The sequence below is a fragment of the Acomys russatus genome, chromosome 2 (genome assembly GCF_903995435.1).
Source record: "Acomys russatus chromosome 2, mAcoRus1.1, whole genome shotgun sequence".
Lineage (NCBI taxonomy): Eukaryota > Metazoa > Chordata > Mammalia > Rodentia > Muridae > Acomys > Acomys russatus.
In genome coordinates this window covers 38592194-38714506 of record NC_067138.1, presented here as the reverse complement: position 1 = coordinate 38714506, position 122313 = coordinate 38592194, and the positions used below count along the sequence as shown (strand labels likewise).

At 39.2% G+C, this 122313-nt stretch overlaps 1 protein-coding gene across 2 annotated transcripts; it reads left to right on the top strand.

The window, feature by feature from the left end:
- Positions 1–5491: 5491 nt before the first annotated feature.
- On the top strand, positions 5492–106644 carry Slc26a7 (solute carrier family 26 member 7). 2 transcript variants are annotated; one of them, XM_051160516.1, is made up of 18 exons: positions 5492–5635; positions 5905–6125; positions 25438–25548; positions 28754–28926; positions 51005–51169; positions 62989–63141; positions 67044–67126; positions 69179–69326; positions 71384–71497; positions 79056–79133; positions 80124–80219; positions 87463–87569; positions 88865–88931; positions 90221–90328; positions 92135–92272; positions 94927–94975; positions 103894–103994; positions 106428–106644. In XM_051160516.1, the coding sequence occupies exons 2-18, from the start codon at positions 5933–5935 to the stop codon at positions 106608–106610; spliced, it is 2067 nt and encodes a 688-aa protein (XP_051016473.1). In that variant the 5' UTR covers positions 5492–5635; positions 5905–5932; the 3' UTR covers positions 106611–106644. The 2 variants fall into 2 exon arrangements, with proteins under 2 accessions (XP_051016473.1, XP_051016477.1); XM_051160520.1 differs by lacking the exon at positions 90221–90328 and having other exon boundaries at positions 106428–106643.
- Positions 106645–122313: the final 15669 nt, after the last annotated feature.

Genomic DNA, 122313 nt, shown 5'->3' with positions numbered 1-122313 from the left:
ATGTCCTGTGATAATAAGGCAAGAACAGTATGGATTTTGAATTTCCCTTAAAAGTAAGTTAAACAGTATTGATAATGCGAGGGAAATCCATGTTGGAGAACTGATCCTTATGGGAAAATACAAGATTCATGAAGCATTTTTTGCTCTGAGTAATATTAATTTTCAAGTAATTTCTTTATGATTATCATTCACTCCAAATGGAAGCTAAGTTTCCAGAGGTAGAGACAATGAAGTCTTTGGACAAATTGTACTCTTTTTCTTTCTCTCTCTTTTTTCTGTATTGAAGTCATATGACTGTTGAAGACAATGTACTTGATTTGATATGAATCCCTACGATTCATTTTAGTCATGATAAAAACATATTTGACCATTCCCAATTTTTTTCTAAAAAAAATTTTATTCTAAATCATAGGTACTAGCAGCTATGTTGCACAGCCTTTGCTGCACACAGTGGCTGGAGGAGTGTTAGGTGTCCTGATTTACACAAGGTCTGTCCCTAAACTTGAAACTAGGCCAGTGGTCAGAAACCCACAGTGATCTTCCTTCTTTTTCTCTCCTACTCTGCACTGGGGTAATAAGCACACATTGTCACATAATACAAAACAGAGGCAGAATGAAAAAAAAATAAGGGAAGGAAACAGCTCAGAAGACAGCTAGTTAAGCACATTGGTGAGTATTAGTTGATAACAATTTTGCTCATTGCTGGTGAGCTCACTGTTGGATTGGTTGCTTATGAGAAAACATTGCAGAATTCAGGACGGCAATCGACTTAATATGTGCTGTGGTATTCTTATGTATGTATGTATGTATGTATGTATTTGCTTGCTTATTTGTTTATTCACTTTACATGCTAACTGTAGTCCCCTCCCTCCATTCCTCTCACTCTCACTGTCTTCCCCCTTCCCCTTCCCGTTCTCAGAAAAGGAGTCGCCCCTCCTCCCAAACCAACCCACCCAAACACATCAAAACCAAGGAAATGAACAGACACTAGAAAAAACAAAGAACTGTTTTCAGAAACTGTAGCACTGAGTGAATTGAGCTAGAAGCTGACAGTTTGTAATGTAGTACAGAGGTTAGGATAAAGACCAGAGTAGAAATGTTAAATAGTGCGTCTTGGCTTACCAATTAGGAAAAAAATGTTCTAATAGTCAGGTCCAAAAATTGGAAGAGGCTGCTTTTTGAAGCTTGTTAATTTCAGTCATTAGAAAAATTAAAACTGAATTTGGATTAAAGGTTATGCCAATATGTATAAAATTTCCATTAATTAGAAAATGATGCCGTGTTTAATTGACATAATAAAAGTTGACCTCTCTGTGTGGATGCATCTCAATGCCTCTTTTGGGACTTGGTGAACAGAGAAAAGCTTTCAACTCTGCTTCTTCTTTCCCTAGCAGATCAAGCCTTGTGCACTACAAGACATACATGGATAAAGATAAAACAGATAGACCAGAGATTGAGGGAATGTCCAAGCAATGCCTAGGCCAACCCAAGTCCCACTCCATGGAACAGAGCCAATCCCTGATCCTATTAATGATACTCTGCTATGCTTGTAGACAGGAACCTATCAGAGTTATCTTCTGAGAGACTCCACCTAGCAATGCTTTGAAACAGATGCTGAGACTCAGAGCCAAACATTGGACAAAGTATAGAGAGTCTAGTGGAAAAATGGAGGGACCTAGAGGTGACAAGAGCTCCACAAGAAGACCAAAAGAACCAACTAACCAGGGCCCAAAAGGGCCTGTGGAGTCTGAAGCACCAACCAAGGACCATGCATGGATCAGACCTAGGTCCTCTACATAGATGTAGCTCAGGCTTCATGTGGGTCCACTAGTAATGGGAGGGGGAGCGGTCCCTTACATGGACTCTGTTACCTGCTTTTCAATCACCTCCTCCTGGTGGGACTGCCTCGCCAGACCACAGGGGAAGAGGATGCACTCAGTCCTGATGCAACTTAACTTAATGAGCTGGGTTGGGTGTTGGTGGGGTTCCCCTTTTCTGAGGAATAGGAAGAGGAGAAAGCATGGCACTGGGAGGAGACGAGGGAGGAGGCTATGACCGGGATGTAAAGTAAATAAATAAATTAATTAATAAAAAAGAAAACATATGCATTTAAAAAATAGTGTATACAAACTCCATGTAGTAGACATTTAGTTAGAAACTGATGTTAACCATGGTTTGTGAGTCTATATTCCAGAATATCTTGGATCTATATCAATGCTTTAGGTATTTCATCTCTGCGCATGGGAGGCATCATGCCGAAATCAAAAGTCATATGTCAGTCATTACTTGTGTCTCTCAAAACCCAGTAAGTGTGACCCAGTTTATAACTACTTAATATTTCCCCAGACGCTGACCTCACTCGAGCCTGGCCCAGTTCCCTTGTGCTTCATCACCGCCTTGACCATTCTCAGTGCCAACCTTCACCTCTATGAAGTCTCACGCCAGGAGTGCGCCTTCTCCCTTTCTTCTGCACATGCCATTCAGGGTGTCCTTCTCCACAGTCCAGGACTGTGTTAAAGACAAGATCATTTCTTAGATTTTTGAAAGGGAAGGTAGGAGTTGAGCAAGCAAAGCCAAAAGCAAGAAGAAAAATATATCATGAAAATTAACTCCAGCTCTGTACCTGTGGAGGCTACCTGAATATTAATCATATAGGATGACCAGAGTGCTGGGGATCCAGGGAAGTGTTCATCGAAGACGTAGATTTTAGTAAGTATTTAGACGATGTGGAGAATATCGAGTGAGTAGGAATGTCAGTATGTGGCAGGCCGTCAACTGTTCCTTGCTGGAACACAGAGTCTGGGTGGGATGGAAGGAATTTACCCCTAGTGGTAATGTAATCCCCTACTCCTGAGCATCCAGCTGGTCCTGTGTGACTTCATTATAAATCTACCTGTTTCTGCCAAAAGAAAGTTAGTTATACCTTTTCCCATTTCCTTCATTAAATATCTCTAGTACTCTGTCTTCCTTCCTACTCCACAGTGTTGTTTAATACACACTTGTTGAATTAGAGTTTATGGTAAGCTAGTTGAGGGTGGGTGGGTGGGGACAGAAATTTTACATCCCTTTTTAAAAAAAAAAGACAAGTTTGAATTTAACAGAAAATTAAACATGTTAATGATGTGATTAAAATGATGCTTTAGGAAGAAGAACTTTCCTGTTGGTCCATATCTGAAGTGGAAGAAAATCAAGGAGTCTTTTGATGTCTATAGGCGTTTGCTGGACATTCAGGGAAGAGATGGCCTATATGGGTGGTATATAGTCCTGAACATTAAACTACCTTTAGTCACTGGAACTTTCAAATAAATGTTGTTAGCCTTCTTGAACTGTATGAACTGGCCAAGTCACTCTGAGAGTTTCAGTGTGTGAAGAAAGCCCTCATAAAGCTTTCTTTGTTTGGTATTGCTGATTATAACTAAGACTGATAGCATGCTGCAGCATGAGGTTTTGGCAGGCTTGAAATAATGTGGTGCTGTAGGTTTAAACCTTAGAGGAAAGATGTTTAGGATTTATTCTCTTAGGCACTGTCTGATGACCCATCTAAGAACTGCCTTTTCATACAGCTCCTCCTTCAGGGCAGGAATGTTTTAGCACAGTTGCTGAGTGAATTGAAATAGATTCACGTTTACTTGCAAAAGTCCTGTTCAGGTGAATTATTTGTGTATAGAATTTTACAGAAACAAAACTTGGAAATCACAAAAGAGCAATTGATTGGTGGCTTCAGAGAGGCTTTTAATGATTTTTCTCCTCTCTCCCTCTCTCTCTCTCTCTCTCTCTCTCTCTCTCTCTCTCTCTCTCTCTCTCTCTCTCTCTCTCTCTCAACCTAGGTTTGAATTTATAGCCTAGGCTTATTTTGTAAATTTCATGTTTATCTTACTTAAGAAAGAAACACTCAGCTCGGCGTGGTGGTGCATGCCTTTAATCCCAGCATTCAGGGCGGCAGAGGCAGGACGATCTCTGTGAGTTTGAGGCCAGCCTGGTCTATAAAGTAAGTCCAGGACAGCCAAAGCTACACAGAGAAACCTTGTCTAAAAAAGAAAGAAAGAAAGTAATACTTAATGAATGGATACATAGTTCCTGCCTTTCACTGTGTATGTATACAGAGTAGAGTACACTTGCATTTACAAAGGACAGCCAACCTATATTTCCCATTGTGTGGATTTGCATTTATCTTCTCTGGCCATTTTTATATCAAATAATCAGTTTAAAATGCTACTCCCTCTCTTTGTTTTGCTAGGGAGTGAACCAAGGGCCTCATGCGTGTCAGCAAAAAACGATACTGATGAGCCATAATAAAGAATACTCCTTTTCCACAAACCTTTGGGTTGACCCTGAGTTAGAAATTTATTGAAGCGTTAGAAAGCTGATGTGATATAAATGTTGAAAAAATACAGGACAAATCCCATACATTTATATAAAATGTACATCTCTTTATATATTTAGGAGTCATAGAATTTGAAAAAAGTATTGTAAAGTGTCACAAGTATTAAAAGTATTACAAAGCAAAGGATGCCTTATTTTTGAAGCTGAGAAAGTAGCTCTTCTCCTTAATATAATTAATGGGAGAACGCATAGCAGGGTTCCTTTAGAGAATCCAAGGATCTAAATTCTTACTGTTATAATAGCTTCCAGCATCTGATGTCTCGTCTCTGGACAAATGGATGTTAGAAAGCACTGCAAATAACTACATGCATGTTTTTCTTTCTTTTGGCTTCACAGTTTTAGTTAGAATATTGACTCTTTGGGTTCATTCCAATGGTTCAAATCATAGTGCAGACTTATTCTTCTGGAGGCTGTGGGAAACAATAATACCATAAAATCTTTGACAGTCTATTATGTTATAAAATGTAACACTCATTTTTAAAAGAACACTCTACTAAAAATTATGTCAACAAAAGATAATATTACACACACACACACACACACACACACACACACACACACACACACACACAGGCCAAACAATAGTTTTAATGATACTGAATTTCTCAATAAATTTTACTTATGATGACATAAATGTGTTAATTAAAAATGTAGAGAAACAATCAGTGAAAGGTGAATGAGCAGAGACAGGAAGAAAAATAAACACTAGCCACAAATATTTGCTCATTGTACTACTTAATTCCTTAGCCCAGGAGATGACATTTCAGTTTGTTTATAAGAACCAGCTAGTTCTTTCTCAGGTGGCACAGTGGCTATCTGAATGTTTTTTGTATGAATGAAAACTTCATGTCCCAGAGAACACGGACTCATGCAGTCCCCTATCATGTTTCTGAATTGTATGAAATTTAGCAATTTTTAGTCATGTTGAAAATACATCCCTCACAAAGGAGTGAGGCTGAAGTCTCTGAGCATATTCTGTACAGCAGATCCCTCTGACAGTCATGACTTAGCACACCGGGATGGCTGGATGCTTCCTGGTTTCATTAGCATAGTCCAGCCCACTTCCAACACACGCCCAGAACTACCTCATTAACCATTGGGAATGCGGCCAAAAACATAAGACGAGAGTGAATATAAAGGGAATTACTGGCAAGGGAGCTGTAACTATCTCACCACTGAGTCCATTACTTTTCCAAGATCAGAAAAGTATTACATTAATAGGAACCATTCCTTACTCAGATAAGAATTCAAGGTTTGGGTCTATAATTTTTATCTAGAATAATTAGCTGAACAATAGTCAGGCATATAGCTCAGCTGCATCTCTCTCTCTCTCTCTCTCTCTCTCTCTCTCTCTCTCTCTCTCTCTCTCTCTCTCTCCCTCCTTTCCCCTGTCTCCTCTCTCCCTCTCCCACTTATTTATTTTCTGGATAGTTTTGACATTGTAAACCACAGACGACTTGGAGCCTGGCATTGAAAGGAGGTGTTCTCCAACGACTTTTTTTTTCTCTCCCTTGTCTGAAGACGTTGACTACAGGAGGGAATCTGAAAAATGACGGGAGCAAAGAGGAAAAAGAAAAGTGTGCTGTGGGGCAAGATGCACACCCCCCACTGTGAAGACATTAAACAGTGGTGTAAAAGGCGCCTACCTATTTTGGAATGGGCACCACAGTACAATCTGAGGGAGAACCTGCTTCCAGACACTGTGTCTGGGGTAATGTTGGCAGTTCAACAGGTGACACAAGGTAAGTGTGCATTTGGGTTTCCAGTTTCATGCAGAATGGATGTTACTTTGCTTCTTGGATGGAAATTATGATCTAGGGGTGACAGTCTAGCTAATGAAGCAGATGTTTAATAAAATGGATATTAATGTTAGGAAAATAAGCAGAGATGTTTCTGTGTAAGATTTTCCTAATTGCTTTTAAAATTACTTGGCTTTCTTTCCCCCGGCTAGAAATTAAGCATTTAAGCACCAGCCCTTGAATGGAATTACATATTTTGCAATGTTAAAGTTCATAATGGTTCAGGGTAAAAGATCAGTAGTTGTGGGGAAATGAGCTCTTATAACTCAGCTGTGCTGACATAATTTTCTACCTTCATCGGATCAAGCTATAAAATATTTCCTGTTTTGAATACAATTGCCTTTGAGCCTAATTAGCAGCACACAGTTACCTGCTGTAGCCTTGAGACTTGCTATAAGCACAGAACAAAGCTTTTTGTACATAAAGGAGGCTTATTGCCAAGCTCACTATTTGCAGAGAGACTCATGTGCCCTCAGAGCTTGAGCGGACTGCATGTGGGTGTTTACGTCTGCAGTGCATTTCCTACAGCATTTGTGTCTCAGTGAAAAACGTAACATGGTAAATCAGATTTCTAACATTCCCAGAGCAGATTCAAAAATGACATTCTGAATTAATAAGTGCACAGTTGTGTGTGTGTGCCTGTGTACACGTGCATGCATGTGAGTGTATGTGTGCATGTGAGTGTGTGTGTGTGTGTGTGTGTGTGTGTGTGTGTGTGTGCACCCGCTTGTGTGTGTGCACTCATGCTTTTCCTAAAGGTATGTTCGCACAGGTTTTGGCTAATTCAGGTAATAATTTCTACCTGTAGCCAGGAAGGGAACTGACTTCTTAACTCCCCAGCTTTAAAAACTTTGGAGCAGTTTTCTTGGCAAAGACTCCTTGTGATTATATTTCCAGCAGTCTCACTACCTCCTTGGCTTTAGCTATTATTTATTCTGTTCAATTACAAGTATGCTCTTAATGAAATTATTCTGTATCTGGAACAAACTGGCTTGTGTATTTGTGTTTTCAGTCTGATTAGGAACATCTGCACAGGGGTTTTAAGATCCACTCTACTGTCATGCTTGTGGGATCCAGTTTTACTGCTTAACTCAGCGTTGTATTTTTAATGGCCATTTTGCCAATAGCAAAGCACAGTAATCTTTAAAAAACGCAAAGTTAATAGCAGGTCAGGGCATTTCCATCCTTTCTTTTATTTGACTTTAAATTCCAGATGAAATGCCACTTATGTCATTTGAAAATTTAGGTGATGAACTTAAGCAGGTTTTCTCTCCCTGACTGGATAGCTTCACCATGTCTCAAAAATCATTTTGCTGTTATAGCATGTAAAATAAAAGAGGAGTAATGATGATTTTTTATCAGTACTTGTCTTTCTATTTTTGAAAACACCCAAGGACCAAGAACATTTGGGGTGGTAATACAGTTCCCCTGGGGCATCATTAGGCTATGGCTTGTATGTAAGCCTTTGGTAGTAGCTTGGTTTAGCTTTTGAGGGACCTTGGCTAATGAGTCACGTGTTCCATTGATCAGGGAGAAGTCCACTGGTAAGCTGATGAAAAGCACCAGTGCCTCTGTTAATGGCACATCTGTGAAGGAACAGTCACACTGCTGGGAAGAGTGTCAGTGTTCTTCCTATTGGAAGTCAGATTAATTCCTTGCAAAGAACCTTTAAAAAATGCACTTCTCATTCTTTTTCAATCTCTTGTATTCCAAGGGGGTTCAAAGGTAAAGTATTATGAACCCACTATGTGTTGTATGGGGCCCACTATTTACAAGAACCCATAGTTAACATTTCCCTTTCCAGGGAACGAAGAAAATGGAGGCTTAGTTGGTAAGTTTCTCAAACTCTCATATCTGAGAGGTGGTAGGGTCACTTTTGGACTTGAGTCCAAAGCCAACATGCTCAACTTTTCACTTTATACTCTATACTGCCAAAATCATCAGACTTTTTGTAATCCCAATGTTATTTGTAAGAGGAGACATTTTGGAAAAGTCTGACTCTTTCTGTTCAAGTGAAGTCTGCATTCAAACTTCATCCCTGAAGTGTCAGAGTCAAAGTAGAAGTGACAGGAAAAGTAGTCACAGCAAACATGGCTGTCACAGGAGGACATGCAAACTTAGACTTCCTGTTGTTGAATGTTGCTGCCTGTTATCAGCCCTGAGTCTTTAGGAAAATTAGAAGAAAGAAGGAATGAAGTTTGCTCTTATACCAAAATGCACATAGAAACATATCCTTTTTAACTTTACTGATTCACAAAGCAATACTTAAGTCACTTAACACAGGTGAATTATAAGGAATTTCTGAATTCAACATCTTTAAATCTATAAGTCCTGTAAATAGATACAAGTCTACCCAGGAAACACTCTTCATTCTCCTATCTCTAGAAATGGATTTAAAAATCAAGATAATGAAAAGTATCCTGAGTGATACCACAATCGTGTTAAATTATTTTATTCCAGATTTCCCAAGCATGAGATAGGTGTTATAGACCTACGCATGCTGCACCTGCCTTCTCTGCTGCAGATCATGTGGGCTGTTCTTATAGACCCCTTTCTTCCTTTTTTGAATCCCTTGGATTTATCTGGCTTTCTCTCCTAATGAGCCTCTGTAGATTTTTGCCTTCTCTGCTTCCTAGCATACATCTTAGAGATGTTTTCAAACATGCCTATCTTAGAGACTCCAACTCTAGCCTTGTTCTTGAAAGCACTGTAGACAATCTCATCTGCATAAGGGACTCTACCACCATCCCCATGCTAAGGAGCTTCCTTTGCCATCTGAGAGCCATGTGGTAATCCACACCAATCTAGACTACTCTAAAGCACAGCAAATGCTAGAATGCTCACCCTATCACTATGGGACTGGTTCAGAAGCACAGTCAATGGAACATTTGCTCCTCTAAGATGAACAGACTAGAATGTCACCATCCTCCCCAGAATTTCAGTAAGTAATAATGATAGGAAGGTTTAGAAATCACTTGGCACATACACCAGAGATTCAGAGAGCATAAGTAACTGGGAAAGCCACAGAGAAAATTAATGCGAGAGAACATTTAACCTCAAGGAACCTGGCTCCAGAGTCCCCTGCTTGCTTTTGCCCCCAGCTTTCTCTCAGAGTGAGGCCTGTTTGGCATTCTGAACTTTGCCCTCCCTTCTGCCTCCTCCTCCTCCTCCCATCAGCCAGTAACCAGGTTCTTTTACCTTGGCTTTTTTTTTCCTCTAGTTATTGTTGTGGAGTTTGTAACTTTAGAGAAAAGACCATAGATTCAATCCAATTATAATTACAAGATTCATTGATTACCATCAAGCAGGATGAACAGTCTCTGAGCCAACTATGAGACTGTTGTGAAGGAGGGGGTACAGGGAAGGACTTTTAAGGGGAAACCCACATGAAGACCTTTAATTTCAATGCAAGCAAGTAAAAAAAAAAATGCTGTGTTCCTCCAAGTTAAGTGCCTAAGGCAACTCAGAACAATCTTTGGGTAGCTGCATAAGCAAATTGTAGAAACAACAACAACAACAAAAAAAGCAGTCATATAATAAGTATTCATTTTTGGGTAAGGGTCACTGAGTCAAGGTTACTGGGAACTTACCTTCCAGGCACTGTAGTCAGAGACAAATGGCTGGTGGGTACCAACATGGAAGCAAAGCACAAAATAGAGCTTCTTTAGCCATAACAATATCTTTTCAACCAAGTAGCCTCGATTCATGTTCTTGCTACTTCTTATTGGGCTGAATGACTTAAATCATTGTCTGTGGCTCTTTACTATCTCTTTCTCCTTCCATAGATCTTATGTCACTCTGCTTGGCAGTACGCCAACCCCACCACCCCATCCCCTCTACTACTACTATTATAATAATAAATAGTCTATGACTTTCACAGGATCTCTGGTGCCCCATATTTGGCCATGTCCCTTTGTTGGGGAGGCCCAATGGCACTCGGAGGAAGGATAGCGGACTACCAAGAAGAGACTTGATACCCTAGCACCATATTCAGGGGGAGGAGGTCCCCCTCGGTCACAGTCATAGGGAAGGGGATTGAGGTGAAAGTGGGAGGGAGGGAGGAATGGGAGGATGCATGGGATGGGATAGAAAATGAGATGTAATATGAATTATTTTATTTTTCAATAAAAATGTGTTAAAATAATAAATAGTCTAACCATATTGCTTCCATGTACATAATTCTTTAATGCCCCTCTATTTTTGCTAGAATAGAAATCTAATTGCTCAGCATATCTTATGAAATGGCTAACAGTCTAGACCTCACAGTATAAAGCTACACTAAAAGCATTCTCCCGTGAGAATCCCTCTCAATCTCCTGGGAGGAGGAATGCTTCCCCCCTTTTCCTCCCTTTGTCCTTTTTACATATCTCTGTGATAGGCTTTCTTTAATACACTGTATTGTAAACTTCTGATAATAGTTCTTTCCACTCTGAAAACAAAGACTGTATTTTCTTCTTTGGATTCTTACCAACCTGTATATTGCGTAGCACAGGGCGGTAGGTTTTAAGTAAAGCTTGAAAGATCTAAGGCATCTCCTAAGCTGCTAGTTACCCTATTGTGGCATGCTGACACTGTAGGAAAAGATGTTGAATTCAGTTTAAATCTTAGGCCTTAAAAATAATGTAACAAATACACTGATAGTGAAAAGACACTAAATGGGAGTATTTGGGTTCTTCTACCTGCTCTTTCCTATTTCCTTCTAGAGAAATCTGTTACAGATCATTTTATTTGACCCCAAAAGTGATTATTTCATAGTGTATTTTGATCATATCCATCCCCTCCTCCAAACTTTCCCCCAGATGCTTCCTCCTCAAGTTCATGCTCTATGTGTCTTTTTCCTTCCCTCCATCCATTCCTCTCTCCCTCTCTTCTTCCCTTTTCTCTCACTCTTCACCTCATCAAGTCCAGTTTGTATTGGCTGACCATACCTGGGTGTGAGGCCTGTCCTGGAGTGTCAAATAATGTTAATTTTTTTTTGTCCGACCAACACTAACAAGATGGGTATCTCATATAAAAATTCAAATGTCTTCTCTTAAAAAGAGGGAGGATGTGGAAAACAAGGTCTACATTTCCATGAGGAGGAGCTGTTTCTTCCTCATTGCACTGTGATAGGGCAGTTCTTAAGACTGTCATTCACTCATGTACGAACACCCCTCCCAGCGTTCCCATCACCTGCTGACCCTACAGATAGATAGATTTGCTTCCTCCACCAAGAAACCGTCTCCCACATCTATGGTAAAATGCTTGGAACCTGCCCTTAAGAAAACATTCATAAGGAAATTACATAGCCTTGGGTTCTTAAATTATGCCCATGGGACCTGCCGGCCTGGGAATTGGACTAATATATTCCTATATTGATCAAGTTGTCTTTACCTGATACATTTTTGTTGTTTATCTTTAAAAAAGCAAGGAGAGCTATTAAAGGCTTTACCAGATTTCTTAAGAGTGAATTACCTCTAACCTATGTAAAAATAAACATTGAAGGGTTCATTTTGAACAACAGCAACAACAACAACAGAAGCAGCAGCAATTTTATGTTGTTATTTCACCACAATAAAATATTTGTAGTTATAAAATAGTTTTAAAATTTGGGAGCTTTTATTACTTATTACTGTTACCGGGTAAGAACTATTCATTATAGGCAGTATTCATTCACTGATGCCCACAAAGCCTGTTATTGGCTATATTTTGTTGTTATATTGACAAATATGTAAGCTACATATTGTGACTGAATGCCTTTTAAAGATGAGCAGACATCTGTAGTGAATGTTGCCAATCATTACCCATATGCTTGGCAAACGAAAAGGAGTAACACTAGCCTACAGAATATTTTGTGCACATCCTAGCCTGTGTGGCTGCTGTGTTGTGACTGTTTGTGACATGGAAAGTCCAGCACAGAGAGAGGAAGGAAACTTAGAGTGCATAACATATCCTGTAAGAACCAAAGCTGCTGAAAGGGATCATGAGAGTGCTTAGCCTTGTACCTGAAGGATCACCTAGATCACCCATGAATTCCCGAAGCTGCAATAGAGTCACCTGATGTTTGAGCCACAATGTTTTTTGGTGGCAGAACAAAGGTGAATAATCCTAATAATTATGCAGGATAAATAGCAGTGCTGGCACCAAGACTTATGTTTGGAAGCTGAACTTCATTGCCTTCCCAAGAAGAGTTCAGTTGCATGTAGAATGAAACTGGGAAATTCCCTAATCTTCCTGCACTGCAAAAATCAACAGTGTGTCTGGGGATTCTCCCAACATGCCTTAGCTTCAGGGACACCGAATCCTAGTGTTAGCTATGCAGCTGTAGCTCAGCTCCCTAAATCATGCTGTCTTACTGCTGGAAACCCTTCTCCACGAACAGTGGCAGCTAGAAGATCTGGTGATATCTTGGAGCGTTTCCTTCTCCACTCTTTGCCCAATTCTCATGACTTCCCAAATGATAGCTCCAGATTCCATTTATCACTCGGGACTTTATTTTTCTTCAGTGTAGAAGGATGATGACCCAGGCATTAAAGGACCACTATTACCACAGTTCTGCCTAAAATGTTTAAAACGATATGCATGAAAGAGCCAAGACCTTCCTTGGTAGGTATTGAAAATGTGACAAGATTTGCAATAATTGTACTAAGTTGAGGACCAAGTATAATGGCTTTCGTAGTCTTTACTATATAGTTCTGGCGTCCATGTTTTCCAGCAAGGATCCATCCCTGATGCTTTTGGTACCCGTGACTCCCCTTTATTTAGGGGAAGGATGCTTCTTTCTTGTTCAGTACATGGAGGTTAATGAGATGCTATTTCTGGCTTCAGATATAAAATCCATTTTTATCAGAGGCCTGAATGTGCCTAGAGTAGGACTGTCTCCTTTGTGGGACAATTGGAACCACATTGAGACTGGTGCGACTTAGAAAATGCTGGTGTCTGGGTATCATCTCAAATAATTATATCCTGTTTTTCTAGAGGCAGTATCTAGGCCTAGAGAGGCTGCCTGTGGGATCCTCCCCCTCTTTCCTCTCTTTCTTCTTTCCCTCCTCTCTCTCTCTCTCTCTCTTTCTCTCTCTCCCTCTCTTTCCTTCTTATTATCTCCTTCCTTCCTTCCTGTTGTTGACCCAGGTACTAATCTGCAGTGTTCTGGGGCACTGGGCCCACTTACAGTTTCATTCCATTTGGCTTATGTTAACTATGGCTCAAGACTTGGTGACTGGCATATTTCCACACTTCTGGCCAATGTCTAATTCAGGAAAGAGAGCTGCCCTCTACACACAGGGAAAGGGTTTACAGCAGGGCAGACTGGTCATTTATCATTTCTTTACATGGTAAGGACAATAAAAATAACTATGTGGTTCAGTAAGTTAGCTGAGAACTGCCACATGTGTGGACCTCATGGAAGGATGACTCCCCTCATGCTGGGCTGATGACAGTAAGGACAGTGAGCATAGATGGCTTCCAAAGACCCTCAGACCTGAAGATGAAGCCAACATAGCAAAGGTCAGAACAGAGAGAAACAGTCTTGGAGGCGCACTGTCTTTTTATTTGCACTTTTTTGTTTGCTTATTCTGGTTCGGTTTCTTCTGATTGTTAATGACATGTTTTAGTGCTATCACAAGCTACACATGTTAGACAGATGGTTTCTAATCTTATTAAACCCAGAAGGACAAATATTATTGTACTTTACATTTTCATAAGGTAGGGACATTGAGGCTATGGACCATTGGTTTGTTGCCCCCAGTCCTGGCATTGCTAAGACAGATTCCAACGTGAGCTTGTCAGGATTCACTCTGTGTCAATATCGTTCCTGTGTGTGTGTGTGTGTGTGTGTGTGTGTGTGTGTGTGTGTGTGTGTGTGTTGTGCACATGTGCACATATGTGTAAAGCACAACCTGAGTTGTGCTCTGAGACTTTCCCTCAGCTGATCCCTCAACCTGCCTTTACCCATGATGACAGCTGCATATTTTTTGTTGACTAAAGCCCAGTGTGTGTGGCTGAAGCCAGAACATAACTCAGTTGGTGGAGAGACTCCATGTTCCCTGTGCCATTCCTTGTTCCCCAATGGGTCTCTTACAGATTGTTGGAATATTTTGGGATGAGAAAAGGAAGGGATATATGATTTAATCCTGGCCCAAGCAGCTGTGAAGGACAGCTTACTGTTTAGCAGTTATAATACAGAATAAAAGATTTGAGTGAGGCTTGGTGGGCAATAATATGGTTAAAGAGCATGTCCCAGAATCAGTAACCAGTATTAGCAAACTGAAAGCCTTGTTTATTGTGTTTGGTCCTTTTTCTCCGAGCTCTGCCCTCTCTTTGCTATCAGATTAGGTGCATCTCTTTATCCTCACCAGTCCCCAAGTCATAATACAGTTGTAGACATGAACAGACTCTTCATTTTGAGTGCAACAGAGAGCCATGCCTGCTTCTTCTAGCTTTTTTTTTAAAACATCAGAGCTATCTTCCCTCCACAGGCATCTCAATTCCCATGCACTATCAGCCTCGGCCGCTGAGTCCCATCTCCCTTCTTTCTCTGAGGTGGGGCAACTCATTGGGTAGCTGGGAGGACCTTGCTTTTCTGATTCCTTTCTTTCTTCTACATAAGTGCTCAAACACAGTCCTGCTCCAGCCCACCCAGTTGTTTATGCAATGCTGGCCATGGAACATAGAGCTCTGTTTATGCTGGGTGTGCCACCTCCTAATTGATCTGTAGACCTGGACCCTCATTTATTTTAACACCAGTTTTTTTCTAAATAAAGGACAGAGTGGTGTAATTTTCTCCTCCCTCTAGACTTGATCATGTTTTCTTTACTCTCTGTACATTGTTTTCATAAGCTGATCCATTTTTGTACCTTCAGTTGTATTTTTCTCTGCTAGTACATTATAGAAGTTCATTTGCAGCTCAATGTTTTTTCTTCTTCAAACTAGACACCACTATCCACTTGTTCATTGACCACCATCTCAATGTGTCTCAGGGACATACTTAATTTGAACACATCATTTTCTCTCCTCAACCCACTCCTTTCCTCTATTTTTTTTTTGTCACAGTGAAGGCTACCCTCGTCTACCTAGTAGTCAATGCTAGAAACCTGGGGATGATCTGAATTCACCTTTTTTCTTGACAACCATATTCTGTTAACCACGTTTTAAAACTCCTTCCCATAACTGGTACCCACTGTCTTTGTGGCAACTTACTGGCAGTAGAAATATAACTAATGTTCACCAAATGCTCAAAATATGACATACAATGAGATAAATCTTCATTGACTATTACATTGATCTTTCTAAAATTTCAACAATCTGTTATGGAGTTTCTATACAGCAGAATGAATACTTAAGTGCAGATCTCTCTGACACCCAAGCCTATACATTTACCTTTAGAGACCCCATATTCCTTCCTTTCCTGTTAGGATGTCTTATCACAACTTGTCTATCTATTGTCTTTTCAAATTCAAAATGATTTGGGAGAATGGAGAAGCTTTCAGTCTGATAGCATTTCTAACATTTAAGCTCCTGGGTCTATTAGTCCTGAGGATTCTGGGTCATGGTATTATTGGGATCTCAAGGGTATGGAAAGCTGTAACACAGAAGAAACATGATGTGATTTCTATAACCTTTCCACTAATGAGGACCAATGGCCTTTGGTTAAACACTTGTCTGTGAAGAAAAGAATGTGTGCTTGTAGCAATTTGTTTTTACACAATCATGGCTCTTGACTATGTGTAAATTGACTCTGGGAGACCCACTTACAATGTCGTTTAACCACAAGCCTGTTGCTAGTGTGAAGCAGACATCTGGCTATGCTGTGGCTTGCTAATAATAAAGCTAAGACCACCACACACTAGTTGCCAGATGGAAATAACTTTCACCATTACCCACACAGCTTGGGTTTAAACTTTGTATGTGAAAAATTCTTGGAAGTGGCCACCATGACCTAATTTTTTTCAAGAGTGCTAAACTATGCTTCCCCAAGGTTCTTTATTCATTTCTACTAAAAATATTTAACAATATACAACCTCTTGCTACGTTCTTGGAAAGAGACAGAAAAGTATAAGACAACAATCTATCCCACAAGGGGCTTATTATTTTTTCTTTCCTCAGAAATGTGTTCAGAAGTGTAGGAGAATATGATCTTGTTATTATAACCTTGAAGATCTCATTCTGCTGTTGGTTTGTAAGGGCGGGAATCTTTTCTTAATGAAGGGTAGTGGAGTATTGGTTTCAGCTGATTTTTGCCTTGAATAGGTTATATAACCTTGGGACCTGCCAAAGAGTCTTGTTATTATTCAGGAACATGAAGACTAGTAAAATTGTGTCTACATAATATAATATAACATAACACTATCTGAATGGTGGGTTGTAAAAATTGGACCAATAGAGGGAACAAAGTCTCTATTAAAAAGCTTCCAAGGCTTGGTTTGCTGTAGACACATGGCATTAAGACACAGGTCCCTATTCACTGCTCTTATTCTAGAGGGACTCTCTAAAGGTTGTGTGTGCAAGAGGTGTTTAGCGATGACAACCACTTAGTTGGCTAAGTTAGTGGCAGAGCATGGTTGCGGCTAAGCCAGAGACAACAGAAGCGATAAGATCTGAAGGCGCTGTGGGAAATGCAAGGAAAACCCGTTGCACTTACTCTAAGGTAGCTCTAACTCTTTCACCATTCTCAACACATGACAAAATGGTGGAAGAGAGAGGAGACTCCTTCTGGGATGTGGAGCACCTTCTCCTCCCACAGAGGGTGTCATTTTGAGTCTGGAAAGGGGAAGGGAGTATACAGAAGGTAGACGAGAACTTCTGTTCTAATCCTTGGGCTGAGGCACTGTGCTCAGAAACAGAACTGCAAATGAGAGTTCCCAGGGAGAAGCTGCCCCATCAGCCAACCCTTTGCAATGCCAATTAAGCAGGCAGAACCTCAGTGACTATAGTTTGGACTGTTCCACTCCCGGAGCCATATTGTCATGGGCCATCTTTAGCCTCCTTAATAGCCAATCCCTGTCTCCCTCTGTTCCTGACCTAACTGCTTTGTTACCATTAGGCAAAGCATTTGAAATGTAGAAATAGTGCACTAGTTTGCCTTTCCAATGTAGGAGCTTAGAAGACCACTACCTTCTACCAACCTAGGACCTAAAAGTGTCACTGATAGCATCTGAGGTTCTTTCTGCTTGGCTATAACCCACCTCTCTGATGTCCAGTGTATTTGAGTAGTGTCATGATTTATAGCTTCCTTTGTTCTGTGACTGTGAAAACTTCATGGAGCTGTTAACCCATTGGGAGTAACCCAAATTTGTGCTCTTAGGCCACTCTCACTCACACTTGGCTCCAGAATAAGTCCACTCTCATCCTCTTTGAGGTGACAGTTGCTTGTACATGGACAGAACTTTGACCTAAGGCTACTGTCAGGCCCAGGAGTGCCACTTAAGACCAACTCAGCCTCCTAGGAGTAGGAGTGAAAGGCTCATCCTCTGAGTGTCAGCTTGTGGGGCCAAACAAAAAAAGTAAAACCTTTTCAGGGTAGGAGCAAGTCAAGATCTGGATTTGGTCTATGATTCTGTGATGAAAAGGGTCTGTGTTACAGTTTAGGGAGCTAGTGGCATGGACAAATCTGAGAATTGGTTTGGGATCTCTGGTTACTGTGCAGCAAGGCCTCAAGTGCTCCTGGGTGATGCTCTTACACGGTACCACCTTCTCTTAGATTGTACTGTGTGGGAAACAAGTACCAGCTCAGGGGGTGGCAAGATGCCATGGCCTAAGTAGGCACTGGCTACTTCATTTTGCTCAGGGTGCCCTTCTCTTGTTTGCTATTTCTTCCTTTTCATAAGGGCCTTAGTGTCTGGTAGAGAATACTTAACCACCTGAATCACATAAGCTAACTAATCCTCTCTGAGAGCAGCTAGATTATCCTTAGGAACCTAATCTCTTTTGAGTAAGAGGGCTGCATGTAATCTGTCTTTGAAAAGAAAATTAAACTACACTCTCTAAAGAAGCATCACATTACACACATGGTCTCATTTGTACTATAGAAATATTTTATGAAGGGGTTACTTCACCCTACTGCACCACCATCTTCAATATAGTTGTTATTCAGTTATGAGTGTGACAATATAGCATTCATTCATTTAGAAGTGTCAGTTCTGGGAAGAGAAGCCCGTTGGCAAATTGCTTGCTGTGAAAGCATGAAAACTTGAGTTCAGGTCCCCAGAATGCATGTGAAAAGATAAAGCACATGTCTGTAAATCAAGCAATGACAAGAGAGAGACAGGAGGATCCCTACAGCTTGCTGACCAGACAGTATAGTGGAACCAGTGATCTCTAAAGTGAGTGAGAGACCTTGGGAAAGCACATGACATCAACTTCTGACCTCCACCCATACATGCACTCATGTACATTTACGTGCGCACACACGGGCACATATTCATGAACTTTCCCTCCCCACAATACACACATAAGGTAGAGTTGTCAGAGGTGAAGTTTCACGATTTCTATTAGTCATTTTCCAATAATTTATTGAGACCTGAAGTCAATTTTAAAAGCAATTTTACTGTTAGCTTGCCTTTGTGTTTTATTACTATTAAATTGAATGCATTTGACATTTCAACTTTAAGATGAAGTAATTTTTATTACAATGCGATGCGTTATGTATCGATAAATCCTCCATTCTCTAACTGGATATCTAGCAGAGTCTAGGAGTGGTACTTGCAGATGTTCATCATAATTCTTACATGTCATTCCTCCAGTGCTATGGTTATTATCTCCTTTCAAGCTTGCACACTGTCGTGAGCTGGCCATCTCATCCCATCCACAAAGTTAGGCTGCTTGGTATTTATTTGAAACTGTGTTAGAACTTGTGCTTGGGCTCACACCTGATTATTCCTCTCTCCACTTAGATGAGGCTTTGCAGAGGCAGAAGCAATTCCTTATCCTTTAACCATGGATGTGGTTGCAGATGGTCCTAACTCTGTGATGTGCATCATGTGTCTTTCCATCTAGTTTGAGCTAGGTGATGCTGTCATAGTTGTCCTGGAGTCCAGCTTTCTCTCACAAGTGTATCATCTCCTGATTGGTCCTCTTGTTTCTTCCCTGTGTTTGCTTCCTCCCTCTATTTCTCTTGCTTCACTTTCCCTGTGTGTCAAGGAAATGCTCATTCTTGGATTGTGACAGCCTATTATTAGGTTCAGAGGACTTTTCTCCTCTTCAGGAAAATGTTCCTATGGATCTACCCCCTCATCATGTCCCTGGATTCCTTCTAGCATCTCTGTTTCCCCATCCCTCCATCTGGTAATTCCTTGCTCTTCCATGTAAGATATTAATAGCAGTCTCTGCCTTCAGCTCATCTCTCATTATCTTCAGGTGGCATACAGGGCTTGTACCAGTTTTTTTGTTTTTCTTTCTGTTTTTCTTTATTTATTTTTCTTTTGTGGCTCTGGCATTCTCTGCTCACATCAAGCTTGCAGCCTTTGGTTATGTGACATGTGTTAGGAAGAAATTATTCTCTACCTTAACGACAAGCCATGGAGCTGATTTGTTTTTAGATGTGTTTGCAACATGTACTTATCTGGAATGTTGCCCCTTTCTCCACTGGCATCATCTGGATACTGGTGGGAGTTTCCCAACTTTTCTTTTTACTTGGTTGAGTAGCTACCATCTAACCTCTATAGCAATCTCTGAGAAAGCCCAAATCAAGCATCTCTTTGGAGAAAAATAGTTTCCTAATAACTTTCATTGAATTCAGCATAAGATCATTTTGTACTTTTCATTAAAAATGTGTACGTAGTATAGGGTGTATAAACTCATAATGGAAGATAAAGAGATCTCACCTCATGGAGTAATAAAAACCCTAATCTCTTGTATTTTCACATAAAATTGCCATGCCAGTCATGTGATGCTGAAACTCATTTGCATGTGTCATAATGCACCACAGATTGTGCCTGTAGATTAATGGAAATCGTTTCAACTCAAGCATTTTAACAGTTGTAAATTATTCCATAGCAGTGCTGGTACCAAAAAACACTTAGTCATTTCTATATTGACACACATTTAGCTACTTGTCAAAAGTTTAATCATTTCCCAAATTATTTTAATGCGTAGTATTATGTATTGGCATGCAGGTCTCTCTATGAAGTTACATGTGTCTATGGTGGCTTTTCTTACCTCTGTTTTGTCATATGTCCAGTGTGAAATACTGTTTTAAAAATTAAAGTTAAAAAGAAGAAGAGAAGAAGAAGACAGTACTGTTATCCATCTCTGATATCCATGTGTACATGTAGACACATGCTTACAGATATAACAAACTTTCACCCACCCACACTAACAAAAGGTAATAAATAAACATGAAGATAATTGCTGTGTAAATAAAAACACCCCCAGACTGGTGGCAAATCATGTAGCTTATCTTTTACTGGATCAACATTAAGAGCTTCCATGTGTTTCCTCTCATTACAAATCAGAGCCAATATGAAATATGGTGAAAAGAGAGTGAAAGAAGGTTTGGAGAAAGAGAGGGCAGAGAGGAAATGAACAGGGACAGGCAGAGGGAGAGAAAATTTACACAGAACCTCCCTATTTCATGGGATAGTTGTCCCTACATCTTAACTGCTGAGGGAGGATGTTCCTCAGGCACGCCCCTCCCCACATGTCAGGTCCTTAGAACATCATTGAAGAGGCAACTGGATTGTGGTATTTAGCACAGTGTAGTCCTTATCTTTATGTCCTTTCTTCATTGCCCACTGTATTTTCTCTAGCTTCCAAACTCTCTCTGGAACACAGATTTTTAGCTTATCTATCTATCTATCTATCTATCTATCTATCTATCTATCTATCTATCTCAGTTATTAAAGTCACTTAGACTGAAAGTCCTCAGAAGTACTGGCTGATATGGGGGACATTTAGCCTTCAGCGCATGCCTGGCTTCAGGATGAGTCCTGAGTTAATTCAAAACACTTCCTCTTTAAACATTTTTGTTGGCTTATTGTAATTTATTCAACTCCATCCCAGTTGTTACCTGCTGGCTCTTTTCTTTCAGTTCCCACCCTCCTTTCCTATCAATCTATTCCTCTCCCCTGATGGGAGGGGACCTCCTCCTCCACCATATGATCACAGCCTGTCAGGTCTAATCAGGATAGCCTGCATCCCCTTCCTCTGTGTGCCCCCAAGGCCATCCTGCCAAAGGGAAGTGATCAAGTTAGGGGCAACACAGTTCACGTCAAACGCAGTCCCTGTTCTTTGCCTGTCCTCCCCACCACCACCACGTGGAGAATGAGCTGTCCATTCATTCTCCTCATACAGAGAGGGTCTAGATTCTCTGTATGCATTGTCCTTGGTTGGTGCATCAGGTTGAGCAGGATCCCCTGGATCCAGATCCACTGGCCTTGCTGGTCTCCTTGTGAAGCTCCTGACCTTCCCCGTCCTTCCATCCCCCAACTCTTCCATAAAATTCTCCGCCCTTCACCCAGAGTCCTGCTGCAACTCCCAGCATCTGCCCCACTCCCCAGTGGAGTCTCTCAGAGGACATCTATGTTGGGCTAATATCCACTTATAAGTGACTATATACCATGCTCACTCAGGATGATCATTTCTAGTTCCATCCAACTGCCTTCAACTTTCAAGATTTCCTTGTTTTTAATAGCTACGTAGTATTCCATTGTGTAAATGTACCACAGTTTCTTTAGCCATTCTTTGGTTGAGGGACATCTAGGTTGTTTCCAGGTTCTGGCTATTGTGAATAAGGCTGTTATGAAGATAGTTGAGCAAATTTCCTAGTTGCAAAGTGGAGGATCTTTCAGGTATATGCCTAGAAGAGGTGTAGCTGGGTCTTAAGACAGCACTGTTCCCAGTTTTCTGAGAAAGTACCAGATTGATTTCCAAGTGGTTGTACAACTTGGAGCTCCCACCAGCAATAGAGGAGTGTCCCCCTTTCTCCATATCCTCTCCAACGTGTGCTGGCACTTGAGTTTTTGATCTTAGCCATTTTGATAGGTAATAGATCTAATCTCAGAGTAGTTTTGATTTGCATTTCCCTGATGGCTAGAGATGATGAGCATTTCTTTAAATGTTTCTCAGCCATTGGATATTTATTAATATTTCTTTTACAAATGTAGGTGCCCTTGTATTTGGGGCATAGTTATTCAGAATTGAGATGTCATCTTGGTTTAAATTTTATTTTCATTAATTTTGCTTGAAAGTCAATTTTATTTGATATTAGAGTGGCTACTCCAGCTTGCTTCTTGTGTTCATTTGCTTGGAAGACCTTCTAGCCTTTTACTCTCAGGTAATGTCTATCTTTGTGGTTGAGGTATGTTTTTTATATGCAGCAGAATGTTGGGTTCTGTTTATGCATCCATTCTGTTAGTCTGTGTCTTTTTATTAGAGAGTTGAGTCCATTGATGTTGAGAGAGATTAATGATCAGTGACTGTTAGATCCTTTTATTTTAATGTTGGTTGTAGTAGTGTGTTTGTGTGCTTGTCTAAGTTTTGTTTTGCTGAAGTGATCTGTTTCCTGTGTTTTCCTGGGTATAGTTAGCCTCCTTAAGTTGGAGTTTTCTTCTAGTATCTCCTGTAGGGCTATATTTGTGGAATATCTTGTTTTTCCCATCTATGGTTATTGAAATTTTTGCTGGGTATAGTAGTCTGGACTGGCACCTGTGGTTTCTCATGGCTTATAGGACATTTGCCCAGGCCTTTTTCCCTAGCTGCTTTTAATATTTTTTCTTTCTTCTGTACATTTAGTGCTTTGGTTAGTATGTGGCTGGAGGGTTTTCTTATCTGGTCTACTCTGGTGTTCTGTATGACTCTTGTGTGTTGATAGGCATCTCTTTCTTTATATTGGGGAATTTTTCTTCTATGATTGTGTTGAAAATATTTCTGGACCTTTGAGCTGGTCATATTATCTTTCCTCAATTTCTGTTATTCTTGGGTTTCATCTTTTCATAGTGTCCCTGATTTCTTGGATGTTTTGTGTCAGGAATTTTTAGATTTAATATTTTCTTTGACAGTTGCATCAAATTCTTCCACTGTATCTTCTACACCTGAGAGTCTTTCCTCCATCTGTTGTATTTTATTGGTGATGCTTACCTCTGCAGTTCCTGCTTTCTTCTGTAAGTTCTCTTTCTAGGATTTTCTCAGTCTGTGCTCTCCACCCCCATTTTCCTCTTAAGATTTTTGAATCATTTTATTGACTTCCTTCCCCTGACTGTTTGCTCTTTTCTAAATTTCTTCTGGTGACTTATTCATTTCCTCTATCATGGCCTCTCTCATGTCCTCAATCTGTTTGACCTGCATCTTCCTGTATTTCTGTACAGATTTTGTTTCCTCCATTATCATTTTTGTAAGGAAGGATTTGAGATCATTTTTCTGTGTTTCAGTTGTGTTAGAGTGCCCAGGACTGATTTCTTTGAGATAACTGGGTTCTGGAGATGACATAGTACTTTAGCTTTTGTTGTTTGTGTTATTACACTGGTCTTTAGGCATCACTTTGTCTCTGGAATTGGGTGGTAGTTTCTGGTGTCCTTCACTGGCTTCTGAGAGCAGCTTGTAGCTGAATGGGTATAGGCTGACACCCTTTCCTCCAGGGTTCAGAGGGATCAGGGAACTCCTTCATGGGTCATCTGAGTGACCTGATGTCAGATCTGCCTTTGTTCCACACTGTAGTGTCTCCTCTCATCAGAGACACTGGCGTTTTGTGGTCCTCAGACCAGTCTGGGACACTGAACACTGTGTGCTGCACCCCACTGTGAGCATGCCTGCGGAAGCCCAGGGGCTTTTCCGTAGCTGGCTGACTCTTGTGTTCCATACCATGTGGTCCCCTCTCACCTGGGAAACACCAGCACTGGTGGTTTGGATCTTTCAGTTTGTTCCTTCAGATGCTATGCTGTCATTGCTGTTCTGCTGATCAGACACTGTATATGATCAGTGCCACCATCTTGGATCCCCACAAACACTTCTTATGCTGAGTTTTAAATCAATCTGCCACCTCTCAAACTCCAGGTTTTTATAAGAAACAAGTCAGCTTTTGCCACTGGCTAACTTTTAGTTATATAAATAATCTTTACTGAAAGGATATTGTTTGACTAGTGCTATGTTTTGTCAAGTGATGCAATTTGGTAAGTTGAAGATCGTACCTCTGATTGTAAAATAAGAATCCTAAATCTCTTAGGTTGTCTGGCTACATATTTCTAATTCATATACACATTGAGTGTTGTTATAGAGACACGGGTTAGATTTGGTGGAGGTGAACAGGAGCACTGGAGCCCAGGAGCCCCAAGTGTGTTCTATAAACTAGTCAGTGTTCCTGATGGGCTATTTTCCTTCTTAGGCATTAGAAGTTAGAAAGACTAATGGAGGCAGTTAGACAGCATTACTTGTGTGGAGCCTCAATTCCTCAACATGTGACTACACTGGCTACTGTTCCAGATACAGTGGATCCACTTTGGCTTACATTTCTTTAAAATTACACATGCGGAGTCCTGAGCATACAGTTCTAATTAAGGCATCATGAGTATAGAATGTTATCTCTCCTATCTAAGTACTGTTTACATAAACATTCCAAGGACTATCTTTTACATTTAGCCCAGTAACCTCCCCATACTTACTCAAAACACAAAATTTCAATGAACTTATGAAGATTCATAAGGTTAGAAATATGAATTTTTGATATTTGATATCTATCAACACAAGGATTTTGACTTTTTTTGTCTCCTTCTAAACAGTGATACTATATATCTTTCATATGGCTGACACAGCAAAGTATCACAAATGGGTCTGAAAACATCTCAAGATTGCCTTATAGTTTGGAGTATAAAAGTCCCAAATGTAGGTGTCAACAGGGCTGAAACTTTCTGAGAGCTGAAATACGTTCCATATTTCTCCCCTTATTTCTGGTGTTTTTCCAGTGATTTTTGTTTTTGTGGTTGTTGTTGTAGTATTGGCAAAATGAAACAGCACTCCAATCTGTCTTCATCTGGTCCTTGGGTGAACTTTTATCTCTTATCACAAGATGTTCTCTAAAATAATGCCATTCTAATTGAGTTGGCCTCTATCCCTATTATAATAAAACTCATATCAAGTAAATGTTGTAATGATCATATTCTCACTATGTATTCCACATTCTGAGGAGTTGAGGGTTAAGACTTATATGAGGGGGACAATTCATCCCATGATAACTACTAGTGCTGTGATAAGGATTACAGTCTGGGACAGTGCACTCCATTGGGAAAATCCGTTGTGTACTGTGTCTTGGGGATATGAGATGTCCTAACTACTCTGGGCTTCTCCACAGGGCTGTCCTTCGCTATTCTTTCATCCGTACACCCAGTTTTTGGTTTATATGGATCTCTGTTTCCAGCCATCATTTATGCTGTATTTGGAATGGGACGCCATGTTGCCACAGGTAATAATTATTGTCTATGCTTATGCTTCTCATATAGCCAATAAAAGGGACTCAGGATGATCATTAGCTCTTGATTACCTTTTAAAAGCCATTCTCACCATAGTGAGGTAGGTTTATTTATCAGACACACTTTTTTTTTTTTTTGCCATGTTTCTGTGTCATAAAAGAATCTGAAAATAGACGCTTTGCTGAACTGACAATGGAATAAGAATGTAAAATTTGAGAGAAGACAAAAACTACAAAATTGATTTGTTCAAATATTAAAAAATATTTTGGAGGTGGGTACAGTGGTGCATGCCTGTAACCTTCACACTCGGGAGGGAGAGGCAGGTGTATCTTTGTGAAATCGAGGCCTACAAAGTGAGTCCAGGACAGGCAAGGCTACATGGAGAAACCCTGCCTTGAAAAAACCAAATATCCACCTATCTATCAATTATAAATCTAGCTAGATTTTACAGGACACTTTAATTAGTATACCTCATCCTACCTCATGCTGCATCTCTGAAAAACACGGAAATGAACGCACAGGTTGAGCAGTCAGGGTTATTCTGATGTTAGAATGAGCTGCATGTCTGTGTGAGCCTCACCTAAGTGCATGCCTCTCTTGTTATTCACCACTGCATGACCCTGGTGAAAGTTTTAAAACTCTATTTGTTACTTTTTAAATAATAAGATGACTCTTCCTCCATTATAATAGTGAGACCTAAACAATTAGTATATAGTGTTTAATTTAACACTTGCAAACATTAATGTGACACCTACTGAGGTTACTTATTATAACATGATGTCTTAATCTTAAATATTCAGCCAATAATGAAATGTAACTCAATGGAAACATCTGCAGACATTGCTATGCATTTTGTGTGAGATCTGAGTCCCTAAGGAATAACATTTAGGACTGTGTTTTCTTTGGTCGGTTTGTGTTTTTGATTGTATTACTTTCCTATTCTTACAAATTATCATGAGATAAGTGTCTCCAAACAAAAGGCGTTGCCACTGTTCTGGAGGTCAGTGAGCTGAGTAAATCTTCTAGACTTAAAGTGAACAGTCAGTGAAGGTGCATTATTTTTTGCATGCTTTAGCAAACAGCTCATTTTCTTTTGAAAGCAATTGCTTCCTGAAGTCAGAGTGTAAAGATGATGCATGTGCTAGTAACATTTGAATGTTAAGGATTAATTTAAACTATAATAACTTTAAATATATTTTTAAATAAAATATAATGTAACACATGGAAGTCATGGAAAAGAACCAACTGATTTATTCCTTGAACTAGAAAAGAGAAAAATAAATCTGGTTATGATCCCAATAGAATATGAATTGTTTAAGGCAGTCAATATGTGACAATATGTCTCATTGTGTCCAACCTTTGATATGCCTTTTTAGTTCTTAATTTAGTCTTTACTCATCTTTAAAATTAGAAAATTCTTTGAAATGGTAAGTAATGTTCATCAGTTTAGGGAAAGTTAGAAGAATCCTGTAGGACGCTATTTCAAGAAATTAATGAAAGACTTCAATACAGTGAGTGGGTCTTGCAGCTGACTGAGGCTCACCCCCTCCCCTACCCAGGCCTTTCAGATGGCTCCTTCTGTCTTGTTAAGTTTCTTCTTATCTTCTACTAAATCCCAGGAAACAGAATCCTAAACTAAAAGAATAGTGTATTTTAAAAATACCTGCAGTTCTCTGTTATGTGGCATTGGTAGAAAGCATTTTGCTCTATGCTTTGAGAGGTGAAAAGTCTCAAGGTGTGGCCTTCACACTTACTATCTGGTTTGATTTCATGGTTCTCTGCTGTAAACTGGAACCTATCTGATTCAAGTTACCCATCTGGGTGTTAGAATCTTGTCCCCAACTGTTAGTTATATTCTTAATATAGTTCTGTATGATGAGTACACTTTTTATAACAACTGATACCTAGTGATATATTAAGAATACCTACCTCACTGAGGGACCAACACTTAGTTTTCTCTATGTATTTGGGTACCATCAATTCTCAGAGAACAAAACATAAACATAACAACATTATTAATCTTGCTAAGACTTACCTAGTGGTTAAGTACTTATTGGGTACTAATGACATGCTATCAAATACTAACTATGATATATTTAAGGCCAAGTCCCTTGGAATCCGCATCTCCACATTGTTATAAGTCTATTGTGATGCTACAGCTCTTCTTCAAACCCTCTATCTAGTAAGAAAAGAAATCCCTGCATTAGGTTTCCACTGAGAGCAAGTTCTGCTGTCCTCATCTTGTCTGTGGTAGGCTGCCTATTTCCCATAGAGTCCCTTCCTCCAAATGCTCACATACAACTGGAACAAGGTAAGATCTTTAAGTGATGAAATGAGGGGTTGCATGCACAACACAGCCTGTGCTTCTTTAATCTGCATTTGCTGAAATTTCCTGTGGGAATCAGCAGTTGTCATCCATGCTGCTGCATTCTCAGGCAAGCTATGCCAACAGCAAAGGCATCAGAGCTCTTATCAGGAAGAGGGGAGCATACCAAACAAAGTCTTACTTCTGTACCAGGCTATGAGTATTCCCAGGAAATAATCACTGAAACCTGTCTAACAGCATTAAACAACACGATGGATTTAATCATTTTGGAAGTCCTGGCATTTTGTTCAAGAAAATAAAGATTTCATAGTTATGAAATCATAGGTAGAAAGTGTATAGCCTGGTGAGGAATAACTGGGAAGATAGTTGTGACTATGGAATTTGAGCCACATTTTGGAAGATGAGAGATTGTTTTGGTAGATTGGAGGAGCCAGTCTACCAAGATTTTAGCCAAGAGATTTATAGTTGGCCTTTCATGTCTTCAAGCTTTTCTGCTTTTGTTCTCCTCAAAGTCTAAAGTGTGGGTATTAATGTCATTTAGTGGATGAGGCAATTTAGAGTCAGAGTGATATTCTTCAGGTGGCATTGTTGATATGTGCAAGGGTTGGGCTTGAATCTAGGCAGCACTCCTGCACCTTAGATACTCTCTATTGCAGAAAGTTAGGAATTTGTGTGGGTCAGAAAGACATGTTAGCTTGGTGAGCACTGCAGCAGGTCAGATGCACCATGGAATGAAAGCCAGAAGATTGGGGTACACTGGAGTAGAGTGTATTTCTCATGGCTCGTGATGATGTTTCAATATTCGTGGTAGAATCCAATCACTTTTTAATGCTTCTATGGAAGTTTTTTTAAAATATCATTCTCAATTTTAGGTACCTTTGCCTTGACATCCTTGATATCAGCCAATGCTGTGGAGCGGCTTGTCCCTCAAAGCAGCAGGAACATCACCATGCAGAGCAACTCAAGTGTGCTGGGCTTATCTGACTTTGAGCTACAGAGAATCGGGGTTGCAGCGGCAGTTTCATTCTTGGGGGGAGTGATTCAGGTAAGCAGCCCTGAGACTGAATAGGACAGAAGAGAGAGGAGCAGGGGAAAGCAGTCAGTACTGCATTGTGTCTTTAGCCATGGCTTTCTCTCCAGATGGATAAAGGAGGATGGGCTTTATCATCACGAGAGTATGTAGTGATTCTGGAAATGCTGGGTACAAGAATGAAGTAGAATCAACAAGTTGAAGTCTTGGAGAAACACTTAGTAAAATTAAATCTTTAAAAGGTATTTTTTTGAGTGGGGATAAAACATGAAGTTGAGTGGGTAGGAAGGACTTGGGAGGAGTTGGAGGAGTGGAAAGATTATGACAAAATACATTGCATGAAACATTTAAAGATAAAACATTAATGAAAAATAAAGTAGAATTTTAATAATTTTAAGTGTTTTATGTCCAGAGAAATGATGTAGGGGTTAAAATCACTTGCCGTTTTTGCAAAGGACATAAATTCGGTTTTGAGCACCCACATGGAGGCCAAAAACTGCCTGTGTAGCTTCAGGGTACCCAACACCCCCTTCTGGCCTCTGTGGGCACCAAGTATGCGCGCACACACGTACAAGCAGGCAAAATGCTCATACTTTACTTAAGCACTTCATGATTTTGTTGTACACATGGGCAGTAGACAGTACTTTGTATCCTCGGCTTACTGGTCTGAAGTCTCTGGACTCAGATCCGTACCCCTCTTTGCCCCTTTTACAACTCTGAATGTCTACTGCTACCACATTGGCTATGGTCAAATTTTCCTCAGAATATCAGGATTTCATACTTGCTGTTTTCATTAAAATGATCAGACCTAGATCACACAGAAAAGGCTTTAATATGAAGTTTTGGGGACTGACAACATGCCTGATTAGAACAGCTTATAGGAGAAAATACTTAGTTGTGCTCATAGTTTCAAAACTGTCAGTCCACTATCACCAAGCTTTGTTTCTGGGCTGGTGATGACACAGAGCATCGTAGAAGAAAAGGTAGATTATTATGGGGTGGATAGAAAGCAGAGAGAAGGGGGGTGAATTTGGATACTGGTAATCTCTGAAGCACATGAACTGTGATCCACTGTCTGCAAGGGGCTTCGCCCACTAGTTTTTACTCCTCCCAACCACACCGTCAGGCTTTGAATCTATCCATGTTTTGGGTCCAAGCTATAATGATCTAATAAAACCCTTGCATATTGCTTTGGGGAACACATCTTCAAGACATCAGTTTTGGAGGAACATTTCATACTCAAATCATAATATACAAAAATGCACTATATATCAGACACAAAATTCCCTCTTAAGTGATTATTTTTTTTTTTGCTCACTTCTTGTAAACTAAATTATGTGTATATAACTTCTCTGGATGTCTGTGTTCTGGTCTGATAGAGTCTATTTTGAAATATAGTCTTATTATTTACAAGATCACACAGCAACAACAAAAAGAGAGACTGGATGATGATTATTTGAATAAACGGAAAGAAAACTATGCATCTACAAAAATACCCCTAAAATCCTTAGTGTATTGCTTTCTGGATGTATCATACGGATATAAAATGGAATAAGAACTAAAGTCTGCATAGTTTCCAAGAAAAATGAATTGTTTTTACCACAGTGACAGCATTCTAGTGGTTTTATTGGATTTTGTCTTTAGGGCAGTCTTTCAGGACCCTGTGACTTTCACCATGTGTTTTTAAACATGCATGATGTCAAAATTCACTGAGCCTTGCATGAGAAGGCTTGCTTCCATGGTCTGTAGAAGGCTCTGGAAAGTACCTGACATGCTCTGTCTCAGTATAAACTGGTAATCGAAGACCAGATATATTGCATTTGGTTTGATATAGATTCCTCATAATTCTTGCTCATTTAAAATGAAATTTAAAAAACATCATAATGCTTCCCCTTGCACATTATATTTCATTTCTGTTTCCCTTACTATAGGTACCACAAAACAAAAGTTATAGGTGTACATTATTTTCAGAGTATGTCATTGCTAATACTGTTGTCTTCTTTGTCTCATTTTAACCATTTTCTGTAAGTCTCTATTGATCGCCAGGTATTTTGTCATCATTTAAATTTCTTTGAATTAGAATTTACACAGTAAATTATAAAAGCAGAGGCCAAGATTTGACCAAGAAAACTAAATCTCATTCCTCCCACTGCGACTCCCTAGAAATAAAAGAGCAAAGCAGGGTATTATTAAAGATAATGAAGTCATTTCATTTTCATGGCCGTTTATTGCATATAAAATGTGATCCAGATAGTTGAATGTTTTCTCTTATAAGTTTGTCAGACATCTGCTTCCCTTCCTGTGTCCCAGGCGCAGGTCCTGCGTGTGGATCTGTGAGAGTCAACATTTAAGCAGATGGCTGCACTTTATTTGACCCCCACACTCCCTTGTCAGGCTAGAATTTTAGCATCTGGGAGATCTTTTCGATCCAGCTCCTCCATCATCACTTTCCTTTCTCCATCCTAAGGCCATTGACAATGAGGAAAGTGTTCTGCAAACACAATATGCTCCTCAACCATTCTTGTTTTTGTTTTCACTTTTATGTTACCTCCTGAAGATCCAATACATGCAATTATTCTTTTTTAAAGTTTTCTGAAGCAATCATGATTGACCTGACTCCCAAACTATGTAAATTAGAATTGTTCTCAGCTGCAGATAACAGACAGGCCAATCCTCAAAGGCATCAGTTGCTTCACTGGGATTTTGGTAGGTATTAATGTCTGTCAGCACATTCAATTTACAAACAGATCTGCTTTCTTTTATTACAAAATCTTGCCCTGTGCCTTAGTATGATTTTCAGTTTTCAATTTTTCTGCTTTTCTTTATTATCTTTCCTTTCTTTTCATCTCTCTGTCTCTCTGTCTCTGTCTCTGTCTGTCTCTGTCTCTGTGTCTCTGTGTCTCTGTCTCTGTCTCTCTGTCTCTCTGTCTCTGTCTCTCTCTCTCTGTCTCTCTCTCTGTCTCTCTGTCTCTCACAGGTGATCAACCCCAGAACCCAAGGATCTTTTCTATTTTTCTATCCGAAGTCTTTGTCTTTCCTCTTGAAGTTTAAGAGTTCTCTATGTATTAGGGATTTTAGCCCTTTAAGTATGCCATGTGTTGCCAATTTTTTTGTTTGATCATTATTCAATTATATTTTACCATGCATAATTGAAAAATATGTGGAATGAAATTCATCAGTCATTTCTTTTATTTTCAGTGGATTTTAAGCAAGCGCTAATTAGAAAGCTTTCCCACTAAAGTGAGTTGATACGGAAATACACATACTAATTCCTCCTAGTACTGCTAAGACTTAAGAGTTTGTTTCCTCTTATATTTGGTTTCTTAATGACTGAGGAAAAACTTCCTAGGATAAATAAATAAATAAATAAATAAATGACTGAATAAAATGCTTATAGAGTAATATTGCCTTCTAGCTAAGTGCAAAGGTCTAAAGAACTAGGGATGTAAAATGAAAAAGGAATAAAGGTTTATTTTATATATGATGTGATGTATAAATCTGACTTCATTATGTTGTCTGAGTAGCTGCCTTACTGTGCCAGCAACATTTATTTAAGAGTTCAGATTTGTAAGGATTTAATATGTCAGCAGTATTATTTCCATGTATATTTAGGTAGAATTCAGGACCTATATTCAATGGCCTGTTCTAGTCACTGTATATCTTTTCTCCTGATAGTGACACGTTGTTTTTGGAGACTTTATTACATTACTTAGGGTCATATAGCACAGTTCACCTTTGTAGTGTGTGTGTGTGTGTGTGTGTGTGTGTGTGTGTGTGTGTGTGTTCATGGTTATTCTTACATGGTTGGTTTTAGCATCAACTTTACTGTATTCCAGGAAAGCAATTATGTTTACATTTTCAAGCTATGATGTTATTGCTTTCCTTATAAATCTGACTTGTCATATCTAAGTACACAGAATGCCTTTATTTTTGTTCAAGTCTAATTTTGTGTATTGTAGTGGTCTAGTAAAGTTTTCTCTTTACAGATTTTAACATATCTTTGTGACATTTATTCCTAAGGATTTATACTTATTTGCTGCTACTATAAATAGGATTTTCTTTAACATTATACCATGAGGTTACTTTTTGTGGTTATAAAAATGACCAATTTTATATGTTAATTTTATATTTTGCTAATTTTAAATTTCTATTTTTCTTTTATTTTTAATTTACCACATGAAGCAATTGTTTTGATTTGGTTTATTAATACACACACACACACACACACACACACACACACACACACATACTGCCTTTCTTCTTCATCCCTACTGTTCCCTCCCATGCCCCTACCTCCCTCCATTTGCTCTCTTTCCTTCTCCTAAGTTGGCTTGCTCTGCTTTCATGTAACATGTATTCCATTATTCTATCTTCTCCTTCATCAATTCCCATAAGGTTTTTCCTTTTAATCACAATAAATCAAGAGTCAACATCTGAGAAAAAAATATGTGTTCCCCCCCCCCACCCCCGAGTCTGGCTTGTTTCACTTAACATGATCTGCACTTGCATACTTTACTTGAAAATATCACAATTTAATTTTTTTGATTATAAATAAAATAAAATTTTATTGTGTACATATACCACATTTTCTTTATCTTTTAAAATATTGTTAGGTGTGTAGTTTGGTTCCATACCCTGGAATTTGTCAATTGTGAAGCACTAAACATGGGTATGTAACTATTTCTATGGTGTGTTGACTTAAAGTCCTTTTGATATGTGTATTAAGGGTGATACCTATGATCCCACCACTCAGGGAAGCAGAAGCAGGCAGATCTCTGTGAGTTCAAGACCATCCTGGTCTACAAAGTGAGTCCAGGACAGCAACGGCTACACAGAGAAACCCTGTCTCAAACAAACAAACAAACAAACAAACAAACAAACAAGTGATATAAGTGGGTCATATGTTAATCCTATATATTTTTTAAAAACTTTAAACTTCCACACTGATGTCCAAAGTGGCCTTACCTGTTTATATTCCTACTAATATTGAATATGGATATGGATTCCTCTTTCTCATATCTTCACCAGCATTTGTTTTTACTTGTTTTCTTGATGATAGTCATTCTGACTCCAATGAGAAGCAATCCTAAAACATCTTCATTATTTGTTAACTATTTGTATTTCTTCTTTAGAGAATGGTCTATTTAGTCTATTGTTTTGTTGATTGGTTGAACAATTGATTCCTTTTGTGCTTAGAGTCTCCAGTTATTTATATACTGTATGCATTACTTTCATATTTGATTGGAGCTGCTAAGAGTTTTCTGCCATTTTGCACCTGTCTCTTCACTCAGTTGACCACTTTCTTGGTTGTATGAAGCTTTTTAATTTCATGGAACTTCAACTATGTATTTCAGGATTATTTCCTGTGCTTGAGTTCAGTCTGGAAAGTCTTTGCTTATGCCCATATCTTGAAGTATTTTACTTACACTTCCCTCTAGCATTTTAAGAGATATAAGTTTTATATCAAGGTCTTCAGATCACTTTAAATTGCTGTTTGTCTAAGGAGAGAGACAGGATCTCTAAGTTTGATCTTCTCTGTAGGCTTGCCTTGGTTACTGAGGGTCTCTTGTTCTTCCACATGGATTGGAAAAATCGTGTTTAGTTCTGTGAAGAATGTCACTGGCATTTTTAGTAGATTTCATTGACCCTGTAGATCCCTTTCAGTAATACAGGCAGTTTTACAATATTAAGTCTGCCAATTTGTATACATGGGAGAAAATTTCTATTGTTTGATGTCTTCTTTAATTACTTTCTTTAATGTATTCAAGGTTTTGTTGTAGAGGTTTTTTTTACTTCCTTAGTTAACTTTATTTATTCCTAGATATTTTTAAATATTTAAAAAAGCTATTACAAATGGGAATTTTTCCTGATTTCTTTTTCAGTAAACTATTGTTTTTTAATTGAGAAAGTTTATTGATTTCTGTATGAGTTTTGGGGTCCTATTTATGTTTGTTGCTGTGAAGAGACACTATGAGCAAGGCCACTCATAAAAGACAGCATCTCATTGGGGACTTGCTTATAGTTTTGGATGGTTAACTCATTATCATCATGGCAGGAGCAGACAGGCATAGTTTTTTTGTGTGTGTTTTGTTTTTATTTTTAATTTTTAAATTTAATTTTATTAATTTATTCAGATTACAACTCAGTTGTTATCCCATCACTTGTATCCTCCCATTCCTCCCTCCCTCCTGCTTTCCCCCTATTCCCCATGGTTGACAGGCATAGTTTTGAGGAAGTAGCCAAACATATACTCCCTGATTCACAGGCAGCAGGTGGTGGGGATGGGGTGGGGTGGTGGAGATAGGCAGTGAACCTGGTGTGCTCTTTTGAAACCTCAAAACCCACTTCCAGTGACACAACTCCTCCAAGAAGGCCATACCTCCTAATCTTTCCCAAGAGTTTGTAGCAACTGGGAACCAACCATTCAAACATGTAAGCCTATAGGGGACATTCTCATTCCAACCACCACATTCCAACCATTCAAACATGTAAGCCTATAGGGGACATTCTCATTCCAACCACCACATTCCACACCCTGACCCCATAGCATTTGCATATCACAAGGCAAAAGGTATTCAGCCCAACATCAAAAGTCTCATAGTCATTCAGGTTCAAAGTCTAAAGTTTCTTCTGAGATGCAAGGCAAGCTCTTTAACCCTTTTTAAAAATATCAGATCACATACGTCCAACATAGAATGATGCAGAATATACACTTCACAAGGGAGAGAAAGGAGCACAGTGAGGAAATCCTGGACCAAAGCAAAACTGGAAACCTACAGGGCAAACTCCATACTCTGCCTTAGATGGCTTTTCAGATCTACTTTCAGCTTTGTTAGCGACAAAAGTTCTCTCTTGGGCAGCTCTCCTTGGTAACCCTAGTGTCTCCAGCATTTTGGGGGCTCCAGCTGAATCCAGGTTGCACCTTCACAACTTCATGCAATGGGACTCAGTGTAGGGAGTACCTCCAAAAATGCCTTACCCCAAATGGAGGAAAGTTACATAAATCCTTGCCTGAATCCTTATTGACTTTAAATTCTGAATCATGTGGCCAAAGTTGCTAAATTCTGCTGCCTTCTTGGGCTGAAACCTGGCCATCTTCCAAAAGGAGATCCCTTGAGCTTGTTCCTTTCACAGGATGCAGGATGAGTTTGGTTTGTTCTTGCCCTGAGGTTGGGTTCTCTTATTCAATTTAACATCAGCCCAGCACCCCCCCCACATCCCCCCCAGAACCCTGCCTTTTAAGCTTTATATCTCCTTGAACACAGGACTTGGCTCCAACATTACATTTCTAGGTGCTCCTTTTCTATTCCAACTGTACATTTTGTATTTCTTTTTATCCAGCTTGCACCTTTCCATTGTAGATCTGCGTAAAAGTGATTACAAATAACCACATGACACAGTCAGTACTAGGCTATCTTGAAATATCTGCCAATGATAGTAATTTAAAACTCTCAATTTAGCCTCAGTCATTTTGTTATGACAAACTCAAAATGGGATCACATTCCTTTGAAAAAACATCACAAGAATGGACTGTATCCCAGCTGCTGCTGCTGCTGCTGATAATAATAATAATAATAATAATGATAATAATAATAATAATAATAATTATTATTATTATTATTATTATTATTATTGTTGTTGTTGTTGTTATTATTATTGTTACTCTCTGAAACCTTTTGAGCTAGGTTTCCAATATTCAAATCACTATCAGCACTCTTTCATGTTTATGCCCACCAAGCTATCTTTTCACTGCTTTATCCTTACACCAACTACTGTCTTACTTACAGTTTTATTGCTCTGAACAGATACTACAACCACGGCTACTTTTATAAAAGAAAGCATTTAACTATGGGCTTGCTTGCAGTTGCAGAGGGTTAGTTCATTATCATCGTGGTGGGAAGCAGACAGGCATGGTACATTCATACTACAGGCCACCTTTGCCTGAATAACATTTTGTATCTGTTTGGTCTTTGTCTCCTTTTCTCTCTCCCTCTCCAACTCCCTCTCCTTCTTTTTCTCTCCCCTTCTCCCTCCATCTCTTTCTCTCTGTGTGCCTCTCATGAATAGTCATTCAAGTAATGTCAAACCTCTCTTTCCCTTACTACTTTATTTGTATTATATTGTATAAAAATGTAGTTGTACAGTCATATCAATGCAATTTGATGTGTTTGTGCTATAAATTAGATTATGGACCTTTTCAAAACTCTTCTGGTGAGGTATAACTATCAAGCCTTAAGTTCCATATATTTATAATTGTGAAGTTTGATAAAATTTGATATCTATACATATCCATGAAACCATAATCAATATAGTCATAACACCTGCACACATATCCATTGCACACGCCCATTTTTTTCTGGACCATCTGTAATCACTTTTTCTCTTTACATGCATCTCCACTCCCACTTTATAGCAATCACTGATCTGCTTCTGTCTCCAGGGCATCATTTACTGCTATTGATTGTCTAGGATCACTGCAATTGTTTCTTAGCATTGAAAGGAATTGCTGTTAGAACTCACTTTCTTACTATGGATAATACAGTAGCTAAATTGACAGCAACAGTGATGTATTTGTTCTAATTTCTATCATCTATGTTTTCTCTCATTTCGCCAGTGTGTGTGTGTGTTTGTGTGTGCGCGCATTTGTGTTACTCACATATATGTGTTTGTGTACATCCCTGTATATGTGGAGGTTGGAGGGTAACACTGAGTGTCTTCCTCATTTTCTCTCTTTATATTGAGGTAGAGCCTATCACTTAATACCAGAGATTCCTGATTTGGCCTATCTTGGTAGCCATTCTGCTCTAGGGATCCGCCTTCTCCATCTTCCATGTGCTGCAATTACCAGAGAGTCATTTTGCCCACCTGACACTTACATATGTTTGTGTGGCATGCATTTTATTCATTGTCATCTGCTCATTGTATGTAAACATATGCTCCTGTGTGTGCCCAGGTGCAAATACCTGTGCATGCATGTAAGCCAGAAGAGAATGTCAAGGGTCCTCCTCCATTGCTGTTTGATTTACTTCCTTGAGAGACTTTCTCACTGAGCCTGCAGCTTTCTTGATGGCAGCAGTCCCAGTGATCCTCTTGACTCTGTCTTCCACGGCACTGTGGTTGCAGACGTGCATGTCCATGCCTGGCTTGTTAATGTGAGTACTGTATTTGAACATGGGTCCTTGGACTGATTCAGGAAGCACTCTTAGCCTTTGACTCATCTTTCGCACTTCTCTATCATCTGTGTCTAGGCCACATGGTCATTTGTAAAAAGCATTCTTCAATGTAACTGATAAAGTTATGCATTGTTAGTATTTAGAAGAAACACAAGAAGGAAAGAAAACAAGTACATTTCCTAGTCAAATTCCAGTAGAAACCAAGAGAAGACTTGCTTGCACTCTCACAGCAATGAGCTATTAACTTCAGGGTTGAACTTTTGAAGTACAGGGACACATCTTTCTGTAGGAAAGCAAGAATTCAACAGAGGGCATTGCACTTTTCGAGCCATTGATGTCCCTGTGGCTTTTATAAGTCTTCATGATGGGCACTTTGCCTACTTCTTTTTCCAAGAACTTGGAGAGGCCTGGGACTGTCCTTTGCCCATTTAATTTTGGAAAATTTCCCAAGCTCTACTTTTCTGAAGCAACCAGAGGACAAGATTTCTGCCCTGGAGGACAAAGCATATACAGCTCCTTTGTGTAAGAGTTGCATAAGCACTGGTGACATAAAGTGTGTGTGTGTGTGTGTGTGTGTGTGTGTGTGTGTGTGTGTGAGAGAGAGAGAGAGAGAGAGAGAGAGAGAGAGAGAGAGAGAGAGAGAGAGAGAGAGAGAGAGAGAGAGAGAGAGAGTTCAGTGACCGAGCCCAGTGTTACTGCACCAGTGGTTCCTAGAAACATATGCTCTTAAGTCTTCAGTGATGACAAACTACAGACTTAAGTAGGTCTCTACTGAATAATTGCCTCTAAGTCTTTATATAGTATATTATAATTTGGAGCTGACATAGAATTTGTACTACAGTCTACACTCTTATAACTCCTATGTTACACTGCTTATAATTTTATTTCTTGATTTATTGAGACAAGGCCTCCCTATGTAGCCCAGGTTGTCCTTGAACTTATTGCTTTGGTCTGCTCAGTGGCTGGGACCAATGACTTGTGCCACCAGGCCCAGCTTTCTAAGCTGATGTTGAGAAAGGAAGGAGGAAAACTAACGGCAGCATATTCTGGCCCAGCTCTGCTCTTGCTCTTCCCCATGTGTCACTTTGTATACTGTCCTAGCAGCCCGAGGTCTTGGCTCACACCATGAGGTAGGTAGAAATTTGGTTTTCATACTTGCTCAATGGGTTGGCAAAGGTCTTTCTCCAGCCATGTAGGGCTCTCCCCACTGTCTCCAGATGTGGTGATGAAACTGTGTGCTCCCATAAGGCACTGCTCTTTCCTTTCCTTCTAATGCTTCTTCATACCAGAAAACAGTATTTGCGTGTTTGCCTTCCTTCATACACTGCAGGCCTCTGTGGAAAACAGACTGTTTACCTCTCTAATTCCAGCAGCTGGTGCTTAATAACCACAAGGTAAAGAAATTAAAGAGGGAAAAGGTCAATTAAATGTTAGTGGCTTTACTATGTTAAATAACCAAAATTAATTCTTTTTTTTTTTTTTTTTTACTTTTTCAGATTTGCCTTTATTTTTTGCTTCCATTTTTTAAAATCAAAGGATAGGAAATCATTCTGTATCTTTTAAATTGTACTACAGTTCTTAATGAAGGAGGTTAACAAAGCTTAGAATTTTCTAAGTGGCTCATATAGTCTATTAAAGCCCTTCTGATTGAGTATAGTAGCCTAGTCAGCAGAATCTCCTACTTCTCCCATACATGATGGAAAGTCAAAATACAATACACTACCTATCAACTCCATAAACTTCTGTGTCACTGAATAACACGATGCCTTTAGTCATCCCAGTTGACCTCCATGTTGTTTCTGTTGGATGGAGTAAAAAGAAGGCAGAAGACTCAACCCATGTCTCCCTGGCATTTCTGACCCTCACAGTCTCTTGCTTCACTTAGTTTTGTAATGAAAATTCTGGCAACTAACTATATTATGGCATTCTCTCTAGCCTTGTATGTAATCATAAATAGAAGCAATTCTCAACACAAGTGAATTTCTGATATATTCTGTGGCAAAGCAAAGTCAAGCCATGTTTGTTTGCCAAGCACATGTGCAGTTTGCCTACTGGGTAACCAAGGCCATCTCTCTGTGATTCTTTCTCATTCTGTCTGGCTTAGGAGGCCATGTCTTTCTAACTTTTGCCACCCCTCTCATACTCACCTCTTAAATGACTTGTTTGCTCCACATTCTAACATTAGATTAATTCTACCAAAGCTTGGCTCTGATGTAGGAGCCAGACCTACATAAGGCTTGGCAAAATTAGGTGTTTAATAAATGTATGGAAGAGTGATGTCACTTGTTCCTGAGAAACTCCCTTTTAACTGCTTTTTACAGTACTTTATGTTCTGACTTCAACATTTCTTGCTGTATTTTCTGCTATTCCCTTTTGGCTAGTTTTCCTCCTTTTAAGCGAATAGAGCTGTCCTCTCCACATGATCCTGCTGGACTATTTTACATCTATACTCCCTACTTCTGGAATGTTTTCTAATCACATCTCTGCCTTTCTCTCTTGAATCCCTTAAATGTAGCATACAATTCAAAACCTCTCCTGTGGTATTTCTCTCTCTCTCTCTCTCTCTCTCTCTCTCTCTCTCTCTCTCTCTGTCCCTCCTTCCCTTCCTCTTCCCTCTTCCCTCCCTCTTTCTTTTAGTTTTTCAAGACAGGGTTTCTCTTTGTAGTTCTGTCTACCCTGGAAACTATCTCTGTATACCAGGCTGGCCTTTAGCTCACAAAGATCAGCTGCCTCTGTCTCTTGAGTGCTGGAATTAAAAGCATGTGCCACCATGACCTAGCTGCTGCTGCTGCTGCTGCTACTGCTTCTTCTTCTTCTTCTTCTTCTTCTTCTTCTTCTTCTTCTTCTTCTTCTTCTTCTTCTTCTTCTTCTTCTTCTTCTCCTCCTCCTCTCCCACTCTCTCTCCTCCTCCTTCCTTCCTTCCTTTCCCTTTTTTCTAACAAAGCTTTTATTATCATATATTCATTATACATAACAATAGGTTCCATTATGACATTTTCCTTCTTATCTGTAACGTACTTTGATCACATTCACTGTCACACAGCCTATTGTTGACTGGACACTACATTAAATGAAGAATTAAAGTGTAGGGACAATCTGCACAAATGTTTGAAATTATGCAGCTGACATCTGCCTGTTCTTCCCCATGCATTTAGTTAATCATCTATATTAATGTGAACTCAAGGATATCTATTTTATAATCCAATACTATGCATATTTTGTTCTAGCTTTGGACATTGGGAGCTCATTTGTTGATTCCTGGGTCTTGGGCACTGACACATGTATTTATCTAACACCCTCTTGTTCCTCTCCTATTCTTTCAATCCCCTTGCTCCTCTCAACTACCAGCCTTCCTCCTACTTTCAAATCTGTTTTTGGCAACTCAGGGAGTCCAGCTAAGATTGCTTATAGGAGCATGGGTGACAGCACATTTTTGTCTCACTTGCATGTGTGTACTTAATGTCTTTTTCTTCATATGATTATCTGTATATATGTCATACCTTGGACATTCAGATATTTGGTGCTACTGGAGTCCTCAGGACACAGGACTTCTTCAACCCTATTCCACACAGTCAGGAAAGAAATAGGGATTGTCAATAAGTTCTATGGGAAAGATGGAGAAGGTTTTCTTCTTTCTTTAATCTAACTTTTACTTTAGGATTTTGTTGTTGTTGTTGTTGTTGTTGTTTTAATTACAAACATAGTAAGTACATGGAGTTGCCATATATCCTGTTCAATTTCTTCTGTTATTAACATCTTACTATATTATCATCACAATTGATGAACCAGATTGATAATATGGCTCTTAGCTACAGTCCATATGTGATACTAACATTTCCTGGATTTTAATCTAATGTGCAGTGTACTGGAACAGGATCTCATCTAATTGATGAGTTTACATTTAGTTGAGATAACAATGAGAGAAAGAGATATTCTCATCCGCTCTTGTGCTAACAACACGATGCAATATACTAACACATCACTGTTATTAGGTTGGCCCTGTGGTTGAAGCAGTGTTTGTCAGGTTTCTTCAATTAGTTACAATTAATTACATTTACTCACCTTTCCTTGACACTTTCTTTGTTGTAAGTCAATATGGTTTGTTCTACTTATTTTTAGGATTTTAAATATAACCTCTTTGCATATGCATGAGGCACAGAGGTGGGGGGAGATAGAGAGAGGAGACTGAGAGAGAGAGGGGAGAGAGAGATGGAAGGAGGGAGGGAAGGAGGGGGGAGGAAGGGAGGGAGGGGTCTTTGTGAGTGTGCATACAAATGTGTTCACCCTAACATACCTCTTTGTGTGGAGACCAGAGGTTGACACTGGGTTATCCTCAATTTCCCCTTTACTTTTGAGAAAGGGTCTCTACCTGAAGCAGAATGCCAATGAACTCCTGGGACCCACCTGTCTCTCCTTCTCTGCAGTTGCTATTGCACACATTGTATCAGCTTCCTGCCTGAGTGCTGAGGATCAAAACTCATACCTTCATGCTTGGATGATATGTACTTTTACTGAAGAGCCATCACTTGAGCCACATAACCCACTGCTGAGTCATATTAAGTGAGGAGTTACAGGGTGCAGAGGACACCTGTCTATTTTCCCCAAGTATTTAGTCAATCATCTATATCAGTATGGACTGAAAGATATTTATTTATTTATTTACTTACTTATCTATTGGCTTTTTGTTTTGTTTTGAGTTTTGTTTATTTTTTTAAACAGAGTTTCTCTGTGTAGCCTTTGCTGTCCTGCACTCACTTTGTAGACCAGGCTGGCCTCGAACTCACAGACATTTGCTTGCCTCTGCCTCCCCAAGTGATACAATTAAAGGATCGTGCCACCATGCGCAGCTAAGATATTTATTTTATAACCCAACACTATGCTTATTTTCCTCTAGCATGGGCATTGGGAGCTCTTTTGTTGGTTTTTGGGTCATGGGCCTTGACACATTTTTTTTTTTGATTTATTTATTTATTTTTTAATTTTTTTTTATTAATTTATTCTTGTTACATCTCAATGTTTATCCCATCCCTTGTATCCTCCCATTTCCCCCCCCATTTTCCCATTATTCCCCTCCCCTATGACTGTTCCTGAGGGGGATTACGTCCCCCTATATATTCTCATAGGGTATCAAGTCTCTTCTTGGCTACTTGCTGTCCTTCCTCTGAGTGCCACCAGGTCTCCCCCTCCAGGGGACATGGTCAAATGTGAGGCACCAGAGTACGTGAGAAAGTTGTATCACACTCTCCACTCAACTGTGGAGAATATTCTGACCATTGGCTAGATCTGGGAAGGGGTTTAAAGTTTACCTCCTGTATTTGACACATTTATTTATCTAACATTTCTTTACTTTCTACAGTAAAAGTTGATCAGGGGTATTAGTATGTATGAGCCCTTATCAGTTCTAGGCCCAGGCATTCCTCTAAGGATCTCTGGTCCCTTTTATTAGTGAAGGTATCAGAAGACAAGACCCATGCATGGTGTGTGTGCATTGCTAGTGGGATGCTTTTGTTTCATCTGACAGCAAGGAAACTCTGTGTGTGTGTGTGTGTGTGTGTGTGTGTGTGTGTGTGTGTAAGAATGTGTTACCTGTTCATATTTCAAATTAAGCCATACAAGAGTTTTTACTGATATTTCCAGCTCTAATCTATCACCATAATTAATTTTGTCATTTTTGTGACCTTCCACTCTGAACGTGGGCATCCAATGTCCCAGTCTTTCTTTTATCTGTGTGTATGGCTATTGTCACAATTTCTTTTTCAAAGGGAATAGTCTTTCTACCATTAAAGAAACTTAAATTCTTATCAATAATTGCTTGGCTATATACCCAAGGGTTTATTTCTGGATTCTCCATTTAGTTCCACAAATCTGTGTTTATTTTCATGCCAGTACCATCCTATTTGATTACTAATCTTCACCTTTGCTCTCTTTCCAGATTGTGTTGGATATTACATGTCAGTTGAAGATTCCTGCAAAATAGTCTATTTTACATTTTCACACACCTTAATTTTCTTCATTTTCTTTTAAAAGTCTTTTGAGAACTTTGTATATGGGTGCTGTAGCTACACCATCCCTACTCTTTCCCCAGCTCCTCTCACTGTGCATGAGCACTGTAGCTACACCACTCCCAGTCCCCCCAACTCTTCCCATGGCCTCCTTCCAAAATTCATATTTTTATCATTATTATTTGCACATGTATATACACATGTGCACATACATAATCATATATGTATATATAACTTATTGAGTCCATTTTGTGTTGCTCATAAATGCATGTATCCAGGGTTGACCACTTGGAATTGGACATCCTACATAGGAGCTTATTCTTAGATCAAAATAATTCTCCATCTCTTAGTGGTCATGGCTCACATGTAGCCCTCCATCTAGGGCCGTGTGGAATTTGCCCAGTTAACACTGACATACCAACTATTGTTGTTTTTGTGGTTTTGTTCAGGCAAAACGATATTGCCTAAGAGGCACTGTCTGGCAGCAGGTATCCTGGCAGAAGATACTCTGCCTCTTATAATCTTTTTGCCTCTCCTTCAGTGATTCTTCTTGAGGCTTAGGTGTAGGAGTTGTGTTGCAGATATGCCAGATGGGGTTTTGTAGTACAGTCTTTATTCTCTGCATTTTGGCCAGTTGTGGATCTCTGTAATATTCTCCATCGAGTACAAAAAGAAGCTTCTTTGGGGTGTGTTTGTGTGACAGCTACATATGCCTGTGGGTATAGAGTTAAGTAATTGGAGCATAGTTAGAAATTATATTGGTTTAAGAAAATGACAATAGTAGGTTCACTTCACAAGTCAATGCCATCTCTAGCTGAGGATAGTTTATAGGATCTCAGAACCAGGCATGATTTCCCACCTACTGGTCAACCTTATGTCCAATTAGACAGTTATCTGTGAGGCCCCTGTTGCCTCATTGGGGATTGTGAGATCAGTTGTTTTCGATAATGCAAAATGCCACAGATTAGCCATTACAGTAACATATGGAACAGTTTTGCCACCCTGCAAGCCTACATTTCACTTCTCCCGTGTTCTTTATTCTCAAGTTGAAGTAAACCAAGGTGTAGCTACTGTATCTATAGTCGGACTCTTTTGAGAGTGTCAGGTAAAGGGATCTGCACTTCCCATTTACTTTTATTTTCAATATAAATTCAAGATTGCTTCATTTTAAACTGAAAATACAATGAAGGCTTTGATGTTGAATTTTGTAACACATATCTTTATACATATCCTCTTGGTCTTTCTCTCTCTCTGATCTTTTTTCTACACAGAGGATTTTCCACCACCCCTATGTAACACTTGGTTGTCTTACTACTGCTGTGAATAAGTTGTTCTCTTTCCTCTAGCCTATGCAAACTGTCCACCAAACACTGCAAGGCTTACTAACCTCGTTCAAATCTTTTCAGACTTTACCTCCCAAATAACCCTGTTTGTTTTGTTATGACCCTAATTCACACTCCTGCTCCTAGCTTCTTCACCTCATCTTTCCTTCAACTATTTTACCTTTAATTCAGTAGTTTGAGGTGTGAACTGTGTCTAAAACTCTATAATCTGCAACAGCGTTACGTTTACATCTTAATGGGAGTTCCATAAATACTCATTGAATGAGAGAGCACAAGACTTGCCACTGTGAAAAGGCTAGCTACCCAGCATGGCAAAGCCACTCGGAATACATGGTATACCACATTCATGTGAACAGACAGTTGTTTCCTACTCAAACTTTAAAATGTATCTCAAGGTTACTTGGAAAAAGTGGACTGAAATCTGAAATATGTTTAATTTATATAGAACACATGGTGTTTATACAGGCATGATTAAGTAATACCATGCTAGGGAACCTCAATGGTGCATGTCATAGGTTCTAGGCCTTAGCCCAGAACATCAGTATTGCTATGAACAGCTGCAGTACAGTGCATGAAATTTATATTCTCATTAAAACATTGGCTATGTGGGGAAATTGATTAACCAGAATACAGTCATCATCAACCATCTTGGTAAAAGGAGATGACATGGCTGTTTATGAAGTCAGTTGCTTTAAAATCCTTAGTGCAGAACCTCAGTGACGTAGTCTAGAGAATCCCCATTTTACGTGTACAAGTTTGAAGATGAACTCGGATCTGTCTGTGGGTCAGTCCAAAGCTGTACTGTTCCAGGATTTGTTACATTCGGCTTGTGGATATCTGTCTCTGTGTCCCAGATCAACTCCCCTGTGAATGAACTGTTGAAGTTTGGATGACGGGAAAGAGAGGTCTTTTAACTCTCTCCTCCTGCTCCTCTCTTTCCCCATCCCACCCCTTCCCTCCTCCTCTTCCTTATCTGCCATTTTTCTTGGTTCTGAGGAATGCTGTGGACAGAATATCAAATATTCAAGGACAGGGATGAATCTTGAATTTATATTGTAAGTAAAAGCAAATAAGATAAAAATTTCCCCGAATGAAAAATTATATGACATTTCTTTCTTTCTTTTTTTTTTTTCTTTTTCAAGACAGAGATTCTTTGTGTAGCCTTGGCTTTACTGGAACTCAATATGTAGACCAGGCTGACCTTCAACTTATAGAGAACCTCTAGCTTCTGTGTCTTAAGTACTGGGATTGAAAGGTGTGTGCCACCACATGACACTCTTATAAAGGTGACACTGTAAATATAATAAGTACATTTAGGTTTCAAACAACTTGAAAATAAAGAAAAAGAAAGCCATAAGAAAACACTGCCTTCACGTGGTTGCAGTCCCTGCTACAGGCAGGCCCAGTGGGCTGTGTCGGAATGAAGTTCTTGAGGGACCAGTTAGTCTTTCACTCAAGCACTCTTTGCTCCACGTGTTTGGCCCCTTTGGACAGGACTTTTAAAGGCACAGATCTACGGGCATATAGTGTATCACAACAGTTGAGGCTCTTGTGTTTTAAAAGTGAAAAGGCCGCTGTTTCTGTTTCCATGGCTTAGTAGATTTCAATATTTTTTATCATTTGAAATGGTTGGACTTCCTTTTGATACCCCGTAGTTGTCCTGGAAGCTCAGGTTGTGAAAATAATGAAGCTGTTGGTGGATGTTCATGGTTAGTCACCACTTCAGATTTCTCAGGCGGGGAGAATCATCAACCCATCTGAAGAGACCTTGTAATTTAAGGAATACATCAAAAGCAGTTGAAATGGTGCTGGTCTCCGCAAAGCCTTCCAAGAGTTTCCTCTCAAAATAATGATTAGCTCCTGGTCACACAGGAGGAAACTTCCCAACCTTCCACTCATGTGAAGTATTTTTTTTTTTTTCCGTGAGTACCTTCTAGAGTTGTGAAGATGTGAACTACAAGTATGGGTCATTTAGATAAAATGCAGAACCAGCTCTGGCGTTCTTTCTATTTTAATAATATGCTGATTTAGTTACCAGGATCTAAAAGAGTTAATACCGTATAAGTGGGAAGCATGATCTCGCTTACAGAGAGCTACTTGGGAATTTTTGGTTCAGTCTTTTTTCTTGATTGTGTTTTCAGGATAAAATCAACAGACTATGTCAAGAGAGGCCACAAAGATCACTGTGTTCCTTTAGTGCCCGTAAGCTTGGTTGCATTGGAGTTTCCAGCAGGATCTTGTTTCTACATTCCAAACACAAGGCTTCGGAACCAAATCATATTAACAGATGCTCAATCCTTCTCTTCCTGTGTTGGCAGTGGGAGTTTACCTGATTTCTACATTAATGACCATCATTCTTCTCTTATCAAATATTGGATAAAAGGCAGCTGCTAAGCTGCAACAATTCAAATGCAACCCTTTCTGCACTCACATTCTTTCAAGGTTTCCAGAGTTGGAAAATATGCTGTGGCCACATATGAATTTTCATAACTGATAACTGATTTCCTGAACAGAGTAGATATGCAACATGCCTCAAGCCATCCTTCTGTGTCATCCATTCTGCATGATTTCCAGGCTTCAAAGCACTTTCATGTATCCTTTCTCATGCACCTTCCCACAGTGTGAGTGGTTGAATAGGGCAGACATTGCTCTAATAACTTATGGGTGATGATTCAGTTCAGAGAATTGCTGTAGGTTTTCTACAACCATGCATTTAGTGTGTTGGAGAAAACAGGATCATAAAGCAAAGCTCCCAGCGTCTGCCCCGGAAACTCCATTTTAATATGAGGGCATTATTGCTGGCAGCCAGGCATGCAATGTGATGGCATCACAATGTAGATGTCACGCATTTTGCAACTTATGCTCTGGAGGTACCAGATAACATTTTAAACCTCCATGCCTCACTCTTAACCTCTTGATTGCAGGAAATCCCATTGCTATTCTTCCTTCTGATTTCTTCTTAATCTTATTTTTCCAACAGGAATTTTAAGACTTGACCTAGATACTATTATTAAAACATGGCCTTGTTTCCTCTTTTCTGGAAGGACACCCTCAAAATATAATTTAATGTTACTTTCAAACTAGTACATGTTACTTTGTAACTGACCCTACCACTGAATTTACATACTCGAAAGATCTTCTTAAAGCTCCCCTTGCTATTGCTCTGGCAAAAGATATGATTGAATTGGTAAGAGCCTGTGTTTGCTGTGCGCTGACCGCATTTTGATATGGGGGATGCTGCTGACAGTCCTAAGAAAGTGGTTGTTGTTCTTAGAGTAATTTCCATGATGTGCTGCTTCGTAAGACATGTCCCTATTTCCCCATCTTGTCTGTATTCTTCTCCTGCAGATAGATCCTCGTGTCTTCTCAGTTAATACTGGCCTTTTAGAGCTGTTTCGTGGGGCATCTTTTAACTCTCATTTTCCAGAAGCTGAGGTAAAGAGTCTTTGCTCTCCTCAGTGCTTTCAAAGTTATGCATTTATTGGGTATCAAGTAGCGAATCATGATCTTTGGCTATTAAAAAATGATACACATTTTAAAAAGCAGGGGCAGGCAGCTCTCTGTGAGTTCTAAGCCAGATTGATCTACAAAGTGAGTCCAGGACAGCCAAGGCTAACAGGGAAACCCTGCCTTGAAAACCACCCCTCTCCCAAAAAAGAATTCTATATATTAATGCAAATTTGACTTTTCTTCCACAGAGATCCATACATTGATTCTAATATATCTTACTCTTCCTATTTAAAGGAAACCATTTCCTAGTTTTGCAGTGCTGTTAAACAACAGAATGTTTTTTTTTCTTCTTTTTTTTTTTTATTAATTTATTCTTGTTACATCTCAATGTTTATCCCATCCCTTGTATCCTCCCATTCCTCCCCACCCCCCATTTTCCCATTATTCCCCTCCCCTATGACTGTTCCTGAGGGGGATTACCTCCCCCTATATATTCTCATAGGGTATCAAGTCTCTTCTTGGCTACCTGCTGTCCTTCCTCTGAGTGCCACCAGGTCTCCCCCTCCAGGGGACATGAGGCACCATAGTACGTGAGAAAGTCATATCACACTCTCCACTCAACTGTGGAGAATATTCTGACCATTGGCTAGATCTGGGAAGGGTTTTAAAGTTTATCTCCTGTATTGTCCTTGGCTGGTGCCTTAGTTTGAGCGGGATCCCTGGGCCCAAATCTGCCTATCATATTGTTCTACTTGTAGATTTCTAGGACCCTCTGTATCCTTTTATTTTGCTATTCTCCCATGCGTCTCTCATTTAGAGTCCCAATAGGATGCCTTCCACTCTGTCCCAGTTTCTTGGTAAGTGAAGGCTTTCGTGGGACATGCCCCTTGGGCTAGTATGCAGATATAAGTGAGTATATACCATTTGATTCTTTCTGCTTCTGGGTTAACTCACTCATTATGATCATTTCTAGCTCAATCCATTTATCCACAAATTTCGGGAATTCCTTGTTTTTAATAGCTGAGTAGTATTCCATAGTGTATATGTACCACAGTTTCTTTATCCACTCTTCTACTGAGAAGGCTGCTATGAACATGGTTGAGCAAATTTTCTTGTTGTGTGCTGGAGCATCTTCTGGGTATATTCCAAGGAGTGGAATAGCTGGGTCTTGAGGAAGCCCTATTCCCATTTTTCTGAGATAGCACCAGATAGATTTCCAAAGTGGCTGTACTAGTTTGCATTCCCACCAGCAATGAAGGAGTGTTCCTCTCTCCCCACATCCTCGCCAGCGTGTGGTGTCGCTTGAGTTTTTGATCTTAGCCATTCTGATGGGTGTAAGATGGAATCTCAGAGTTGTTTTGATTTGCATTTCCCTGATGACTAAGGAGGTTGAGCATTTCTTTAAGTGTTTCTCAGCCATTTGATATTCCTCTGTTGAGAATTCTCTGTTTAGTTCCAAGCCCCATTTCTCAATTGGGTTATTCGGTTTGGTGGTGTTTAATTTCTTGAGTTCTTTATATATTTTGGATATTAGACCTTTGTCAGATGTAGGGTTGGTGAAGATTTTTTCCCAGTCTGTAGGCTGTCGCTTTGTTCTCTTGACAGTGTCTCCTGCCTTACAGAAGCTTCTCAGCCTCATGAGGTCCCATTTATTAATGGTTGACATTAAGGCCTGGGCCGTTGGTGTTCTACAACAGAGTGTTTTATTGCATTCTTTCAGTACTGTGAACTCCAGTAGACTGAACACAGTAGCCTGGTCAACACTCAGGACTGGATTCCTAGCTGAAGAATGATAAAAAGAAAATGAATAAACATTGAGATGTAACAAGAATAAATTAATAAAAATTAAAAAAAGTTAAAAAAAAAAAAGAAAATGAAACATTAACAGAAAGAAAATGATTGGTTTACTTTAATGAAACAATGTATACTGTACCTGGTAAAATTTAGAACATCTTAGAACCTTAAAATATTCTCAAAGCACACTAATACTGAATACATAAAATTTCAGAAACCCATTTACCCCAGCTCACTGCGTATCTATAAACAACAACGTGTCAGACATTCACCACATCAGGAACCTTGAGTATGTGACCTGAATGTGACGCCCAGCTCTCTCTCCTTTCAGATGGTTATGTTTGTGCTGCAGCTGGGTAGTGCCACCTTCCTGCTTACAGAGCCTGTCATCAGCGCCATGACCACAGGGGCTGCCACCCATGTCGTGACATCACAAGTCAAGTATCTCTTGGGAATAAAAATGCCATATATATCCGGACCACTGGGATTCTTCTATGTGAGTTTTCCAAGTATCCTTGCTTGTATAGTTGGAGTGTATGTTTCACAAATTTAATTTAGCTTACTACGGTACAGGGAGTTTTCTGTACCACAGAAAGTTGGCTTTAAATGAAAAAAAAAATTAGGATGTTTTAAATGTAATTAGAGTATGAACCTAGTTTAATGAGTGCAATCTGCTGCTTTTGGAAATCATTCCTTATAGTGATTAGCTGAATGTAAGTTGGGTGTCTGGTGAGAAAAAAGTAGCTAGGTAGTTTGGGGAGTCAGATCTGTTGCCAAGTTCTAATGAAATCCATCTACCGGGCTTTTGATCCACTCTCACAACAACAACATGCTCTGTCACATTCATTCAGAATTGTGAACTCCAGTAGGGATCAAAACAGAGGTGTGGTCGTTATTAGTGACCGGAGCCCAGTAGCAGACAATTGGCTATTAAAAACCATTTGAACTTGAGAGAAGAATGCCTGACCAGTTTCAGCATATTTCCATAATAGCATTCCATTGCCTTTGTTTTCTTTGGAGATTTGACTTAAAATCATGATTGCTTTGGACTTTGCGTTCAGTTGAAACTTCATAACAACAACAACAACAACAAATACTCAAGTAAAGAGCTTCATGGCAAGCAAACTTCACTTTACTTAATTTTAGGTATTGTTGTATGTTTGATAGCAAGAGTTGTGTCAGCTTTAATCTTAAAGCTAATTGTCTGACTAGCACTCTGATATATGGAAGTACAATAACTTACTGAACTCATTTCTTTTTTGGAGATGGTGGCTGGTGCTTCTCAATTTTCCATGACCCAGCAGGGATTCACTTCATTTGCATTATTGATTTTTTTTCTTCCTTTTTCTCATGTGTATGTATGTCCTCATGTGTGTGGGCACATGAGTGTGTGGGGGCCACATGGGTGTGGGGACATGTATGTGGAGGCTGAGCCGACTTCAGTGTTTTTCTTCATTTGCTCTCTACCCAAGTCATTGGTGTAGGGTATCTCACTGAACCCAGTGCTCATGAACATGGCTAACTTAGTATCCAGATTGCTCTAGAAATCCCTTCTCTGTCTTCTAAACACTGGAATTACAAGAAGAACCCCTTGCCTACCAGGCTTATTACAAGATTTAGGGATCTGAATGCCATGAATGCATGGCAAGCACTTTAACTTCTGTGCCATCTCCTGAGCCTTACTGATTGTTTATTTAAAATAGATTTTAAGTTTTAGAGTTTCTTTATCAAAATGGTATAATAGTTTCACCAATTTTTCTATCTAGAAATGTCAACATATTGATATTTTACTTCAGGTTTATCATTACCAAGTCTGGTTGTCACTGTTTTAAAAAATCACCAAATATCTGTGGAGTAGGATGTCGAGTCCTTTGTGCATGTCAACTGGTGGCACAGCTGGTTCACAGGAAGATAGAAAAAGCAGAAATGTTGTAATTACAGTATAACCTCAGCAATTAAAAAAAATGATTCTAAATACAGTGTAAGTACACATATGGAATGCTCAAGGAATTAATAAAAGCACTATATATTTTTTTAAGTGTGAGAATAAGAAATGCAGAAATACTGCTTAATGGCATTGTATACATGTAGTGTGTTTCAGACATGTGCCATCATTGCAGAGAAGGGAGTCTGTGTCCTTCCATTCCTGATGCTTGACTTTTAGTATGTGAAAGGGAAATGATCAAACATGCACAAATAAACACAAATTGGAATAAATGTTATGAATTTTAAAAAATTACCAGCCTGGTATTTGAAAAAAAAAACCAGTAGTATCAATTGTATTAGTGTTCTTTGCTCTGCTGTGGTGGTAAAATAGTAATAAAAATGCTAATTGGTGGGATGGTGCTGCAAGTTGGTTCTGAAGTTTTGTTACTTAGGTAATATCTGGCTCAGTGATTCATTCATTGCAAAAAAGCTTGAAATCAAAACAAGAAAACTGGAACTGTGCCTGGAAGCAACATAATTCCATGCTCCAACTCAAACAAAAGCAGACCAAAGTAGCTGTAAGCCATTAGATGACTGGCTGAGAGTTAAGACCTATGGTGACGCCCAGTCTCCTACAGGACAAAACAAAACTGGAGAAGATTCTGCCTTGACCTGCCTGGGTATGGCCTGTTAATGTGTAGACCAGAAAACACACATGGGTTAGAACTGGGCCCTGTTTGGTCATTTTCGTGTATATAAATGGTCATCTTTGTTTTCAGAGTGTGTTAAAGAAATCAGCCACACTGATTTGGGAATGGCATCGCTCCTCCGGCCCACAGTTGTTACAGTGTGGACACGCTCACTGAAGTATTGTGTATGTGATTCCCGTCATCCACTTGTTTCTTGTGAGGTGAACTGCAGGCTACTTTATCTTATCTACATCAAACACTGTGGTACCTCTGAAGGTCTTTTGTAAGATCTCACACTGGAACTGACTCACATTTAAGTGCATGTTTAGATGGCAGATGTTAAATCCACCTTACTCAGCTACTAGAAAATGCAATGCCTTCTGCTGCTGGAAAATTTCTTTAAAATGTTACTCTTGCTATTCCATGTCAGAGAACCCTGGGCCCTTAGGCTGATCAGAGGTGAAGGTTCTTTGCTCTTGGTCAGTGGCATGGTACTTCTGTGTAAAAAATCATAGTGATTCAAGACAGGAATAACACAAACTAATAATTTGGGCACTTGAGATGTCAAGGAAGAAAAGAACCGTGATTCTGAGGCCAGCCTGGAATGTGTAATGAGTTCCCCGCTAGCTTGATGCATTGTGAATTACCAGTCAACCCAGAGTGCCTAGTGTCACTCTGTCTAAAAAAGAGAAGATGTGGGAAGTTGAGTATTAGTTTGAAAATCAAGCCCTTCATGATAGATAATTTTACTGGGATAGTTGAAAATGAGTTTTAGGACAGTTCAGTTGGGAGAATCTGGTGATCAGAAAGTACATTTAAACTTGCCCTTGGACATTTAAGTTGTACCTGAAAGAGGGGGCCTGAACTCAGTGCTACAATACAGAGCAGATGAAATCATTCAAGGCCGTGACCATCCATCAAAAGACTTGGAGGCAAGTCAGTGAACATAATTTGGGGGGGCTTGCTTTCTGACTACTTCTTTCTGAGTTTTCAGCACTCTTGTGTTCTGTTTGAAAGCTGCCCAGGCTGTGAAGAGAAAGCACACTACTGATATACCCTGTCACATAAATGAATGTATAGAGTATTTTATCAGTTTGCATAATGAGCCTGGCACACATCTTAATAGGCTGGGACAATGGCTTTTATTTTCTAAAGTGAAGGTTAGATTATGTGTCCTCCAACTCATTCCAGCAGTATTGATCTTTACTTTCAATTTTGAGAGAAAATATTGTCTTCTCCTTTTGTTCTGTCCGTTTGCCTGCAGTGGATATCGCTTCCTGGTGCTACAACAGTGCTCCTCCCCAGTGCCTTTCCTTAGGTATGCTGATTTGTGCACTAAAGAAAGGTCTATTCTCTAAGTTGAATTGGTAACACCTCTGTCCAAAGGCTTCTCTGGCATGAAAAATATACTCACCTCAGTGGGACACTTTTAGTAAATGATTTAAATCATGTCTATGAAGTGGAATAGCACTAGTTCTCCTCTCTCAAATAATAGACAATTGTTTTGAGGGACAGACATTGCTACAGTTTGGATGTAAAATGTCTTCCAAGGGGCTTGGTATAGGATCTTTAAGAAGTGAGACCTAGTGGGAGGTCTCTTGTTTACTGGAAGCCTATCCTCAAATGGGCTGTGGGGGCCACTCTCTTCTTTCCTTCTAGGCCACTACATGAGCAGCTTTGGCTATAGCTCGAACATGTTGCCTTTGTCACAAGCTGGTAAGCGAAGGGGCCAAATGAACATGCACTGAAACCTTGAAGGTGTATGTTGAGAGGAATCTTTCTCTCCATAAGTTGACTATCTTAGATGTTTGTTACAGTAGTGGGGAGCTGGCACAACACAAATTCCAGCTAGGCACTATGGCCGTTCTTTGGCTTGTAGCTGAAAGTTGTTAACAGCACCACTCATGAGAGCAGAGGTTTGTAAATCTTACCTAGTTGTTAATCTGCATAACCACTTAGAATTTAAAGGGCTCCCATATTTGTAAGAAACTTTTGGAATAACTTCCACACCCTCTATATTAGCCTAGGTTCTTCAGAGGAACAGAACTAATAGATGAATATATAATATATATAGCAAATATATATGTATATATATATAACAAATATGTCATATACAATATATATGAATGAAGGGTATTTAATATAGTCACTTACAGGTTGTGGTCCAGCCAGTTCAACAACAGTGAGGTCAAGAATCTAGTAGCTGTTCACTCCATGAGACTAGATGTCTTAGCTGGTCTTCAGTCGACATTGGAATCCCAAAGATGAAGGCTCTTACAGCAGTGAAGGAATGCGTCAGCATCAGGGTAGATGAACTTGACAGCAAGAGTGAGGGTAATCAGGGGAAATGCAAAAGGTTCCTTCTTCCAGGTCTTTCTGTGTCCGCTGGAACCAGAAGGTGTGGCTAGACTTAACTGGGGTCTTCTCACTTCAAATGACCAATCTGGACAATCCTTTACAGGTGTGTTCAGCTTGGGTTTCAGTTGATTCCAGATGGATATAGTCAAGTTAACAACCTTGATTTGCCATCATACCTGATTAGTTTTGAAAAAGAATTGATACTAATTTATCCATTTATTTCTCTTCATTTTTTCATGCCCAGTTTTCCTTTCTTCTTTGTTCAAAAATTTACCTACATTCAGATAATTCTTAAGAAACTTTCTTTCCTGTAAAAATGTGCTATTTTGTAGTGACTTTGAAGAGCATTTGAATACATTCTTCAGTTATTTGGAAGGTAAAAAAAAAAACTCTAATATGTTTCCTCTCTGGAAGAACTTTTAGTCAGATGCACAATATGAAACAACAAAATAAAGTCCCATGTCTCTTTGCAAAAAACACATCTCTGTGTTTAAAAACCATACTGATCTGAACATTTATAAACCTTGAAAGTAAATATTTCTGCTTAGTGAGAGTTCATACTGAGGCTTGAAGAAGTGCTATATTTTAAAATTTATTTACATTTTTTCATTGATTCAGCCCCCAATTTCCTCTGCAATTATAATCTCACTTTAATAGATTATATGGTATGCTTTAATTCATTTAAGGAAAACAGAAGTAGTCATGTTAGAAAGGTCCCCCTGCCTGGGGCCCAGGTCCAGTAGTTAAAGTGCTCTGTTCTGATCATTCTGCAGAGTCAGGTATTTGATTCAGATGTTAGTTGGTTCCCCAAACCCATAACAAAGAAAACAATAATTCTTTAGAATGAGAAATACTTTTTAAAAGCTGAGAGATGATAAAGTATGTCTTTACTAGAAAGGGTGTTTTCCCCAAAGGGCATAATGAAAATGACAAAAATTCCTTATTCATATTTGCACATGTGGCTTTCCTTGAGAAGGCGCCAGTGTCGAGCCAGCAGCAGCCTATGAGAAATTTGGCAAAGCTCATTCCTCTGGCCTGGCTTTATGCGAGCGCTATTCTAAACAGTTATGTACAGTCCTGTGCATTAAACTCAAGAGAGAGGGCAAACTTGGCAATATTTCCAGTGAACCTTCTTGGAAGTTTTGACTTCCAGCCTTAGGAGATGCAGACTTGCTGAAATGGAAAACAGTTTTCTGTGTATCAATGCCCCAAAGTACAAGGACAATACTTCCCTGCGTTGCTGTACAAACTGCAAAAGCCAAAGCCAAAAAAATATTAGTAAAGTAGAATTGAAACGTCAGAAGGAAATTAGAGCCAAAGAAACATTTTCTTTTATGGAGAATGAGCTCACAACTAAGTGTGTACCAGCGAAGTTTATATTTGGATAACAAATCTACTTTGAAGACATAGGCCCTCTGGGACTCCAAATCAAGAATATACTTTGGTGGTTTATGAAGGGCCCATTTTCTCTGTAGATATTATTGTGATGTTTCTGTTGTGAGCTTCACGGATGCCAATATACCACAAAAAATAAAAAAAAGACAGAATACATTGAAAAGGAAGAAAACAGTATGTTCACCTACAGCATGATTTAGTCAGTGGTGCAGAGGATAGAAAAATGTGAACATGGAGCAATTACATGGCCATTTACAACAAAGGTTACTTTTAAATTCTAAATCAGAGAGCAAATATTTTTGCAACTCAACCATCTTGGGCTAAGCCGCTTCCATCCCCCACAGTTCACTGAAAAATGCACCACCACAAAACCCAGTGCTCAAGTAATTCAAATTAAGCTTATTTTTCTAAACAAGGGATGGCTGAGTGCCATGTGGGCCTTGGTATGCTTGGCTGAATGTTTGGTCCAAGAGAATTTTGTGTGCCCATGTTGTCTCTAGCTGCTTGACATACCATGCTTCCCCTTCTGGCCTGAAACTTCGTTTATCCCTCGAAGCAAGAGCAAATGGATTTAATCTTAGTATGAGATGCCGTTGCTAATCATAAATTCAAATACATTCAGGTAAAAATCTATAGAATGCTGTTTTTCTCTCCTTTTTGTGCTTTGTATTAGTGAAAATGTAACCTAAGACTGATAGTCAATATTTTTCTCTGTTCTTTTGGTATTTGCCTTCACTACTTTGGGCATGGAATTATAAGAAGCTTATCAGGGCTGACCTTAAAATATTTAATAAGGTAATGGTATGTAGGCAAAGTTGATTGGAGACATCCAAATCTGAGAAACAGGGAAACTTGTTTAAACACTAGTTTGTGAATGATGAAAGATGGCTTTAGAGATCTATGAATTTACTAGCAGCTTGGGTTCAAATATCATCTGGTTGAGAACAACTGTAGGTGAGGGTCCATATTGGGGCAACTGAGGGGCACATTGGTAAACACACCAATAGTATGATTGTGGCCCTCAGTAAGAACACAACCATCTGGGAATGTTTTTCTGACCTCCATTTAGTGAAGGAAGTAGCATCCATCCTTGATTCACAAACTACAACAGTAGGTTTGTTCAACAGTGTTTTGTTGACAGATCCATAAGCATCATGGATGCAGTTGATAAATACTGTCCATGTTGTCCACAAGGAGAGACCGGAAGTCATGTGGGTGGCTACACATAGGACCTTATGAACGAAAATCTCCTTATTTCCAGACATGTATTTGTACACAGATCATGCCAAATGCATTTTCTGTTACAAAGTTAGCACATGTAGTAAGCATGTGTGAATATTAGCATTTTCTCCTCTGGAAACAGTCCTGGCCTTGTGGTTGATGACTAACTCCAAATCACATATTTAAAATTAAGACCCATGCATAGACAGTTATTAGTTGATACCTAGGATTCAGATAGAGTGCTGACATTCAGCAAAACATTCTGGTTTTGGGTCACTCTGCTGTTTCCGTGGTGAAGCACAGCCTTTGTCACGGCAGATCCTTAGCTCAGGGAAGGCACAGGCATAATAAATGATGCTAAAGGGTCTGTGTGCTTTGCTTATATGTATTCAAATGTTCCTCGGGGTCCCTTGTAGGTAGTTGAGAATTACTAATGAAAAGTCATCATCAATGTTGTGCTCACACATGAGTAACTTCTTCTCATCTATATTTTACTGAAGTAACCAGGGTGCCAGGGAAAGAGATATTTTTGGGTGATGGGTGTTTCCAGTTAACTGAATACTGGAAAAAAAAAACCCAGTCCATTATGTTTTTAACACGTGCTAACATTTTCTAAGCACGTGGGATCTTTCTCTTTGTGTCATGGAGCTTCTTAAGACATTGGAATTCTCTTTCTACATGAGTGTGTTTCTGTGCAGGGTCTTAGAACCTCAGTCATAATTGTGCAGTGGAAGCAATGGAATGGGTGTGCGTCAGGGAAGCCTGCTGTTTTCTAGTTAATACCATGGGCTTTTTTTGCCTTAACTTGTGCTTCATTCTTAGTAAGCATCTGATTATTTAGATCAGATTGACCACATCAAAGAGAGGTTACTTGGAATTTACTGTAGTGGTAACTTTTTTTTTATCCCATTGCCTTCCACAAAATTGAACCTTGGTAAGCATGAGTGTGTGGAAATATAACTGCAAACCCACCTCACAGGCTATAGCCCAAGTTTTCACAGTGAGAAAAGAAGGCGTTTGTATAGGATCTAACATTTCTTCTTTCAGAATCTTACTCATGTTCCACTCTTTCCCATTCAGAGGGTGAGTGTTACACTTTCCATATTAGAACAGAATGTTAATTCACCCAGCAATGTTATTTGAATATCTGCTTTTTTTTTCAGATACCGTTCAAGGAGTTGGAAAAAAAAATTAGGCAAACATTAAAAGCCTATGTGTGTTTGTATGTGTCAAAGTATCTATGCAGTGTTTCAGGGGAAAAAACCACATCTAAATAAAGTAAATGTAGCAATGTATATGCAACGGATAAGCTGTTTTCATTCTCTGAACTGTCTCAAAATGGAACTTGTTTATGTGTATAAGTATTTCCATTATGCCACAAAACAAATAGTGTTATAGTCTCTGAAGCACAGAACTCATTTGTGAACTGGATCAGTGAGTTCAATGAACTTGGTTATTCATCTGTACACCATTGCTGTTGTTCTGAACTCTGAGAAGTGAATGACAAACCCTTTTAGGAATTTTTTGTTTGTTGCTTTTTTGAGGCAAGGTTTCTCTGTGTAGCCCTGGCTTTCGTGGAACTCCCAAAGTAGGCCAGGCTGGCTTTGAACTCAGAGTTCTACCTGGCTCTGCCTCCTGAGTGCTGGGATTAATGGTGTGTGCCTCCACTGCCTAGCTCTAGGAAGTTTTCGTAACTGATGTACAGCTTATGTATCAAGATAATCAAGACAACTGGACTTACAGTAGGAAGAACGTTACCATGTGTTTACGGTGCCCAGAGCTCTGCTGGGGGGGTCATCTAGAAATGCTTGCGTCTTATCTGTAACTCCAGTTCTGCGGCATCTGCATGAGCCACCCATGTCCCATAGGTTGATTCAGCTTGTGACTTTTCTGAGTGGGTCCACATGACAGTCATTAGGACTCCCCACAGCCTCTTCTCCTATTGTGTCCTTCATGGTCTGTGTTCTTGTTTTAATGAGTCTCCTCCTCCTCCCCCCTCCCCCACATGTTTTTCTGGAGCATCTCGTAAGACATGCTTTGTTTGACGAGCTATAGTTTAATCCAGACAGACAATAAAACCCCCAAGGGGGGCTCTCATTCCTTTCATTCTGGGGTGGTCATTTGTGTTACTGCAAACACATGTTCTCAAAAGCACATTACATAAAAATCTGGTATGGATTGGGAGCCTCATTGTCATGGCATACTTTTAATCTCATGGGGCAAAGGCATAAAGAATAATGTAAGTGCTTTAAGACGTTTGGATGCTTGGCTCTTTTGGAAGAATAATCTCAATAATAGTCTCAATTATCCTCAAACCACTGGACCGAGATGCATATTTTGAAAGAATTTCTTGACTCTCTGTTTATGCCCATCTTATTAGAATATATCACACTAAGAAAAACTATATTTCTGAAAATGAAAAAAATGTAATTTAATTCAAAATTTATTTACATGCATGGATGTTTTGCCTGCATGTATATTTGTGTACCATGTACTTGCAGTGCCCACAGAGGCCAGAAGAGGGAATTGGATGTCCCTGAAATTGGAGTTACACAGTTCTGAGCTGCCATCTGGATGCTTGAAATAAAACTTGGGTCCCCTCAAAGAGCAGTCAACACTCTTAACCACTGAGTCATCTTTCCAGCCTCCTGGGTTTGGATTTCTATCTTGGGCTTTGAGTTATAGCTAGATATGAAAAAAGGACCCAGTTTCCTCATTTGTAGGAATGTTATGAACAATTTTCATCCACAATGTCTAGTGACAGGAAAAGTATTATCTACATCTTATATAACAATGATTGTATAGTAGCAAATTTTCTTCCACTTAGTATTGAATAAGTACAGTGGTATGAAGAGTAACGAGTAAAACTACCTCTTCTGTGTTCTGTGATGCATTTCCAAATTTATCTGGTTACACAACAGATGGTTTGCTATTATTATTATTATTTTTGCTTTGCTTGTAAGTTAAAGTGCAGTTTGGACACCCTGACATTACCTCAATTGTATTCACCTAGTGAAGCCTCACTACACTTTTTTTGTCAGAATTATTAGAAAATTAGTGTTCATGATCAGTATATATAATTCAGGTATGTTCAAGAATGCTAAAGATAAGCAGTATATACGTGCAAAATCAACTTAAAAAACAACATTCAAATTTGATTGCTTAATATCAAATGTGTACATAGAGCAAAGGTTAGATTTTGTTTAGTTATTTTTTCTCCTTCATGCACAATTTAGAATTCCTTAAAGTATGCTCTATCTCTTTATTCCAATAGGCCTGGCAGGTAACCACATACCCACAAGACTCTAAGTTATTGAACAAAATGTTTCTGACACTTAGGTGAATGAGTACAAGCTTTCAACTTTATGCAGTGTTTTATTTTTAATTCTTTCCTAGACTTTACTCTGAAATTTATTTTAATTTTCTGCCAACTGGATTAACATTGAGCATCTAATATTAATGTGCTATAATTATACCTTCTTTATAGTTACAAATTGATATTAGCATATTTTCTTCTGTCTGTCTGTCTCTGTCTGTCTGTCTTTGTCTCTGTCTGTCCGTCCGTCCGTCCATCCGTCCATCTCTCTCTCTCTCTCTCTCTTTCTCTCTCTCTCTCTCTCTCTCTCTCTCTCTCTCTGTGTGTGTGTGTGTGTGTGTGTGTGTGTGTGTGTGTGTGTGTGTGTTGGTAAGTACACAGTGGTCTGGAGGTCGGATGTTAGTATCAGAGTGTTTTCAAGTAATCTCTGCCTTATTTTTTGAGACAGGGTCTCTCATTGAATCTGGAGTTCAGACACATGTCCCAACTGGCTGTCCAGTATGCTCCAGAGAACATTCTGTTTCTCCCTGTCCAGTGCTTGGGGTACAGGCATACACCATTGCTTAAGCTTTGGTCTGTTGAACTCAGAACTATCAGAACCATCTCTCTATCCTACGTGGGTTTTTTACCATACGTTTTCAGAAGCCATGCATTCCTTTCATCACAGTCTGTGCTCTGAGTCTTATAAATCAATGCAAAATATTTCCACAGACTCTTTCCTCTACCTTCTCTTACCTATAGCAGGTTCAGTTCCTCTTTCCTGGCTTGGAAAGGGCTACCCTCACTGCTTACACAGTCAGCCACATACTTCAGGCATCCAATGCACGTTATGACCAACATGCTGTACTAATTGATTAATTTAATAGCAGCCGCTACACTGCATTGTGAGGTCTGTGACTACTAAGACTGTTTCCAAATTGTTCACCGTTGTCAACCCAGCACCATCATAAATACATGGTGATAAACAAATAAGTGCTGAGTAACTGAGAACATGATAACAGATGCATTAAGCCAAGTGTCTGATACCAATTAAATACCAGCTTTCAACGTGTGTGTGTGTGTGTGTGTGTGTGTGTGTGTGTGTGTGGTCCTGTTAACTTTGAAAGAGTGATGGAATTCAAAAGGTGAGCCTCTTTGCCAATTCACATGCCGAGGAGACAGAGGAGTCATTCTCTTCACTAGTGTCTTATATAGGAAGAGACAGACTTTGGTTTTGATGAAAGAATGAAGGACAACGGAAATTTGTACATGAAAATTCAGGTTTTCCTTTTCTAGCACTTATTCTTCTCCATATCGTTGCATCCTCCAGTCATTAAGAATATGAATATATATATATAAGTTCACTTAGGGCCAGATCTGCATGTTCTGTTTTTGGGGAAGTCTGACTTTGCTTCTTTCCCATCCCTGTAGATTTATGCATATGTTTTTGAGAACATCAAGTCTGTGCAGCTGGAAGCACTGCTCTTATCCTTGCTGAGCATCGTCGTTCTTGTTCTTGTTAAAGAGCTGAATGAACAGTTTAAAAGTAAAATTAAAGTAGTTCTTCCTGTCGACTTAGTTTTGGTAAGTATGCAATCAACACTGCTTAGCTGTTTTGGGGGAAGGGCAGAGTCTGCAGCTGCTCCCTCTATTGTCTGTAGTAACCCACAACCACTCCTGTGTCTCATTAATGAGAGACTAATTTGCGTGGATATACATTAATGTAAGAACAGGAAACATTTTGAGTCAATATTTTTAAAAAGAAGGACACATGTTTTCAATTTATGCAGCATTTCTCATATGCTTTTAATTTTTTTTTTAATAAAAATAAGAGAACATATCACTGGAGATCTTATAAGAGACACATCTAAGAGTGAGCCTTAAATGATATTGTGTATGGTCTTATGCAAAGTAATAAAATATGATGCCCTATGCTACTGCCATGGCACCTCTGTGACAAACGGAGAAGTATTACCCAACAAACACTCATTAGTGATGGGAAGCTTTGCTGATTTTTCTGTTCCTGGATTAGTTTTACCTCTCCAAAATGATGTTCAAGGGTTTCATTGGCCAGGGCTGGTTCTTTCAAATAGGTTTATGCTTGGAAAAACACATCATATCTTGTTTCTAAAGACTGAAGTTTTAAGAGGCTTTCTCAGGAGCACTTAATAAAGTATCACATGGACACAGCCACAGTCTGCTAACTCACATGTGCTTCATGAGCTTTAGCTTCTTAATGGTCCTTCCTTGGATTATTCATGTATATTATAAATGATACCTAAATAATTTAATCAACTCAATTTTGTATGGCAAGATGCAAAATGTGCCATCTTACCCGAAAGTTCTAGAGAGATCAGGAAATGCCTACTGCTACTTGGAAAAGCTGTACTAGAAGTTGCATAAAACTAATATTTGAGGATAATGTTTGGGAGACAGGCCCCTAATCTAGTCATAAATCAACTGCTATTCTCTGAAAAATTGGTGAGGATCATCCTTAAAATGGCAGATATTCTTGATATGGCATGGATTGTTAAGACCCTGGACAAAGAAACCAATGTAAGCCCAAATACTTGAAAGTTACAAGAGAAAATGTTAAAAAAAAAAAAAAAAAAGAAAGAAAGAAAGAAAGAAAGAAAAGAAAGAAAACAGCAGGTTCCAGTTTTTCTTTTGTTTATTTTCTACCTCGACTAATGTACCTAATGTACGAACACACACACACACACACACACACACACACACACACACACACACACACACACAAAGATATTTGTAAACCACTGTCACACTTTGGGCATGTCCATGGGACCACCATACCTGCCCCTTCATCTTCCCTGGGTCACTCTGGTGGGGAAGTCTCCTGCAGCCATGCTAGGTGCTGCATAGATAGGGAGTGATGGATACTTGAGTATTGCAGCATTGAGGAGAATCAAGAGTAGAATTTGAATTGGGCATCTCTTCTTTTTTCCTATAAAGTTCCCAACTTACTGGGAATGTTACAGTTGGAGGAGGGGGAGATTAGAGCTATCTTTAGCATCCTGGGCAGAACCCCTTCTTGCTTATGTCTAAGAGCAGTGCTGGCCTATACATACACATAAAATTAACACAATACTAATGAGGAACTGGTGAAGTCAACAGATAAAGAATTTAAATCATGTTAAAGAATTACAGCAAGGAATCAGGGTGCTGTCTCAATGACTGTTTCAGCAACATAGAGACAACTGTTATATCACATTAATTTTATATAGTTTATCATTGCAGTTTCTTTTGTTAAGTCTCAAATAACAGTTTGTGTTTTAAGCCTATTTGGTGTTTTAGAATTTTCTTGTAAGTTCAGTTAAATACCAACAAAAGGCATAGTTAGAAATACACCTACAAAAGCTGCTTTTTACTATTGAGCACTGACTGTTGGCTGTTCCTTATTTGCTAGTGTAATTTGTCTTGCTTTTACTCTGGTCATGCAAATGGGGAACTTGTACTTTAGGTATATGATTGATGTATCCCTTTTAACAAGATACATCATTGAAAATTGCTTTTATTATTTTGTTTCCGTTTGTCCTCAGGAGATTTCTCAAACCTCGTTTTAGGTGATAAAACTCATTTCTCCTTTACCCCACAGGCTACTATTATACTAGCTCAGTGTGGCAGTGTTCGTTGCCATTTGTATTTAGGATCTCAAAAATAACTGGACCACAGCCCAAACACTGGGTCGTGAAATCATATAGTAGTAGGCCAGAAGAACGGACATAAACTATGTTCATCTCTTCAAATCAGCTGAAACTCTAACTAAAAGGCTAAACCAATGTTCTCCAGGGAGCCAAAATTCTCAAGGTACTTCAGGCCAGACAACCTGGAAATCCATAGCCACTAAAAACATTAGTAGATAAAACAATGTGAAAATGAGTGGAAAATACTCAGATGGTCTGGCCAATAAACATAGGCTGACCTGGCTCTGATATGTGTTTGATGATGATGAGGGGTGAGGAGAGGGCTCACTGGTTAAGTGCTTAACCGTGAGTACTAAAGTTTCGATACCAAGAACCCTTGTAGATGCCACCCAAGCCAAGCAGACTACCTGTAATCCCAGTGCTGGAAGCTGGTAATAAGGGATCTCCAGCACAGACTAGCCATGTATATAGGAGCTCTGAGTTTGACTAAGGGACCCTGTGTCATTGAATAAGGAGGAATTGCGATCATGAATGAGTCCAGACATCAAATTTTGGTGTTCTATGTAAGTATGAGCCTATGTGTATTTGCACACATGTGAACATGTGACAAGTATATATACACACATGTAACACATGTACACATACACATGCAGAGAGAGAGAGAGAAAGAGAGAGAGAGAGAGAGAGAGAGGAGAGAGAGAGAAGAGAGAGGAAAGAGGAGACTGTGATTGCTGACAGAATAAGAGACCTTGCTTGAATATTTCAATATCATCAATGTAGGATGTCTGAGCCTCCTTGAGGACTAACTGAAAGTCAGTTGTCCCATCAGGCTGGGAACTGGCATGATTTAAGTCATGAAAGAGATAAAGCTCCAAATTAAAAACAAATTAAGGCAGCTGTAAATCACCATTTACTCCTAGCAGAGTGAGACTATCATACAGTGCTTCATGCCCCTGAGAGGCTGTTCTCATGGAGGAAAAGGTGTATTCTTACAGAGCACTCCTTCATGTCATGAGAGACAAAGTAGGCTGAACTGCAGTGCTAGTACACACACACACACACACACACACCATGCACACATACATCGCTACATTTTTCTATCTTTTGTACCTTCAAAACTGGACATAATTGGGTGGCTACAAATCAAAATGTTTGTAAATACTGTACTTTGAAAACTCAGAGGGGCATCCTGAGTTTCAGAAGTATATTTTAGAATTGTACCTGACCCGTGGTTGGTGGCCATATATACCATAGTCCTGTACATATATTCTTAGTTCAGGGTGGCATTGTAGCACTCTGTCTAAGGTTTAATTGTCAGATAAAATTATTGGCATTCTTATTGTCTTAGTCATTTTGCATTCTTTTCTGCTGGAACATTCCAAATCCTCTTACTAGGGATTGTAAAATACATTGTTAATCATCATCAATACTAGGTATCTATTGAACTGTGCCATAGGGCATCAGGAATTGGTACTTTCTAAACAAGTTAACTAATGCTCGTTGACCAGCTTCTCTTAACCTTTCCCCCATCTTTATTTCTATATATTTTTTCTTTCATTTTCTTTCTTTCTTTCTTTCTTTTTATGTAGGATCTTACAGTATATCTCAGGCTGTTCTCAAATTCAAGGCCTTCCTGTCTTGGCCTCCTGAGTGCTAGAGTTAGAGACAGGCAACACATTCCTGCCTTAACTTTTAGTATTTCATTAATAAATGCTAATCCTGGGACACATGGTATATATTTGTAAGTGGCCTTATGTGTTTGAAAGCCAGCTAGTAACAGACATAAATATATTTATTTCTTTTTCCATTGGGACTACTCAGATCATTGCTGCCTCATTTGCTTGCTACTGCACCAACATGGAGAGCACATATGGATTAGAAGTCGTTGGGCACATTCCAAATGGGTAATGTAGTCTTCCTTTTACTATGTATTTATCTGAATGTGTGTTTTTGATGTTCAAAGGACCTGAGCCTGGTAGGTATGGATTTCTTGTGTGTGTGTGTGTGTGTGTGTGTGTGTGTGTGTGTGTGTGTGTGTGTGTGTGTGTGTGTCTGTATGAGGAAAAATTCTAATTAAGTTTATTATAAATGACATGTGGAGAGAAATAGTAGTTTTCTAGGGTATAAGCTAACTTGTTATTAAATAAGCATGCAGTTCTTTTATGCAGCATTGCTTCAAGTGAAAGACTCCAAAAGTATTTACAATGATACAGCTTGAAAAATAATATAGGTTGCTAATTTACAAACTCCTGGATTTGGCCTCCTTTAATTGTGCAGTCACATGTTTTTGCAGCCATTTTTCCCCCAGATAAGTTATTTTAAGTGTAAAAAAGCATCCCGCAGAATTGGAAACTTACGGGCCTGAGTAGAGAGCTACAGGGAAGGGTAAAGTAGAGATGGCCTGACTCCTGACCTCTATCTAGTCACCCTGCAGACTTCAAGAGATTGTTTGACATGGTTAACACTGTGAGAGAACAAAGGTCCTTCCCAAACCAGACTGAAAAGGTATGGCTGAGAAGAAGGAATACCTTCTGTGTTAGTTCCCTTTTTATCTAGGCTGGATAACAAAGCCTAATTTTGAGATAAAATTAGAGTTGTTGAGTCTTCTGTACTTTACTTTTCATCCTATTAAAACAAAGAAATAGAAAAATTCTCAGAAACTTTTAAAAAAGGTTGATTTATAAAAATCCTTTGTGTTTGCTGGTCTGTGTGGGTGCAGGCAAAGGAGAGTTTCCTAAATCAACGCTTAGTTTCCTAAGGGCCCTCTCTGCTTTTCCTTTGAGAGCCAGTTAGTTGTTTCTTCTTCAGTCCTGTTGTTGTTATTAATTAATCACATTTAGTTTTGATGAAATAAAAGTTTGATTTCTTCATTTCAAGTTTTACATAACATGTATCTTAGGATGTATACTCATCCTCTGTTTGAAAAGTAAGGCATAGTGATGGCAAAAATTACAGACTCTTTTCCTTCTGATCTTGTTCACTCCTATTTGAATTTTCTTCTCAGAAACCCCTTTAAGGGACTGCCAAAAAAGCATGGCTTTGCAAACACAGCTCAGCTGTTCTCCTTGCAACCTTCCTCCAAACATTTTCTCATCCTCACAGCGGTTGTGGTATACTTGATTTGGGGTTGTTGAGATAATTAAATGAAACAGTTAATGAGAAAGAGCCCATGTTCTACTCTCACACCAGACAGTAAGACACTAAAATAACTTCCCCAGTTCCTTTTATTTTTACCCCGGGGATTCTTTTGCAGGGGATGGGGAGGTAAGTCTCCCAAAATGACCAGGAATACATAAATGGTCATTTGGCTCACATGCTTTTCAAGGGACAATAAGACATAATGGCTGGGTATTATCTGAGAAATGTTTTAAAGACTTCTTTGAAATGAAGCTAAGTGTGGTCTATTTTGCAACAGAGAGTAGATGAGATCTTCCTACATATTTTCTTTAGCGTGTGTAAGTCATGATTAACTGTCTCATGAAAGGATTGAGTTAAAAATGTAATTACCATAATGAAGTCAATGGCTTATTTGGAGATTAGTTGACAGTAAGCTAGTGTTTGCCTGAAACACTGCAGCATTCGAGAGAGGAAGCAAGGCTCCACTGCGAGCCAAGTAAATATTTGGAAAGGTTCAAATGAAGGGAAGGCCCAGATATGCTTTTGTTTCCTACAGAAACTTTTGTCAAGTCAGAATTTCTGCGGTATGACCTGAATTCCCTGGGTATGAATGTCACTAAGATGCATGGGCCTCTTCCTGTGGTGTTTCTTACCATTTTCTTTTTCTGATAAATAATATTGAAAATACAGGGCTCCTTAGAGCAAGGCTGCTTAGTTTTTGTCTTGGGGGATCTTCTTATTCCTTGTAAACTTCAGAAATATTACTACAGTAGAAGTCATGGCAAGTTCTAAGAGAAATGACAGAAGGTTCAACTTCAACACAGTCTTTCTCTCCGTAGGATTCCTGCTCCCCGAGCTCCCCCAATGAGCAGCCTCTCTGCAGTGCTCACCGAAGCTTTCGGCGTTGCCCTTGTAGGCTACGTGGCGTCACTGGCTCTTGCTCAAGGATCTGCCAAGAAGTTCAAATATTCAGTTGATGACAACCAGGTGAAGTGTGCCCCTAGCCCCTCTCTAGCCAGGGTGTTTCACTGCTTTGTGGACTTTCTGATACTGAAAATGTCAAATGTTTGAAAATACATCTTTTCTAAATATGTAGCAAGAAAGAGCAGAACAAAACAGAAGAGTCCCTGAATCAGTCACAGGAAGCCGAGACTCTAGCTTTCACAGCATATGATACATTAATTCCCTCATTCTCTCTTTTTATCTACATGTGTGTAGATAACAACCTTCAGGATTCAGTCTTTGCTTCCATTGTGTGGGTCCTGGGATTGAACCTAGATCATCAGGTTTGGTAGCAAGTGCCTTTACCTGCTGAGTCATCTCACTGACCCTTATAATACATTTTAAAAGAAAGACATAGACCTTTATGCTCTCTTATTTGGTTTTGGAGAGAGTGCAAGCATGTTTGTTGTTTCATGATAGGTAACATAGAAAGCTTAGGGATTTTAAAGTGGATGACCAATAATTACTCTTCTTATTAAGACACCACAGGGTGTGAAGATCTGTTTTTGCATACCTAAGAGTGCATACATACTTCCTTGCTAAATCTGTTCCCCCCCAGTGTCTTTTTCAGGTCTCAAGGCCCTGTGTAGCTCCCGGGGCCTGCACAGAAGCTGCAGTGTAGTGCCTGTAAGCACAGAGTTACCTGCACTCAGAACTCACGCTGTGGTTGTATGACCTCAGTTCTCTCTGTATACATGTAAATTAAGCCCCGCTATAGCTGCCAGGGACAAAATAGTAAACAACACAGAAGGATGGGATGCTGTCCTTCACTCAGAAACTCCCTGGGCTGCCTTCCTTCATGCTCAAATTACAGACTGCGTGCGTTATCATGGCTTACAAGGCTATGTCTGCAGAATCGCATTTCTTATCTAGCCTGGTATGATATGTCCCAGCCACACTTTCTTTCTCGCCTTTGAACCCACTAGTCAAGATTCTGGCGGGGAAATCTGCACTCACAGCTCTTTTTCCTTGGAATTCTGTCTCCTCACATAGCTGTATAACTGTCTCATTCAGATACTCTCTTCATAGGAAGACTTCTGTTGACCAAACTCCACAAATCCAGGCCTCTTTACAGCCTTCTCTTATACTTTCTAGCTCTTTCTATTTGCTATCTCCATTTTCTGGCCAGGGCCACAGCTCTCTGGGACCATAAATCTTGTTTGTAGGAAGAGACACCAATAGGAACAGACGAGGCATCAGAAGGAGTGTGTTTCATTTTCCAGTACAAACATGATGACGGGACCAGGTCGTGGTGAGGAAGGGCATATGTGAGTGGGCACTGGACTGAGTAGGGCAGTTCTGGAAGAGCCATGAGTAACTGGTCAGTTTGGAGCCTAGACTTGGAGGACTTGATTCAGATGGCTGAAACCTGCAGACTAGTTACTGAGTTCCCATCAGCCATCAAACGTTGATGCCAAATAGCAGGTTGGATATAAGAGTCTGAAGTTTTTGGGAGGAGTTTGAGCTGAGGACGTAGATTTGGGAGTTGTTGTATTTTTGTGTAGCTAAGATGGGGATACAGAAGAGGAAGAGCCCTACGTTTGCAGTTGGTTAGATAACAAAGGAAACTGAGACGTGACAGCGAGAGATAGAGGAAAACTGGGAAAGTGTATGTTCCTAGAAACCAGTTGACGGGACCTTTTAAGAAAGATGAAATGAGCAGCGGTGTCAAATACTTCCTTATACCAGGTAAGCAGAGAAGTAGCCACTGGAGTTGGTTAGGCAGAGGCTATTGAGGAAAGGGTGGAATAAAAGCCTAACTGGCATGATAGAGAAGGACAATGGGGTAATGGAAGTCATGAATAAATAGAATTTCCTCAGGAGTTCATTATGAGAGTTGAGTGATGTGCTTAGAATAGCTTTGGAAGACTGCAAGTGTGGCTGAACGGTAGCTATTTTTTATTATAAACGACTACGCCTCAGCTCATGAGGGGAATGGTAACTGCGTGTAAACAGCTGCGTTCTTTGAGGAATTGTACCTGAGACCATAGAAGGGGGTTGTGATAAAGAAGTGTTCCATCCTCCCGTGACTAATCTTGCAGGAACTTTTGGCCCACGGCCTCAGCAACGTGATCCCTTCCTTCTTCTTCTGCATCCCGAGCGCTGCTGCCATGGGAAGGACCGCTGGTCTATACAGCACAGGCGCAAAGACACAGGTAAGACTGTTCTGCAGCGAAAGGAGGGCTGCAGTGCCTTCATCTCCTTCACAGAGTAGAGGAGTTCAGTATTGAGCCTTGAACGCGTTGCTGATTCACATTTTCTAAGCAGCTTCCAGAAGCCCTTTCTCCCTCCCACTCCTATGCCCTCCTTTCTGTTCCATACCACCCAGACTTTTTTTTTTTTTTAAATCTTTCTCGTTAATGACTTTTCCACAGGCTCAATGAGTCAGAAAACAAACTGATGCGTTCTGCACCCGAGACAGCTTTGCTATTAGCAATCTTGAAGCTAGAGCTCCCTCTAGTGCTGCATCAGTTACTCCAAACAGTTTGGATGACTTTTCTTTTTTGTTTTTTTCTCTATTTTGCTCACTTCCTTGACATAAAATAAAAACAAGCCTAGGCAAAATATATATGGTAATAACATCTCTATGTATAACCATGAGCAAATGTACTAATTCTATATATGTGAATATTTGGTAAAAGAAACAATTGAATGCATATATATATAATATATAATATATATTCAATGGATTCTTTTTTTGCAACTGTGTTATATACTAGGCATTATACTGGGTCATGGTAGAATGATAATGATGATAGCAACGATGATATTGATTGTTGTGGAAATAATATTGAGTGATGTGTCATGCATCGTGTGTCTACTTAAATAAAGGGACTCAATCTTTTAGGCAACTCATTGAAAGATGTAAAATCATCGCTCTCAGTTTCTATGTGAGAAAGTTGAGGGAAATATGGGTGAAGTAAGTGGCACAGGTGTTGTGTGATGAAACTTTTCCTGTGGAGACCCAAAACACATATCTACTCACCCTAGATAGGGTTTCATGTATGTATAGTACAAAGTCCAATGTAGGGAACCAATGACTTTTATTGAGGTTACTTATAGGAAAATGGGGGAAGGGTCACTTACAGGAGCAGAAAGACTCAAAGACGGATGCATCATCAAAGCTCACACACACATACATACACTCTTGAAATGTCAATGATTACAATTGAGCTTATTACATTCCATCGTTGTTTTTAAGTAAAGATGTTTGTGTAGCTGGGACAACGTTTTCCTGGGGATGGTTTTCTCATCATAGCTGGCCCTTACACTTGCTGTGGGTGATTAAGAAAGCTGATGCTGTCACTTGTCTTATGGACAGGGAGGTTGAACGCAGGCCTGAGGTGGGTCCACCACGGTGTGTATCATCTCTGATCTTGGGCACTTTGTGTGCATTTTAAATCACTGCTTTAGTGACAAGAAAACTCTGCAATTAGTCTTTGTAACTTTCAACACTGAATGTCTCAGTGAAAGAACACTTTAGACAATTTGTCCTCGGTATAAAATCTGAGCTGGTTACTGACACTGTTTACTAGGATGGGGATGAAGGATGCTCCCTCTTTGCTCCAGGGTCACCTGATTACATGATCAGAACAAGAGAAAATTTCTAAAGACTATTTAATGAAGATTTTTTTTCACTGCATGGTGTTCTATTCTTATAACTTTAAAAGAAATGAGTCTAGCAAAAACGCTCAAAGTCCACGAGCAGAATAATCTCATGGCACCTTCTTGCTGAGGTGATGACTCCGTTTCCCAGCCACTCCTATCCAACCACACAGGAAGTGAATCTGAACTAATGTGCATGCGCAAATCGAGGATGCTTTGGTATCCATTTCAGACCTTTTACTCTGTGGCCACGAAGTGTACATAGGTATAGTTGGTAACTGGTATAGCTTGAAGAGAGCTCTAAGCATATCTTCAAAGTTTGGCTCTATTTAGGCTACGTGTGAAAGCTCTTTTCCATGCTTCATGAATCCAAAGTGCAGGCTCTTCAGTGGTTCTTTGTCCCCATAGGCCCTGGGATGCATACCCACTAAATTAACCCAGAACACATAAAAGCCCTTCAGCCTTTTAGCTAATTACAACCCATCAAAGCACATGTGATAAGCACATTACCTTTATTAATGACTTTGCTGCCTGCAACAGCTCCAGTATCCTCAGCAGACTACTTCACAGTGAGAGTGTTGTGGCGTAGCTATCTAGTTAAGGTTGGAGGTGGAGCTAAGTGAGAAGAGCATCCTTGCTTGCTGCTGCATGCACAGGATTCAATGGCCCGCTCTACAAACAGCAGCAATAGAAGGATCTTTATAATAAAAGGAAAACACCGTCATCTTATTTCTTTCTTCAGTCCCAGAACAGGCTTTGCTCAGGTCAGAAATTCATTTTCCTATATACTTCAGTACTTTCCTACTCAAGTCTCAGCTGCATAGCTTAGCTTTGCCTTCCTTTCTTCCTTCCTTCCTTCCTTCCCTCCTTCCTTCGTTCCTCCCTTCCATCCATCATTCCTTCCTTGTTAAGATTTCAGGATGGTTTTATTGATAAGCTTGTGTCCTCGTATGTGTGATGTGTACATGCATGCAGTGTCTGCAGAAGCCACAAACAGGGCGTTTGGATCCCTTGAAGCTGGAGTTTAACGTGGTTGTGAGGCACCTGATGTGGGTGTTGGGAACCAAACTCAGGTCCTCTAGAGTAGCAGCTGGGACCCTTAACTGCTGAGCCATCACTCTACCCCCCATCTGGCCTGTTTCCTACCTCATATTCAACTTTCTTGCTCATGACTCTTGTCTGGTGGGCTCCACTCACCCTCTTGAGATGCCTTCCTGTTTCCTCTTGGCTGCTTCCTTTTATTCTTCAAACATTACTAACACTTGTGGGTCACATTTCTTCTTTTCAGATTCTGTGCACTGTTTAACATTTCATGTTCATTATTGTGACTATATGATTGATATCTTCTTTCTATCTTTGAATTAAAGCGCTGGAGAGCACAGCTTCTGTCTGTACAGTTCGTGGTTTCCTTGGTGTTTTTGTTTGTTTCTTTGTTTTTTTAGTCAAGTGCCTGGCATGTCACAAGTACTGAATCACTGTGCATTGATGCAGTGGATGTGGAAGAAAAATAGCTAGGAATTCCATATAATTTACTAGTTTTGCTACCATTATGCCAGAGATTTGGCTATTTATCTATTGGGTAGTTTTGATTATAATGAATAAAATTTAAATGTAGTAATTTATTGTTGAAAAATTCTATTTAAAATCAGGCATTTGATCACACACTTTAGAGAAGTCCTATTCCACAGAAATGTAATAAGAGCTCCCCTAGTAATTTAAATTATCTACCAGTCATATCTTTAATAAAGAAAACTTATTAAAATTCATTTCAATGCATTTTAACTTACTTGGTAGAATAAAATTATTATAATTTCAATATGGATTAAAGACATATACTCAGCGTTTAAAAAATATTTTTTCTTGATAAATCTTAAGAATCTGGTAAGTATTTTAGGGGTACAGACTAATCCTAACATGGACTAGCCACATTCAAGTACTGAGGAGCCTAATGGGCAGGGAGTCCAGGACTATTCTATGTGAGTGAGTGGAGACTTTAAGTATTTCAGTAAAACCAACTAAACTGTTTCAATGGGAATAACAAAAGACACTGATCATTTAATAGTCAGTGCTCTGGTCAAAGGCACAGACACATGTAGGAATGCTCTTAGCTGTGCTCTCCTTTACATGTGATGCCCAAAGCTCATGTAGCTAAGAATAGCCTTTGGGTGTGGAAGACAAACAACACAAATGAATAAGGTTGGCTTCTTGTTTCCTGCCTTTCTGATCTGGAGTGTCAACTCTGTGGAGGAGCTCAGTATCCCTCGGCTCCCTCTCCTGCATGCTCCTCTTCATTTCCAAGAGAGGAGATATGCCAGTGCTTTTCAGGGACTTTGAGGAGGATCAGAGAATCGTGAGGGATGCTAGACAGCATCTGCTTCAGAGGCTGAGCAGCCACGGCGGAAAACAGCAGCTGGCATGCTGTTCTGCAACACCAAGATTGCCTCTGGGCTCTAATTTGCAAAACTGTATTCCTTTTATTCTTCCAGAAGTTGCCTCGTTGCTTGTATCTTATTCAAAGCCTTCTTAATTTAGCTGTGTTGATCTATGTCCTGACTTTTATTCTTTCTTTCTGCCTCTTCCTATCTCTTTTTACAATCCCCCTACTTTGCTTAAATCTGTACATCATTTGACCCATGCTTAGGAAGCAAGCACTCGGGACCTCCCTCTCTTGTGCATCTATGAAGGACACTAATGAGTATCAGCAGTGGTCATCTTCGTCAGTAATAAGCAATATATAACAGTGCTACTGAGAGCTTCCCTCCGCACCCCCAAAAGAGAATTTATAAGTACTGTTTACACAGATGCACATATGTGCATATAACCTTGTAAGAAAACATGAAGAAAATAGAGATTTCATTAACTTTTATGCAGACTTAACTCTTAGACGTGACTACTTAAAGTTTTAAGACAAAAATTATCATGAGGCATTTAGTCAGCATGACATAGAATGTATTGAAGAGGAAAATACCCAGGCAATGGCTGCCTTATGGATACTGGGAATATGATCATTTGCCTTCAGCACCTATAACCTAAATCTTTCTAACACTTAGTGAGGACTTACTTATGCTCTGTTTCTTTTCTGACATGAAAAAGAAACAAATTGAATATATTAGTGAAGAGCCTAAGGGACTTGCACATTACTTACCATTATTCAGTTGCTGTGTAGTGTTTTATAGCAGCCTTTAGTAGATTGTAATCTATCCAGAAACTTTTAAAAATACCTTGAAATTCGCTAGTTTGTTGAACTGTTTCATTTCGAGCAATGCCAAATTAAACTGTGCGTCCCCAAAATCTCCATTGCCAGGGCTGAAAACCAAGTGTTCCACTTTAAATCTAATTAGAAGAGTGATGCGTGCCCTATTTCAAGTAGAAAAAGGGGATACATTATTAATAAGTAAAACAGAACTCAAAAAGGAAACAAAACTTTGGAAATCTTTCAGGATTTGTGCACTACGCTTATTGTCAGTATTTAAAAGTATTAAAAACAAGATTGCCATGTTAGAGATGGGAGTAAGAAGGAGACAGAAAGACAGACAGACAAAGAACTGTAACTCCAGTTCCAGGGGATCTGCCACCCTCTTCTGGACTCCACGAGTACCAGGCACAGAGTACACAAACATACCCGGCAAAATACCCATACACATAACGAACAAATTAAAAGTTTAAAAACAAGGAGTGTGTGTTCTCTAAGTCACTACATATTTTTGATTGGTTAATATATACATGTTGGAATGAATGAAAAGACAATCCAAAGAAAGTGAAATAAAACAACCAACCAACAAACAAATGGAAAAAAAAAAAAAAAAGACCCCACTTGTATGGCTCTGGATCCAGTGCAGGCTTTATGTGCTTTCTTACATTTCAGCTCTCTCACTCCACACCCATGGATGAATTGTTATGCAGAGATCACCCAGATTGTAAGACCCCCCAAAAGACCACCAATGCAATACACACAGAGTCCTGTATTATGGGCTCAGAGCTTTGGATCATCATCCTTCCTGAGGCAGCAGGATAGGAGAATGATACCGGAGCTTCAAGGGCAATGGGTTTATAAGAAAAAACTGTAATTAGGGGTGAGGGTCACAGGGAAGTAAGGACAAACCCATAAGCGAGGGTCATGAGTCTCAGGAATGCAGTCCTTTAGGCAGGTTGGGTGGAGGCTGGATCTCCAGGGAAGGTTGTGAGTCTCAGGAATGCAGACCTTCCAGCAGGTTCCAGCAGGTCCAGGAGGCTGAATCTCCAAGGAAGTTGTTTTTTCTCAGAGGATCATTGGGCGTTAATTGTATCTAATTGTTATGGTGCAGTTTCTGGAGAGTGTTGGCAGATGTCATTCCCAGAATGCAGGGGGAAGGGCACCTGGAGGACAACTTCTCATACAGACCATCATTAATTGTAGAGTATAAATTACATATAGGATATGGCATTAATTTTGCCCCTACAGAATCACCATCTCTCTGAGTCTTGGATCCGGCTTGGGACTGTTGGCTTTAACTTGAGTTCATTTCAGCTCCTAGGTCTGAATTTGTTTTGCAGGTGCATTCTAAGTATTGGATTGAAGAAGTGCTGCAGAGATGACCAATGCCACTGACTTCCTATCGGAAATAAAGCTTAGCAGTTAGGGTATTTTCCTGTCCATTTAAACATGCAGCTGCTAAGTGTAGGCCTGTTTTAATCCATTAGAATGTCTGAGGAGCTGAGCCCTGCTCCCACTTTACAGCCCCTCCTCCACAGGTATGCCTTCTAAGGCAAGGTCAAGACAAGTGTGCAAACTGGCCTGGCTCTGTGTGTTTACATGCACACCAGCAGTTGTTACGGATCATTCTTAATCTCTCTTTAAAAGCAGGTATATATGGGTTTATTAGCTCTAGTAAATGACACCACTTTTTGGATGTAAGCCTTACTCTATCAAGAAAATTATATTTTGTATAACCAAAAATCAATATGCAAAATATTTCTATCATTTCAAAGTGAGCATTTCATCATGTCTAATTATATTCAATTTTCAGAGCCTACCTCCATTGCCTGGCATCCTATAATTTTTCTCTTTTAAAAATTGTCATTGATACAGAGCTGTATCTTTTGTGTCTAGCTTCTCTTTTCACTAATGGTTTTGAATTCCACACATATTTGCTTTTTTATTGCTGTTTGGAGGATGTTGCACAATCTATCCATTTGGTCTAGGTCTACAGTAAGTTGTTCATAACTCCATATGAAATGGTCAGACTGGTTTCAAAGTATCTGCAGGGTGCCCCAACAGCAACGTCTGAGACCTTCAGTTGTTCTTGCTAGATTCTAAAATTATTTACATATTTAATTTAAATTCAAGTCATTCCAATACAACAAGGTTCCTCTTGACTTGCTCATAGTGGTGTTTTATGTATATTTGAGGACCTGTGAAAGGCTTCATAGAATTATAATTTGGCATGTTTTTTACAGAGTCCAGGACTTCCGGCTTCTGGGAAAACAGGTCCTCTGTCATTGCTAGGGGAGTCAGGCGGTTTGTATTGACCTTTGTTATCAGGCTCAGTGGGATGGAACGTGATACTAAAGACTTCCTGGGATTAGTAAAATAAGTCTGTTGCACTGGCAGAGAGACTGCTCCTGCAAGCACATCTGAGGACTTCCTTGCCAGAGTTCCTTGTGAGGAACTTGAGAGAAGGGGAGAGGAGAAGGGGGAGGGGGAGAGGAGGGGAGGGGGTGCTTTGGTGTAAATGTGTGAACAGCAGAGAAAAACCCCAGACTGCAAATTCTTCAGTGTTTATCCACATAGAGTCAGGCTGTAGAACTTTGCGCCAAGGTCTCATCTCATTCTCACTTTCAACCAGCCAGTGCTGCGAAGTGTTGTGTACAAAAATAGTGGTGGTTGTTGTTGTTGGTGGTGTGCATGCATGCGTGCGTGCATGCGTGTGTAATTGTCTCGTCACTCAATGACTTTATTTGCTTGTACTAGTTTGTCACATTTGATGTCTCTTTACTGCAAACCAGGTAAGGACAGTCCATGCAATTTAACAGTGATATGCCAAAGTTTTGCTTCTTGCTCCTATTCCCAAAGCTTTGAAATAACAGTAGAGTTCAAGGCTTTCTTTTTTGTCTGCTTGTATTTTACAGGTGGCTTGTCTAATATCTTGCATTTTCGTCCTTATGGTCATCTATGCAATAGGACCCTTGCTGTACTGGCTGCCCATGGTACAGTAGTGCTTTTTATGATATACTTCTTGACTTCTAATTAGAGTTATTGTGCCCAAAATTCCTTGGGAGAGTAAGTTCAATAATCCTAAATCTGTAAAACACTTTATGCAAGTGAAGATTGAGTTTCAGGAAGGATGGAAAAAAATACCACATTTGATGAGGGAGAAAGGCAGGGAAATGGTGACAGTCCATGGCTCATCTGGGGGAACTGGAGACCCTCTCATGAAAAGTAGACTGGCTTCTGGAACTAGGGATGTAGCTCCAAGGTAAAGCATCACCTGAGCATGAAAGAATTCTCTGGTCTGATTCTCAGCAATGGAAAAAAAAAGAGTCATTCAAAGATTTTGCAGAAAGTGTGGGGTGGAGAGAAGGAGTGGACAACAAAATCCATCTGCATAGCATAGACACATCTGTGTGCAATGGTAGTCAGCAGGAGACCTGGTGCTTCCGCTAACCCCCCACAGACCAGGGCTCCTATGTGACCCCAGCTGCCATCCTAGTCTTAGCCTCCCGTGTTCTAATCCCTAACTTTCTAAAGGAGGGTCGTCATTTTCGTAAATGACTACCTAATACACAAGTTCATTTCTCAAGGGTATAAATATCTATGAAACAAGGTGATTAATATTAGGACACCTGTGAAGAAATATATTAGGCGAATGTATAACAAACCACATTTCAAATAAAATACAGTGATTCTAATGAAAAGGATTTTCAGTCTTGGGCTATTCAGCCTATAATTCACTTTTTTTTTCTTTTGTGTTCTTTTAGACTTGCACCAGTTTTGCCCTATGGTTTCCTAAAATTATGTTGTATCCCTAATGTACGAAATAAGTTAATTTAAAATAAATATTACTTTAATCTAATTGTGAAAGTTTCTCCCCCTACAATTTGCTTTAAATAAAAAACAACCAACAGCAACTTGGTGCTTTTAAATTCACATTAAGCTGTTTGTCCCGCTTCTTTCTCCACCTTATTTTCCCTCTGCAGTGCGTTCTTGCAAGCATTATTGTTGTGGGGCTGAAGGGAATGTTAATACAGTTCCGGGATTTAAAAAAATACTGGAATGTGGATAAAATCGACTGGGTAAGTAGCAGTTGGACCAGACATTTTCTTCTTTGGCTTAAGTGCACGCTACTAAATATGCTCTAATACTTTCATTGGCAGGAAGTATGCTTAACCTTTTGAGACTTGTGCACACCCAGTTACAGTTTCGCAATTTGAAAGCATGAACACAGATTTTTGTCTTATTTTGATGAATATGTAGTTTGAAGATTTTCATTTTGAGTGGATTGAGGATACCCAATTTAAATTATGGATTGATTTTGAAGGCGGAGCTCATTGAAGAAGTACACACCAAGGAATAGGATGATTTATCATGTGTATGAAAACTCAGCCTTAAATGTGTGATACATACATACACAGTGGATCTCTCAATGGTATTTACATTAATGTCAGAAAGTCTCAGAACTTGTCTTTTAACTGGATTAAACCACGGGGAGGATTACATTAATAAGATATCTCTGGGAACAGAACAGATTAGATAACACTGAACAATAAGAAATGTGTTTTGGCTAACTGAAGTACTTAGTGCACGTACATTCTAGAGAAACTGGCCTGTGTAAAAGCATTCTCAAATCCTCTGTCTCTCCATGGTGACAGAAGTGAGTGGCCTCTGTTCCGCTCCAGACTGCACTTGTCCTATTGAAATGTCACACTCTATGCTCCCTCCTTTGATCCTTTGTGCTACAAAGCGTCTGAGCTTATGCCTGTGTGTGCTTTCATTATGTTGGCTCCATGAGTCTTCCCGCAGCACAAGGCTGAGGGCATGAGGGATGCGGAGACTGATGGACACTTGACCTTCAGGATATCACTTACGTGTGAAGGCGGTGCAGAAACACAATTGTAGTGTTCACTACGGGTCTTTTTAAAAAAAGATGTCCTTGTGCAGAGTCATTCACTTCTGTTTTTAATGTCATTATCAAGTACTTTTCTAAGAGTTCTCATGCAGCTTATATTCCCTGAGCTATTTCATTTTGAAAATATTGATATAGTTTAAGGAAATTTTACACTGTCTAAAATGCTTTCCCCAGGTCTTTAAGAGCTGGCTCCCTTTTTAGATATTGATAGATTAGGTAGAAAAGTCATAGTCAACATAACTTTTATATTGTATGTGAACTTGCTTCTCCAAATTAATACTCCATGATCTTGATTCTTCCTTCCTACAAAGCTCAGTAACATCCCTCTTGCCTCAATCTTTGTGCCACCACGATGTGGAATCATTTGCTTTTCTATGCTCTCATCACCACCGTGCCTTGAAACCCTTTAAGCTATGAGAACAAAATAAACTTGTTATGTTCTGCAGTGTTTGCCGTTAGTATTTTGTCACAACATGACAAAGTACTCAACATACTCCTAAGTTTCTTCTGGTTGGGAAAAAGATTGACTGACACCAATGGCGATGCAGTTTTGAGGTCTCTGAGCTTGTCAGGGGCACTCTCCTGGTGTCTTTGCTGCTTCTCTGGTGACTCAGCCTCTGGTGGAAAACGTAAAAGCCCTCGTTCCTACAGACTCATATCAGTACAAGCACTGTGAAGGCCTTTCAAGGTTCCAATACCTTTGACAGATTCCAGTTGATTGAAAACTGAGAATAAACCGTGGAATTCCAGTGTCTTCCTTGATTATCATCCAAACTTCTGACTTCTTGGCAGGTCTATAGCTTGCTTACAGATAGGGTTTTAAAATAACATTTATTTCTCATTTTGGATATTTTTCCTTTTATAAATTCATCTTATATTACATTTTGGCTTTATTTTTAACATGAGTACAAATGCATTTAATGTGTGACCTAAACCCAATGTGTGAATCTATCTTTAGGCAGCTTGGAGATGAACCTGTGTTTAGGAGTTATGAATACCAAACAGTTCTTCCAACAAGAGAGTCAGGGATAAGAGCTTACCAATTCCTGAGACCTGTGGTTTGTAATGCTGTGTGGGCCTTTATAACAGGAATCCCAACAGAACATTGTTAGGACTAATGGGATTGTTTAATAATTTATTATTACTTTATATTTGATAATTTTAGTTATAATGTAAACACAACAGATTACTAACCATGTGTAGATCCTGACTTATAGAAGATCCTGGTGTGTGAGCAGAGCTATTCTTTTTAGATATAACTACTTAACCTGGAGTACCCAGAGAGCAGAACAGGACGGACCATGCTGTCATGTTCTAGACACAGAATAGTGGAACACGGGAACTACAGAGAAGGAAATGAGAAAAAGCAGTGGGGATAGAATTGGGAGGAGAGGAGGGAGGACAATGCAAAGAGGAAAGAGAGAGGGAGCTTAGAATTATGGGCTATCTCAGCTGGTAAAGACAGGTAAACAGAGAGGAAGGAGTAATAAATTAACATCCAGGATGTTGGATAATGCTTCACTGAAAAGCCACACAAGAATCCCAGCGCCAGGCATGGGAAACCTCCCTTTGAGTGTGGTCAGGAGAGTCCAAGAGATCCCAGAATGACATAGTCTGTTGCCATTGCACTTGGCTTCCTCCTAGAACTTCAAAGAAAGGATCTGTTGCTAAATATTCCCCATACTTCAGATATAGGACTTGGAGGAACTGAGGTGGAACAGAGCTGGAAGCCTTCTCCCTAAGGACTAACTCAGTATCCAAAGGTGCTGTGCAGTCTACTAGGGAGAAAACCAATCAGTAGGACCACCCAGCTGTGAAATCTATGAACTGCAACAATAACCAATATGGCGTCCTTAAAGGTACAGTAGTGGCACTTGTAACCAATAGCCATCTAGTTGGACTTAAGGCCCACTCAATAGGAGAGGGTCATGCCTGGTGCTGTAAATCCAACCAACTACCTGTGGTTAGTGAGGTCATGGACCCTAGAGGAGAACCCTACCACCATTTTCCTAAACAATATAATCTTCAATTGTATCCTAAATATTTATCCTTACACTCACAGATAAGTAAAACTCTTACCTTCACCATAAAGAAGCTCTTTTTGTACAGACCCTTACAGAATGAAACCTACAACTGGTCAGAATATGGAACAGAATGACTGTGGGGTGCCTACCACCAGTTAATACATCTATATGACAACTCATACACCAAAGGCTCAAGGGAAAAGGGTACAGGAGAGGATAGAAATATTGTAAGAACCAGAGGACCCAGAATGTGTGCTCTCATTGTATAATAGGATGTTTCACCCATGAAACCTCAAAAATATGGTTCCTAAACAAGGCTTGTACACTTCACCACCAAAATAGGGGATTCTCATAAGGCCATACTCCTAGATGAAGAGCTGTAGACAATTAATGGCTGCCAAGAGAGGGAGAATCAGTCTCCAGGGCTGTCCAGCTTGATGAGTTATCCAAACTTCAGCCATCATCAGCTTTAAACCTGTTTACATGTGAACAATGCTAAATGGACCCTGCAGGCTCTAGTTATGTGTATGTGTGAAACAACAGTAATGAAAGAAGAGGTCATGGATTTGCGAAGGACTGGGAAGCCAAGGGCAGAGTTGGAAGGGGAAGAGGTAGGGGTTGAAATGATGTACTCAGGTCTGAAATTCCTATGAAAAATTAAATTAAAAAATAGAGCCAGATGGTACTGCAATTGTTTGGCTGATCTAATGAATTCTGGCCTCCAGGCTCCATTGTTTTAAATGACAAGATCCTACATATGCTCAACCATGTTCATAGCAGCCTTATTCATAATAGCCAGAACATGGAAACAGCCTAAATGTCCCTCAGTTGAAGAATGAATAAAGAAACTGTGGCACATTTACACTATGGAATACTACTCAGCTATTAAAACAAGAAAATCCTGAAATTTGTGGACAAATGGATGTAATTAGGAATGATCATAATGAGTGAGTTAAGCCAGAAGCAGAAAGACTCACATGGTATATACTCATTTATAATTGGGCACTAGCCCAAAAGGCATGTCCCACAAATGTCTTCACTTACCAGGAGATTGGGACATCCTACTGAGACCCTAGGTAAGAGAAATATAGGAGATGGATGTAATTAGGAATGATCGTATTGAGTGAGTTAAGCCAGAAGCAGAAAGACTCACATGGTATATACTCATTTATAATTGGGCACTAGCCCAAAAGGCATGTCCCACAAATGTCTTCACTTACCAGGAGATTGGGATAGATGTGAGGACATCCTACTGAGACCCTAGCAAGAGAAATATAGGAGATGGGGAAATAGAAGGACCCAGAGGGTCCTAGAAACCTACAAGAAGAGATTCTTGATGGGTGGATCGGGGCCCAGGGGGTTCTGCTTAAACTATTGCACTAACCAAAGACAATACAAGTAGTAAACATTGAACCCCCACTCTGATCAACCCAATGGACAGGACATTCTCCACAGTTATGTGGCGAGTGGGGACTGACTCTTACATGAACTCTGGTGCCCCATATTTGACCACCTCTCCTTGGTGGGGAGGCCTGATGGCACTTAAAGAAAGAATAAGCAGGCTACCAAGATGAGACTTGATAGCCTATGCCCGTATAGTGGGGAAGGAGGTCTGAAGGGGAATAGGGTGAAAACTGGAGGGAGGGAGGAATGGGAGGATACAAATGATGGGATAACAATTTAGTTGTAATTTGAATAAATTAATAAAATTACAATTAATAAAACAATTACCTGGGGGGGGAATAAAAATAAACAAACAAAAAACAAAAACAAACTTGAATCCCTGTTTTGTAGAAATAAAGACTAAAATAACTGCCGATTTATCTGAATTACAGAGTAACTCTGTCCTAACCTATAAGGTGGCTGGCTGGCTTCACCTCACAATAAGTCACAGCCTAGAATTGTGTTTACGTGAGATAGTTCAAAAAACAAATCATTTGAAATATACTTTTTTTTTTACACCAGAATATTTGTTTCTTTTAATTAAAAAGGGAGATTTTCCAGATAAAACCTCCATTTGCTTCCAAGGCCTTAGCTTTTCAAAAGAGCTTACTTTAAATCAGTTTTGGGTAGATAAAATAGAAGAAAATCATTTCAAGTTTAAAACAAATGAACTCTAGAGATATTTCCTTCAGATTTGTCTAAGGAAAAAGTCTCTATAGACTCATTTCTCAGGATTTCTTTTTTTTTTTTTTTTTTCATTTCTAAGTAAATATTTTACATTTCTTTTCTTCAAATACCAAGACTTTCATACAATACATGTTGCACCTCTTGACACCAGTTGATACACCGACCTAGGGGATTTTCATAAGGCCATACACCTACATGACGAGCCATAGACAATTAATGGCTGCCAAGAGAGGGAGAGTCAGTCTCTAGGGCTGTTCAATGTCCAGAGGGATGGGTTATCCAAACCTCAGCCATCAGCCTTAAACACATAAACATATGAACAATGCTGAATGGACCCTGGAGGCTCTAGCTATGCGTACAAGTAAAACAATAGTAATTAAAAAAAAAAAAAAAGAAGAGGTCATGAATTTGAATGAGAGTGGGAAGTCCACACCTCGCTCCTCCTGAATCTACCCCCACATTCCACTCACCAAACTTCATGTCCCCTTCCTTCTCTCCCTCCCTTCCTCCTTCCCTCACTTTCTTCCTGCCTCCCTCCCTCCTTCCTCCCTTCTTTCCTTCCTTCCTTCCTTCCTTCCTTTCTTTAGTTCTTCCTTCCTTTCTAAGCCTATGCAGTTCAATTAGTGTTGCCTAAATGCTCTAAGAGTCAGGCTATCCCCTGGAATGTGCTTAACCTATCATGGGCCACATTCTTAATGAAAACTGACTCTCCCTCTCCTAGGAGTTATGAATTGTGAAAAATCCCTCAGTTAGGAGTGGGGCTTTGTGCTTATCTCTCCCTTCTTTGCACAGGTGACTGTGTAGTTTGAGCTTGCACACATCTTCTTCATACTGTTACAAGTGGGGTGAGTTTGTAAATGCAGTTCCTTGTTCTGCCCAGAAAGCAGTTTTGTTGTGGTCACACACTGCCCCTGGCTCTTATAGTCTTTCCACTTCTTCTGATATAATCCCCCAGCTTTTGGAGAAAGGCATGTGATGCAGCTGTCACCAAGACTCTGTGCTATTTTTAGGTTACAGAGAGGGTTTTCAATCTCACTTGTGGATAACATGAAATTATGTTTTTGAAGCTGTTTAAAGACATTGAAACAGAAAGAAAACAAGTTAGAATTGCATGCATACACAAAATAGTGCAGGTTATTTGGGAAAATAATTTGACAATAATTCTTAGCTTAGTATTTTATAAATACTGGATTTTGTGTTTAAAGGTATAACCTCTCTAGATTTCATAAATTATTTTGCTTTTGAAGCTATTTGGATCACTAATCTTAGAAATATCAGTTTTATACTATGAAATCTTGTTGAGATTATAATTTCAAGTGGTGGGCAAAATTACAATATATTTAAAATTCCAATTAAAAGAGTTCTTCTTCTTAAAAATCTTCGAAATCCTTCTAAGAACTAAGTCAGCTCTGATAGTTTAGCTTTTATAGGAAATGGTCTTTTATACATAATGCTCTTTCTAGTAGTTGATTTAAAGTTATTGGCAGTGCTGTTTTATTCAGTTAGTTTAACACTAGGTTTTGAGATTCTTGTATAGTAACAAACTATATCAGTTATTTGTGTAATAGTCGTAGAAAATAGAATATTGTTGAGTTGACAAGAACCTGCAAATAGTTGCTTGTAATACCATTATATTCAATAAAAGAGTAAGAAATTATGACATCCTTTTGAGCACATATATATCAACCAACTATTTACAGAAATATAGTATTTGAGGCTTGAACAATGGGCTGGCAATGCCCACAAGTAAAACAGTGAACTGTTCCACTTCCATTAATGAGAGTCTGATGGAGCCATGGCATGTTTCTGTATTTCTGGGTTTCTATTCACATTAAATAATATATTCTTGGGCCAGTGGAATGCCTTGGTGGATAAAAGCACTTGCTGACAAATCTGGTGACCTGAGTTTGATCCCTGAAATCCACATGGCAAAAGGAGAGCTCCTATTCTAATAAGCTTTCATCTGGCCTTTCGTTCTCAACTTATGCCATGGCCTGCTCACCTTTGTGCCCCTCCATCAGACACACACACAAGGAGATAGAGAAAGAGATGGTGGAAGGGAGAGAGAGAGAGAGAGAGAGAGAGAGAGAGAGAGAGAGAGAGAGAGAGAGAGAGAGAGAGAGAGAGAGAATAAATAAGCAAGTAAAAATTTAGATTTGCTCACTGGAGTGCTGTTGAATAATATTGTGGGGGATTTACAGTTGTAAGAAAAATGAGGAAAAAATAGCCACATCTTCTTTTTCTGTGTCTCTTTAGGGCATATGGATCAGTACTTACATTTTTACAATATGCTTTGCTGCCAATGTGGGACTGTTGTTTGGTGTTGTCTGCACCATAGCTATTGTGTTAGGACGCTTCCCAAGGTAAGGCTTTATTTAAATACTCTGTTTTTATTCCACAACAAAAGACATGTCATTAGAGTTACTTTTATTTTTATACAATATATATTCTTCTATAATTTCATATCTTGTATCTAGTGGAGAAACAGAAAAACAAATGACAAAATATTTTACCTACTTATGATATAGACTAATATTGGTCATGATAAAGACAACCATTAATATCATAACAAATCCTAGAGATAAGCCAACTTAAAGGGACAGTTTATTTTGCCCATGATTTTGGAGGTTGCTTTGGTCCTGTAGTAGCCTAGTGTATCCATGGTGGAAGTGCATGGTGGGATAAATCTGTTTGTTTCTAAGTACTTGGAAAACAAACAGAGAAAGGAGCTATGGTGTCAATATCACTTTCAAGGACACACTTGCCGTATCTAACTCCCCTTTATTATGCCTCAACTCTTAAAGCTTCTTCTGCTTTCCATTCTCAATATAAGCTGGCAACCAAGCCTTTGAGGGCCATTTAAGCTTCAAACTGTAACAAATGTCATAACATCTGTTAAAATAAATAAATCTCATGGTTATATACTTTATTATAGCCTTTAAAGACAAATTAAAGGATACAGATTTAAATAAGATGTGAACTTGCACTGTAATCATCACCTTCACCATTTGGAAGCCACGTCCTTTGCTAAGGACCCACCTCATTGCTTTGTCCTTTGATTGGACATCATTAACCCACTCACCCACTTGAACAATTCCTTTCCTACATTCCCAGAGGTCATCTACAAGGTGTTATCTCCATTCTCTTGGTAGCCCTGGAATTATCTATGGATTATTCTGAGCCTATACCTTTAAAAAGTAAAAATAAAATATAAAGCATAAAACATACATTCATCTGTATAGAACCATCAAACACAGATTATTATCTTGTTTTTTTTGCCAGTGAGTCCCTTTCTTTCCACTCTTCTAATAAGATTTATTAGGTACTATATAGTCTTTAGCCCTTTCTCATTTTATTCTTTTTATTAATCAGTATAACTCTTACAGCTTGGGGCTGTGAGATTCTGAAGACTTAAATAAGATACATTCTATATATTCATTTCTAATTAGATATCTCTGTTGTTCTGTTCTACTACAGACTATCCTCACAAACAGTAGCTTCACCAATATCCTATAGACAAATCACCATGGCGTACAATCCATGCAAATTCTAAATTTCAGTATAAAACAACCAGTTGCTCTTGATTCTTCTTTTGATTCTTCTCTGTTAATACAGTGATCAGGAAATGACTTGTAACTTTCATCTGCCTCAAATTTAGGGCAAAGACTATAAGCATAACAAACATGAAAGAAATGGACTTTAAAGTGAAGACAGAGATGCATGAGGTAAGTCTAACTTTCTTTTTTATTTGTGCAAGCATTAACAGTTGTGGACGACACAGTTTTGAAGGGCCACAAAATCAGACACATTATATTCTTTGGCAGCATCATTCCATTTTTAACAGGTATAGCTTTCCAGTGATATTCATGTGAGCACCACACGTGGCAGTGCACGACAGACATGCAATAAGTCATGGGAGAAAAAGTAAATCTCTTTGAATTTAGGTTTCTAATTAAATCACACCATGGTTCATAGAATTTCAGGTCACAGTTGACTTGTGGCAGAGATTACTTCAGGCATTTGAAGACTTCTTTTACACTACTAAATTACATAAAATAAGCCAAATTGATAGCTTTTTTGTTCTTAAATGATGAAGAAAATTAGGGAATAGAGAAAAAAAACAAGTCATTCATGCACTGCTGTTTTAATAACATAGTGTTGGGGTGGTGAATATGATCACATATATATAATATACATACATGCATGTATGAAATTCTCAAAGAAATTTTAAAATGTTATTTGAAAATACAGTGGTCCTTAATTATTAGCTGAGAGTAATTAAGTCCGAGTTTCTATCTAGAATGTGAATAGTTTGGAATTATGCAGAGGGGAATACTTTCATAAAAAGGCAATTTATATAAACTGGTTTGCCTTGCTCATGTGTAAGGGCATCATGTGGTAGTGTTTGAGCTCCATTGTCTTTTAAAGTTTAAAGTTGCTCTTTGACAATTTCATACAGGATTGCTTTCACCTCACCTTCTCTTATCTTCCTCTTAGCCCCATGAACCCACCCCTTGATTTACTCCTCGGCCCCCTCCCTCCCCCTTTTTATTTTCTTTTTTGAGACAGGGTTTGTCTGTGTAACATTTGCTGTCCTGGAACATGCTTTCTAGACCAGGCTGACCTCGAACTCACAGCAATCTGACTGCCTCTACCTCCCCATTGCTGGCATTAACGGCATGTGCCACTGCCTGGCTCCTTTCCCACATTCTTGTTTTTTAAATTTTATTTTCTGGCCCCCTGAGTTTTTCCAAGGATCTTTGCCTTTAGCTGTGCATCAAGGCCAGCTGTAGAACTCAGTAGGCAGGAACGGGCTGTTCTAGCTTCAGGTTTTAAAGAACAACCAGGAAAGTTTCAAGTGGGGGAAAATAGTAACAACATAAGTGTTGACTTGAATCACTTTTGCCCATTTTTAAAAGTTGTCCTCCCTTTGAACCTGCTCGGTGAGTGTTTGGTTAATGTTTTCTCCTTGTTTTCATATTCACTTCCTTCATTGCCTTGTGACTCCTCTCAGAACACAGAGAACTGGCCTCCTTCCAAAAGGACCAATGTCAAGGTCTTTCCAGGTAGCCTGAAAGCAGGAAGTGACGTCAGGAGTCTTTCTGTGACACCCAGGAGAATGGTTTGTTCTTTTAATACGAGATTTGCTTCACAGAGGGCTGTTTGGTTCAGAGCCTTGGAGGGTGTCCCAGGCTCAAGTTTTCAACCAAGTCAGCCTTTCTTTTCCTTCCATATTTTTTCCCATGGGAATTTAACCCACAGTTCCATCATCCCCGACTGATGTTCTTGTCTTTGAAACAGAATATAATATTAGATTTATGACTTTTCATTCTCAAAAATCACTGGTGAACAAAGTGCATAGTCCTTGCCTTCTTGAATAACTTCAGAGTGAGTGATGGTTTTGGTAGGACAGAAGCAAATGCTAGAAGTTTCTTTCTTTTGCCACCCATACAAGCACCTTTGCTCATAAAGATCCCAGTTTTATTAAAATGTCACATCTTAATAGTTTTATAATATTTTACGTTAAATTAAGACATTTGGATAAGATCAAATGTAATTTGCATATAAACAGTTGAATGAAAATTTTATCTGATCTAAAACACTGTTATCTCCCCACCCCACCCCTTTTTAAACTTCTTCTTCATGCAAAATTCCCATTCTAACTGGGAATATCTCTTCTCATTCAACAAACTCAGTTCTGAGAATTTCTAGTTGTAGCAACTTGAATCTTTTTTTTTTTTTAAACAAACGTTTAGTTTTTCAACCTAAAACTACCAGAGAAATAAAATCTGATGACTGTATGTGACAAACATAAATATTGTTTATTTTCTGTTTCCAAGTGGTTTCCTCTAGATTAAAAGTTGATTTGACAGCTTAATCTTTTAGCTACCTTGAATTTTTGTAGTAATACCTCACTTCCTAGAGTTGAAGTATTTTTCATAATTTTAAAGACTCTGAAATGTGTGTTTTAAATGTTTATTTTAGAAACGAGCAAACAATGAGCTCTATGAATTATGCCTGCATGGCTATTCTTTGCATCTGTTCTATTATGGGAATACAAAAGCTTGAAGGAGTAATGTCTTGCTTGGTTGGTATGGAGCTACCATTACACAAGACTGACCATCTTCTCAATGGGATACCTGTCCCAAAGTCACAGAAAAGGGAGTTTTGGTTACACAGCACTAAGTGCTGTCAATAAAATCTGAGCAGATGGGCACATTTTGTATCGAAACCTTTTCTTCTCCATTTTCCCATCCCTTATCCATAATCTGGCAAATTAAAACAGCTGCCCGAGTAAACCTGTGTTTTGGATACTGCCTCTTGTAGCTTTCTTTCAATTAGGTCTGCCAATTATTTGCAAGCTATACTTTAGCTAGAGGGGAGCTTATATCAGTGTTGTATAAAAAGATGATAGTTGACACTTTGAGGCACATTTTCAGTTTTATTAGAGTACTGATGGGTACTTGAGGATGTCCTCAGTAGCAGAGTGCTTATGAGAGCATACGATAGCCTCTGGGCTTCATCTCCATCATTGTAAAATAACAAAAAGTAAGTAAAGTTTGACAGGTTGAGTAAATGAGGTACTTTTGGGAGGATGGATACTCTAGGCTATTACGTCACTAGGACCCACTGGGTAGGAATAAAAGATGCTTCCTGAAAAGCTGTGCACTTATTTTATTACTAATGGTTCTCAAAACAGAAGTGCATATTTCATTGATATGCACGGTATTCAACTAAGACTCACAAATAAAATTCAATAACAAAAATGTTAGCTAAGAAATTGTATCCACAATTGAGCAATATGTTGACTCCTAAAATTTAGGTTTTTTTTTTTGTTTGTTTTTTCTTTGTTGTTTGTTTAAATATTTTGTGTTTTTAAGACTTGATTTAGAGTTCTAAATATTTTCCCCTTTCCCCCCTTTAAAAGGAAACCTTGCAACAGATAAAAATCATCTCAATAAACAACCCACTTGTTTTCCTGAATGCAAAGAAATTTAATGCTGATCTAATGAAAATAATCCTAAAGGAAAATGACAGCAGCCAACCACTTGATGATGTCAGCAAGGTAGGAGTGCCAGGTTCATGATGTGTGTAATACGAAAGGTCAAAATGTTCTCAGGAACAAAGCAATAGTGTACAAATGTGTTTATAGACCTGTTCCTTGGGGGAAACCCTAATATTTTTTTGTCTATTCATTTATAATATAACCTGAAAATAGGACAATATTTAATATTTTTAAGAAATTTGTCATGGTCCTAAAATAAATATGTGCTAATCTAGTTTTTCAGAATACAAAGTATAGGGCTGGAGAGATAGTTCAGCTGTTAAAGGCTGGACTCACAACCAAAAATATAAGAATATGGAGCATAATAAACAATTTCAGAAAAGCACAAATTATTGCTATTCCCATTATAACATTACTACAAAATTGTCCCTCTCTCTTCCTCCTCCTCCTTTTCTTCCTTTTCACTCCTTACTTCGCCTTCATTTCCTTAAAGCAGAGACAGAGTCTCCCTATGCTATCTGTGACCTTTCTGCTCCATTCTCACAAGTGCTTGGATTACCGGTGTGCACCATAGCCTCATTAGCACCCAGCTCTCTTTATTCCTGTAAGAAACCTCAGTGATCAGAGACACTGAACCAAATGTGCACCAGAATGAGTCAATGTGATGTGTAATTTGCCCTTGAGCTCTGAGGGCTTGAGCCCTCTAAAATGTCCAGGGCCTGAGCTTCAGAGCCAAGCTGCCTGTGTCTGCCACTCACCAGCTGTGCTGTGAGCTTATGTCTCAGGTTGCTCACTTGTAATAAAGATGATTCAAAGAGTAAAATATGCACAACACTTGGAATAGTACTTGGATTGCCCAGTGCTCTGAGTGCTGTGCAGTCTTAGCTAAGATTGTTAGTTTGGTTGACTGTCTTTCTCACAAGGATTTCCTTGATAGTTTCTCTTATATCTTTGAGCATGTGTTTGTCTAATTTAATATCTTCTGCCTAAAACCCTGCAGTGAGTGTGTATCTAGGACTGCCTAAAATGAACCTGTGTTCCTGATACTGCCTTCTCCCGCCTACCTTCAATTAGGGCTATCAGTCATTTGTAAAGCTATGTTTCAGCTAGAGGGGGCTTATGCCAGTATGGCATAATGTGATTATAGTTGGCACTTTGCTGAGATAAAATATATTTTAAAAAGTAACTTTATTTTTTGACAGTTTTGATTTATAGAAAAGCTAAGAAGATAGGATAGGTTCTTTATACTTCAGAACACTGAGATGTTAATGCCTTCTTTTCCAGCTACAGCTAACAAATTCATGTTTTATTCTGTCTTCTTAATTTTGTCTAGTACCTCTGTTCGGGCGGGGGAGGGGGGGGAAGGGACCTCCAGGGTCCTAGCTAATGTGTCACATTGCATTTAATTATCACGCTTCTTTGTGTTTCTCCTGCCTATAATACTTTCCTAAATTTTCTAGTTTTAAAGCTTTTGAACGTTTTGAGTAGGGTTGGCCAGGTATTTTGTAGAATACCACTGTATTAGGATTTGCTTGGTGTTTTGCCTGATAAAACTAGGGTTATGATTTTGGGGAGGGAACGGTATAGGGGCAGAGCCCACGTCCTAGCCCAGGTATATAATACAAATAAGGCTGATTACTGCTGATGGTAATACTAATTCCCTAAGCAATGTGATAAAGTTCATCCATTTTTTTTTTGGCCCTCTCTATGCTCTCTATTGCTATGGAAGAAAGTCAACGTCTTCAACCCAACTATAAGGAGCTGGAGAAGTTATAATTCACCTCCTGAAAATAGAGAATCTAGATTAATTATTAAAAATTCCTCTGTGCAGGAGAGTCCAGAGAAAGAAAGGAAAGTAACATCTGTCGAAGGCTAGTCCCTATGATACAATCACACAGTAATAGACCTCATTATCTAAATACTACAAAGGGAGATTGGATGTTGGAAATGTAGGAAACCATCTGACAGGAATGTGTAATCTGTAGTACCGGACGACACGTCGAGGAGGTGATTCTGCCCTCTGCCTTAAGGATGAAGGCACAAGAGAAGCTGTGACTGATAGTAGAAACTTGGAAAGGCATTATCTTTGCTTCTAGCCTGAGCTGTTCCTAGCTTTTCTGTTTTTTCACTACCTCGTAATGGAACACAAGATTGGTAACTTCACAGAATGCTTCTGAAGATTCAGTTATTAATGTCATCAAAACTTGGCGTTAGAGTAAATACTGAAGAATAGTCATTGTCATAATCAAGCAAAAAAACAAAAACAGTACTCTTTTGGATGAACAGATAGAGTGCTTCCTCCATGGCATCACTGTTGAAGGTGCTGAACTCTATGTACATGATACGCAACCACTTTGTTTTCACTTTCTGACATCCAGCAAGTCATGAATGTTTCTCAGGCATTTTCATGGGGCTAATGTGTATGAAATGATTTTTGACTTCAGATCAAAACAAATTTAGTCATTCAGACTAATGTTGTAACATCTGACTCAGTGAGCAAAGTCTCTACTGAACTGATGTAGACTTACATCCAGCCCATAATGGTTTCTTCCTTTCCTTGTTCTCTGCACACAGCATCTGGAACCAGCCTGGAGAAAGGCATTTGGTGGGATGAAGTGTGGTTACTGCCACGGAGAAAGGAATGTGGGGTGTTTTTCACTGGCAGTTATATTGTTCCACAAAATTTTTGTTCTTTACATCTATTTTCATTTCAGTGTGAACAGAACACCCTGCTCAGTTCCCTGTCCAATGGCAACTGCAATGGTGAGTCTGCTGTAAGGAAAATGGAGTTTGCATGTTTTGACTTGAATCTCCACCAGGGGATAAAAACCCCTTCTCCCTCTCTGTCGGCCCCTGAACCTTCAGGGACGTCCTTGTTCTCTGACTAGAATCTTTTTCTCCTTCTCTCCTTCTTTCCATCACCCCTGTATTCATCCTTATCCTGCTTTTTATCTCTCTCTCTCCCCACCTTTCCTTCTCCTCTCTTTCTTTTTACTCTTCCGTTTGCCTCCTTCTCCCTTTTCTTTTTTCCTCTCTTCTGTCTTCTTCCACCTCTTCTTCCACTTCCTACTTCTTTCTCCATCCCCTGTTCTTCCATTTTTCTTTTCCTTGTCCTTAAATTGAATATCTGAACTCTATATAGCCTTAATATAGATCAAACTTTCCCCCCAAATACTATCTCATATATATTTTCGATTTCTACTTGACACAACTTAATCAATTCCAGGCTCATGCTTTTCTTGGCTAAATGTCTGGCAAGAGTAACAATGTTTTAATATGTTATTGCAGGGTGTTTATGGATCTTGCTTAAAGTTCATTAATACACGAGGCCATCTATATTGTTTAAGGCTGTTGGCCTTTTACTCAGCTAGCTGCTAACTTAACCTGACTTCTTTGGCACTTGTCTCTCCACGTGGTTCTCACTGTATCTCACTGCATCTCTGGTCTCTGTCTGCCTGGAAGTCCTGCCCTATACTCTTTGCCCCAGCTCCAGCTCCAGCTGTGGGGCTCTTCATCATGTGAAAAGCCACATTTCTAGGCTGGGGAAAGTCACCATCCCCACTGCAGCTTGCCTTACTTTTAAAGGCAGGCAAGGAAGTGATGGTTACATATCTTGTTAACTAGGCATTGCAGGCTTCAAATAATAATTAAAATCACACATTTTCATAGCCAAATGATACAGTATTTGTGGGTCACCCCAGCATCGTGTCCTTGATAAGTTGTCCAGGACAATGCTTATTCTGTAGAATCTTATTCTCCTGTAAAAGCATTAGTTGAGTTGGCTTTCTTCCAATTATATAGAAACTGAAAGGCACGGGAGGTGGTGATGTGTGAGTGCACCAGGAGCAGAACCATACTAATGCACAGCTGTGCAGTATGAGTGACACCATATAGCAGTACAGACACTAGGTGATAAAAGACAGGATTAATGAAATCCAAATCATATCTAACCAGAGGACTACATTCCTAACTGGTTGATATGGAATTACATATTATATAATTTAAATATCACTAGTTATTGAGTAAGAACGAGAAAAGAGAGGGCAGAAATTTTACAAATCTGTCACAGTGAATGTGAGCAAGATTTACAAGCATGATTTGAGATTTGACCCTGACTGGACTATGATACAAGTTTCAACATATTTCAAATAATGGCAATTGTAAAACAAACAAACAAATAAATAAGTAATGGAAATTGTGCATGCTGACTTACTTCTCAATATAAAGTTAATATGTAGATAATTTTTCAAGTTTTATTTATTTTATTTTTAATTATTTGCATGTGCATGAGAAGGTTGGGGATAGGGGCATGTGCTCATGAGTACAGATACCCCCACAGGCTGGTATTGAGCACTGAAACTCTAGACCAAAGGCAGTTGTGAGCCACCCTACAGTAGGGGTTAGGAATCAGACTCAGGTCCTGTGTAAAAATAGGACATCTCCTAACTACTAAGGCATCTTGTCAGCCCCTAAGCTATATGTTTTTAGCAGAAGAAAGTTTAGAACAAAAAGATAACCCTAGCGTCTTCATGTCTTTGGAAGTTAGCAAATACTCCTCCTAATTATATAATATCTTAAGAAGAAGTCAGAGTAAGAAACAGGGCAAAGGATAGTTCATGAGGAAAACGCATATCAAAACATATGGGTGCTGATAGAAAACATGTCTACCATGTTCCATATACCACCCTCCTTCTCTCACTTCTTCAAACACCTTAGCTTATCCTTAATCATCACCAGCTTAGCCTGCCTCCGCCTTTCCTGCCCCTTTATTCAGTCACATCATTGTGTTCCCACTTTTATAAGCCGTCTATGGTCTTGTTTGCAATTTCATCACTAAAGCCTCTTCTTGGTCTCATTACCTTACAGTTTCACTTGATCCCCCGTCCTCGACCGAATTCAAAATGAATCAATATGACCTTAAGATTGTTTTTTTTTGTTTGTTTTTTTTGTTTTTTTTTTTTCTGTTGGGAGACAAATTATGATGCTAAAGCTTAAGGCTTTCAAGCAAGCAACAATGGAACCCGGGTGTGAATTTATAAAGGAAATTGTACTTAATGTAGAGGTTAGTAAGTTAATGTGATATGTAGCCACGTAGGAGTCATTCAACAGGATTAAGGGATATAGAATAGGACCCAAAGTGACCCAATAAAGGTGAGACATCAAGCAAGAAAAACTGGGTAAAAGAGAAAAGAGTAAAAATACTCCTTTCTTCAACAAACTTTTTAGATTCATAGTTGACATACAACAGATTAAATAAACCTATAAGCTATTTGTGTAAATTAGAAGACAGATGCCAGCAATGGTGGCACACACCTTTAATCCCAACATTCAGGAGACAAAGGCAGGTGGATCTCTGTGAGTTCATGGAAAGCCTGGTTTACAGATTGAGTTCTAGGACAGCCAAGGCCATACAGAGAAACCCTGTCTTGAAACAAACAAACAATTAACAACAACAACAACAACAACAACAACAACAACAAAAAAGAAGATGGAAGCCATAGCATTTTTCTGAACGAAGACAACACTTGTTCAACTTGTGAAGAGACCTTCTAGAAGCATGTTTAGTATTTTAGGTCATCCAATAACAATGCTAACAGGAGCCTGTAGAGTCTTTGTTGCCATGGTGAACCCACCGTGTGCCCTTCTACCACCTGTCCCACTTAAGAAAATCTTCAGGTTCACTCCAGCTCTCTGCATACCTAACTCCTGCTTTCCATTAATGCATTTTTCATGTCATTATTCACCTGGCCAATATTTTACATACTCTTAAAAGATCTCCTTTGTCCTGGAATTGTAAGAGGTGCTGCATATTCAATGATTAAGGAAGTAGACTACTTGGCTTCTGCTGTGTTGGACCCCAAAGTTTAAGCAAGCTTCCATTCTCCTGAAACGTGTTCCCTATCCTTAACCCTCAAATAAAAATCTCAGGTATATAAACTGCTATCACTGCTGCTCTAATTATCCTAAGCTGGTGGCTTACGGCAGCACACATTTATTACATTCTATTGTAGTGACAGAGGTTTGGAATGAGTCCCACAAGCATAGCTTTGGAGTTATGGCTGGATTATACTCCTTTTGGGAAATTCCCCTAACCTTTCCAACGTGGTCCATCTGTGTTCCTGGGTTCATGCTGGCATTAATGTTCAGGCCAGTAGAGGCATCTTCAGGTCTTTCTCCGATGCCTTTTTCTTCGTCACATCTTCTCAGACTCTGGATCTCCAGACACTTGGATAGTCTAGGGTAATTCCCCGCGCTAGCACCCTGAATTTAATTAAATATGCAGAGTTCTTGTTGCCCCGTAAGGTAACATATTCACAGGTACTGAGGATGAGGAGGCAGACTTTGGAGATGTTTGTGTTGGGGAGGGGGAGGGCTTTGTTCTGTTGCTTCTGGTTCTTCCTTAGCACTTTCTATCTTCTCCAGCTTTCATCGCCTTTCAAGTTACAAGCTAAGCTTCTCCATTTGCCTGCAAGTCTATTGAAAGCAGGCACTATCGTCGCTGTTCACCACTGCACTCACATTCGCTAACAGGGTGCTTATATGCACAGTGCATCTGTATTATTGACTGTTGGGATTAGGGAGAGAACAGATCTGTGAATGAAATGTTTAGTAAGAACTGCATGCTTTTCCAAAGAGAATATTGTTGGTTGTTCGAAATGTTTCTTCTCCCCTTGTTCCTTTAGAAATTAGAGAAATAATTCTGTTTCTCAGTAGTTAATTGATACGAATAGAAAATACTTTTAAAAATTACAAATGACTCACAGACTGTCGGGGATCTTTTGAAGTAAATGGAATGCACTCTTAAATTATGCAACTATGGATATTTTTTAATTAAAAGAGTTAATGAATATTCCACAGGAAAGAGCTTTCTTCCACAGTCTGGGTTTAATTGCCCACCCACACCTGATGGTTAATGTCTCTCTGAAATGTTGTTTTTTGTAGATAAAGCCCATCATTTACCACCTGCCCTGTGGGGATAGATAAGTTGGCTCCTTTGCCGGTGCTCCAAGCTTACCTCATTTGCTGTTAGCTGTGCCTTCCTTACCCTCTTGTCTAGGATGGTGTGATTTGTATTGTGCTACTTGATTTACTTAGAAGCTGGAAACAGGGTTATATTTAGGAATGAGCTCAATGACAGGGCCAAGGAAATATGGGTAAAAGAAAATTATTTTTATTTTTGGAAGATATCAGGAATGGCCATTGTATTTAAATTTTCAACTGCATAAATAGGAAACTTCACTCTTAGGAATTATTTTTGCTTAAAGGGGGTGCTATGAATTGATTTATTTGAAATACTTTACCTAAATAATTATTCACAAATATATGGATGGATATTTTGCTTTGACTTGTCGTATTTTGAATGGCCTGAAAATATGCACACTTGATTAAAAGAAAAGCAAGAAGAAAAATCATGTATAAAAATAAAAGACTCAGAATCAGATTATGAAAGAGACATTTCATATCACTACTTATAAACTCCAAGTGTTTTATAGTAATCTACAGCAATATAGGTTATAGAATAATTACAAGACAATAACAAAAATGGAGAATATGATTTAGCAGTGATGTAGATATGTCAGTGTTGAAGAGAGAAAATAAACTTTCTTAAAAATATTCCAATGCCATTTAATCATTTATTTTTGTCACTTAGGTAGCATTATCAACAATATCTCTTGTTAATCTACACATAGGTTGTTTTATTGTAGCACTTTTTTCCCTGAATAATCACAGGATAAAATAATTTATTTTCTGTATTGTAAGAAGCCCTTTTACTTGTATAAAATATCTTCTTTTTATAAATAAATCAGAATTTTGAGTCCTTATTTCCATACACCATTCTGTGAATGGTTAAACAATAAAAACACAAAGTTTGCACATTGAAGAGAGTTGGTCATTTAGGGAAAAATTAGACATAACTGGACAAAGTCAGCTAAGATCAAACATAAAAGTCAGAGACAGAATTATGGGCAACAGGAAGGATGAATCTATGCGACACGGGTGAGGCTGGGTTTCAGGGACAAAGACTGGCAGAATGTGGGTTTGAGACAGGCTGAGAGAATCTGTGCTTCTGGGCAACATAGGACACCAGATATTCTCCATAAGTGCATCAATGTAAAGGAGTAATATGAATCAGACCTGGGGCTTATGGTGAGTCTGGATTATTTCCTCCTTTCTGGATGTATTTGATCTGGGTACCCAGTATGGTGTAATTACATAGAATATGCTCTTTGGAATTATGGGATAATACAATTAAACACTTGCTGCTCTGAATGATAGTGTGACCTTTCATCTAGACACAGCCAATGAGTGCTTATACACTTATACACATGATATTTTAACTATGAATCATCTAAGAATATTTTTCTATCCAAGAAAATATATTTCATGCTAAGAGTGTACCTAACATAGAACAGAGTATTAAGAAAAATTGATGTCTATGTAATCAATAAGTTTAAAACTTTTTTTGAATTAAGTATTTCACTATTAGGGACTTTTGTTCATAAAGCAAAAAGTTCAATTCAAAAATATGTAAAATCTTCTTGCTACATTATTCCTTTTAAATCTCTTTTCTGCTTTGTTTTTGTTTTATATATATATATATTTATTACACATATATACAATAAACTACCTACAGTCAAAAGAACCATGAAACAATCAAGAATTATATAAGTGTTACATTCATAGTGTTTTGGTTATTTTTATTTGGCAGCCTTGAAGAAAATATCTTTCCTATCTTGGTGCATCTAAAATTCGGAATGTAAATAAACATCTATCATATCTCATCTTTATCAACTTGAAACATCTATCCAGTCCTAAAAACATCTTAACCCCTAAACAACTAAGTTTAATTGTAAAACTAAACTATTTGGTCTTCAATCCCATCAGACACTTGAGAAGGAATAAAATTAATTGCCTGAGTAGGCAGGAAGTGTAGGTTAGCAGCTTGCAAAATGAGAACAAGACAGAGACAGTTTGCTGCATGAACAGTCACCCAAAACTCTCTATAGTGTTGGGGCATCAGCACTTTTAAGTTCAGAGTTTCAAATAAAATCACGGCAGTGCCTTACCAAAACACTGACTTGATAAGCTGTTCTAAGATTTAATATGACTTCAGCAAACAAACATATCATGATTATATAAACCTCTTGCCCTGGATATGTAGTGAGATGCTCAAAATGATGACATATGGTTTATAGATAAAAACATATAGTTTTTGAGGAAGATTAATGTATTGATATGTTTTGTGAGTCAAACAATCTTTTAGGTTGCAGTTTATTGTTGTAAGATCTTGTAAATATTACTAGTATGCTTTTTAGCAAAGAATAAAAACATATACATACAAGTAACATTATACTGGGCAGGTTATATATAGGACACATATATATGTTCTAAATATTAATGACAAAAATTAGTGAAAAAGGAGGCCATGAAGTGGTGAAGAGAGGGGCTTATAGGAAGGAAAAGGATGGTGGAAACGATACAATTATATTGTAACCTCAGAAACACAAAGAAAAAGAGAATAAGAAATGAAGGCTTTGAAATATCAAAAAACCTTATAATTCATTAGTATTCTAAAATATGCAGTGTTTCTGAAGACAATTTCAGCAAAACGTATATTTTGTCACTTAATTTGAAATATGTTTTATGTCATTTCTTCAAAACAATGCTGAACACATGAATAAACGTGAAACAGTTTTCACAGCAGATCTGTCACCACTGTCATTTTAAGTTCTAAAAGGAAATATTTCAGGGCCTTGAGTATTCACTTAATCAGAGCGATGGGATAATAAAAGCATCCACCTTTAAGCACTGGTTGTCCTGTTAGCTTTTTAACATTTTTTGGAGCCTGAGATATGGGGTAAGGCTGTAGCACTTGCCTATGTCTATAGTGTAAACATCTCTACCATATCTGAACTCTAAAAGTGGAGCTCGCAAGATACGTACCCAGGTGGTGTGAGTTGTCTCTAACCTACTACTACTTTAAAGTAGACACTTAAGACTTTATTTCCTAAAACTAGAATGTTCAAAAGGCTTTCATGGGAAGCCCTCGAATACTGGGTTCCAGTGTGTGCTCTGAGCATGATTAGTCTTACTAAATGTTTAGTGTCTAACTTAGCAAGAAAGATGCAGTCTATTATATATATTATATATGCCATATGTGTGCCACATACATATTTATTTTTAATTACCTGATACTTAATTTTTAGGGACTTTTGTGTTTTAGTAGTATAAAAGGTTTCTAAATTGTACAAAAATGTATATATGACTAGATAAACAATCAACTGTGAAGTCGAATGAATATTCTTTACTCAGAATCAACATTTTTATTTTCCCTGCATCTCAGTGTTTTCCCTTCTCAGAACCAGCAGCACAATTTGTGGGAGAGAATAAATAAGAATCCCTGTTCTGTGAGAAGTCTTGAGGTTAGGCTAACGGTTCGTGACAACGATGACGACTGAGTGGACCTAAGCTGTAGTTGCAGTCTATCTTGTTTAAGGTGCAGGTGACAGTGTTAGGCAGTGGAGGGGTAGTGGAAGTCTCCAGGAACAGTTCGCATTCTGTAATTTTGGAGGGAGGGGGCAGGGAAGCGGAAGGCCGAACTCAGTGCCAATCATGCAGTGGACACAGCAGTTGGAGGAGCCAGGGATCCTGGGCTCTCAAGTGCATCCTGTAGCCAGAACAGACATTTCTTCCAAGGCTTCCATTAAGGATAGCATTGCCTGATCACTCCAAGGAGAACCCCCCCTGTTATAAATTCCCATTGTTTTTCACTTTCTCCTACTTAATCGTCCATAATTTCTGTGCCAATTCTATTTGAATTGTTAGCTCCTTGAAGAAAAGAATAGTCTCTGTCTACTTGTTACCATCTACTTCATGTTTGGAGAGTCCTCAAACACAGTACATTTGCTGTAGTTAGTTTAGTCAGTTAGTCAAGATGATCTGAAACTGAAAGTTGGAAACAAATTCTATGTCTGGACAAGACTTTCAAATACATCAGAAGGCCCTTTGCACTAATTTTCTGACAATTCTCCCTTTTTGAAAACAACTCTCATATAGCAATTTTCAACGTCTGTTTCCTATTTTCTGAACACCTGTTTTGATCTCTATACCACAGATTTTGTTGTTTAGCTGGCTGTGATTGGTTTTTCTAGAACTCAGCATGAACCTGCGGCTTTGTACATGCAGATTTACTGTGAATTAAGTAAAAATTAATGTTAGCATTGATTGCTTCCAAGGCTGCAGAATATTCTCCAGCCCTGGGCTTTTGCTGTAACATATAAACTGAAGTGCATGAGTTTCAGACATCCCCAAACAGGGCTCTTCATCTGGACTATGAGCCAAAGAAGCAGTTGATGTGGACAGTGCACCATTCACAATGCCTGCCCTGTTGCTTAGCGCTAACTTTCTACATAGCCTTTCAGACTCATTTAAATTTCTCCAGCCAGTCTAACAACAACAACAACAACAACAACAACAACAACAACAACAACAACAACAGAGCTCAGAAATAATACAAGTGATGGGATAACAATTGAGTCGTAATCTGAACAAATTAATAAAATTAAAATAAAAAAAGGGAAAATGTTCAGAATTACCAATAGAACCGAGGCCAGTGTTGTTTTGCTGTCATTCTAACTAGAATTTGCTTGCTCTAACTAGAGCTTCTGTGTCTTCTGCAGAAGAAGCTTCCCAGCCCTGCCCTGGTGAGAAGTGTTCTTTGGTCCTGGATTGCAGTGGCTTGACCTTTTTTGACTACACGGGAGTCTCCACGCTTGTTGATGTACGTACATGGCCTGGGTCAGGCCATTTCCTTCCCTTCTCTTCAGTGGCAGGAGTATTCCTTGGCCATCTCAGTTATGGAGTCTAAACACCTTTCCCACAGAAGACATAGGTTTGTTTCAGAAAATCCCATCAGAATTCTAGACATATAGGGTGGGGGGGGGGGCGTCAAAACTGGAGAGTGGAAAGACTGAGATTTCAGTGGTCTTGTGGATGATATCTGCCAGGAAGTGAATTTTCATGCTTTTAGGGCAGAGAAAAACCGTCTAGGATACTAACTCCTTGAACTCTGAGGATGCTGCATTCCCCCTTATTAGTACTGGGTTTGTTATATCACGGCTACATTATAATTTGTGTTAAGAATGTAGATTTTGAAGGATAGAAAATGTTGGGTTCACACACTAGGCAAACGCTAGGCTAGTTCTGTGCTTGGAGCTAAATCCTGTCCTCCCTCCCTCTCTCCTTCCCTCCCTCTGTCTCTCTCTGTCTCGGTCTCTGTCTCTCTCTCACTCTCTTTCATTCGGGTAACTGAGGGCACATGAGTGACATAGTGCATGAGTCTAAGCCAAAGGACAGCCACAGGTCCCAGTCCTTGTGTGAGACAGTGTCTGTTTGCCATATGCCAGGTAGCTGACATGTGAGTTCCAGGGATTTTTTTCCCCTGTCTCTGCCACTCATCTTTCCATGGGAGCAGAGGGATGGTACTGCTTTCTGCATTCAGCTTTTAGATGTGTTCTGACGGTTCAAAATGAGGTCTGTAAGCTTGTGTGACAAGTGCTTTACCCACAGAGCCATCTCCTCAGCCTCCCACCTCTGCTTTTCTATAATCTAGAAGTAGAGATCTCCACTCTTCACCTTGTGAGCCTACAGGAAACAAGCAACAAAGTATAGGAGTGGCCAGCACAGTCCATAAGCACTCAGCAATGCGAACTGCGATTACTTCGGTTCTCACGTGAGAAAGTAACTTCTTGAGCTAGTGAGATGGCTCTGAGGGTAGAGGTGCTTGCCAGGCAAGCCTGACAACTTGAGTTGATCCCCAGAAGTTGCATAAACATGAAAGAATTGTTTTGTTTGTTTTCTAATCTCCAATATGTGCTGTCGTGTGCTCTGGGTGAGCACAAGCATACACATAGTACTAACGAACACACACACACGTAAAAGTTTAAAAACCGTTTTTTAAAGTTCAAATCTATTTGCAACCAAGGTGATTTCTTAGTTCCAGCTACCCTGGGAAACTGGAGCCAAGAGCAGCAGGGCCTTTCCAGCCATGGCAGCTTCCTTGTGTTTCAGCATCCCTCTGGATTGCTGGCTTAGTTACTTCCGCACAAAGAAGTGTTGATCCTGAGGTTGTGGGTTGACTGCAACTGGATGGCCTCTATTTATTCTTCCACCAGGGACGGGGGTGGTGCTGAGGCCAGCTCAGTGAACTGCAGATTGTATTTGTCAACATCAACAAGCCATCCATAACAGCAACGTGTTTGTGCTCCATTGGGCTTAAGAAAAAGCCAAACACTGAGAGGTCACCTTGAATTAATCACGTTAACTTATAGAAGCAGGACCCACTTATTCAATGGCAAAGTCAGAGCCCACATTTCATTTGTGCATGTCTGACTTCCTTTTTACATCTATACTCAACTCTCATTAGTCCACAGTTCTCATTGTTAAAGATTGACTTACTGATGGAGAATGAGAGAAATTATCTTATCTGTACCACACATGGTTACAATATATTCTAGATTGTATTGCAAATGCAGCTGCCTGTGGCCTGTATATGAAATACATCACTGTTGCATAACCAGTTCCATCCAACTGTAAATGAACATCTATATACACTTTTAGCCAAATTTCATGGTCTTATTTTGCTTTCAGTGAGTTAAGATCAGTCATTCATAAATCGTTTCTGGTTGAGTGGTCTGGGGGTTTAAGGCCCTAGTGTACCAGTGCACTGGTTAGAATCTCTCACTTGGTGGACCTTTAACACTGGAAATTGGTACAGGTTATAATGAGGTTTAACAGCTGGGACTTACAGCATGGATGGAATATTCCTAGATCATTGCAAGGTAGTAAAGTCAGTAGGCCAGCAGCCTCCAGCACTTCCACAGGTTGGGCCTTGAATTTCCATAGAAGATGTTGTTGACAGCCATTGAATATAATTTTTACAAGGAAGAAAAGATTATGTTTTAATTTTTCTGAAGAAGTGGTAGCATGAGCTCCTAAATTTAGTCTCTGTAGAGTAAATGTTTCACAGTGTGAATCTATAAGAGCTTGCTGGCTATGTCCTTAACTGCATCACAACGACTCCCTCTGGCGGTTTAACTGCAGAAACATTGTTTTTACTGCTTGCTTTCCTGGGAATTCTTTCTCCAAAGCCTGCTTATTCCCTTGAGTCCGCTATTCTGAACTAACCCCGAGTGTGCTGTTTTACTTCTTCCAGCTTTACCTAGATTGCAAGAGCAGGAGTGTCGACATGTTCTTAGCCAGCTGTACAGGTAAGGGTGTGTCATCAGCTCCCACCGAGAGAGTCCTTTCAGCTGCTCCCTGTGCCCTTACATCTCCTGTGCCTTCTTGCAGCATCCTTGGTAAAAGCAATGACATACTACGGAGATCTAGACACTGAAAAACCGCTTTTTTTTGACTCAGTACCTGTTGCAATAAGCATCATCCAGTCAAACAAGGTGAGTCGGTTAAGTTAGCAAGCAGAAGTTGTAATAAAAACTAAAATACAGAATCTTGGGAAGTTTTATAACAGTTTCCCTCCCCCCCGTGATTAAAAAAAAAAAATCTATGAACACTTCCCTTTGCATCTGACGCATTTATTTTAAGTAAAGGAATTATTCTATTCCACTTTGTGAGCAAGTTACAAAATTGTTAAATAAGTTGGATCTGCTAATGTTGTCATGGCTTAAGGAATGTGATGACCACCTAGTAGGTGAAAATTCTTAGCTATATTCCAAGACACACTGTCCTGAAATTTGACCTTGGCTCTCCAATGCAAAAATACTAAATATAGATTTTCAATATATTTTCTGCTCAGATACTCTTGTCACTACACTTATTTATCTTGCCGTGTTTTGAAACATTATTTACAGAGTCTAGTCATCACACAACTACAAGTACTCAAATTACTGTACAATATTGGCTTGTTGGTTTATTTATAATAATTCTCAGAGCTGAAGTTTCCTGCAATTTTTCTGTAACTTTTGAATCATTTTACCTTTCTCCTCCCTTGGACAGAATTAGTGCTCCCTACAGTGACTGCTCTCATCTTAAGTCATAACATTATGTAGTTTCCAAAAATACAATTATTATTACTATTATTATTATTATTACTCACATGTATTGAGAACCTACTGCATTCTAGAACATTCTAAAGGCCTTTTGCCATTGCATATAAGGTACATATCCTCAGTTAGCCAATTTTCAGAATTAGGAAAACCAAGGCCAAAGAGATTATGCCATTTAGCAGGTTTTAGAGTCAGCTGTCCGACCTGCAGTATGGAGCTTTCTCCTACATTGCTGTGCTCTCACTCTTCTGAGAATGTGCACTTTGTGTCTCAGTGACAGCATGCCCGGCTTCTGTGACTGCCATTCTTTCACTGTAGTACAGAGCATCCAATATGTGTGAGTAATATGCGCTTGTTTCTATCTCTTCTTTTCTAGAATTTGAGCAAGGTCAGTGATCACAGCGAAGTCTGAAGCCGATGTGTGGAAGTGCCCATCTCATCTCGATCAAGTGCCTAGAAGAGGCCAGATACTGGCATTTTGGCCAAAATTTGGTGTATAGATGCTGTTTCCTTCAATAGGAATGATGTGAGCTAGCAACTGCATTGCCACCGGCCAAGACTTGCTGACCCCTTATCTTTTCTAATTTTTCTTAATAAACACATTCACTTTGTTTTTTTATATAGGCACCAATATGCATGTGGATTTAGTTTACTCAATACTAATCATGCTTTTATTTCCTTTTATGAGAATATTTCATATGGACTTATTTTTATTTTGTTGTAAGCTAACAAATGGAGAAACACTTTTATCAGAAGTGATTTAGATTATTTATAAGCCATTTGTAAAAAATTAAAATCATCTAACTCATATACAATAAATGTTAGCAAATGTGCCATTTTCCCATAGTTTTACCCCAAAGTTATTTAAACATCAGTAAGGTAAAGAGTCACTTCATACAGCAAAAAATGAAATCCACACAAGTAAAACAATTGGGAAAAAGACAAAATTCAGTCAAATAACTCATTTCTGGATTGCCACACATAAGATGTTATGCTTTGGGCCTTGTTTTTATTGTAATCCGAGATTATGAGAATTTGATATCTAATTTTTTTTCACAAATACCATGTTTTAGATGTCAAAATGCCAAGCGTAAGATGGCTTTGTGCTATTTTGATACAAGGTTAACTTTAAAAATTGTGAATTTTCTATTTGAGAGATAACAGGTCATTAAAATGTAATATGTTATCTATTTATATGAAGATAGATGGTAGATAGACAGACAGATGACAGATAGATTTCAATGGTATGTTTCCTATTATTTTTGTAAGTAAGCTTAGATGTGATTATCTGTAAATTTACCAAAACAATAGGATAATTGATAACACTAATGGCCAGATATTAAGTCTATGCTTGTATATTTTATTTTTAATTATATACAAGTATGCAATTTCATGATTTCTAACAAATTGACTTATATATGAAGCCATAGACTAAATTATGCTTTACTATTAATGGCCTTTAAATTATTTTAGAGACCAGTGCTGTCAGAAAAAGCCAAGCACTACAAAGGGAGTTTGAAAAGCAAGTTAAAATAGAAATTTAAAATTGGCCACTTAGTGTGATTGTTATGGGCATCTGGAAAAGCAAATTCTAATTCCTGTCCAAGTGACAGGTTGCAATATTCCTCAACAAATGCATAGTAAACATTCACATGACCCTTAATTTTAACACCTCAGTCTTTGGTAGGATGAAATAAGTAAATAAAAATGCCAAAAGTAGTGTTCCAAAATTTCATAGTTATTTTCCTTTTTATTACAACAAACTCAAAAGAACAGTGTTGGTCTCCCAAAATAGCCTCAATCTCTTCATCACAAATTTAGGTAGTACCAAGTAAGGCAACTAGTATTGTTCATCAATTAGTGTCCCAAAAGAAGGTTGAGGGAAAATTTCCTTATAAAAAGGGGATTTATTCTGCATCATCCATTTGCATTATTCCTAAGGCGCATGGTGGTGACAGTCTTCATCCCCATCCATTTGTCCTGGGCATATAACCATGAGTCACAGAAAGCCAAGAAAATAAAAGTATTTTGGTACATATAAAGTCATATTTTGCTTATACAAATTTGGCCTATAGTTAAACTCATGTACTCTAGGCATTTTTAATTTGTTGTAGACAATGGGCCATGGCTGACATTAAAATTATTACAGCTAATTGTTGGATGGTTTTGCATGTTTTGTTGTTAAGGCTGAGACAGTATTGTCTGAGAAATTGCATTTGAGTGCATTTATGTTTTTAGCATATAAGTTTGATGCATAAAAAGTTAATACCATTACTTTCAGTATCAAATATTATAAGACCAAACCACATACTGTATAAAGTCCACTGCACAATAGTTTATGCCAAAATCATGATGACTCTTTACCCAAAAATCTCTTGAATCAAGTTCTCAGAGTCCAAGATCTGCATATTATTTTTAAGCATGCCAGTGTTTATTTCAAAGCAGAAGCACAGAACATAGAAGCTACAACCTGGTTCCAGAGTTGCAATGTTCTTTATCAGCACATTGACTTATTCTTATGGGGCCATTTTATTTTTATATGATAAACTCCTTTCCTAGTACTTATAATAAAATAATACTCAAAACAAAACTTACCTATGCAAGTGTTAAGAACCTAATATGAAAGATATGAAATATGTAACTAGGAAAAGACTTAACATTAAGCATTACATTTATGCAAATTAAATGTCCTTAAAATTGTGTCATTTGTCTTTCCTTTTAAAAGGTTATTTGCCCTCAATTATATAGTTTCAATATTATAAAGTTTAGCTTAAACTACTTTGCAATAATTTATTTGACAGATATCCAGTCTGTCACCATGCAGTGTAATGAGGAAAGAGATCTTTCTTTTTTAATGAAAACATTAATGTGTTAATACCCCATATGAATAATGGCTCACATTTAATGGTTGTCGGAATATGTTGGTATGTTGCTGATCATACGTACACCTCTGAATGCCAATTTTGCATTGTGTGGGGTGATGACCTGAGTCAGGCTCACATATGCTTTTTGGCAGTGAGTTTATTGCCGGATTTTAAATAGCAAGTTAAGTGGTGCTTTCAGAATCCAAAGATTTGTGGTTAAAAATCATGTAGTGTAATATGCTGCACTTATTTTTATATTTTTCAATGCACTTAATTATTGTTTTTTATAATTGTTTGTACTAACTCAGCATGTAACCAATTTACATGGAAATAAATTGAAATACAATAACTACAGTTCTTAAGTGGGCTCTTATTCATTATTTCATTATATTTACTCTACTGCAAAGAAAATAATACATATTACTTTCTTGCTCTGACCACTGGGTACTATGTGTGGAGGATTCTTGGAAGTGTTTATTATTCCTAGTAATCTGGTCTTACAAAATTTTGGCCTGGCCTATAAATTTTGGGCCTTGCTTGATTTATGTACTGAAAGGGATGTGTTTTTTCCTTTGGTTTTGTTTTTTGTTTCTGTTAGTATTTCAGTTGCACAACATGCCTTTGCCAGACTTATGTTCTTTTTGTTCTGATTTTAATTTATGTCTACATATTTTTTTTGCTGGTGTTTTTTGCTATATGCTTTTATTTATTTTTCCTTGGTTCTGAGGCTGAGTTCAATGGTGACTGTTCAAAAATAAGAAAACAAAGCATTTTCGTTGTTATGCATTGCAGAAATTGTGGAGAATAAAAAAAGAGCAAAGAGCAAACAAGACATTCCTGTCCCCCCCCTCTCCCCAGTGCTGTCATTCTAACCTGGGACTTCAGAAAGTAAACAGGCGGGGGGCGGGGGGCTTGAAATGTTTCTAGTGTGAAATAGATGACAATGTGCCAAGAACACAATGAAGAGAGGCAATAATTAAATGACACTGTGAGGTACGCAGTGTCCCTTCAATGGCAAAAGCAGTGGGAGTATCTTAGCGCGGGCTACTGTGACAAATACCAGACTCAACAGGCTTGAATACAACACTACAGTGTACTTTCCCACAGTGCCCGAAACAGGGGCATCCAAGAAGAGGGTGGCTAATATGGTTTCTGGTAAGGGCTCATTTCTCTTGTAGGTTGTGCCTTCTCACTATGTGGGGAGAGTAGAAAGAGAAAATCCTCAGACGTTTCTTCTTATAAGGGCTCACCCTCAGGACATCATGTTTAACTTTAATTGCATCCTTATAGACATTATTTCTAAATAGGACTGAATCCATAGCTTTTGTCCTCTGAACTCTTGTATTCATGCCCCACGCCAAATTTAAAAATATATCCATTTAAACTCTAGAGCCCCAGACGTCCTAACTCTGTCTAGTCCTAACTCTAAAGCCTGACATCCAAAGTCTTGTCTAAATATTATCTTAACCATTTATGACTGAGAATTAGAGGTGTGACCTTTGAAAAACTTTCTCTTCACCCACGAACCTGTGCAAGAAGCAAGCTATATACTACAAAAATATAGTAGAGGGCCAAGCAGAGGAATGATGCTCTCTTCCAAAGAAGATAAATCAAGGGAAAGGAATGTTAGCCAACAACGAAGGAAAGGATACAGTGTGCCAAGCCCACCGTTCACACTCACTACATTGTTTTCAAGTATTTGTTCATTTATTTGTGTGTGTGTGAGGGGGGGGGGAGAGACAGATGAGGGGGAGGGAGCAAAGGAAAGGAAAGGAAGAAATGAAGATGAGGGAGGGAGGAAAGAGGGAAAGAGTAAGAGTAAGAGACTCTGGGAAGTTGTTTCTCTCCTATAGATTTCATGCGGATGGATCCTGGGGACTGAATTTAGGTTTTCAGGCAGCAAGGACCTGTATCCACTAAAACATTTTACCTTCCCAGATCCATTAAATCTTAAATCTTGAAAGTCATCCCCTTTTGTTTCTTTGTTCTCTACATTCTGGACCCTCTGGAGTGGAAGTCCTCCCTCTAAATCTCCACAGAGAGAGCCTGTTGCTCTGAAAGCTATCAAAACCTGGGAAGCCTCCCAACGCTCCCCCTGAGTCGTCTCTGTCTCCTTGAGTTCACACAGGCAGCATGGATGCTGGTGTAATTCCATCTCTACTCCTGCCGTGGGGGCTGATTAACTTCATAATGAAATAGTTAGCGGGGACCCATTTTACTTCTCCATCAGGTTCTTGGCCTCTTTCCTCCAAGAGTGGATTGGACAGACAGGAGTACAAACGGGGAGTTGCTTTATTGTCAGTTTAGTATCAACAAGTTTTTTTGCATTATGATTTTTAAAATTAATTCATTCATATCAATTCATTACATCTCAATTGTTATCCCATCCTGTGTATCCTCTCATTTCTCCCTCCCTCCCGCTTTCACCCTATTCCTCTCCCCTATGACTGTGACTGAGGGGGACCTCCTCCCCCTAAAAATGAGGATCAACAACTTTTAATTGGAATAAAACACGTTAAAACTGATTGACACTTTGGACTTAAACAGGTTTGAACTTGAGGGAGACAGGGTAACTCTGAGCAGTATTACAGCTCAAAAACATGCAGAGGGCTTAGGACTGCTCAGACTAAAAGTGGTCCCTTGCACAGTGAGTTTGTAGGTTGCTGGCAGGGAAGCTGGAACTTCAGGTCTCAGAACTGGTGGATCTTAGAAGCTAGAATCAGCCATAGCGGGACAATTTCCCTTCTGTTGCATGGCTTTCCTTGGAGTGTGAGGCAGGAAGGAGACTTCTTCCTGCAGCAGCTAGGGGAGTCCTGGGAACATCCAAGCCAACCTCCTAACCCAGTATTTAGGACAACCTGATTGGCTGAAAATAGGCATGTAAATGAGGTGAAAGGGAACCGAGGGGTGGGGTGGGGGTTGAGGGACAAAGCTACCAAAAATTGCCAGAGGTCAACAATTGGGTCTCTGCCAGGGTAGGGACACCCCAGGACCGTTTCCATCTCTGCTTACTAATGCACATTTGTAGGTCACTTGCAGCTTCCTGCTCCTAGATTCAGATGGGGATTTCCAGTCGACAAGGTTTTATAAGTTTGTCTTGTTTTTTGTTTCCTTTCATGGTATCAACTGTACTCCTCTACTGCAGCTTATTAGCCTCGCTGTATTGGACCTTCAGGGCTCCATGTCGGCTGTGTTTGGGGAAATCTACCCCCTACAATAGGTTACAGCTATAAATACCTCTTGTTAAATGTTCTTCCTCATCTGTGTTGTACTTTTCAGAAAAAGTTTTTTTTTAAAAAAATATGCTATATGGATACATTGACAATTCTCCAAATTTTCAAATACACACACGCACGCACACACGCACACACACACTTCAAATTTTCCCGTTGTTCATGTATTACTATATAAGCAACCAGAAGGAACAAGCCACCTTTTCAAGGCTTTGATTAGAAAGATCCTCAGCTGGGAGTGCACTTGGAGAGTGCTAAGTCTCTACACACAGGTGTGGAGAGGGCATGGCAGCCAGTCTGCAATTCCAGCCTGGGGAGGCAAAGACAAGGATCCCAAAAGCAAGTTGGCTAAAGACTGTAGATTTGCCTGTCAGCACTGGGTTTAACTGAGAGACCCTGCCTCAAAGAATAAGGTGGGCGAGTGATCAAGGAAGATTCCTAACTTCCCCGACATGTGTCTACACATACATATGTGCATGCACACCACACACATATATACAGATGCATATAAATAAAAAAGAAAAGCAACACCAATATCCAAAATTTGCCACTTTCTAGTTTTACCTTTTAGAAAATGCTAGAGCCAAGAGCAACCAAGTTCTCTGTTTTCCACTAATACATTCTCTCTCTCTCTCTCTCTCTCTCTCTCTCTCTCTCTCTCTCTCTCACTCTCTCTCTCACTCTCCTCTCTCTCTCTCTCCTCTCTCTCTCTCTCTCTCTCTCTCTCTCTCTCTCTCTCTCTCTCTGTGTGTGTGTGTATTTTGTTTTTCTCAGCCTGGTTTTTCATGGCTATGTTCATGATTTTCATGATACTTTTAATTACCAGAGTATTATTTATTCTTCAGAATGGAGGCTTTGTCTATAGCTCTGCTTTTGCTTTCTAGCCATGCCTGTAATTGCTTTTAATGTGCACATTCTACCAACAGCAATCTGAGCTCTTTGTAGCATCCATCTTGAAACTCTAGGCCCTGCCAATTTTTCAGTTTCAAAAGTTCCTTCCATATCTTTAGGTATTTGCTATAGCAGAATATCTCAGTCTAGCACCAAAACCTGTCAGTCTGTTTGGGCTACTAAACACTTCTGGCTGAAACAGAAACACATCTCTCACTGTTTTGGAGGTTAGACACACATAGTTAAGGTGCAGGACAATTTGAGTTTCTGGTAAGTGCTCTTGGCTTGTTGGTAGATGTTTTCTCTCTCTGTGTCTTCATGGTAGAAGAAGCTATTTTTATTACTAGTGTTTTTCTTATAAGTACACTAATATTCTGAGATCAGGGACAATCTTCTGAGCCCCATTGCTATATATAACCACACTGAAGGGCTGGATTTCTGTAGTGTGAAAGATCCAAGCTCACTTCCAGGATTGAAAATCCACCAATCCCTAAGTTTAAAAGGATTTGAAATCTCACCAATCCCCATCCTGAAAAACTTCATTCCCCCTCCCCCCACTCCCTACTGCAAGAAACCCTTTATAGAGCCTGCCTCAGTGGTCAGTTCCTTGCTGCTTCTTGCCATAGCAGAATTAGCCACCATCATCTTGTGGCTCTCACATTAAATCTCTAGTATGAAGTTTGTTGTGTGATGTGACTTTATGGTATTCCTTTGCTCCCAACCGCAAGGCTACTTTCCCCCTCACAGCTGCAACACTTCTGTTGGTGAAGCCTTTCTGTTCAGAGCTCCAACACTTACAATTTACATAAATATATTTTGAAGGAACAAAATTTAGTCCATAGCAAAGAGTCACAAATTTTCTATACATCAAATAGAATTGGTAGCCACACTGGTAAGTTGCCCACACTCCTGTAAATAATGTCCTAGCCATGCTCCTGTAAGCCACACTAATGAAACTCATCAGATCATAAAAAGAAAAAAAAGAAAAGAAAAAATTAAAACTACATGAAAGTAGAAGTATGACTCTGAAGGAAAGGTGAATGTGAGCAGCAGAAGTGGGAGAGGGCTGGAGAAATTGATGGCGGAGGGGTACATTCAAATTACATCATATTCATTGTATGAAAACCTCCCAAGGAAACACACTATCGTGTATAATTACATATGATAATTAAATAAAAGCTTCATTTTCATATCTACAATTTTACATAAAAACAGGATAGTTGCTCCTCAGAGGTTTTTCTGAAACATTCTGGTAGGAGAATTGCAAGTTCAAAGCCTGCTTAAGTTCAAGGTCATCCGCGGCAACTTCTTGCATCCTTGCTCAAAATAAGTAAACAGTGATAGGTGTTCAGTAGCAGGTCTAGGTTCAATCCCTGGTATTGTAAAACCAATCGACCGACTGACCGACCAACCAACTAACCTTCCTTCTGCTCCTCAACAGAGCAGCATAGGCAAGACCAGCTCGTAGGCTAAGCTGGTATAATTAGATTATGCAACAAAGTCAAATGGTCAGGACCTGGGTTTGTAATATACTGATTGCTTGGAAGCAAAGGGTTTCATTCTGGCAATGGTTATAATGATGAATTATCTAACTAAAGAAGATAGGCTTTACTTGGCTAGCTTTTCCTCAACTATTATAGACAATTACTTTCACCAATTACAGAGGCAACTACATGCCAGAATCTCAATGAAAAACCTACCATGGGGTTTTGTGCTGTGTTGTGTGCTCTCAGGAAAGAAGGCTTGGTTACTACTAAGTGGTTAAGTGCGTTAAATCTACTTCAAAATATCTGGTATTTGAAAATCCTAATTTTATTTTTATTGATTTACCAGCAAAAGTGGTCATTCAATATATAGTATAGGAAGCTTTTCAGGGTGTTTTTCTGCCTTGGAACCTCTTGTCTTTGCAGGGTCAGAAACCTGGTACTTAGCTCATATTCTAGAATTCATACTAGAGGAGAGCAGGTGCTCTGCTTTTAGAACCCTCAATAACTATCAAAACAGACATAAAAACAGAATCCCATTGTTATTTCCTCTGCCTCTAATGTTGATTTTTTTGTTTTTCCAAATTTTTAGCTTTAATGGAATTCCTGGTATTGTGAAATGCAAGAAGAGAGGCTACAAAGGTCTGTGCATAAACTATCACATGCTTTCCAGGTCAGCTTCCGCACTCCCTGCATCATCTTCCACACGGCCTTGCACATCGATGACTGCAATTTTGGTCCCCAAGTTTCTCTGCTGCCCATTTCCTTACAAAGGTCAAATGAACGTACTCTTTTAGTAAGAATGCCTTTGCTTAAGATAACGAGGCCCAGACTGCTGGAAGGATGAGGGGACTGAGCACAACACAGGTGGAATGACTGAAGTCGGTTGGATGACTGACCATATCGTAGTAGGATTTTAAGAGTGTCTAAATACCCACCTGGGTCAGATAATCTGCTTCCAGGCTTGATGTTCTCATCATTAGCCATTTATTTGAGATAAAGAATGAGATACATATAGAATCTATTCTCTCAAATAATTCATCCACATAGCTCGAAAGTCATTACCGCTGAGATCTGAGAGAACAAAGTACAGAATAAACGCTGGTGAGGGAAGATGATTAAAGATGTAACTGGGTGCTGCTAAAGAGCAGAGCAGAGAAGGTAATGTGGTCTTGGGAGCAGGATGGTGGTAGGGAGGACAAGGGATGGATAGGGAGGCAATGTCAGCCATGTCCCTTGGCACTCATGAGCTGCCTGGATGAACAGCTTGTATTTTCATCCCAACTTAGTGACAGTTCGTGCAGTCAAATATAATTCCTTTTTCTACAATATCTGATCTTTACACCTATGGGGGTTTTCATTTGTTTTTTGTTGTTTAATTTTTAATTTTGTGTGTATGTGTGTGTGTGTGTGTGTGTGTGGACTATGAAATTAAAATTTGAGAAAATCAGTGTGACACCCAAAGTAGAATTGCCATAAGATTTTTTTTATCTCAGCTGCTTCCTCCTTTTTCTCCCTGTTTCCTCTTTCCACATCATGACAATATTGAAATATCTAATAGATTACTGTTTACTAATAGAATTCAAAACTATAAATTGATGCTTCCCTCCTTTTTAAAAATGCATTTGAAATGTAAGTTTTATGGTATACCTACACTAGAATTACTGTAGGTATTTGCAGAGCATGCAGATTCAGACAGCCTACACAGGACCAAATCAATCAGCTTTCTATCAGTAGGTGTTAGAAAGAAGGCTTTAAAGCAAGCATGCCTTTTAACTCTGGATCTTAAAGTTTAGAATCAGGATCACAGCGCTTTTCTTTAGTCTGATACTTGAAACGCCACCTTTTCTCAGCTGCCTCACTTTCACCACTTGCTCTCTTTTACCAGCCACGATGAAATGTGGCTATGCAGCGTGCCTAGGACACTATGCTTAGGTAACAGAATCTGATTGTGTAGTTATGTCACATTGAAAAGGACTATGCGATATGGTGCTCAGGTGCTTACCGTGCTCATTTGTTTTACCAGACATAAGTCTTCTAGGACCAGATAGCATGTGAAACTTATTATTTTTATTTAAACCTTTTTGGGTTCATTTCTATGGTTTTCCTGACACGTCAGTTTGTATTTAGTATTTTGCATCATGGGAAATTAAAACCCCCCTGTTTTTACAATTTTTTACCATCTCCAACAGATATTATTATAGTCACAGACGATAATGATCCCATCCTCGGGGATGCTTCGCATATACATCCACTAGAAGTTTAATTTAAAAGGGAAGGGATTCTCTTATGTCCTAAGGCTACATGGCTGACTATTTTTCTTCAACACCTTCATTGTAATTCTCTGTGCAATGCTATCAAAATGAATTATAGCTGAACCCTTTGTTCCACACATCTGGAGCTGGGATAAAGCGACGGTGCCAGCACTATTACTCAGCTACTTTCTGTTTGGAGATTGAGGTTGATGTAAACTATCACAACTAGGGAGAAAATGATATTCACATATTAATCACTGCCAGATGTGAGAATGTATGCCTTCAAGTTTCATTTTTATGGACTTTGCTGGTTCTAGTATATTCTTTATTTGCCTTCTAAATGAGTTCTTTGGGTAATGGAATAATGAATTTAAATACATTAAATGTCCAGCAGATTCAGAATTTAATAAAATATGCATATGAGCTTCATCTTGGGATCTGAAAACAAAGTCAGAGATTGTTCCACAATGAATGCATCCCAAGTTCCAGAGAAGCCCAGGATGGAAGCATATTATACATCTTTACATATTGCCTTTCATCACCCAGATTTTGATTTTATGGAAAACACACAAGAGAAAGGAAAATTGAATATAACAATTGTTAGAAGAACTACCTGTAGCATGAATCAAAATGGATAGACGTGATATCAGTGATCCTGAGGCAGTGAAAAATGCCTGGTCTCCAGGCTGAAGTGGACCTTCAGTGTTGTCTGCAAAGGCTTTCACTTCTACCTACTCTATGAATCACTGGTTTTATATATACATGCATTTTAATATTTTATTTATGTATATTAGTGTAATACATGTGTATGTGTCTGTTATCATAGACCATAAGAGGGCATTGACTCCTGCCCCCTCCCCCACCAACCCCCCAATCCAGAGCTGGAGTTACAGACAGTAGTTATGAATTACCAATTGTGAGTGCAGGGAATCAAACTGTGATCTTCTGGAAGATCAAATGCTCTTCATCACAAGTTGAGGCTGAGAGGCCACCACACTCATGCAGGTTGAGACAGTGAAAATTCTTGGTCTTCAGCCTGAAGTTCATCCAGTCTCTTTTGCAAAGCTGTGTGCAGTGATAGTCTAATGAAATAGTTGTTCTTCTCCTTTCTTTGAAACGTCTTCATTTGTCCCTGCTTTCCTTCTGACCTCTTGTCACTGTGTATCTGTTTACCTCTGCATGATTTCTAGTGTATTAGTTGAGAGAATGGCAGCTTCCCCATGTCTCCTTGTTTTCCTCATACCATAATTTTTTTTATCCATATGGTTCTTAATGCATTGATCATATGTCACCTTCCTGTTGCTGGATCACTAGATTTTGTTTATTGAAAGAATGTATGAAACGATCAACCAACATTAGAACTATTTGGAGATATTAAAAACAGTAAATAAAATTGTTTTCTTATTGTTGGATTTAAAATCAGACCCAGCTATACTGCTCAGGTGGATTTCATTGATCTCCTGGGCTCAGAACAATCTTTTGCCAGAGCTTCTCACATCGCTGGCAGTATAGGCACGAGCCACAAGCTCTGCTGAGGTGGTATCTTTCAAGGGCTAAGAGCAGCAGTGCAGTTGGAGCAGAGTGGGCAGGGGAGAAGGGGCAGGTTTGGCAGAGAGAGCAGGGATGGCAAGGTAAGCAGAGGGGCAAGGGACAGTAAGAGGACTAGAGGGAACAGAGAGAGTAACTCAAAAGACATCTGGAGGCAAATGGACCTTTTATTATGAGAAAGCTTCTATCTCTTTAGGACAATTTAATCTTCCAATTTTTTTATTCATAATACCACTGTAGTTTTTTAGCTTTGTCTGCAGAAACTAATGTTTTCATTCAGATGAAGTAAGCAACTGTTTCTAGGGTGTCGTCTGATGGGTATGACAAGCTTTGATTCTGTTAATATCTGGCTAATTTGTGTCAAATTAGCTCTCAAATTCTCTACCACCAAAACCCTTTTCAACTAAAAGTATGATTTCAATAAAATGCTGAAATATAGAGAGCCAGCTATCATCCCACCATTTAAATTTGCTATGTATTATTGCCTACCAAGACTCTGACTGGAATAAATGGAACCTATAGGGAACTCGACCTCAGCCAGCATTGACAGCTCATGCCCCTAATCCCATAATGTAGAAAGCTACAACAGGGGAATCATGAATTCATAACCAGCCAACACAGGGTATAGTGTGAGACACAGTGTCATATAAACAAAAACAAAGCAAGAAACACACAAAAATAGAAAGAAAGCCAAACTTAGGGCCAGAAAGATGGCTCAGCAGCTAAGAGGAATTGCTGCTCTTTCAGAGGACGTGGGCTTGGCTCTCAGCACCCATGCATCAGGATTCCAAAGCCCTCTTCCCTACCCATGGGCACTGCATGCATATGTTACACAGATGTGCATTCAGGTCACACACACACACACACACACACACACACTACAAATGAATTAAATATTTAAAAAAATATGCCTCAAACTGTTAAGCTCATCAAAGAAAACAAAACAACAACAACAACAAAATACTAACATACTGTCACAGACCAGGGGAGACTTAAAAGACATGATGCTTAATGGCTGACTGTATTGTCTCCTACAGAGCGTCCTGAAACAGCAACAAAATGAGGAAGTGAGGTAAACTGAGTAAAATGTGGAGCCTTTTATCACAAGGGACTGCCCTGGCCCCATAGTATTGACAAATGTTTCATGAGTTTGTAAACTTGTATTAAGAGAAAGTGAGATTAGGAATCCATGAGAATTCTGCTCCTGTGACTTCTTAATAAATGCAAAACTCATAACATAAAATTTAACATTAAAAGTAGGAATGAGAAGGGCATAACAATCTTGGCCATGTAGCAATACTGAAAAATAAAAGGATGTGTCCAAATCCAACCCCGTTTTCCTTGGGGGTAAGGGATGTTCCTTGAACAGGGTCCAGTTCTCCAACTGTGAATGATTCTTCAGCCTATTTTCTTGGACCTCAGCTCCACCCATGGCCCTTTCAGTTCCCGCTAAGATGGCTTCATATTGTGATCAGAAGTAGCTGTTGTTGCTGATGAATCTCAGCTGCGCCTTTTTCTTAGGAAGTGGAAGGCCCCAAGGCTTTTATTTTTGCTTTGTTGGTACTCTTTTTAGTCCAAAGGGAGCAACGCTTGTGTCTGCACCATTTTCTTAAAATTTGTTGTGAAATGTACTAGGTTGACTCCATGCTTCAAAAGTGACATCCATAATTCCTATTCAGACTGGTCTCTGTCTACTTTGGGCACAGAAAAGTACTGCAGGACAGACAGACAAAATTGAGTTTTAGAAGCATATTTTCAGTCTTCTAGCCAACCTCCACTTTATGTCTTTCCTAGATCGCTAATGATTTGGTGGATAGAGACACTCTCAGGAACATATCCTATGATGCTTTCTCATGTTGAGAAATTTCTACAGGATGAAAAATGGGATTATGCTTTGTTTTTTGGCCCAGTGATTGCTAGCTTTTGAATATTTTACCTGAACTTTACTTTAAAACTAATCTATTCTCTGTCCATTCACCTCTGTCTTCTTTTTATTTATCAAATGCAATAAAATATAACAAACAAAATAGCCTGTAACATTCTCAGTTCTGTCCGACAGTCTCCTCAATCGGATCTCTAAACTCACTGTCTATATTCCAAGATGACTGTCCACCCTGATGCTCAATTCTGCTTTGCCTAGTTATTTCTGAGCAACAAACACCTACACGCCCCCCCAGCTTATGCATTATATGAGGATAAAAGCAGATGAGATTTCAGGGGCCAAGGCTCCAGAATGTACAAGGGACTACTTTCTGCCATACTTTACTTAGCCAAATCAAGTGACATTTCAAAGGAGTTATTAAATACAATAAAGTTGACATTTATTTTTTTCTCTTTTTTTGTTTTTATTTTTATTCATTCTTGTTACATCTCAATGCTTATCCCATCCCTTGTATCCTCCCATTCTTCCCACCCTCCCATTTTCCCCTTATTCCCCTCCCCTATGACTGTTCCTGAGGGGGATTACCTCCCCCTGTATATGCTCATAGGGTATCAAGTCTCTTCTTGGTACCCTGCTGTCCTTCCTCTGAGTGCCACCAGGTCTCCCCCTCCAGGGGACATGGTCAAATGTGAGGCACCAGAGTATGTGAGAAAGTCATATCCCACTCTCCATTCAACTGTGGAGAATGTTCTGACCATTGGCTAGATCTGGGTAGGGGTTTAAAGTTTACCGCCTGTATTGTCCTTGGCTGGTGCCTTAGTTTCAGCGGAACCCCTGGGCCCAAGTCTGCCTATCATAATGTTCTACTTGTAGGTTTCT

Bases quoted from the DNA above. Each gene is read 5' to 3' on its own strand.
- Slc26a7 (XM_051160516.1), top strand. From the start codon at position 5,933: ATGACGGGAGCAAAGAGGAAAAAGAAAAGTGTGCTGTGGGGCAAGATG. The intron at 25,549-28,753 runs GTAATAATTATT...TCTCAATTTTAG, and splicing joins GGGACGCCATGTTGCCACAG to GTACCTTTGCCTTGACATCC. The intron at 103,995-106,427 runs GTACGTACATGG...TACTTCTTCCAG, and splicing joins GAGTCTCCACGCTTGTTGAT to CTTTACCTAGATTGCAAGAG.